General features: G+C 39.4%; 2 protein-coding genes across 8 annotated transcripts; both read left to right on the plus strand.

Annotated features, from left to right (window-relative positions):
* Positions 1 to 1759: 1759 nt before the first annotated feature.
* LOC142097223 (uncharacterized) lies at positions 1760 to 75081 on the plus strand. Of its 4 annotated transcripts, none has more exons than XM_075178885.1 (18): positions 1760 to 1916; positions 5827 to 6230; positions 18559 to 18831; positions 20227 to 20490; positions 25176 to 25472; positions 26775 to 27068; positions 34006 to 34278; positions 38906 to 38995; positions 54567 to 54674; positions 55996 to 56145; positions 60122 to 60198; positions 60863 to 60915; positions 63850 to 64082; positions 64211 to 64503; positions 65349 to 65474; positions 66898 to 67045; positions 72193 to 72243; positions 74656 to 75081. In XM_075178885.1, the coding sequence occupies exons 2-18, from the start codon at positions 5945 to 5947 to the stop codon at positions 75003 to 75005; spliced, it is 3366 nt and encodes a 1121-aa protein (XP_075034986.1). In that variant the 5' UTR covers positions 1760 to 1916; positions 5827 to 5944; the 3' UTR covers positions 75006 to 75081. The 4 variants fall into 4 exon arrangements, with proteins under 4 accessions (XP_075034986.1, XP_075034987.1, XP_075034985.1 ...); XM_075178886.1 differs by having other exon boundaries at positions 5836 to 6230; XM_075178884.1 differs by having other exon boundaries at positions 5851 to 6230.
* Positions 75082 to 85102: 10021 nt separating this feature from the next.
* LOC142097224 (uncharacterized) lies at positions 85103 to 120471 on the plus strand. Of its 4 annotated transcripts, none has more exons than XM_075178888.1 (16): positions 85103 to 85181; positions 85718 to 86095; positions 89895 to 89963; positions 90938 to 91228; positions 94147 to 94419; positions 100014 to 100307; positions 101122 to 101421; positions 102045 to 102341; positions 106535 to 106617; positions 108068 to 108120; positions 109098 to 109330; positions 109423 to 109715; positions 111024 to 111149; positions 113943 to 114090; positions 116874 to 116924; positions 119637 to 120471. In XM_075178888.1, exons 2-16 carry the CDS (start codon positions 85819 to 85821, stop codon positions 119984 to 119986), a joined length of 3138 nt encoding a protein of 1045 aa, XP_075034989.1. In that variant the 5' UTR covers positions 85103 to 85181; positions 85718 to 85818; the 3' UTR covers positions 119987 to 120471. The 4 variants fall into 4 exon arrangements, with proteins under 4 accessions (XP_075034989.1, XP_075034990.1, XP_075034991.1 ...); XM_075178889.1 differs by having other exon boundaries at positions 119655 to 120471; XM_075178890.1 differs by lacking the exon at positions 94147 to 94419.
* Positions 120472 to 127553: the final 7082 nt, after the last annotated feature.

Below are 127553 nucleotides of genomic sequence, written 5' to 3' on the forward strand. Positions count from 1 at the left end.
AAAACAAGGGACAGAAGTGGTGATGGTGAAGGGGCACAGAAGTGGTGATGGTGAAGGGGCACAGAAGTGGTGATGGTGAAGGGGCACAGAAGTGGTGATGGTGATGGGCACAGAGGTGGTGAAGGGGCACAGAAGTGGTGATGGTGAAGGGGCACAGAAGTGGTGATGGTGAAGGGGCACAGAAGTGGTGATGGTGAAGGGGCACAGAAGTGGTGAAGGGCACAGAGATGGTGATTGGCACAGAAGTGGTGATGGTGATTGGCACAGAAGTGGTGATGGTGAAGGGCACAGAGGTGGTGATGGTGAAGGGCACAGAGATGGTGATTGGCACAGAAGTGGTGATGGTGATTGGCACAGAAGTGGTGATGGGCACAGAGGTGGTGATGGTGAAGGGCACAGAGGTGGCGATAGTGAAGGGGCACAGAATTGGTGATGGTGATTGGCACAGAGGTGGTGATGGTGAAGGGCACAGAGGTGGTGATGGTGAAGAGGCACAGAGGTGGTGATGGTGATTGGCACAGAAGTGGTGATGGTGAAGGGCACAGAGGTGGTAATGGGCACAGAGGTGGTGATGGTGATTGGCACAGTGATGGTGATTGGCACAGAGGTGGTGATGGTGATGGGCACAGAGGTGATGGTGAAAGGGCACATGTGATATTGTGAAGGGGCAAAAGTGACAATGAAGGGGCACAGTGTGATGATAGAGGGACAAAAGTGACAAGAGCACATACTTGGATTTATGCGTATTATTTTTGCAAACAACTTAAGTATTTCTGCCCTGACTTCAATATTTATTATGTTGTTTTGACCCAACTACTTAAAAAAACGGGACTGCTTGGTAATTATTTAGGGGTGCCTTTTTCTGCAGCAGGGTGGCCTTGCTCTTTTCACATGTTAGGTACGCCCCCAAAGATGCAAGCCACGCCCTCACCTGCTTTGGCTGCGCGGCGGCACATGCTTTCATACTTTCATATCTACTTAACTATAGGGGTATATGGTAGGCATGCGGCGGCACATGCTTTCACTTCTACGTAACTATAGGGGTATATGGTAGGCTGCAAAAATATAGTGCTATGGATTGTTGCAGGGAGGGGCCCCAAAAACAGTATCCTGCCTAGAGCCCTATGAGGTCTAAATCCGGCTCTGACACAAAGACATAACTTAGTAGCAGAATGAGGGAACATGAGGGAATAATTCATACTTGCCAACTCTCCCGGAATGCCCGGGAGACTCCCGGATTCCGCATGGGTCTCCCGGACTCCCGGGAGAGTATGGTAGCCTCCTGCATCTGCCATCTTCCTAGTGAAGTGGGCAGCATTCCATCCAAAATGCTGTGATTTCCAGAAAACCGCGACATTTGGCTGCGCCCCCTGCTGTAAAATTTGCGTCATTACGGAATGGGAGCGGGGGCAAAATGACACAATTTTCTTAGCCCGGCCCCCCCCGCACACCCACCTTTCCCTGGCAGCTCCCAGACCACGACTGCCATAAGTTGGCAAGTATGGAATAAATGTACCATTTTTATTACAGAGTATTGGTCATTTTTGTCTTTAAGTGTGTATAGCAATTGATGGTTTATTATTGTTAATAAAATATGATTGTTAAAATTAAAAAAGAAATGTTTTGAGCACACTGTAAGTATGTTTCTGTTTGATATTGTTATTATATTGTCATTCAATGTGGGTGGATTCGGGTGGAGCTCTGTGTCGGCATTCCCACAGCTTCCTGCACAAGAAATAGAGTTTTTCAGTCTCAAACACTGGATAGAAGAGGAAGTAATGTATTGTGAGCGAAGGGGGAAGGAACAGTAATGATTCTCTGTGATGTACGTGGATGTTACAATGTATAATGTTCTTTGCAAACATTACAGGGATTTACTTCTATACAGGAACACTGAACCCTAACTCCTATTGTGGGTGAGTAACATGTCTCACTGTTCTCAGATGCCTCTTGTTTATTATATATCCATATGAAATCACATAGCTATAGTGACTTATTGCATACACGGAACACATTTTATTTTCTACAGCAGTTACTTATGTTCTATATAATGATGTAAGATGCACCTTGTCACAATTCTTACTATTTTGTGTGTGGTGTAATCAGGGGAGGGCTGGCAAGTTTTAGCATGGGGGCAAGACTCAACTCAGCAGCCTAAAATGCATGCGGCTCAGTGACTCAGCCCAAGGTAGCCAACCATGGGACTGGCCCGGGGAACAGATGCCCCCCTGTCCCCCAGCCCAGCCTGCCCCTAGGTGTAATTGCACATATTATGATGAATCCACACACAAAATAGAGAGGATTGTGCCAAGATACGTCTTACACCATTATCTATATTTTATAAGTGGATTTTGGAGATCCTCTAAACCCAAGGCAGCACTCTAACCTTCAGGGCATTTATCTTAGGTAGTGCAGTCCCTTGCTATATATCACTATTTATTTATGTTCTGTTTATGTTGCTGGGAGATCATGTTTCCACTAACAACTATTACTATTTGTTTCTGTTAGTTGTGTGCAGGGCCGGATTAACCAGAGGTCTAACTGGGCTATAGCCCAGGGTCCTCGGGCATCCAGGGGGCCCTTCAAACTCCTCAGCAGCATTATTGATCGGTCGGGGGCGGGGGCGCCCCCGGCCCGATCGATGCTGCTGAGTACTGTCAGTGCAGTCCTCCGTCCCGGCGCGCTGTAGTCTGCTTACTGAGGATATCTCGCGAGAGTTCATGAACTCTCGCAAGATCTCCTCAGTAAGGAGCTTACAGCGCGCCGGGACGGAGGACTGCACTGACAGGTAAGTGCTTGGGGGGGTCCTCGCGGGGGGTGGAGGGCGGCGGACGGCTCACATTGGGGGCCTCGCGGGGAATGGAGGGCCCCTTAGCCCAGGGGCCTCCATTCCCTTAATCCGGCCCTGGTTGTGTGCTATATGTCCCGGGGACATTTCCTCATTATGTTCACTTCTCCTCCACTTGTCACGTGTGTAGCTGAAAGTCATCATTGCGAAATACTGTATATATTGTGGTTACTTACGACGGGGAGTACTTATGTAATAAACTACAGTAAGATGTGTTTGTAGAAGAGCAGAGGGCTCCTTATAATATGGAGTCCATGGTCTGTTGTGTCTGTTTTGCAGATCAGTACAAAAGTGAGATCCTGATATAAGATAAAGGGGGAGCACATTATTAATGTGCACGGACATTCCCACTCCCCACAGGGAGCGTAGACCTGACAGAGAAATGGTCTCATCCTATAGTTACAATGGGGCACATTTAGCACTTTTTATTTCTACTTCAGCAGATAAGAGCTTTTCTAGGGGCACTTTGCTCAGTGCAAAGAAAAAGAAAATCAGACGCACAGAGAGGCCGGATGTAAGAAGGATAATTCCAATGTCCTCTCACTGTCTCGATTAAGTAAGAACATAATTGGGGCTATATTAAAAAGTTATTAAAGAACGGTCCTAAAGCGCTGGGACATTGGACACTTTTGCACAGTTCGTATATTCTAATTTCTCCGCCTCCGGGCAGGGCCGGATTAACCGAAGGGCTTTATGGGCTATAGCCCAGGGGCCCCAGGCAGCTGGGGGGCCCCTAAGATCTGCCAACAGCGTTATATATATATATCTTTCATACTGCCGGCGATCGCTGTCAGTGAAGGCAGGGGTCCTCCACGGACCAAAACTTTGGCATACTGCAGCCTGCTGTACTGTACGTGTGCACATTACAGACATGGCAGTATCAATGTAGAGACTGCATCTCCTCTCTTTTTTTTGGGAGGGTGTAGGGGTTAGTGTGGGCACCAGCTCCGTTGGTGCTTGGGCACTCCAGAAGATGTGCAGCTTATTGCAGAAACTTTTTTTTCCTCTGTCTCCCTGGTACCCGGAAAAGCAACCAATTAGAGAGTCACTGATGTCACTGTGCAACTCCTTAATTGGTTTCTGCTGCTGCCAATCACCGCCCCCTGGTAGGAACAGTGTGTAGTCCCCCCCCCCCCCCTCCCGGCACTTGAAGCAGCGTCTCCCTGTGCAGCTGCTTGAAGCACACAGCAGACAGAATGTGACACAGGAAGTAACCAGACCTGTTCCTGTTGAAATGTCTGAAAAGTAAGTTGTATATGTTAAGGAGAAAGACATTGGTACAAAGAAGGGTCCCAGAGCACTCTAATATAGAAGAAAAAACATCATAAAGTACAGTCATGTGTGTGTGTGTGTGCCCTGCATGTATGTTATTCCTAACCAAAATCCCTTAATATACAATTAATGTAATGAAAATTGTGTTTTTATTTCTTAAAAAGTACTAATTAATGTTTTATAATATATAAAAAAAAAATATAATAAAAATTGAGAGTGCTAATAATATCATGTTTATATTATAAAGACTAAATGTTGTCTTTGATTACATTAATATATTAAATGATATTCCTTACTATGCAATATTAATTTAATCAAAATTGTATTTTATAAAAATACAAAGATACAGGCCAGGTTCCTACTGGCGTTGTATTAGTGTTTTTTTAATGGGAGTGAAAACAAATGACAAATTCTACTAGGAGACTAACAGTGTCTGGTTGTGGTGGAAACTAGTTCCAAAGAGGCCGTGCATGGTCCTGGCTGGTCTCTTAGTGCTTATTACCCACACGCTGTGCAACAGTTTGAAAACAAATAGTGGTTTATTAAGGTTAAAACAATGCTAACTGGTTATAATTGTAACAACCATTTAATATTTACCTATGCTAAAACCAGTTAGCATTGTTTTAACCTTAATAAAATCATTTGCTTTCAAACTATTGCACTCCTACAAATTGTTGAACATACATAAGGTACATTAATCCATAGATATCCTTTTTGTTTTTTGAAAATACAGAGTGGGTATATTAAAATAAACATTTGTCAAGTGACGTATGCCCAAACAGATATTACTGGGGTGCCCCCAGTAATATTGCATTGGGCATACGTCGCTTGACAAATGGGGGCCTCACAGTACCCCTAGCCCAGGGGCCTACAGTGTCTTAATCCGGCCCTGCCTCCGGGTGATCCTAGAAGAAGTACATTGGTCGGGCCATATAGGAGCATTCGTAAAAACCAGTCTGAGTAGTAAATTACCTCCATTATTATGTGAACCATGCTGTTATTTTATTTTTTAAATCTGTAATACGCTACACACCAGTGATGGCCAGCAGGTGGCCCTAGGGCCACATGCGGCCCTGAGACATCACCTGTGGCTCCCAGCTCCTTCCTGCTTTATTTTCAGATGTGTTTGTCATAGCGTGTAACATGTGTGTGTAAAATGCTGATATGTTATTACAGATAGGGGTCTCTGTCTGTGATTAAACTTATTACTGAGATTAAGGGTGGTCTGCGGCACTTCTGAAAGTTAGAGGGTCGTCCATGCGTCCCCTGAAGTGTATCAGGTTGTCTATAACTGTTATACACTGTGTATGTATTAATTAGTGTATGTCACACCGTAGTGGAACAAATATCACAATGAGTTTAGAAAATAAAATATACCAGGTCCCCATTGAAGCCCTCTATTTGAGAGACTTTAACTGACTTAAGCAAAAGCTATACATAAATTGTAAACTAATGATATCAGGCATATGATGCATCATAGAACTACATAGACCTGGCACAGTGATGATCGGTACACAGCAGTAAGAGGCACAAGTTACATACACCCTGCTAGAGAGTGTATCTAATAAGCAATTCAATTAGAGATTGAACGGGGGGTTATATTTGCTCATCTAACTTATGAAAGATTCAAAAGAGATGAACTTATTCATTAAACTAAACCTATATATAACTGCTCAAAACTTGTAGATAACCCTTTTTTCATTCAGGTGTAACAGTCTCTTATTACATAGAAACAGAAGACCGTGTGGAGATTGTGGATCTGAGGGGAGGTTGTATAGAGCCCACAAGGAAGTTCCCCATCACTGAGCAGTTACCTGCACCATAATGGCAGAGACGGGGCTGACGGTACAAGATGTCCTAGTGACGGCTCTGAAGAAACCGGGCAAGTGGAAATTTAAGAGATTTAAAGAACATCTCTGTGAATGGGAAGTGACAAAAGGATATATCAAGATTACAAAAGATCAACTGAAGGGAAAAGATCCAGATCATGTGGCTGATCTTATCAGGAGACATTATACAGATTCCTATGGGACTGATGTGACTCTGGCTATTCTAGAAACTATAAATGAGAAGAAAGTCAGAGAGAAACTCCAACATGACCTGATGAAAGGTAACGTACACATGGATAATTGCCTCGTGAATTTGACAAAATTATAATGTTATGGTTAAAATACAATAAATACATTTTTGATCTGGAGTAAACGAATAATACAGTCATCATTTAAAGCAGTGAACAGGAATTTAATAATAAATAAAAATCTTTAACACAACACAAAAGACACAGAAATAGACCTTAATAACAGTAATATCACGTGTTCAGTCATTGCCAAATTTTTTGAGATTGACACAAGTATTGGTTTTCAGAAAGTTTGCTGCTTCAGTGATTTTAGACATTTTTTATTGACAATTACATTAAGTTTATACATAGAGTCAACAGTTACAGTGTTGACCCTTCTTTTTGAAGACCTCTGCAATTTGCCCTGGCATGTTGTCAATCAATTTCTGGGCCACATACTGACTGATGGCCGCCCATTGTTGCCTAATCAAGGCTTGGAGTTTGTCAGAATTTGTGGGTTTTTGCTTGTCCACCTGCCTCATGAGGACTGACCATAAGTTCTCAATGGGATTATGGTCTGGGGAGTTCCCTGGCCATGGTCCCAAAGTTTTGATATTTTGATCCCCTAGCCACTTAAACTGCATATGTCATATGTCTTAACCAGTGTACCTGCAACCTTGATAACAGTAAAACTTATAACATTAAACAAGAAATAACCACACTACAACTTTTTAAGTTGGCAAAAGGTAAATTATTTATTTATTTAAACCCTGACCTAATTGGCGGCGAGAGCGGTGCAGTCAGCAGTCAAACGCAAAGCCAAACAGTGGTAATCTCACTGGTCCCAGGAGTAAACTCCTTTACGATTGACCTGGTGTTAAATTTGGGCTAACGAGGTATCTGCGCCCCTCATGGACTCGACATTGGCGCCCGCTCAAAGCCTTCCAAGGGATCCTTCACTCCGGAGGACCATGAGTCCTAATTCTCGGGAGGGTGCAATGGCCTCAACCATACTGTTAACACCATCTGCTTAATTACGGCTGGCTGCCTGCTCTCCTACCACCGCTGCGACCTCTATCAGAGTCACAGCCCGCCACCATATTTCCTCATTGCTTCACTTAACTGCGTGAAAATTTGGCTAAGAAATATAACTGTCCCTTCATTACTCAAATGGACACCGTCATGCCGAAACAGATGCCCCCTCCACCCTTATTAAAGGGTGAGCTATAGACATTCCACCAAGTTCCCTTATAACTATCCCTATGGACCTGTTCAACTTTCTCATGATGACACCCATTTTATTATTAGGGACTGGAGTTCTCCATGCAATGCGGGGTATAATATTGGACCACAGTAACTTAATTGATGGCCACCTAGTCTGGATATGTCTAACATCTTCTCGTATTTTAATCAGCAACCCTAACGACTTTCCTTTACCCAGATCATTTCCACCTAGGTGAATCACTAGTATGTCTGGCAAACCCACATTCACGACCTCCTCCTCAATCAACGGTATAAGCTCATCTCATTTCAAACCTCTCTTCCCTATCCACCCGATGTTCACTGGCGAGGAGAAGGAGCTCCAATCTTTAGCGAGACCGTGTCTAGCCGCCCAGAACACAAAGGATTGGCCCATAATACAAACTTGAGTCCTCGGGGAAGATATACCTAGGGCAAATAAAACAAAGTTCTTAACTACTATTTAAACCTACCAATAGGGGAGAGGGGGTTGATGGCAGGCCGGTGGCGGGGGGAACGATATAACGGGCGGGACGGGGAACAGACTGGAGGGGTCAACGTGGCTTGGACAGTACAAAATGGGCACAATAAAGTACAATAACAGTGAAAAGTTATGGGATACTGCGCCTGATAATCCTGTGTGTTCTCACCAACGATGCAGGAACCAAGAAGCCGGCCACACCCACAGTGAGAGATATATACTGGGTACTCTGATCCTCCCTGTGCTCCTATTGGCCGTATCCTGCCTTGTCATAATTAACCCCTCTCAATGTTCAGTACCTGCCAGACCATATACAATCAGTTTAGGCTTGTTCAGCTTAATACTTCACTCCTCATAGTTATCACTTTTGCCTTATGGCAAGGTGCTCCATAATGCTGGAAAACGCATTGTTCATCAGCAAACTGTTCTTGGATGGTTGGGAGAAGTTGCTCTTGGAGGATGTTTTGGTACCATTCTTTATTCATGGCTGTGTTCTTAAGCAAAATTGTGAGTGAGTTCACTCCCTTGGCTGAGAAGCAACCCCACACATGAATGGTCTCAGGATGCTTTACTGCTGGCATGACACAGGACTGATGGTAGCGCTCACCATTCCTTCTGCGGATTCATCAGAGTAAATGACTTTACCCTAGTCCTCAGCAGTCCTAGCCCTGTACTTTTTGCAGAATATCAGCCTGTCCCTGATGTTTTCCTGAAGAGAAGTGGCTTTTTTGCTGCCCTTCTTCCAGGTAACCTTGGTTAACAGAGGAAGAACAATGATTTCAAGCACGCCTTCCTTTTAAAGCTTCCAGTGTGGTGTTCTAACTCAATCAGCATGACACAGTGATCTCCAGCCTTGTCCTCGTCAACACTCTCACCTGACTTAACGAGAGAATCACTGACCTGATGTCAGCTGGTCCTTTTGTGGAAGGGCTAAAATGCAATGGAAATGTTGTTTTTGGGATAAAGTTCATTGTCATTGTAAAGAGGGACTTTGAAAAAAATTGTATTTCATCTGATTACTCTTCATGACATTCTGGAATAATATGCAAATTGCCATCATAAAAACTGAAGCAGCAGACTTTGTGAAAAATAATATTTGTGTCATTCTCAAAACGTTTGGCCATGACTGTATCTGTGAACATGGGACGCGATCAGAATTGTTTTATTTTCTGTAGTAGTTTATTAATGATTTTGTTGTCACTCATATGCTGCCTCTAGGACACAAATTACATATAGTTAATTTCTTATATAAGCTAGTCTCCGCAACATTGCCCGCACTCTGCCCTTCCTCTCCCAGGATGCCACCAAATCTCTTGTCCACTCTCTGATTATCTCCCGCTTGGACTACTGCAACCTTCTCCTTATCGGCCTCCCCCTCTCTCATCTCGCTCCCCTTAGATCTGTGCTTAACGCCGCTGCTAGGCTTATTTTCCTCTCTCGCAGTTCCCCCTCTGTCTCCCCACTCTACCAAGCCCTTCACTGGCTCCCCTTCCCCTACAGAATCCTTTTCAAGCTCCTCACTATGACTTACAAGGCCCTCGCCAACTCCACTGCTCCCTACATCTCTAACCTTATCTCTATTCACACTCCCTCCCGCCCACTGCGATCGTCCAACGATCGTCGCCTCTCTTCGCCTCTGATTATCTCCTCTCACGCACGTATCCAAGACTTCTCCCGCACCGCTCCCCACCATTGGAACAAGCTCCCCCGCTCCATCAGAACTTCCCCTAATCTGTCCTCTTTCAAACGAACATTAAAAAACCCACCTTTTCCTTAAAGCCTTCCAGTCTCATGCCTAAACTCCCACCGGTCGGCTATCTCCCTTTCTCATCCCTTCTTCCCTTTTCCCCCTTCCTCGACTCCGTCTCCGTTTCTCCCGTCTCTCCGTCTCATCCATGTGTCTGTCTGTCTTCCCCTCCCTTTAGATTGTTCACTCCTTTGAGCAGGGCTCTCCTACCTCCTGTTTCCATCACTTTTAACTGCGCTCTCCAGCTACTCAGCTCACCTCCTCTCAGTCCCTCTGCCCTCTGTCTCCTCTCGCTTCTCTCCGCTCCCCTCAGTGACTCTCAACCTGTCATCCGTGCCCACCCTCTTGGGCCATAGTTACCTGCCTATACTCACTTTTCCCCTCCCTCCCTCTCTTTCATGCTGTGCCTGAGCCCCCAGAGTTATAGTGATTACTGTTACTTGTACTGTGCTGTTTCACCTTGTACTGTGCCATTGTTTGTCCTTGTACGGCGCTACGGATACTTTGTGGCGCCCTATAAATAAAAATTAATAATAATAGTCTACATAAATAAACTTTTTGTTTGTTTCAATATTTAATTCTCACCTTTATCATTGCAATGGGAATAGTCACAGCTGCACATAGTGGGATACAGGTGACAGCTGCAGGTAGTGGGATACAGATGACAAAACAAAGCAAAATGCTTTGCTATCAAGTTTGATGTGTGACCTTCATGTCACATAGAGACAGTAAATGGTCAGGTTTGGGGACAGTCTGTCAGGGAGTAAGTCATCTTTTGGCCACTTTTTGGTGAATGTAAAAGAGCAGCATTTCTTTACCTAGAGCTCCCTCCTCTGTCCGCAGCAGTGTAAGAGTCCTTAGGGTAGATTTACCAAAACTAGTTGGTTGCTATGGGAAACACCCCCACTATTCCTTTTTGGATGTTTTGTAAATGTATCCCCTTGTGTCTTGTGGTAAACATTGCCTTAAAGCTGCACTACTAGGTAGAAAAATATTTTCCTAATGTGGCCCCTTCTCCTAACCGGAGCCCTCGGGAGTGTGACATGCAGACTTTATTCCCAGAGCTCCTCCATTTGTTTCACAGCTGGGGAGAAATTGCAGTTTGTGATTGGCCTCCTCATGTCAGTCCACCTTGTATGTGACCTTGCAGCCAATAAAATTCAATTTGAAAAACCAATATATGATTTTTTGAAAAAAACTACATTTGTTTAAACTTAAAAAATTACAATTCCTTGATTGTATAAGTGTGTACATCCTAAAGTAATACTTTATAGAAGCACCTTAAGCTTTTATTAGAGCAGTGGTTCTTTTGAATAAATCTCTATCAATGTTCTCAAATCTAGGGGTATATTTACTGAACTGCGGTTTTGAAAAAGGGAGATGTTGCCTATAGCAACTAATCAGATTCTAGTTATCACTTATTTAGTACATTCTACAAAATGACAGCTAGAATCTGATTGGCTGCTATAGGCAACATCTCCACTGTTTCAAACCCACAGTTTAGTAAACATACCCCCTGGACTTTGTAATTCTATACCATTATTCACAGCAAAACATTTAAAGGTCCATGAAATTATGAAGGGATCTCCTGTGTACAGCCCTGTTTAGGTCATTCCACAAGTTTCTCACTGGGATTGAGGTCTGGGCTCTGACATGGCCATTCCAAGACTTTGATCTTCCTTTTCTGAAGACATTCCTTGGTTGACTTGGATGTCTGCTTTGGATCATTATCATGTTAGAAGGTGGACTTCCTCTTCATCTTTATCTCTCTGACAGAAGCCAGCAGGCTTCATGCCAGAATATCTTCATATTTGGATCTATGCATTATGCCATCTGTCCTAACTAGAGCCCATGATCCAGCTGAAGAGAAACAGTCCCAAAGCATAAAGCTGCCACCACCATGAGTCACAGTGGGTTTGATGTTCTTTGGATAATGATCGATATTTTCTTTGCATCAATCACATCTTTTAAAATGAAGGCCAAAAAGTTCAACCTTGGTCTTAACAGACAAAATTTAGACAGGCTTGGATGTTCTTTTCTGTAATAAATGTCTTCCATCTAGCCACCCTACCCCATATCCAAGGCATGTGCTTGTTGTCACTTACAGTGAGTGACTGGTTCCTGTCAGAAATACCGGTAGGCCCTTTGATGTTGCTGTAGTCTCCCCTGATGGGTTTGCTACTTGCACTGTCATCAACTTTTGAGGTAATGTCCTGTTGTGTCAAATTTTCAGCTCATTATTGGGGATAGTCTTCATAGTGCTCCATGGTACATGTAATGCATTTGAAATTATTTTATACCCCTCTTCTGATTGGTACCTTTCAACATTAAGATCTCATAGATTTTTTGAAGTTCATTGTGGACCATGGCTGTCCCAGTAGGATGCAACCAAGAAAGATTCATAGAAATCCTACAGAAACAGCTGATCTTTATTTGGGGTTAATCACATCACTGTCTTTGCTGGTAGGTATATGTAAATTAACTTTGAAGATGATTTTGAATGTGATTGGTTAACTCTGAACACAGCTACAGCCCCATTATAAGAGGGTGTGCACACTTACGCAGTCAGGGTATTGTAGTGTTTTATTACCTCTTCTTCCTAAAAATTGTATTTGCTTTTCACTTGTTGTTTGCATAACCACATTAAAGGTGGGAAAGGTTTTGATTTCAGGCTTTACATAATAAACACTTGCAAATTTAATAGGGTTGTATAGACTATTTATATCTAATATATATATATATATATATATATATATTTCTCTTTCATCCAGTCTGGGGGACACTGCTTACCATGGGTTATGGAGGGAGCTTGGGGAGTTGGCACCTAACTAGTTAACTTTTAGTGCTGCCTACAGACCCCTCCCCTCTACAATCCCCCTGCCTCTTCCTCTTCCTGTCAGTTTTTGTCAGGTGCCCATGGAGTTGGGCAGTGTTTTTAGTGCTTAGTGTAATTTTATTACTTTTATTTTATTCTTTTAATTTTTACTTCATTTTTTCCCAGTAGCAGGCTGGAGTGTGTTCTAATATAGAGGACACACTCACTGCAGAGCAGCGCAGACGCTCCCCTGTCAGATGAGAGCCAGCGGTTCTCACTGACAGGGACAGGAAAGGTGATGGAAGAAAGGGTGTCTAAAATTGAGAGTGACAAGTGGTCTCACGGACCGCTGTCACTCCTGAGCCTCCCCGATAACCGACGCTGCCATTGCAGGCATAGAGTGCCTGTTATCGGATATGTCAGTTGACGGCGGCCATTTTGGATTTTGGGAAGGAGATCCTAGGAAGAAGGGGGCTATACCTGATCCCCCCTCATGCATAGGAGGGGGCATCAGGTATTATCCGCTGCTGAGACCTCCTCTGGAGGTCTCCATTACTCTGCTACAGAAAATTATTTTTTATTTTTTAATCGCTGCAGAAGCAGCACTACTGAAGGGGGGGAATTAACACATAGAGCTCCCCCTCCTTCCTGAGAGAGAGATGGTCTGTCCCAGTCTTCTGGCGCCAAGGAGAAGCCCGGGAAGAGAGAACAGATCTGAGGGAACAGGCACCAGGATACTGCTGTTGGACTTCTCCCCTGTTTGGCCTATGGCTAAGTATCTAATTTATTTAAAAAAATATGCTGTATTGCTGTGTACAAGAGGGCTAGTAGGAGTTATATTATAGTTCTCCTACCTGCTTAAATATTATTTTGTGTTTAAAATATTACAAGTACAACTTTTTATCTAGATTAGTTGATTCTTGTAGTTACACTTTCCTCTATACATATTATATCTCTCTCTCTCTACTCAGCTAAAATTTTTCAATTTAAATCTGTGTGTTTGGTGTGCCTTCCTTTATTTAGAAATGCCAGATAAGGGAAAGGGCCCTAAATCAATATTTTTTACGTGTTCTAAATGTCATGTAAAATTAACTTGTGGGCAGAAGGACCCGTTGGCGCTCTGTTTGTGAAGCAGGGGTCCCCCCTGCGCAAACCCAACAGGTCTCAGCCCCTCCATCGGAGGAACCGGCCTGGGTGGCCTCCCTGACACAGTCGGTTTCCTCCTTAGCACAGATTGTTTCTCAATCCAATCAATTGTGGTCTAGTGGGGCAACTTCGGTGTCTAATAATCCAAATACACCATTGGGCCTCCCTGCTTCCTCTGGTTCCAGTGGAACGTCTATACCAGGACCTTCCTCATTACAGACGGACCAAGCCCCTGTTTCCACAGAACCGCCATGGTCCGCAGCTTTTATAAAGGGTTTGGATAAACTGAACCAGTTACTCGAATCCCCAAATATTCCGCCTGCTAGAAGGAAGGGGCCTAGATCTGATAATACCCTTATGGTCCTTTCAGACTCTGAGGAGTTTTCAGAGGAAGAGGGGGATATTAATTCTGATCCTGACTAGGTTCTACCGTTGGGACAGGAAGAAAGCTCTAAAAGCCAATTTATTAACGATTTGGTTTTAACAGTAAGACAAGCGTTGGATCTCCCAGAACCGGAAGATCCGACTCCCAGAGACAGAAATCTTTTTAAGAAAGCCAAAAGAAGGGCTAGCCGTTTTCCCCCTTCTGTAGAACTTAGAGATATCGCAGAAGGAGCCTGGAAACAGCCGGAGAAAAGGTTCTCTGTTCCCAAAGGTTCTCTTCCCTGTATCCATTGCAGGTAGAGGATGTGGTTCGCTGGGAGAGCATTCCAAAAGTGGATATTCCTATAGCCCGATTGACCAAGCACGCTTTACTCCCAGCCCCAGGTTCTGCATCCCTACAGGATGTTAATCACTGCAGAGTGGAATCCCAGCTAAAATCTATATTTGCGGTTGTTCTTCCTCTAGGCCCACATTTGCGTCAGCTTGGGTTGCTAGAGCCATGGATGCATGGGCAGACCAGCTGGCAGAGGCATTACAGGACTCTGATTTACTTCCCCTGGCTTTGCATTTGAAGGAGGCATCGGGGTACCTGTATAAGGCGGCCCAGTATACAGCGGCTGTATCCTCTTCTATTCAGGCTGCATCTATCTCAGCAAGAAGAAGTTATGGCTGAAATCATGGGAAGGAGATGCAGAATCAAAAAAGTCAGTGGAAACCATTCCTTTTTTTAGCGGCAGGTTTGTTCGGCCCGGAATTGGATACCCTGATCTCTCAGGCAACCGGGGGCAAAGGCACTTCCTTGCCAGTATTCCCTAGCAGGAGCCGGAACCCTCGGGTCAGCTCTTTTTTAGTCAGCCTTTTCGGGGGACCTCCTTTCCTAAAGGAAAGTCCTTTAGAGGCAGACAGCCCAATTCTCGAGGCTCCTCTGCCAGGGGGAGATCCTTGTTTGCAGCTAGGCACCAGGCCTCCATGTCCCAGGAGAAGCCTGCGTCATGACGACCACTCTGTTCTGCAGGGGGCGCCAGTGGGGGATGTCTGTCTTTGTTTCAGGAACAGTGGGCAGCGTCCTCCCAAGATTCTTGGATTCGGGGTATTATATCAGAGGGGTACAGGATAGACCTGTTGTGCCCCGCTCCACATCATTTCTTCCAAACTCCGCTACCCCGAGATCCATCAAGAAGGCAGGCTATACAGGATTGGGTCGCCTCTCTTCTTTTTCAAAAAAGTTATCTGCAGGGTTCCAGATTACCACAAAGGGCAGGGGTTTTATTCAAACCTGTTTCTGGTCAAGAAGCCGGATGGCTCCTTTCGCCCCATCCTAAATTTAAAGGGCCTCAATGTGCACTTAAAGGTGGACACATTTCGTATGGAATCCCTGAGGTCGGTGATAAACGGCTTAGAGAAGGATCAATTTATGGCGTCCATAGACATAAAGGACGCATACCTCCATATTCCCATATGGATTCACCATCAGTCTCTTCTAAGATTCTCGGTGGGATCCTTCCACTATCAGTTTCGGGCCTCTCAACAGCGCCAAGGGTTTTCACGAAGGTCATGTCAGTTATGGCAGCATGTCTTCACCTTCAGGGAGTTCAGGTCGTGCCTTATTTGGACCATCTGGTCATCAAATTCTCCTCAGTAGATTGCTTACGTCATCACTTGTCCCTCACCTTGGTGGTCACGGATGGCTGATCAATTTAAAAAATCCCAGATGGTTCCGTGTCAATGCATGGTTTTCCTAGGCCTCATCATGGACACCAACCAGCAAAAGGTTTTCCTGCCTGTCGAGAAGGTTGCTTCAATTCAGAGCATAACAACTCAGGTCTTGTCTTCCCCCAGCCCCTCAATGCACTTGTGCATGCGGCTGCTGGGAAAGATGGTGGCCTCCTTCGAGACCATCCCCTTTGGTCGAGCCCATTCTCGTTGTTTCCAGTGGGATCTGTTGACAAAATGGTCAGGATCCCACCTTCGCTTAGATCTCCAGAGGATCTCTCTATCCCCGAGGACGAGACAATCACTCCAGTGGTGGCTGATTCGGGATCACATGACGGTGGGCAGGTCCTTCGCTCCATGGTCATGGATCATAGCCACAACAGACGCCAGCCTGAAAGGTTGGGGGCGGTGATCCTACATCTCCGGCTCCAGGGCTTTTGGTCGGTTCAGGAGTCGACCCTTTAATAAACGTGCTGGAATTGAAGGCTATTCTTTTAGCCCTTCGGGGGGCCCAGTCCCTCCTCCAGGACCAACCCTTCAGTCCGACAATGCCATGGCTGTGGCATATGTCAACAGACAGGGAGGAACCAGGAGTGTAGCTGCAATGAAAATTGCAACTCAAATCTTGATTTGGGCAGAACTATATGTTCCAGCAATATCAGCAGTATTTATTCCAGGAATAAGAAATTGGGAGGCCGACTACTTAAGTCGAAATCAGATGATGCCAGGAGAGTGGTCACTCCATCCAGAAGTGTTCCAGTCTCTGGCTCAGAGGTGGGGTCTTCCGGATATAGATCTCATGGCCTCCAGACACAACAGAAAGGTTCACACATTTCGCGCAAGGGCAAGGGACCCCTTAGCGGTGGCAGTGGACGTAATGACGATGTCATGGGACTTCAGGTTGGGATACCTGTTCCCTCCGATTCCCATGCTTCCTCGTGTGCTCAGACGAGTAAAACAAGGAGGTCTGCCAGTAATTCTGATAGCTCCCTCATGGCCGTGCCGAGTCTGGTACGCGGATATACTCTCTATGGCAGAAGGACCGGGGTTTCGTCTTCCATCTCGAGTCGACCTCCTTCTGCAGGGTCCCTTCCGTTACCAGAATTACCTCAGATCAGTTAACGGCATGGCTGTTGAAGCCAGCCTCTGGAGGGCTAGAGGTTGTTTCCTCCAGTGTGGTGAACACTATGATGCGAGCCAGAAAGCCAGTCTCAGCTCGCATCTATCATCGGATTTGGAAAACCTATATCAGATGGTGTGAAAATAGGACATGTCACACGTCCTCTTTTCGTCTCCCTCGTTTATTGGCTTTTCTTCAGATGGCCTGGAAGCAGGGCTTCGTTTAGGTTCCCTAAAAGTTCAGGTATCGGCACTTTCAGTGTTTTTTCACCTGAAATTAGCGGATTTGCCAGATATTAGGACTTTCCTCCAGGGAGTCTTGCATATTCAGCCTCCCTATGTTCCGCCTACAGCACCGTGGGATCTCAATCTGGTGCTGGATATGCTTAAAGGACCTCCCTTTGAGCCTTTACTCGTGGCAGATTTGAAATGGTTGACCTGGAAGGTCCTCTTTCTTTTGGCTATTGCATCTGCACGTAGGCTTTCAGAATTAGGAGCTCTGTCTTGTCGGGAACCATATCTGGTTTTCCACGAGGACAGAGCGGTATTAAGAACCCTCCCTTCTTTCGTTCCTGAAGTAGTTTTGGTTTTCCATCTGAACCAAGAAATTGTAGTTCCGGTCTTCTCATCTACTTCCCATTCGGATCAACAGTCTATGGAAAAGTTAGATGTGGTTAGGGCTCTCTGCATTTATGTCAAAAGAACTTCTCAGATTAGACGTACTGATTCTCTGTTTGTTCTTTATGATGCTAATAAGAGAGGCTGGCCAGCCTCAAAACAGTCCATTGCAAGATGGATTACGGCTACTATTAGGCAAACTTACATAAGGCTAACCACCCGCGGATGCAAATTTCGGTCGTAATGCTTTGCGAGCGGGATTTTCAGAGTAGTCCCATCCTTAGGGGGCTGCTTTAGAACGTCCCCATGGTAAGCAGTGTCCCCCAGACTGGATGAAAGAGAAAAGAGGATTTATTTAGTTACGTTAAATCCGTTTCTCTGATTCCGTCTGGGGGACACTGCAATCCCTCCCTTCTGCTTTTCTTCTGCGTGCTCTTGTTTGACTGCCCTTTTTTCTCCTTGGGCTTTTAAATTAACTGACAGGAAGAGGAAGAGGCAGGGGGATTGTAGAGGGGAGGGGTCTGTCGGCAGCACTAAAAGTTAACTAGTTAGGTGCCAACTACCCAAGCTCCCTCCACAACCCATGGTAAGCAGTGTCCCCCAGACGGAATCAGAGAAACGGATTTAACGTAAGTACATAAATCCTCTTATTTGTGCTGGCTATTGTTTTCGCAATGTTTTCTGGTGCAATACCTCTCAATAGAGGTCACCAATGTGAGCACAGCCCTACATGACCAATATGGGCACTTCATAGGAGGTTCCATGTGGAGAGAGGGAAGAAACAAATGATCAAAATAGACACTGTTACTTTAGCCACTAGTACATTCATTCCTGAGTGTGGTCTTGCCATAGTCTATCATGTTCTTATGTTTCATTAAAAAGAAGCACATTACCCAGCCTGAAGGTAGAAAGTTGGTTCTACAATAATTAATCTCCCATAGTTTCGTGCTAGTGTCTGACTTACTTATATAGGTTTATCCTGTATATTAAGAGACTCATTTTAAGATAGTACATGTCATAAGGTGAAGAATTCTAGAGACTGAGATAGAGAGTCAGTATAATAAAGACAGAATAGAGTCATATGCGATGTATAAATCAGATTCTTCCCTTCACTTTACAGCCACCTTCATGGACAAACTTAGATCAGACCTTATAAGAAGGATAATGATAATAGATCCAGTGTTACACGACCTCCGGGAACAGGGGCGGCTGACACAGGAACAGTACAAGGATCTGAGTGAGAAACCAACATCCCTGGAAAAGATGAGGGGACTGTGTGATACCATCAGGTACTGGGATGTCACTGGTAAGGACATGGCCTACAGAGCCGTGAGAAGACACAACTCCTCAGTCATCAACGACTTGGAATCTGGTGAGAGGTGGAGAAAGCAGAGTAAGTTCCTTGACAATGACCAGGGGAACAATAAGCCCAGCACCCACTGAGACAGACCTGCTACATCCAGCAGTAAACTTACATGTCAGTTGCAGCGTACGGCATGGGTTCTATCAAGTATTTTGTGATTAATTTTTTTCAGTTAAAGTCTTTCCACAATGATTGTGAGTTGCTAAAAGTTGTCTTAAAAAGTCTGTGTCTTAATATCTGACGAAAGAAAGTTTTGTTTTAATATGACATTTAAACTATCGTTTTAAAGTATGATTTATAGTTAAAATGGTATTTAACCCTTTCCCATCCAGTACTTGTATATTTGTGGATTTTGTGGTGAGTGGATACAAATTTACATCTGCTCAATGTTGTGTATTGGGCCCAATATGATAATCTGGGGTGTCAGTCATAATGTGACCAGGAACAATAGTGTTACTGTTGCTATATTAATTTCACTTTCTAGAACTTTAATATTTATTCATGATTTAAAAAAAATATATAAATATAACTACACATCAAACCTATTACAAGCTATTCATGAAAAGAAAAAAACAAAACTGTTATACTGAAAACTACAGATAAATTACCAGTTTGTGGATAAAACTGCAATAAAACAACATTTATAATTCAGCCCTAGGACTATACACAACCTACCTGTACAGTCTGTCACTAGTATTACTGATAGGAAGACATTTACTATCCTAATCCCGTGGGAATTCGGATAGTCTGCTGCTGCTTGTGGGGTAATTGTGGAGATTTGGCTGCAGGTGTAAGCTGGTCTGATATACAGTATTATATCTCTGATGTCACTAATGGGGTATCAGAGAGGGCAGCACAGTGATGGCATCTCAGGCCCTTGGCTAATGTGAAAGGGTAGAGGTATGTGATATCCCTGGGTAGGTAGACATCAGCCTGTATATATAGGGATAATGACGATTCTACAGCTGACAATCTGTAGCCTTGTAAATCATCCCAATGGGAAAGAGGCTGAGAAGGGTCTGTGGACATATTGTCTGGGGCTAGGAATGTGCATATGCTTCTTGGAGATAATAACTAGACCAATCCACACTACACGGCTCCACTATATTACTTGGCTTAGTCGGTGAACAAGCTCCCAGCAGGTTTCACCATTCCTGGCCACCAACCTTGTCCCCATATTGCCCACAGAGAGACGGGAATCTTCAGCACTGTTACTATGTTCCAGTACAAGCCTCAGTTGCCAAATAATAAAGTTGGGTATGGATATTTGAGGATTCAATGGTCAAATAGTACTGTATGCTAAGCATCAAGTAAACAAAGCAGGTGAACTAATATAGACGATAATTAAAGAGAATGTAATGTAAGGAGTTAATAGATAATTTAAGAAATATATTTATAATTACTATGCACCTTATATCTCTCCAGTCAATCATCACTATGTAAATGATATCTGGATTTATCCGGTAATGGAAATAATCAACATGGACCCAGTTCTAGAGGATCTCCTGGATCAGAAGCTGTTGTCACGGGGACAGTATGATCGTGTGATAACAAACATAACGTCCAGGGACCGGATGACAGAGCTCCGTGATATTGTCACCTCCTGGGATGATATTGACAAGGACCTGTTCTACCTGACTTTGAGGAAACACAACTACTCGCATATCAGATGTATAGAAAGGGACCGGAGTAAGTTCATCATTGTGATAACTATTGTAAATATAATGTTAAATATCTCAGGGAGAAACTAAACTCCAAGAAAGAAAACACTTGTTTTAAAGTTCCAAAAAGCATCGATTCACACAGGTGAATAGAGTAATAAATATGTTATACAAACTTAAATCAGTTTTGTAATCTCAGTCTCACCTGGCTGGGCGCTGTAATGAGGATCCTGCTGTTCCTTATACACTGGAAGTAATACAGAAGGTGACTACAGCATACATAAAGTTAGATGCAAATGAAGTTTAGTGATGTGTGATGTGTGATGTTCCTATTTTGCACAAATGGACATAGATTAGTGACAATATGGTGGCATCTTTGTGACATGTAATAGTTGCCTCTGTATAATGTAAGGACTAGGAGCACTCAGATACCTGGAACATTCTGTGTGGCTGGATTAGATATTATCAGCTGCAGGGGGTGGAGAGAATATATTTATAGTGGGGTTCCCGGGTTATAACTTCTCTCTCGCCTAATGGACTTGGTTCTTACACATCCTCAGAAGGGTCAGAGGTTAGGCGTTGGCTTATACATGGTACAAGCACCTTTCACACCTTCTAGATGTACTTTATATGGGAAACAGCATTTCTTCTGCACACAGATAATACATTTATAGAAACACTGAAACACACAAATATGACACGTTGTAAAGACAGGTCCGATGTTTCCTCATTCTCAGGATTTATTTGAGACATAAATGAGCAGAATTTTAAGAGGAAAATATAAACATTGGAAGAATTAAGTGTGTGATCATAAAGTGATACTAGGGAGGACTCTATGGGAAGTTTCTATCCCGCAATGGCCGTACAGAGCATCTGCATCTAACACACCAGGAAGTGCCCCTTGTTGTGTCCTTGGTGGATAGATTCACCCATTTGCACAAAATTAAATGTGTTCCACGTCTGCGTGTGTTACAGTTAGTAATTGAGCCTCTGGATGTGGGATGGACAGAAATATACCAGCACTCGGCAACATTGACAATCAGTGTAACCTTCCACAATACAGTTTATGATAACACAATAAAATGCTGTCTCACTTGCACCTAAAGTTACTGACTTTTTTTAAATTGGCTCAATATGGCTGATTCAGATCTTCACAATGTCCCATCAGAGCCTCAGACAATGAGGCTCCGACCCTCAAAGAGGAATGAGCAAATATCAGTGATGTTTTGGTGCTGTGTGAGCAACTGCACATTGCTCAAAGCTCCTATAGGACCTCATGCGGAATTGAATTCCCCTTTATATTTCAAAATGTTTACATAAATTCTTGAATTTTAGACTAAAGAACGTAATTAAATTTGTGCCAGTTTGAACATGTTTATGCTTTAGTGCTATATTGTATAGTATTTTGTACAGTATTTTTGCAGGTAAGCAGGGAACTTGAACTTCACGCTCTAATAATATAGCAATGTTTTCTTTTTGAATAAAATATGTTAGAAATACTATAAAAAAAAGTTATTTGAGCTTGGACAGGCAATGATTTATAGTTCATTTTAAACGTGGGCTTCAAACTCGTACTTCTACTTTCAGACTCAATGAATCTGCAAATTCAGGAACCCAAATCGAGCTGGGACAAAAGTCAGAATTGTACTGCATATAAGTTTGAGGGCTTTGTCTAAACTATAATTTAATCAAGTTTTGAACCTGTTCAATTAAATTCAGCAATTCAACATGTAGCCCTGTAATTATCTGTAATTATCCTCCTCTATACGCTTCTTTTATGCTGTACTCTCAATTCTTATGGTTTTTGCTAGTAACAACCGTCTTTCCTACCGGCTATCTCTCTATATGTAGATTATAACCCCCTATTTCTCCAGGCTCTGTCCTATCTGCAGCAGTCCTTACATTCTCTCCGTTTACTCTGATCCTCCTGTAAAATCTTATAGTTTCTGCAATGGCTGCTTTCTTACACCAAGAATAGACCAAACCAAACACTGATACACATACATTTTTCCACAGTACTTAAAATGTAACAGACAGAAACGCAACATACTATAAACTATTACACTAATTGCTGACACAGCTGCAAATTTAAATCTTATCAACCAGTTACCCCTCTTACACACATAGGGCCTCATTTAAGGTCGGACGCAAAGTCCATTTCAGGCGCATCCTGCACATTTCCACTGGCGGGGCATGGGCAGTAAGCAACAGTTCCCTGCAGTTCTGTCTGCTTTTCAGACGCAAGTGTACACTGCGACAGCTTGCATCTCAGTACGAGGGAAAGGGTGGAACATGGAGTTATGTAGGCGTGACCGTGAATAATTCAGATACTATGGGCGTTTACCCACAAAAACTACCCTAGTCAGATCAAGACACAGGCAGAACACACATCAAAATAAGACTGCAAAAAGTGTGGCAGGAATTGGGCGGCGCAAGTAGTTAGCTAGCTGCGGGAACTGGTCGCAGCTTGGTAGGGTATTACAAGTTAGACATAACTGGGGTTGCATGCCACTCGTAATACCCTACCAAGCTGTTTATTTTGTCGGCTGCAGCCACTAAACATACATCAGATATTTCTGTGCCATTTTCATTAGAGCATCAATCTCAGCGAGTTTGCCAGCTTGTCAGGTGAGCACTGTCGGCAGTCTGTTCTGAAATGTTGCAGCTGCAGAATCCCCAGTCCTGTGAAGTGCTGTTACGAACACTAAGAACAACATATCTATTTGCTACATGAGCTGTGCGGGGAAGTTCACACAAAAATGACAAGTGAGGCTTTTAGGATGAACGCACTTAAAGGGCGACAGGGTTTGTAACAAGCTGAATACTTACCTTAAGGGGTTAACATAGGGTGGGGACCGACCAATGGTTGCTTCCGTGGGAGGGACCTTGATTTAATATAGCAGGCTGTACTTCCTGCTCTGCCTCACTTTGCAGCACGAGATCCCACCCACCCACTCCTCAATTTAGTATTTTGTGTTAACGTGGGGGTAGGAAGACACTGCGTTCAGCGGCTGATTAGTGGGCGCACAGGTAGTTGTCGTATTTCACTGCCACCCTTAGAGACACCAGTAACTCCTTTTGGTCCTTCGGTGAGGAGGGTCCCTGTCCGGCTCGGTGAGGGAGGGCAGCGTGAGTTTGAAAGGGGGCAGTCACTCGGACGCCAACTCAGCGCAAGTTATGTAGGGATTTGTTCCCCATGGTTTGCGGACTCACGGCGGTTTGCGCCAGTCCCCAAAGTGATGTAGTGTTATCAGCTTGAGAGCTGTTCCGCAGTGCCCTTTCTCCGCCACCATAGGTTTAGTTTAATATAAATCCTTATAATAAAAGTTCTGCCATTTCTTAATAACTTATTACATGTCTCAGTGTGTTTATTTGCATGCAAAGGTTTACATTTTAAGGTTGATGTGAAGTTTATGGGAACATACACGGTGAGCCCTTTAATCCCACGTGTTGGGTGAGGAGTTATTACCTTGAGACATTTATGGGGCACATCCTACACTGATGTTAATAACCTCATTTACCATGGAACGGAGGCTTCTTGACATTAACCACAGAAGAGTGTATACATAGAAAAGAGTATTTTTTCAACGATGGGTGGAAACTCAATCAACTTGTTATCTTTCTCACTGAAAAATCTGTGATCATTGGACACAAAGTGCAGACTGGGGTGCGGTAATTATGAACTACTGCAGCTTGTCTGTCATAATGCCTATGTAGTTTGTGGTCCTTTATAAACACATGCAATACTTTCACTTTCATCTTAAGCTCCCATTTATCAGTACACCCATTCTTGGTACTATATAGGTCATGATCATTTCTAGAAATAATATAATTCTAATATGCACATGGTCAATCATTGGGTGTTCCTTATTGAAATAACTGTGGGCCCATAGGTTAAATTACAACAAACAAAGAGCTCTAAGTTGAAATCTGTTATTATATTGGCATATATTTTAAAGAAATTGGTTCTGCTTTATATTAAGAGTTTCATACCCTGCTAAGCAAGGTAACTGATTTTTTTTATATAGCCATACACATTAATATATATTTATATGTGTTCATATATCACATTACTACAATGTAATAGAAAACAGGGTTTCCATATATACGCACTGTTGTCTGTTTTTTTTAATGTTTTGTCTTGTTTGGCATTTTATAGTGTATAATAAATAATAAAGTAATCTTAGTCCTAATCCTGCTGTTTCTGTGTACTGGGCAACGCATTTTCTGGTGGCAGCCCTGTTTGCAAGGTCCGCTTTTTCTTTATAGACCACACTATGATGCTATATGTTGTCGTACATGGGATGACAAGATCCCCTTTAATGATTGACCACACCCCCTCTTGCAGTTGGGCACACCTCATTGTAGTGGGCCCCTACCACTGCCTTCTCCCGGTGGGCCCTTTATGTCCCAGTCCGACACTGCTTAGGCCCACATTGCGTCCGACTCTAAATGAGGCCCATACTGTTCTCACTGGAACAAAATCACTCTCCTTGTGATCTGCAATCTCCAAGAGGATGCCTACACCTGGCTTTTACCACATTTCCTACAGTGTTCTGAGCGTAATCATAACATATACTGTACTAAGCTTCAATAAAAAATAAAACAGGCTCCATCTCCTAGATAGAAGACCAAGGCAGCTGGAGACATGGGAGGTGATAAAATAAGATACATGATATGTCTTTATAATTGTGACTCTCCTTGACTCTGCAGATACCACTCAGTTTGTGGGCGTTTTCCAGTCAGATCTGGTAGAAAAGATAACTGTGATAGATCCAGTTCTAAATGATCTACTGGACCAAAAGCTTCTTACACAAGAACAATATAATGATTTGATCAAAAAGGCAACATCTGAAGACAAGATGAGAGGCCTCTATAAAACTGTAAGGTTTTGGAGTTACACTGACAAAGACATGTTCTATCTGGCTCTGAGGAAACACAACTACACGATCATCAGAGATCTGGAAAGGGCCAATACACAGTTTTACCCATACAGCTTATCCTATTACCGTAAGTAACAATGACTGAATTCAATACATACTGTAAATTTATTATCTCAGTGATCCTGTATGTAGTCAAAATGTCTACATTCATAATTTCGACATTCAAAATGTCTACAGCATAATGTCTACAGTCATGATGTCTACATTGTTATAATGTCAACAGTCATAGGGCATATTCAATTAGGTACCGGATCACAGTAACACGTGGAGTGCGCATTACCAAAGTTAACATGATTTTCCATTGTAACTTTGGGGTGCGAAAATCAACCTTCTTGTGGTGCCATGGATTACATTTGCGCCTCGTTCCGGCAAGTTACCACAATCCTGGCACCTGATTGAATATGCCCCATAATGTCTACACATATCTGTACATTCAAAATTTCGACATGTAACATATGTACTCATTTGACACACGGTCATTGGACCTGATTCATCAAGGCACGTATCTGCCGATTTTGAGCGTATCGTAGGCAAAATCAATCTGCGCATGGCCACAATCGGTCCATATGCGCAGCCCTGTCCGCTGTGTGTTCATATGTAAAGGACACTTGCCACAGGTTACGATTTTACCATAGCCAATTTACAAGCTCGAGCACACGCAGCCTTGCATGCCTTCCATGCATCGCAAAATTTCTTGTTTCTCTGCTGTATCTTTTGAACCAGCTACAGGGCTAGTCTAAGTGCTGATCGGTATTGTATCCATGCTATAACATGTGTCTGCAATCACGAACCACTATAAAAATGTATTTTAGATATTTATATCACCCTCATAAATGTTTTTGATGGAAAAATAAAAATTTTAAAAATAAAGTTCTTACCGGCGGATCAGTCATATATATAACGTGGGGATTTCCCATGGCTTGAACTCAATTTGTCCTCCCGATTTTGCTAGTAAAAGTTGAATGGTTAAGCTGTTTTATTTCGGGGGGGAAAGGGGGGCATTCCACTTTTTTAACATTTATTGCTGTTTTATACATGTATTGCCGCTTTTTTGCTTACATCTATATATTTATGTCAATATTTTGAATGTGGATATTACAACCCTGTAGACATTATGACATTATGTAGATATTTTACATGTCAACATATTGAATGTGTAGACATTATGTATGTTGACACTTTAGCTGTGTAGACATTATGAACATGAAGACATTATGTCTGTCAACATTATAACAGTGTAAACATTATGACTGTTGGCATTATGGTTTAGACATTATGAATGTAGACATTTAATACCCAACACGTATGATAAGGGTCGCTATAAATTTGAAGACATTTTGAAATTATATATTATTTCTAATATCCACAGCTGGAGAGAACATTCTGAGGAAACATCAATCATATCTCATAAAAAGGATCATCATGGTAGATCCAGTTCTTGATGACCTCCTGGAACAGAAGCTTCTGACACAGAAACAATACAATGAATTGTGTAAAAAAACAACATCTGAGGACAAGATGAGAGATCTCTGTCATATTGTGAGTTCATGGGGAGATCCTGACAAGAGGAAAGTATTTATGATACTGAGAAGATACAACTCCTGGGTCACTAGAGACTTAGAGGATCAGAATAAAATCACTATATTCAACCCTCCTTTCTCCAGTAAGTAATATTGACACTATGTAACTGATCTTATTCTCTGAGCCATATCATTCACTCTATAGACTATAACTATGCAGGAGGTCAGTGCACAGTAATTTACTTACTACACATTTATACAGATCAAAGTGATTTGGCTCCAGTTATCACCCTGAGGGTAATTCAGTAAAAGATAGAATAAAAGAGATTAGTGTTAATTTGGATGGTAATTGTATAAATATTCCTCTTATTTCGTAGGTCACAGTAATGATATCCTTAATATGAATAATGATATCACATATGTTGCTATTAAGTAGAGATGGTCACTGACCCCCGTGTTTTGGTTTTGGATTCGGTTTTGGATCTGGATTACCGTCGTGTTTTGGTTTTGCAAAACCGCCATTGCGTGTTTTGGTTTTGGTTTTGTTTGGTTTTTTTTTGCTATTTTTTGGGAAAATTCATGTTTTTGGGCCTAAATTAACCCAATTTAGTGCTCCAACTGTTTTAGAGACAAGTAATCTAATTGTTGAGGTAATAAATTATCCAAAAAAACAGTTTAATTCTTCGTTGGTAAGCCTTCATTTATTCTACACACAAAACAGATTGTCTTCCTCTCCATCTATGCATATTGGCAATGCAGCCATCGTCTTTGAATGTATATTACACCCTACACTTTTCTTGTCACGTGCCAGAACTGCTGCCACTGGTGCAGGACTTACACAAACAACCTCATCCTCATCAACATCCTCATTAGCGCCCTCGTCGCCTACACAAATCTCCCCCTCATCCTCTTCTAATTCCAAAGTGGCATCCTCAATTTGGGTATCACCGGCTACACTCGGGCTATTAAGGCACACATCAGCAGAATGCTCACGATTAGACATCCCACTGTTGGATGGACTCTCCACAGGGATTGTTGTCATTTGTGAATCAGAGCAAACATTCTCCTCTAATGCCTCACTGTTATCTTGCAGCTCGGCTTTGACGCGTAACAGTAGTTGTGCACCAATTGTAGGCTGGGTAACTTTTTGGGATCTGCCACTAATAGCCAAAGGTGAAGGCCTCATTCTCTCTTTGCCACTGCGTGTGTAGAATGGCATGCTTGCAATTTTTTTTTTAGCGTCACTTAACTTTTGCTCAGTTACACTTCTTTTTCGCTTCAATACAGTAAATTTTTTTGGGGTTTTTGTTTTTTGCACTAATTTGGAAACACTCTGTTGTTTGACATCGCCTTGGCCAGATGACGTACTGGGAACACTAACATCAGGACTGGTGACAGAACCTGGTTGCTCATTTTGATCATATGTGGACTGCTTTGAATCCATTCTGAGCGCAAACCACTGGGGAGTGCTAAAAATTATTTGGTAGATACTGCTGACAGATATGACTTTTAACAGCCAGAAATATTAATGCACAATTAGGGAGGACATACCAAAAGCACTGAGGAGTGCTAAAAATTATTTAGTAGATACTGCTGACAGATATGACTTTTGACAGCCAGAAATATTTTTGCACAATTATGGGGGACACCCCAAAAGCGCTGGGGAGTGCCAAATATTAAGAAAAAATAATAAACCTCTATCCTCCTCTCTGCACTAGCAATTTTGGTTAGAGCAATTGCAAGAACAATATTGTATTCTCTGTCCCTGCTCTAATCAGCCTATGACTACACCCTGCTCTCTCCCTCTGTCAAATGGCGATGGATTGCTGTGGAGGCGTGTATTTATAAAGTTGAAGTATCGCGAGAACCGAGCCCCGAGATCCAACGACGTCACGATGACGTTCGGCCTCGATTTGGATTCGTAACGGGCGGGAGAGTACCGAGCTGCTCAGCTCGGTACTCGGATACCCAAAGTTCGGGTGGGTTCGGTTCTCGGAGAACCGGACCCGCCCATCTCTACTATTAAGTATCCAGTAAAATACAATACAGGTTAGATCCTGGTAAAGGGATAGAGTATAATAATTGCAAACTAAAATAAATATGGACTGGTTGAATATGAACTGGTTTGCATAGATATTTTGTTTGCAAACATGAGAGACAGAGCTACAGCTCCTTAAACACATGTAAATACAACAATCCTTCTGTTATTTTTCAATGTGGATAAGTATTTTATTTTTGTGTGTAGTCGATGGTCTGCCGGGTGCCTCAATGCATCTGGAATGGTTGTACACTTCAATGTTAGTGTCATCTCCCCTTTTCCTAACTTCTCAATGCAGTGCCTTCATCCTCCTTAAGCTGGGTACAAACTACAAAAACCTTCGACCAATTTGTTACCACTAACGATTTTTGGAACGACTGACGTTCCAATCAGTCGATTTACCTTCAGATCTGTGCTCCTCATCTGGCCAAAAAGCAGTGTAATCATTTAGAGAATATTCGAATAAAATAAATTTTTGACTTTTCCACAATGTAATAATAAATTCCGTTAGCTTCTGTGACTCCGAAACGAAACATTTAGTCTTAGAACAAATGGACGAATTATTACACCAACAGCACTCTCTTCATTTATTCACTGGGACAGCAGCTGATGTTCTTTGCTGACACAGTGACAGATTGCTGGGCAGACAGTCGTGAGTGCATACACACTGCATACACACTGCATACACACTGCAGGATTGGAAGGATGTTGGAACGAGAATTTTAGTTCTGCTGAACAATCAAATGAAACAAAGATCAGTTCTTTTGAACGACTATTGTTCATCGTCTAAGTGTACACAATAATGCGATATCGGGCTGAACGGTTTTTCTATTGGGTTTTTGACCCGATAGTTGGCGGAAAACACTATAGTGTGTACCCAGCCTAGCTCCCTAAAATAACTTGTGGAAACACGCTCATAGGTAATGGGGTTAAGCCACTTGGTTAGTTGCCTTGAATGGCTTGAAAACTAATGAGAACTTAAAATATGCCTAAATTGCGCCACCCTTCAGCGTTGCGCCCTGGGCGATCGCCCCTGTCGCACAGCCATAGTTACGGCCCTGGGTGCACTGCTGTATCTAATTCCTCTAATAGAGACCAGTGGAAAACCACTCCATTTGTCACTCCCCATATTCCATAACTCTGGGTGATAAAGCCCGTGATGAAGTCTTGAAATTATTGAATTTTAGATTGAATAAATAATTTAGATAATATGTTTTAACATGATTTAATAGCACCCAAGAACCTAAGACATTGAATACATCTTCCTCCTCTTGTTTCAGCTGTGCCTTCGTCCACTTAGAATGTAAGCTCTCTAATGAGCAGGGTCCTCCATACCCTTTGTTTTCATGTCTGCATTTGCTTTGTCTAACTCGTATGTCCCTGTTTTATGTATGTCCTGTTTTTCCTACTGTACGGAGCTGCGGAGCTCTGTGGCTCCTTACAAATCTACGATAATAATAATAATAATACAGGAGACATGGACAAAATGGGGAAGCTAACACAAATAAGTATACATTCTAGACCACAAATGTGCTTAAATTTGATAAAGATGAGGTAGCAATAAGTACTATTACAAACTTAATTATATTAATGTATATCAATGTATCATGGGTTTGAACAAGGTACTGGAGGGAAACATTCTTCAAAGGTAGAGAAGTACTAGAACACAAGGACATGTACTGACACTGGGGGGAAGTAGGGGTCAGAGGAATTTTGAGGAAAACCTACTTCACAGAAAGGGTAGTGGATAAGTGGAATAGTATCCCATCAGAGGTGGTAGAGGCAAATACAGTAGGGCAGTTTAAACATGCTTGGGATAGACATAAAAATATCCTTAAAAAGAATATAGGATCAAATAGAGTTTGAGGTTATCATAGTTTAATAAAACAATGGGCAGACTAGATGTGCAAGCGGTTTTTATCTGCCGTCAATTTCTAATTTAAATAGTAGCACTGCTGAAGAATGTCAATGCAATTACAATTAACTTGCAAGATAAAGAAATAATGATAATAGTAGTGTTGTAAAGAGAATAATGTCCTGCTTAATATGCCCAGGTCCAGGATAACTAGAAAAATACTGTTCATTGAGCTTATGTAAATAAGTGACAAGGAAAGGGGTGGAGTAGCACCAGTAGTGGAAGAGACAGGATACGTAGCAGATAACTGGACTCCCTCTGTTCCTCTGGACTGGCATAGGGCTCTCTGTGTTCCTCTGTACTGTACTTGGACCCCCCTACTTCTCTGGCAGCTTATATGGACCCTTGATAGCTTATTCTCTGGCTGTGATAAACTCCCCTCTTGGACTGGTAAATCCCTAGAATAGTCTGGCAGCTAGCTCTGTCAATCTTGCAGCTCTCCTTGATAAATTGAGAGATTTTGTGATTAAACTGGCATCCTGGTCTTTGCAGCTCTGCCAGTATCGCAACTTGCTCTGTGAAACTTGTAGCTCTGTCTAGAGGATGTGAAGATCTTCTCATCTCCTACAGTCTCTAGGTGCTGTATACACTGTTTGCTCTTCTGCCTGGCTATAGGACTCTCTAGCAGGGCCGCGAAGAGGACTTTCTGGGCCCCCCTTTACACATAGCAGGAGAAGGGATACGTGCTGCCGCACAGCCGTCTAAATGGGTGTGGCCACAGAGTGGTGGGGGCGTGACCAAAATGGGCTGTGGCCGTGCCTCTTTACACATAACATTATGGGAGGAATTCAATTAGCCGCGACGTGTCTCTGAAACGTCCGTGAGTCCGTGAGGTGTTTTTCCAGTTTATGTGGACATGCTTACATGTCCTTAAATGACATTAGCCAGTTTAGAATGTGTGCCTCTCTAAATGTGCCTTTTGCCCACATTCAGTCCACTTCCAAGTTTGAGTGGTTATAAGGCATTTAACATGGTATTCATACCAGTCACATCGTGATATACTCATCCCTGGTTATCATTGGTATTGTGATCTGATACCATTGTTATCACTGTTATTGACAATTCTTTGCATTAAAAACTACATGCATGTGTGCCGCTAGATAGCAAAGAATATTTGTATGCAAGGTAGAGAGAATATAAAAACACATTGATGTACAGTATGCATTAAGAACCTCTTGATTTATGTATTCAATGTAAAAGAATAAAAAATAAAAATATTTTCTAAAACATATTTTTATTAATGATTATAATTGCATTACATGTCCATTTATTTAATAGAATATATTTATTTACATGTGTTCTGATGGGACTTTATATTGCACATATGCATGTGTGTATCCTGTGTTCTGCCTGTTAACATACATTAAGCAATGTTTAGGCAGAGTTTACTTACACCCAGATTCAAATTGAAATGTATCTTGAGATCTACTTGGATTTGAATACGGTCGGAACTATGGTCAAGTTCTGTGCTAAATGCAAGTTGCAGGTTGCGTCCAAACATGAATCACGCCCTGTATGTCAGAATGAAGATATTGCTGGGTCATTTAACAAGAGCAGACGGGGCATGTAAATGAGAAATTAGATTCATCGAAACAGAAGAAAGGACAGCTGCTGGTGGATCCCAAGAGAGTTTGGGGAAGACAAAAAGTGTCTTATATGAACGAAAGATATATAAAATCACAGCATAAATTCTGCACATGGATTTGTGAAGAAAAAAACGTTCCCTGAGTTGATGGACGGAATTGGGCACATTTCAGGTATTCCTTGGAAATTTCATTTTTGCAGGATGGGGTAATGTAACTAAGAAAGGTGGTCTGAACACAGTTATAGGGTATAGATGGTCGGACTTGGTTTTCTGAAAACCGAGCCCACCCAAACTTAGGAGATCCGAGAATGCTCGCGAGCCAGCTTGGTACTTTGCGCGTCCTCGGATTTGAATTGAGGCAAAATGTAATCGTTGCATTGTCGGATCTTGCGGGTTTTGGATTCCGTAAGTACCTCCCTCACCAGGAAATCAAGCGCCATTGGTCACACAGAAACAGGGGTAGCAGTGTTCTTGTCACTCTCCAGTCTCCAGTGACATTGCTCAGTGCCATTACTCACACAGAAACATGGGTAGCAGTGTTCTTGTCAGTCTCCAGTGACATTGCTCAGTGCCATTACTCACACAGAAACATGGGTAGCAGTGTTCTTGTCAGTCTCCAGTGACATTGCTCAGTGCCATTACTCATACAGAAACAGGAGGGGTAGCAGTGTTCTTGTCAGTCTCCAGTGACATTGCTCAGTGCCATTGCTCATACAGAAACAGGAGGGGTAGCAGGGCTCTTGTAACTTGACAAAAATTGACTTGAAATGACTGGAAATTAATGTTTTTGAGGTTAATAATAATGTAGGGGAAAAAAAGAGCCAAAGTATGTGATTTTAGCAAAAAAATAGGGATTGTAGAAAAGAATAGGAATCCAAAACCAAAACATGCAAGGGCGGTTTTGCCAAAACCAAAACCAAACCACGAAGTTAATCCAGATCCAAAACCAAAACACGGGGGTGAGTGAACATCTCTATTATAGGGTCTTTCCTTGCTCTGTGGAAGAGCGCACTGTGATCAATATAGTAAAAAGTTTTAAACATACAAAAGGGACACATAAGAAAGTGTCATTCTCCCTCACTCTCATTACTAGTTTAAGCCATAATTCAGGATTAACTGAGCAGCATTTTAGGAGAAAAATTTAAAAGTTGACATTAATGAAAGGGATTGTCCTAAAGTACAAGTAGGTTGGACTGTGATGTCACATTTTTACAAGAACTGGATTCTACCACTCTCACCATGTACATTTTCAGGTTTACACAAGAACCCACAAATGTAGGTACAAATTGATTTTACGGAGATGTTTTCAGAGACCAGGAAGTGGGTATATACCTTGGAAGGCAGACAGGAAGGTGCACCAATGTACAAAAAAAAGCATTGGGTATGCTCACTTTCTGTGGTTTATAAATGGCCCTTAGAGAGGAAAATATTAATTGAAAGAAGGATTCCAGCAGCAGTGACATAAAGGTATTGGGTTTTATAAGTGTATTAGCTAAAACAAAGTCTGAAAATGTAATTGTAATTTCAATTCTTCTGTCTCAGCATTTGAAGATCACTTTGTGGACATATGCAAACCAGAAATTATAAGAAGGATAATCGTAATAGACCCTGTTCTTGATGATCTTTGGGAAAAGAAGCTCCTGACAAGGGAACAGTATGATGATCTAAATAACAATGCAACGTATGAGGACAAGACGAGAAACTTGTATGATATTGTCAGGAACTGGGAAGACGCTGACAAGGACACGTTCTGTGGGACTCTGAAGATATACAATTACTCAGTCATCAGTGACTTGGAAGATGAGGACAGGAAAGGTAAATACAGACCTCTCTCATCCAGTAAGCTGAAAGTTACTATTCTACATATATAATACAGAGGCTCCTATAATACAGTTTATGTGTACATGGAGTCCAGCATACAGTTTATTACACATAACACATTACTATAGATCCAAGGTACAAGTATCAATCCATGGGTGACTAAATAGAGAGTAAAAAAAAACACCTGTTAATGGCTAGGTTCACTTTTTTTTAACTTTTCTTATTTTGAGCCTGCCCCCTATCTTGAAAATCAGGTCCCCCCTGGGGCCCCTCCCCATTATGTAAGGGCCCCAGGTTGAGCTTGCAGCATGAGGATAGGGAGTCAGTCCAATTCTCTCACATAAATCTCAAGAAAGAAGAATTTACAAATCTCACCCTCAATTATAAACCTTATTAAGAAAGTACAATACAGGTCTATTAGAACATATCACCAGAGATACATGGCCCTGAATTATACAACTGGCAGAGAGTCAAACAGCTCAAGAAATGTCTTACCCTGAGTTATACATTCTTCGGTCTGAACTATAAACCTGCAGAGTCTCCATACACTGAATTATACATCCCAAAATATTAATGATCCTGAAATAAATATACACCCAGGGATTCCTTACACTGAATTATAGAGTGACAGTTTCCTAAAAGAAAATTATACATCCCCATAGATTCCTAATCCTGATTCAAACATGCCTAGAGATTCCTCTCCCAGAATTATACATCCCCAAAGATTTCTCATCCTGTATTATACATACCCAGAGATTCCTCATCCTGAATTATACATACCCAGAGATTCCTCTCCCAGAATAATATATACCCAGAGATTCATCATCCTGAATTATACATACCCAGAGATTCCTCATCCTGTATTATACATACCCAGGGATTCCTCATCCTGAATTATACATTCCTCATCCGTATTATACACCCCCAGAGATTCCTCATCCTGTATTATACATACCCAGAGATTCCTCATCCTGAATTATACATACCCAGAGGTTCCTCATCCTGTATTATACATACCCAGGGATTCCTCATCCTGAATTATACATTCCTCATCCGTATTATACACCCCCAGAGATTCCTCATCCTGTATTATACATACCCAGAGATTCCACATCCTGAATTATACATACCCAGTATGGGCAGCACAGTGGCCTAGTGGTTAGCACGTCTGCCTCACAGCACTGGGGTCATGAGTTCGATTCCCGACCATGGCCTTATCTGTGTGGAGTTTGTATGTTCTCCCTGTGTTTGCGTGGGTTTCCTCCGGGTGCTCCGGTTTCCTCCCACACTCCAAAAAAAAAAAAACATACTTGTAGGTTAATTGGCAGCAATCAAAAATTGACCCTAGTTTCTCCATGTCTGTGTGTGAGTGTGTGTCTATAGTAGGGAATTTAGACTGTAAGCTCCAATGGGGCAGGGACTGATGTGAATGAGTTCTCTGTACAGCGCTGCGGAATTAGTGGCGCTATATAAATAAATGATGATGATGATGATGATGATACCCAGAGGTTCCTCTCCCAGAATTATACATTCCCATAGATTCGTCATCCTGAATTATAGATACCCAGAGATTCCTCATCCTGTATTATACATACCCAGAGATTCCTCATCCTGTATTATACATACCCAGAGATTCCTCGTCCTGAATTATAAATACCCAGAGATTCCTCATCCTGAATTATACCTACCCAGAGATTCCTCGTCCTGAATTATACATACCCAGAGATTCCTCATCCTGAATTATACATCCCCAAAGATTCCTCATCCTGTATTATACATACCCAGGGATTCCTCATCCAGAATTATACATACCCAGAAATTCCTCATCTGTATTATACATCCCCAGAGATTCCTCATCCTGTATTATACATACCCATAGATTCGTCATCCTGTATTATACATACCCAGAGATTCCTCATCCTGAATTATACATACCTAGAGATTCCTCGTCCTGAATTATACATACCCAGAGATTCCTCATCTTGAATTACACATACCCAGAGATTCCTCATCCCGAATTATACATACCCAGAGATTCCTCATCCGTATTATACATCCCCAAAGATTCCTCATCCTGTTTTACACATCTCCAAAGATTCCTCATCCTGAATTATACATACCCTGAGATTCCTCATCCTGAATTATACATACCCAGAGATTCCTCATCCGTATTATACATGCCCAAAGATTCCTCATCCTGTATTATACATACCCAGAGATTCTTCTTCATGAATTATACATTCCTCATCCGTATTATACATACCCAGAGATTCCTCATCCTGAATTATACATACCCAGAGATTCCTCATCCTGTATTATACATACCAACAGATTCCGCATCCGTATTATACATCCCCAGAGATTCCTCATCCTGTATTATACATACCCAGAGATTCCTCATCCTGAATTATACATACCCAGAGATTCCTCATCCCGAATTATACATACCCAGAGATTCCTCATCCGTATTATACATCCCCAAAGATTCCTCATCCTGTTTTACACATCTCCAAAGATTCCTCATCCTGAATTATACATACCCAGACATTCCTCATCCTGAATTATACATACCCAGAGATTCCTCATCCGTATTATACATGCCCAAAGATTCCTCATCCTGTATTATACATACCCAGAGATTCCTCATCCTGAATTATACATACCCAGAGATTCCTAATACTGTATTATACATACCAACAGATTCCGCATCCGTAATATACATCCCCAGAGATTCCTCATCCTGTATTATACATACCCAGAGATTCCTCTCACAGAATTATACATACCCAGAGATTCCTCATCCTGTATTATACATACCCAGAGATTCCTCATCCGTATTATACATACCGAGAGATTCCTCATCCTGTATTATATATACCCAGAGATTCCTCATCCTGTATTATACATACCCAGAGATTCCTCATCCTGAATTATACATACCCAGAGATTCCTCATCCGTATTATACATCCCCAAAGATTCCTCATCCTGTATTATACATACTCAGAGATTCTTCATCCTGAATTATACATTCCTCATTCGTATTATACATACTCAGAGATTCCTCATCCGTATTATACATACCGAGAGATTCCTCATCCTGTATTATATATACCCAGAGATTCCTCATCCTGTATTATACATACCCAGAGATTCCTCATCCTGAATTATACATACCCAGAGATTCCTCATCCGTATTATACATCCCCAAAGATTCCTCATCCTGTATTATACATACCCAGAGATTCTTCATCCTGAATTATACATTCCTCATTCGTATTATACATACCCAGAGATTCCTCATCCTGTATTATACATACCCAGAGATTCCTCTCCCAGAATTATACATACCCAGAGATTCCTCATTCTGAATTATACATACCCAGAGATTCCTCATCCTGTATTATACATACCCAGAGATTCCTCATTCTGAATTATACATACCCAGAGATTCCTCATCCTGTATTATACATACCCAGAGATTCCTCATCCTGTATTATACATACCCAGAGATTCCTCATCCTGTATTATACATACCCAGAGATTCCTCATCCTGTATTATACACCCCCAGAGATTCCTCATTCTGAATTATACAAACCCAGAGATTCCTCATCCTGTATTATACATACCCAGAGATTCCTCATCGTGAATTATACATACACAGAGATTCCTCATCCTGAATAATGCAAAACGAGAGATTCCTCTCCCAGAATTATACATACCCAGAGATTCCTCTCCCAGAATTATACATACCCAGAGATTCCTCTCCCAGAATTATACATACCCAGAGATTCCTCATCCGTATTATACATACCCAGAGATTCCTCATCCTGTATTATACATACCCAGAGATTCCTCATCCTGTATTATACATACCCAGAGATTCCTCTGGGTATCTATCTATCTATCTATCTATCTATCTATCTCATATCTATCTATTTATCTATCTCATATTTATCTATCTATCTATTATTATTATTATTATTATTATCATTTATTTGTTAGGCGCCACAAGGTGTCCGCAGCGCCGTACATAGTACAAACAGTAAACCATACAGGGTTAAACAGTACAGAACAGTAAACACAAAGTACCAATGCTTCAGAAACTCCGGGACAGACAAATGGAGTAAGGACGGAGCAGAAGAACAGGTGGGGAGACACGAGGGAAGAAGTGCCCTGCTCAAACGAGCCTACATCCTAAGGGAGGGTGGACAAAACAGACACGAGAGGGAGCGGTGATACCAGGGGAGAGAGGGAAGAGCGAGCAGAGTAGGTGAGGGGTTAGGTGGATGGTTGGTAGGCTTTAAGGAACAGGTGAGTTTTAAGTGCTCGTTTGAAGGAGCTCAGATTGGGTGATAGACGGATGGAGCGAGGGAGGTCATTCCAGTGTAGGGGGGCAGCTCTATCTATCTATCTATCTATCTATCTATCTATCTCTCTATCTATCTCTCTACCTACCTATCTATCTATCTCATATCTATCTATTTATTTATTTATCTCGTATTTATCTATCTATCTATATATCTATCTATCTATCTACCTACCTATCTATTTATTTATCTCACATTTATCTATCTATCTATCTATCTATCTATCTATATTTCTTTTTTGATTGTATGCAGAACTAGGAGGCATCTGGACACAGGGACGTAGTCGACATTCATTGAGAAAGTGCGCAGTAGTGTCCGATTCAAGCTTTGGGAGTTCCAAAGGTAAGTTGTTTACCATCATATCGCTTGCACCATCTGCAGGTATAGTCTAAGTGGTAATTGCTAGTGAAGACGGCTGAGTATGCAGCTAGACCATGTGTTTGCAATCAATTATTTTATGTACAATAGACATTAATGACATCCTAATAAATGTAATTCATGGAAAAATATAAAATAATAATAGCTCTTTTTTATTTTTTAATGTTTTGCCATTAATTACTATATTATTAACCAGTGATATTAATTGAATAGTTTTTATTTTTTTCTGTGCATTCTTTTGGGACTTGATATTCCACATATGTATTGGAGGTATCCTGCAGTGTATTTTCTGTTAAATCAGAGCGCACCTAGACCCCTATTCATCAACAGACATATCTTCAGATCCACTCCTTGCTGAAGACGGACGTGCGTATACCCAATGCACATTGCGTTAATTTTGTGTTTGGTAATGAATCAGGCCCTGTCTGTCTAAGATTTTTGTATCATTTAAAGCCTTATGTAACAAATCCTTAAGGTTTAATCATAAACTGTGCTTGGGTTTCACACATATACCAATTGACAATCTATATTTGATTAAGTCATTCTTTTATAATGTTACTCCTTATTTTAAAACACACCTTCCCAACTTACATCACTGCTGGCACTCTAAGTCTCTATCATTAAAGTGACATGTTCTTGGAGGGCCTTTTATTGGAAGGGTCATCTTGACCTTATGTGGAGCCAATATTTCTTTGGCCTTATTCGGCGATTGTGTAATAATGGAAATTTACGAAAAACATGTCTCTTGTTATGTAATATGTGTTTTTCCGTTCTCTTAAAATCACAAACACATAAAATTCAAGTTCATTGGTTCATTCTATTGAACTAATTGGTAATATAGGGTTTTTGTTAATTATTACTTCGACAGTTCCCACCCTTTTATATACACATGAAAAGGTACTTTTTCATGGGACTATAATTAATTGAATGGGAGTATATATTTCTGTCAGCACTGATGTTCTTGGATTGGTTTGACTTTCACAAATATTTGTATACAACACAAACCATACTTTAAACAAGAATACAGAAACAATATTGACATAATTATTATCACAATAAATTTCATGTAAATATACATTAGGTTAGAAAACCACTTTTTAAGTCCCAAGAACCATATGCTTGGATTTAACCATGTCCATGATGAATCATTTTAAAAGTCTTTATAATAGTTTTGTCATCAAAATCCTTCTTCATATTATGGGCATTGTTTATATAACGTGCAATTATAGCTTCTGGATCGGAAATGTCGTTGATTAGGTAATAAACAATGGACTCCAAGTTCAGTCTCAAGGATTAAACTTTATCCTCCTGTTTGAGCCGTTAAATAGTCCAAAACTACTCAATGTTGTAAAAGTTCATTTTTAAATACCTGTAATTCAAGTCCAACATAACGAAAGGTATCATGATAAGTTCCAGTCACATTATCAATTAAATCCTGACAAACGTTCAATTTCATATTAATTAGTCATAAATCCATAATTTCCATAAGTAAACATATTATTAATATTTATACCCACTCTATGTCTTACTAACTTATTAATGAGTAGAACATATTTTTATTAATAATATCTTATTCAACTCATCGTACAGCACTGTATAAAATTGAGGAACAACTCTTCCTAAACGGCATCATTTAGAATTAATTGATAACCATTTAAATGCAAATTTTCCATATATATATATATATATATATATATATATATATATATATATATATATAAGAAATGTTTCCTGGTAAGAGAACTAGTACATGATATTTTAAAACATTGTTGAGATTATCATACCCACGTGACATTTTTTTATCTGGTATCGTGTTTTCTTCATCTGGTTCTGGTAGTGTATGATTAAAAAGTCGATTATAATAATACAAAGTGCATTGTGTACATTTTTTACTCTTAAGAGATTTAATGGTATATATTTCACACTTAGTTGCATCTGTTTGAAGTTCTATCTTTAGTTTAGCTTTCTCATTTTATGTAATGTCTAAATCTCTGTCTACATCAAACGTATAAGGTTCTTTACATTCTGGCACATATGGTTTTAGGCACTGTAATCACTGTATTACACTTATTCATGCTAACTCTTACAACTTGTAGTACTTGTTGTTCTATGGCAGCATTGTATAAACCTGATGCTGTCCTTTATCTGAGGTATTATCGTTTTAACCTAATTTATTGTTTTATTAAACATGAAAGAAATTGTTCAGTTATGTGTGGTGCTAAAACTATAACCAGAGGTTTAGTTAAGTTATATATACTTTCAGCAATTCGACCATAATCACAAAGATTTTAATCTTGTTCTTGACATTTTATATCAAGACTAATGTGTGTCATTCTTCATAAATGGTAACATTGACATATTTTTACTCAATAAAGGAGTTTTAGTACACACCCAACAATTTGTAACTCCTAACATTTCACTTAACATAACATGCAATTGGTCAACTGAATATTCTCTCTAGCAATATTCATTATTATCAGACCACCATATTAATCACCTTTCTTCTGGTGGAATACCACAATACTCACAAATACATTTTGGAATTGGTGTTAATCCTTTATAATGACTGAATTCTCTGGTTTTCCTGTTTAGAAAAGAAGCAGAAATGGTCTTATTAAAATCATCCTCATCTAATATATCAGATGGGCCATCACTTTCCCACCTTCTCCTCAATTCCTTTCCAAAATATATAAATAACATGTTGAGGGTACAAACATCATTGTTCCTATAAGTCAGGCAACAAGGTTGAAGGCTCTTTGTGTCATAAGTCGATAACCTTGTAGCTGATTATACATCATCACTTCCATCTTGATTGAAGAGTTCTTTTAAATATATCTCAGACTCTTTATCTGTGTTTAGTTCTGCGTCCTTTGGTTCCTTTAAGCTTGGGTCTTTTACCTGTTTGCAATGGGAACTGTGGATCCAAGTGTCTTTCTCTGCAACCTTTACGGTAGTATCAGTCGTTATAGAACTTGTCTTTAGTAGGACCATCCCATTGATCTGTAAGGGAACCAGAGTGTAAGAGATTTCTTACCATAACATAGTCTCTAGGTTGTATTCTGTGTGCAGGCCCAAGAGCTGCTTGTAGTTGAATGTCTTTGTTCAAGTGTTCTTCTGGGCCTTCTGAAGCTTCTGCAACTGTTCAGACAACTGTAAGACATACTGAGCAGTTATATCATGATGCAGCTTCAAGTCAGTTTGTGGATTAATAACGTATCTTGGCTGAAGTCCAATAACAGTTCATATGGCGAGAGATTGAGAAGAGGTTTATAAGTGATTGTAATACTATGATAAACTAAAGAAGTGCCATTCCTGTTTCTTTAGTAAGCTTAGTTATTCTTTAATTACTCCATTTATTATTTCAACTTTATTTGAAGCTTGAAAATTATATAGTGTATAAAGTTTTGAATCCATTCCCATCATATTACACATTCTTTGAAGCACTTTTTCTGTGAAATGAGTTCACTCTCTGGGTAAACTACATCTACATACAAATTCTGGCAAAATCTTCTTAGCAATAAGTTGCACTATGTCTGAGGCAATTAACTAGGCCTCATCCCACCAACACGTATCAATACCAACTAACACATACTGTAATCCTCTTAACTTTCTTTTCTCTTAATTAAATAAAATCAATAAACTAATATGTAACCTATGAAAAGGTTATATTAGGCACCTGTCTGACCTTAGTAGGTACTATCTTTCCTTCATTGTTCTTAAGACAAATTATACATATTTCACATTTAAATTTAGCAACTGTAGTAATTTCTGGGATTACCAACAAGATATAACAATTCTAATCCTGTTATCTGCTCCCATGTATACTAACTAACAAATGAGCACTTTCTGCAAAAGCTGGTAACAACATTTTTTAATGCTACTGGTTTATTTTCTATATCTACCCACATGTCATCCTTTGTTTTATAACATTGTTTCAATTTCCATGTATTAATTTCATTCAATGTAGCCTTATCCTGACATTGTCGTAAGTTCTCATATGTGATATCATGAAAAATCATCACTTGGGTTTGTGGCTGCCTTTCTAAAGCTGCTCCTCGAGCTGCTGAGTCTGCTAGTTTGTTTCCTAGTGAGCCTTCATTTGTCTGTTTGCTATGTGCCTGGCACTTAATAACTACAACCTCTTTTGGCAACTGTATAGCCTCTATCAGTTGTTTGTCTGTTTGTGCATGTGATACAGGTGTTCCTGGTGATGTTAGGTAACCCCTATATTTTCAAATAGTTCCAAAATCATGAACTACAATGTGTAGTTACTACCCGTAACGTGAATCTGTGCAAATGTCTACATGTTTTCCTTTACCTAGCTGACATGCTTTGATGAGTGCTGTAAGTTCGGCTACCTGAACTGAGTGTAAGCCTAATGACTTAACTTCAATTATCTCATTATGTATAGTGATTGCACATCCTGTCAGTGTCACTAGTGAGCTATCATGCGTTTATTTTATAAAACATTTTCATCAGTAAAGAAACTTTAATTTAAATTCTTCGTTCCTTATTTCTTATTTTAAAACACACCTTCCCAGCTTACATCACTGCTGGCACTCTAAGTCTCTATCATTAAAGTGACATGTTCTTGGAGGGCCTATTATTGGAAGGGTCATCTTGACCTTATGTGGAGCCAATATTTCTTTGGCCTTATTCGGCGATTGTGTAATAATGGAAATTTACTAAAAACATGTCTCTTGTTATGTAATATTTTTTTCCCGTTCTCTTAAAAGCACAAACACATAAAATTCAAGTTCATTGGTTCAGTCTATTGAACTAATTGGTAATATAGGGTTTTTGTTAATTATTTCTTCGACAGTGTTCAGATTGAGTTTGCTTAGGTTAATGTTGTTGACCCAGGGTCTATGATGACCATTGAAAAAATACAAATAGGTATTTAAATACATAACTGACGTCATTTTACATTTGTTTTATGTCTGAAAACTATATTTTATGGCCACAAATGCTGCAAATTACTTTTGTGAATTTTGTGTTCAAATTTAATGTTGAAAAACAAATTTTGGATCATTTACCTTCTATAAACGATCCACTTGACTGTATATTCACAAATGGTTTTTAAATGGTATAAATAGAGTCACTGTAAGACACTTTTATAGTATACAAATGGAAAAATATCAAGAATGTTATGTAGAAAGTAGAAGTTATTCTCACTTAGCAATGGGACATTAAACTATAACCTTCATTAGTAATTAAACTCATGGTCCCGAATTGAATTTACTCCCTCACCCTTATGTTCACACACTCCATAAAAAGGATAAATTGATGCGAAAAATGTGCCTGTTTTATATACACTCAAAAAGCAATTCAATTACTGCATATTTGAGCATTAAATGTACACAATCTGGATAATCACCTGTAATATTACTGTGGGTTTATTCTTCTTGTGTAATATCTGTGACCTATATGTATATATAAGATCTGCCCTACATGCAATGTGTTTTCCAGACAACACAAATCACTGATTGCAGTATTTTAGAAACCTGACAAAACAATCCTGCTTTGTGCTGGATTTTTTTTAACCAAACACAAACATAGAACATAAACAAATGTATCTATAAAACATTGCACCCCAATACTTCAGACTTTTCCTTTGGAGATGGTCTGCATTGTAGTAGGTTTAGTCCTTCCAGCCAGTGCCGTAACTAGACATTTTAGTGCCCTGGGCGAGATAGGGCACCGGCGCCCCCCATCTAAGTGGGAGTGACATTTGCCAAGTGCGTGGGGCCATCCTAATGTGGGGGTGTGGCTAGCACTTTACTGAAAGAATTCTGTTACACATATTTGCAAATGCATATATATATATACAGTGGTGGGATTCAAATAAATTAACAACCGGTTCTCTGCCCTAATGACCATTTAAAGTTTGCAAAAATATATACTGAAGGGTATTCTAATATTTCATGCACTTAATATTCAAATAAGAACAGTAAAAGAGATTTGCAAAACTAGATAGTTATAAGAGTTTTAAAATGTTAAAGAAATTTTTTTAAAGAATACCTTACCTGACAAAAATCTGTTATTTAATATTATATTCATATTATGGCACAGTAATGCCCCCAGTTCATATTATGCCATAGTAATAGCTCTCTTCATCCCCCATGCAGCCTTCCATTGCCCTTCAAAAAACTGCGATGCAGCTTATTTTTCCCCTCAAAACACTCTGCCATGCTGCCTTCCTTTGCTGCTCCTTTCTCCGTTCATTCACTTACCTTTTCTATCTGCTTCTTTCTTCTATTTTCATCCTTTTGTTTGCGTTCCAAATGCCGAACTTCCTGTCAGTGGAACTCACACGCGTTCCACTGTTATAGTCTACAGTTATTAAGTTCTGGCCTCTATATAGTCTGTAGTTATTAAGTTCTGGCCTCTATAGTCAATACGCAGTAGCCTCTGGTCTCTACAATAACTACATATCCTAGTAGGTTATGGCCCTGATAGTTAATACTAGTGCTTCTGAAGTGTACAGATAATACACAGTATGGACTGGCTTCAGTTGTGATTAGAGATGGTCACTGACCCCCGTGTTTTGGTTTTGGATCTGGATTACCGACGTGTTTTGGTTTTGGTTTTGGTTTTGCAAAACCGCCGTAGCGTGTTTTGGTTTTGGTTTTGTTTGGTTTTGTTTTGCTATTTTGTTGGAAAATCAATGTTTTTGGGCCTAAACTAACCCAATTTAGTGCTCCAACTGTTTTAGAGATAAGTAATCTAATTGTAGAGGTAATAAATCATCCAAAAAACAGTGTAATTCTTCGTTGGTAGGCCTTCATTTATTATACACACAAAACAGATTGTCTTCCTCTCCATCTATGCATATTGGCAATGCAGCCATCGTCTTTGGATGTATATTACACCCTACACTTATAGTTAAATATGTAAAGAAATGGAAAAAGGCAGTTTGCTTTCTGTCTCTATAGGCTCCCCTCCACTTGTTTACAAAACAAAAAAATTCAGCCGTTATAGACTGTACAATATTAATTGACATGGAGAAAGCCAGTTTGTTTTCTGTCTCTCTAGGCTTCCCTCCACTTGTATAAAATACAAACAAATTAAGCTGTTATAGACTGTACAATATTAAGAGAAATGGACAAAGGCAGTTTGGGGTCACTCTGTCTAAAAATTATTTGGTAAGATGCTGCTGACAGATCTGACTTTTGACAGCCAGAAATATTTATGCACAATTATGGGGGACACCCCAACAGCACTGGGGAGTGCTAAAAATTATTTGGTAGATACTGCTGACAGATATGACTTTTGACAGCCAGAAATATTTATGCACAATTATGGGGGACACCCCAAAAGCGCTGGGGAGTGCCAAATATTAAAACAAAATAATAAACCTCTATCCTCCTCTCTTCTCTAGCGATTTTTGTTAGAGCAATTGCAAGAAGAATATTGTATTCTCTGTCCCTGCTCTAATCAGCCTGTGACTACACCCTGCTCTCTCCCTCTGTCAAATGGCGATGGATTGCTGTGGAGGCGTGTATTTATAATCTTCAAGTATCGCGAGAATCGAGCCCCGAGATCCGACGACGTCACGATGATGTTCGGCCTCGATTTCGATTCGGAGCGGGCGGGAGAGTACCGAGCTCCTCAGCTCGGTACTCGGATAGCCAAAGTTCGGGTCGGTTCGGTTCTCGGGGAACCGGATCCGCCCATCTCTAGTTGTGATACACATTGCTGCTTTCAGCCTCTCTGATCTACAGACACTGTTCTGTATGTTACACACAGATGTGGGCTGTAATAATCACAAGCTTTAGAATCCCACCCAGCCCGGCCTGCACCTGTTCCCCAATAATGGCGTGCGCACTTTCTGATCTAACTTTACTAATTGAATAAATAGAACTAATAAATATTTGACATTTGCTGTCAAAGTTAGGTGCACTTGCTGCCTGTTGGACACATCAGCTACTTAATACGTTTCGGGATTGATGGCAGCACGCTTATTATTTTCTAGAGCGTCTGACGCGATACAAGATTTCCATACAAGGGCCATATTGTCCAGGGTGGGAGGGGCAGGAGGACAGCAGACCATCTGGAGCGGGTCAGGGGATGTTTATACAAGTGTCAGGGTGACTGGTGTGAGAGGGGCGGCTGGAAAGCATGAGATCTTCTGTCAGTGCGCTTCGGTGAGATACGTTTCACTGACAGGAAGATGCGTTCCACTGACAGGAAGTTCGTCACGTTTGCGTTCCAAATATCGCACGTCATTTCAGTGACTGCAAAAAAGAAAAGGCTGAAGGTGCAGAGGAGAGGCAGGTAGTGGGCGGCTGCTGCGCCCCCGTGGACTTGCGACCTGGGCGACGGCACTGCCCGCACCTGCCTCGTTACGGCTCTGCTTCCAGCTGACAAAAGGGTATTGGGTTGGAGCATGTCTGACAATATTTATGTTGGTTCACTGTTAGAGGCCTGTTGATAAACCAAAACAGGCCATCAGCTTCACCAAGATTTCTAGATCTAAGGATATAGTTATTTACACAGAAGATACAGAGTTACTTCAGTGGTGCACGAGGAACAGATATATTTGTGCAGGATGAATCACTATATCAATAGTGACAAAATATAACTGAAAAAAAGCCATATGTTAAAAGATATAGATATATGCAGTTTTGTAGCGGGGCCAAAATGACGCGACTTTTAGTCCCGCAATTGCGGGATGCGGGAGACTTTCCAGCTCTCCCGGGAGTCCGTGAGACCGACCTTAATTTCGGGAGTCTCCCGAACATTCCGGGAGAGTTGGCAAGTATGACATACACTAACATATACACAACTATAGACGTATTAACAGCCTAAGCTAGCTGAATGCAGAAATAAACATTCATTGTAACTATTTCCTTACAGGGCAACATAAGACAATAATACAAGAAGAACACTCCCTGGCTGTAGATATTACTACTTAACTGTACATAAACATTACAGGAAATAAAATCATAGATCACATTTATTTATTGGCAGAAATTCAATGATGCGTAAATGGTCCCCTGACGTGTTTGTAATATTCACCTGGGGCAATTTCATCTCCTGCTCAATGGTTCTCGGCTTGTCCAGTCCAGCAATAGAAATTCCAAAAAATAAAGTAGGGACAAGACAAACAATAATTATTAAAGGTGTAACAATTTATTATATAAATGTAATAACTAACGTACATAAGTAACGAATGTCATAAGTAATGTCTGGTGGGAGTGGCAGTGAAACGGGCTCTGATGATGTCATTAACTGGAAATCGGATCTGGCACTTACAAATGCCTTCCACATTGTATTACAACTTTGCTTTCCTCTGGGTTTATGAATAGAACAGTTATATTTTTCGCAATAGGTAAAATTAAGGAAAAAACTCATGCTCTAATAGAAATGGATGGTAGTTTAAAATTTAAAAATACATATATCAAAAACCAGAACCAATAACTATACAAAAAAGTGTTTGCTAAGTAGAGATATTGCAATCTCCCTATAGTAACCACATACACACACCAGAAAAGTTTGGCCGCACTAATTGTGATCTAAAGATAAAATAAAATGCAAAAATTCACACATCAAGCCGAGACCATTGTAGAAAAACATATTTCCTTTTTTGTCTCTAATGGATATAAACTCTCCATAAATCTTCATTGTACACTCAATATTAAGATGTAATTGCTGACATAACTATGTAAAATAAAAAAGCAGCTATTGTCAGACGTATGAGGCCAAAGTGTGGAGCTAAAACACATCTTTAATTAATTTAAAAACAGTATTTGAAGCCCTTCACGCGTTTCTCCATCTAGTCTGATGGTTTCATCAGATAGAATTTTGCTCTCTCAATTGACCCTCTGTAGCTGTTATTTAATGACCAACGCTCCAATCACAATGTAGTCTTCATTTATCCACTCCTGAAGTTCATTGAACGCAGTTTTTGTGGTTTGTGAAACTGGAGCTGGGAGTTCATATTGTTTGCATTTAATTTCATATTACTTTCGTATCACACACTGGCGTCTGCTTATATCGAAGTTACATTTTTATATTGTTTAAATTATGCAAAATTTTATAGTATAATTAAAACATTATAGTACTGATAAAATAAAGCATTTTGTTGCTATCAATCTGACGGGTGGGGTAGGTATTGACGATGACAACAATAACGACAACAAAGACACCAACCTAATAATCATGATGAGCATGAAAGCGACAGTCAATAAATATCTACATACCAATGTTTAGATGAACTGTCTTTGCGGCACACATTATATCCATCAGCTGTCAACTGCAAAGAGAGATTATTCCGGCCACTGCTAACCCCATCATTTACACTGGTCACAGTGCAATTGGCACTTTTAAGGCGGCAATGGGTGGACTCGACGTCTGTATAATGTATTGTAGCACCGGTTCCACCCATTGTCGCCTTAAAGCGCCAATCGCCAGGGAGAAATGCATGGGATCATGTCTAACAATATATCTCCTGGCTTACTGTTAGAAGCCAGTTTAGTTGTCACAGTTGATATACCATCAGTTTCAGTGAGGAAAAACGAAAAACTGCAGATAAAAATATATAGCCTTTCCGGTGTTTATAGACTCAGAATTCAGCCATATAAACCGGACGCGTTTTGCACAAAAGTTACTTTAGTGACTCATATGGTATCAAGTCGACAAGCTCTTTAAATATTACACTGCTGCATTTCTATTAACAAACCTGGAAAATTAATAAAATCAGTTTTCTATATGCACATTAATAACCATATTTCCTATTTAAGATATCAATATGGATATTAATCTTCATATATGAAACATATATACAACTATTTTGAATGATTTTTGCCGTTCACCTGTATTTGTCATTTACCATGTTTAAAATACTGTATTTAAATTAATCAAATTGACAATGTTTACAAATACAAATATAAATTCTCATAATCACCATCAAAATATATAACACATCCATAAAGTATGTATAACAAGAAAATATATTCACATATAAAAGACATTTTAAACAATTGTTATATTATAGATCTAACAACCATACAACAGTTCTATCACTGGTCCTCCACTTGTCCAGTCCAGCAATAGATATTCCAAAACATAAAGGAGGGAAAAGAGAATCCAGGATTGTAAAATGTGTAATGATTGATTACATAAAGGTAATAACTGACATACAATTCAATAAGGAATTGTATATGCGCAGTATCCTGGTGGCTGAGGCAGTGAAACGGGCTCTGCTGACATAATAAACTGGAAGTTGGAATTGGAAAGGACTTTTGCCTTCCACCTTGTGTATCACTGGGTTTCTGCATAGGTGAGATGCGTTTTGCACAGTAGGTGCTTCTCAATGGCTCATCAGCAGCTCTTTCAATATTAGATTGCTGTAATTTTATTGCAGCAAATAAGGACACAAAAACAGTTTTAATATAAAAGCTTTTATATACACTATCCTAGGTTTTTCAGGTGAAGTAGAAAGTAAATTTGAGTATTTATAGGCACAAGTGAACACTAACATTTTTAGTATTGGGCGATGTTCAGTGAGTTAAAGTAAAAAAGAAACATAAAGCTACACTTACCAGGTATGATACATTCAACATTATAGATGTTCGATGACCCCCATGTTCTGGTTTTGGTTTTGGATCTGGATTAACTTCGCATTTTCGTTTTGGCAAAACCGCCGCTGCGTGTTTTGGGTTTTGGTTTTGGATCCCTATTTTTTTTTGTTAAAATCATATAATTTTGCTCTTTTTTCCCCTACATTATTATTAACCTCAATAACACTAATTTCAAGTCCTTTGCAGTCAATTGCAATATTATTTTCATACACTTTCAGACAAATACTGCAGCGACTTGGCTAGATGCTAAGCGACAGAGCAACGACACAAACACACATCTAGAAAGCATTTATTCACACAGCAGTGGCAGAAAAGAAAAGAGGTGCAAAATGGAATTGTCCTTGGGCTTTCCCACCCACCCTTATTTAAGATATTGAAAAGGACATGTACAGTTTAACAAAGCAAGTGCTCCAGCGACAAGGCGTGCCACTTTTATGGTTGAAGGGCTTGGTTTGTTAGGGCACCCACAAAACAAGCTAACAAATGGGCTTAAGGCACCTAAGAAAACAGTGCTGTTAATGAACTCTACTGTGGCAAGTCATGTACCAGTGGAAGCAGTTCTTGCCAGTGATAAGAAGAAGGCCATTGTCATGCCTGGGCAGAAGACCAAAAAATCCACCTCTTATGTGTGGAATTATTTTTACCCAAATCCTGACAACAGTTGTCTAGCCATTTGTAGCATTGTAAAGTCACAGTCAGTAGAGGTAGGGACCTTAACCATCTAGGAACCTCATCCATGTTTGAAGCGAGTTCATGGAAAGCTCTTGGGAAAATCAGAAACTTATGCTAAAATAATAAAAACAAGCAGTCCAGTATCAGCTACCTCCCTTCTCTCCGCTAGATCCCAGCAACTGCAATCTACACCAGGCAACACCTTCATCATCAATATCCTCACAAGTGATCGGAGTTAGTCCTGCATCCAAGTTGCTAATGCAAGATGACTCCTACCATATCCAGGACTCCTCAGAAGAATCCTTGAGCGTTAGGCCCACTGCTGCTGCTCCTGCTGCTGGGGGTGGAACTTCAACCCAGAGGCAGACTGAGAAGAAGACTACTAGTAGTTTACAACAATTGACTCTTAAACAATACTTTGCAAAAGGAAGCAAGTATGGCAGCTGTCACCCAGTCACACAGTGGATCACAGGCGCCATGGCTACTATACTAGTATTAGATCTGCGTCCAATATCCACCATTAATGCAGTAGAAATAAGACAGTTAATTGACGTTCTGTGTCCCCGTTACCAAATTCCATCTCAACACTATTTTACTAGACAAGCAATTCCTCACCTGTACCAGGAGGTTGCAAAAAAGAAAATAATTGTGATACAAAATGCTATTCTACCCACTGTATACTTAACCACAGATATGGGAACAAGCGGAACTGAGAAAACCTGTGTGTGTGTGTATGTTAGGGGATTTAGAATGTAAGCTCCAATGGGGCAGGGACTGATGTGAATGAGTTCTCTGTACAGCACTGCGAAATTAGTGGTGCTATATAAATAAATAGATGATGAAAAGCTAAGCAATGTCATTGCAACATGGCTTATCCTTCTTGTTCTCACCTGAGGATATGTGATTTCTGATAATGCCACCAATATTGTTAGAGCATTACAGCGGGGGGAATTCCATCACATTCCCTGTTTTCTCACACAATCTACTTGGTGGTACAGAACTTTTTAAAAAATGACAGTGACATGCAGGAGATGATGTCTGTGTCCCGAAATATTTCGGTTCATTTTCGGCATTCTGCAACAGCATGTAGGAGAATAGAAGAATAGAATTTGAGGGGGGATGTACTTTTAGTCCAGTGAAGTAGTCACCTGTGAAGAGAGTGCAGACACTGTTAGCTTGAGTCAAGTGGTTCCCCTAATTAGACTTTTTGAGAACCAGCTATAGAAATTGAAGGAGGAAATGAAACAAAGCAAATCCGCTAACTATATTGGAATTGTAGATTAAGTACTTTATTCACTTCACCAGAATCCATGAGTTATCAATATCTTGAAATTGTATCACTATATTTTGGCAACTGTGCTTGATCCTAGATCTAAGAGCTTTGTCTTCTCTTTCTTTCCAACTGACCCAGATCTCAAAAGATGCAATGAGCTCCTGGTCAGCAGGCTGACAGCTCAAGTGGTACATGAGACAACAACGTATCCTCCTTCAGTTTCTCTGGCAACTGCTTATAGGAAAAAACTAAGATTTCCCAAGACACCCAGTGGTGATGCAGATGAGTCAGCACAACACTTTGACATTTGGTCTGGTCTAAAAGAATTGCCCAAAAATCGTGACAGCTCTGCCATTAAATGAATTACAAATTCCATGAGAAAGGCCATTACTGGCAATTACATCAAAGTACACAGACTTCTGTGATGGTGGATTCCAGCAGGGATTATTAGTATTGTTTGAAGATGATGTACACACTGATAAGGGTGAATATGATGACAGTGTAGACTGCAGGTGCTGAAATCTAGCTGAGAGAAGGGAGCTAGCTGATGCTGGTATGCTTGGTAATATTTTAGGTAGAATGGCATGTTGGCAATTTTATATTTTTCTACAGTAAACTTTCACCTTTATTAGAGAGGTGTTTTATTCTTTAAAAAGGTATAAGCTTTTTATTTAAATTTTTTCCGCTGACTTAAAACCACTACGGACTTGAACATAGGCTTTAGCGCATAAAGCAAAGGGATTAGTATTATTATGACTGAAACTGGAGAGTGACAAGAACAATATGACTAAAGACTGGAGAGTGACAAGGACACTGCCACCCCTGTATGGCTGTATGAGCTATGGCACAGTAGAATGTCACTGTAGACTTTTAAGAGCACTGACAGCCTTATTATTACAATTTCTGTTTCCGCACTGAACCCTGTCACCTCTCCTATTTCTTTATGAGCTATGGCACTGTAAAATGTGACTAGAGACTTTGAAGAATACTGCCAGCCCTATTAATTCTATTTCAGCAATGACAATTAGCAATGGAGCTCTCCTGTTTGTGCGTGAGCTATATAGCACAGTACAATGTGACTGCAGATGTAGACACAGACTGCCAGCCTTATTATTTCTATTTCAGCAAAGACAATTAGCAATGGAGCAATGGAGCTCTCCTCTTTGTGTGTGAGCTATATAACACAGTACATTATGTGACTGCAGATTTAGAAGACCCAGTCTGCCAGACGTAATCATTCTATTTCAGCAATGACAATTAGCAATTGAGCAATGGAGCTCTCCTGAATGTCACTGGAGACTTTGAAGAACACTGCCAACCCTCCTCTTTCTTTTCTAGCTATGATGCTGCCCAAATGTATTAGAGACTGACAAGAATCGTGCAACCCCTTCTTTATCCCTCTGTGAAATGGCGCAGGATTTCCGTGGAAGGCGGTACTTATATAATCCAAAACTCGCGAGATCCGACGATGTAACAATGACGTTTTGCGTCGTTTTAAATTCAAAGGGCGCGTGAAAGTACCGGGCCGGCTCGGCTCGGTACTCGAATCTGCTAAGTTCGGGTGTGTTCAGTTCCCGGGGAACTGCGCCTGAGCATCTCTATTCACAATATCTGTTGAGGTCCTAGAAGCCTGTAACCATTCTACACTCTGCTCTGTACGCTAATAACTCGCCTGCTTCATACAAGCTGGGCAGGTGTCCCTGACCAACCCCTGTGTACTTCCCATTGTCAGGGGCCCCTGCAGGCATGTACAAATGTGAAGTTAATCTAGGACATGTCCTACCCCAACTGTAAATCTGTTCCCACATTTTAAATTTACCTCTCCCCCCAATGCAACATGGTTTTGCCCAGATGCAAAGTTACTCCTGTTTTATGCTTTACTCTCCTTAATGACTTAGGCCCAGAAACTTTTAGTTTTCAGTCGAGTTATTCTTTCAAATTACTAACAGTATATAAAATTAGGACATTTATTTGTGATCACGAATTATAATTTTTGTCTCTGCAGCTCAATCAAGACCCAGACATCAGTTTGATTTTCTTAGGATTAAACGGAATAAAAAAGTGCAGGAACTGCAACTAGATGATGATTTAAAGAAACTATCAATGACTGAGGGTAAGATAAAACTTTTCGATGATATGGGGTGACACTGATAAGGAAGAGCTATATATATTCTCTTCAGAAATACAATTGTACAATCATTAATGACAGAAATGTTTGACTAGATTTTACTGTACCTAAGGAAGTGTAAATATCACAATTACACATATTCTCACTATTTGTTATACTCTTTTGTGTCTGTATCAGGAGGTCTATTCACAACAGGGGTGTGTAAAATAATTAATGTTAAATTAATTTTGTTAAGACTTTTACAGTTACAAACTCTGCAAATACCTTTTGTGAAATTCTTGTTTAAATGTAATGCTGCAAAACAAAACTGGGTTAATTATTTTATTCACCTTCTAAAAAGAATTAAAGTTTACATTGTTAACACATATTTTCTGAATTTAGTTATATGCCCATCACATTTCAGACACTTCTGTGGGGAGAGGGGGTCAATGCTGAAAAAAACCACTAACAAAGATCACAAATAAATGTATATTAGAGACAGGTTTAACATTAATTCTGTTGGGTCATCAAGTGGTCTTGGAATTATATATTTAGATGGTCAGGGAAGAATGGTCTGCATTGGATCATATCTAACAATATTTCCCCTGGCTTACTGTTAAGAGGTCTGTTTAGTTTGCACTGTTCATAAGCCAATAGGCCATCGGTATTAGGGAAATTTCCAGATCTATAGATATTTATTTACACAACAAATACTGTACAAAGTTATTTAGGTAAAGCACAAGAAACCTTCATATTTGTGCAGAGTAAATAACTGCAGCAGATGACAAACAGAATTATAAATAAAAAAAATAGAAGTGAAAAGATATAGCCCATACTTGCCAACTTTTGACTGGTGCTGTCCGGGAGGGGAGGTGGGTGGTATGGGTGGAGGAGGTGGGGTTTTCCAAATTGAATCATTTGGTCCCCGTCCTCACAATGTAATGTTGCGTATGCATCATTTTACAGCAGGGGACAGGGCCAAAATGACAGGAATCGCTTCATGGCGGCTCTAATCCTGCCCACTTCATTTGGAAGTGGGCAGATGCGGGAGGTTGCCCTACTCTCCCGGGAGTCTGGAAGTCTCCAATATTTTTTAGGTACCACACAGTGTTTGTCCTGCTGCATTAGCGATAGTCATCTTAGTTAATGACAAGTTCAAGAGTAAATGATGGATGGTTGGATGTGGAAATTGAATATAATACCCCTAACACAATTAAATCATGTTGTGCAGCTTGTTGGAACCCTTCCTCCATATCCAAACTGCCTATTGTCATTTACACATACAGGATACACATTTTCATACCATATATTATTTTATTTTATACAGAACAGTGGGACGTTCAGGATTCTGATTATGAGGGTGTGGATGAAGAGGAGGTGACACAAAAGGAAGAAGAGGATGCAGTCCAGGTGGCAGAAACAAAGAAGGTCCAAGATCATAAGATGGGGCAGGAGGAGCCAGTGGAGCTGCAATATGGTATGTAAATATTATATGCTAATATTATATTACCTATAATACAACAGATACATGTCACATGATAAATACTTGACAAGGTATGTATTTCCCAACTATGTATTGCTCAGTATGCATGTATATATGCTCATCTTCAGATATTATTCTACATTTAACATTTTCAATAGCAGAAGCAACTGGGTTGATTTACCCTTCTATTGCTGCGTTTGCTGCCAAGTATACATTACCCAAAAGCTGATTACAGAGAACTTCAAAACAATAGCCATTGTGCTAGATAAGTTATTATACTGTATATCTTGGGGGAATACCTCACTGTGCTTCCCTACAGCTGCCACATTATTTTCTATAACTGAGTAAAACTCCTAAAGTAGGTCTGCAATTTTGAATAAATGAAGAATAAAAACTGTATTCTTTATGTACAGTGAATTTGTCAACTACACACAGTGGAGGCAGCCATTTTGTGCTTGTACTGTACCTCACTGATGTCACTGACTCCTAATAAATGGATAAATTGCACTCATGAATATTGGTTAGCAACACAATATGACTACAGTACATGGTCTGTGACACCTAAGAATATAGCTTTTGTAGCAATTTCATATCCTGTACACATCATTACATTATTATGCAAAAAACCATACAACAGTCTATCCCACACATCAATGCAACTGTTGAGAGTAACTGCTGTACACTCCCATCCTTTTAGGGTTTAACTTTTACAGCAAAAACATACTGTGTGTATACATACTGTATACTGTAAGAACCCTATTAGGTAGGTCACAAACCAAGTCAGTTATAACTTTGTCCTGGGCTCATAAGCTCAGATTTACATTTAGGGCTTAGAAAGTCTAATGTCTTGATAAGCAGTGATGTCATGTAGGTCCTGGAGCAAAGGGCTATAAGATCCGGTCAGTGCAAGGGTGTCCTGCTTCCTTGTGCACCTGACGCGGCTTCCACTATATGATCTCTGCCTGCATACTGAATCAGTTACACGGTGGCTAAGTAGTTAGCACTTCTGCCTCACAGTACTGGGGTCATGAGTTCAATTCCCGACCATGGCCTTATCTGTGAGGAATTTGTATGTTCTCCCTGTGTTTCCGGGTGCTCCGGTTTCCTCCCACACTCCAAAAACATACTAGTAGGTTAATTGGCTGCTATCAAAGTTGACCCTAGTCTCTCTCTCTCTGTGTGTTAGGGAATTTAGACTGTAAGCTCCAATGGGGCAGGGACTGAAGTGAATAAGTTCTCTGTACAGCGCTGCGGAATAAGTGGCGCTATATAAATAAATGATGATGATTTCTCTGTCTTAGAAAATAACTTTTACCAGTTGCATGTAGTGGTGTGTGGGTGTGTGTGTGTGTGTGTGTATATATTTATTTGATATTTGTGGCAAAGCACGGCATTCACTGGAGCCTCAACCATTTCACTGTTTATTAGCAATTGTCATGATGGGTTAAACAGTTTCAGCATTGGTTCCAGCAGACACATCCAGTAAAATCATCACATCACTCCCACAACCCTACGTGTGGCTGCACAGCAGTTCCCTCACTACTAGCCGGCCACTACCTGGCATCAGTGGTCTTGCCCACAAATACCAACACTGTTTTTATCCTCCACCCAAGCACTGCAAACCAATTACACCCATGTGGAACACCTGTGTGTGAATGTGCCTAAAGTGAATCCCAGGGGAAATGGGTTTTTACCTATTTTCTTGTAGGGGAAGTGTGACAAATATGCCTCTTTGCCATTATATATATGTATATGTATGTGTGTGTGTGTATATATATATATATATATATATATATATATATATATATATATATATATATATATATATACTGTGCAAAAGTTGTAGGCAGGTGTGGAAAACATGCTGCAAAATTTGAATACTTTCAAAAATAGAAGTGCTATTAGTTTATTTTTATCAATGAACAAATGCACAATGAGTAAACTTAGCAAAATGAATTAATTTAGAGAACTCTAAATCAAATCAATATTTGGTGTGATCACCCTTTGCCTTCAAAGCAGCAGCAATTCTTCTAGGTACACCTGCACCATGTTTTTGAAGGAGCTCGGTAATGAGGTGGTTCCAAACATCTTGGAGAACTAACCACAGATCTTCTGTGGATGTAGACTCTTTATGTAATCCCAGATGGATTTGATGTTGAGATAAGGGCTCTGTGGGGGTTATATCATCATTTCCAGGACTCCTTGTTCTTCTTTAAGATGAAGATAGTTCTTAATGACATTGGCCGATTACCCTCCCCCCATATCCGCCACTGTATACGTATAAAGTTTTAGGCTGTATGAAACTCATGATAGTTGCAGTTCTGAAGGCACACATGCATAGTGCACTACCTGCTATTATAAATCACTACTGCGTGTCTGGCCAGGAATACTAGCTCATGATACCTTGGTTTTTCTTTGAAGCCCATGACTTAGCACCTAATTATGTTGTGCCAAGAGGATAGGTAAAGGAGGTCATAATAATGGGTCAATTCAGAATCATATCTTCATTATAGTGTAACTATTTACAAACTCCTCAAACTCCACAACTGTAGATATTGCTTTCTTGGCATTGATGTGAGCATTCTATTGACTTAAAAACCCCTCTGCATAGGATGCTCCCTGACCCATAATTTCATGTATGTGGGAAGGCTTATAAGTGGCTCCTATTGTGGTCTAAGCTATGTGTTACCAGTAAGAAGACTCTAACAAGCGTGGTCTATTTTCCCTATTTGGAGTCCTGGAAGTCACAATTATACAAGAGATTTTACTTTTTGTTTGTATGATCATATGTTTGTATTTGCTTATTAGGCTCACTAATTGCTGTATTGCTAAAATATGTAATCGATTGCAGGATATTGACGTACTGAGGGAAAAATAATGTGCAGTGCAGGTTTCTGTTGCCATCTAAAGGGAACGTTATGAAAGGAAACTGGAAGTATATTGAATGCTTATAATAATAATAATAATAATAATAATAATAATAATAATACAGATTTCTCCCATGCTGCCCCCCTCCACTATTATGATCTCCCTCATTCTATCAGACTTTCCTCTAGTCTGTGCAGCTTCAAACAGGCACTTGAAAAACTCACCTGTTCATAAAAGTCTACCAGCCATCTACTTAACCATCTCTGTATGCTTGGTTATCTCACCCTCTCTCAACCTACGTCCCTCATATTCGTTTATCTTGTCCTACATCACCTTTACCGACTCCCCCTTGTGCCTGCTGTCTGTTTGCCCTCTCTTTAGGTTGTAAGCTCTTATGATCAGGGCCCTCTTCCCTCCTGTCTCACTACCTTTTACTTCTACTCCAGCTACACTGCCCACCTCCAGCTTGGGCTTTCTGCCCTTTACTCCACTGCTGCTAATCTTTGCACCTCTTTTAGTAGCTCCTAACCTACTAGCTGCACTCACACTTTTGGGCACAGGTTCTAAGCTTGTGCCAAATATACCCTGCCCCCATTCCCTTCCAGCCTTCCTTTAGCTGGATAGTATTACCTGTGCTCGGAGCTTTAGGAGTTATAGTGCTATTCGTCTATTGTTCTGTACTGTTATACATTGTATGGTCTTATTGTTTGTAATCTGTAGAGTGCTGCGGACATCTTGTGGTGCCATATAAATCAATAATGATAATAATAAACATGATAATAATAATGCTAATAATGGAAATAAATGAAGCATGGTATGAATGAACATTTTTTTATTTTCAAATGTTCAAAAGGAGGGAATGTGAAGGGCCTGTGATGTAGCATTGTAACATGTAGCTCTCATATTTGTCAATAGATGTGTCTTACATGGGGTTTTAAAATAAGTGTTTTCGCATTGAGAAACTTCATATCTCGCCCATTCCCTTTCTCTTGCACACAGTCCACAAGTAGTGTCGGCAACTCACAATTTGCTGGTTATATTGTGAAGGACAACACACTGGTATATTTTATATTTTGTATTTACCTGAAATTTTCATTTACAGAGAGAAGCAAAACAATGTTTTCATCACCACCAGTTTGTTCTGAGCCAGAAGGAGTGGATTGTAAGCTCTGTGGGAAGGTAAAATATTGACTACTATTGGTTACTATTAAATAAAAATTTTTACTTGAAAATATAAAATACAGATTGCTGATCTGGTATTACGTTTACACAATTGTGTGTAAAAAAAGAAGTTACTGTTGTGAAAAATATAAATAAAAATCAAAACTACATCAGTCATTTGCACTGGTCTGAAGGTAATATGGAAAAAATTGTAAAATTAGTGCCCCCGTTTATAGTAATTAAAATATTAGTGCCCCTGATTCTATTAATAAAAGAGTAGCACCCCTACTCCAAAAAATAAAGAGTGGTCCCACTCCTATTCCCCACCCATGGGTACCAGGAAGGGCCCAGTACTACTCAGCATTGGGCTGTTCCGCTCTAGGGTTGGGGTACATTGGCCTGGAAGCTAATGTTTGGTAAAGCTAAAATGTTTTCCATCCACACGTGGTATGTGGTTTGAGGTTTCAGCTTATACGATAGTAAATCTTGTGGTTTTGGACTGAAACCCCAATAAGGTGTGTGGTGATTTTAAAACTGCACACAAAACCAAATAATATTGAATTTATTCTTATTTATTTTTAAGTGTCTTTACAGATTGTTTTAGTCTATAAAAGATTTGTATAGTACTAGTATTATTGTAGTGTTCAATTATTGTTACATATTGTTTCTCTGTTTGTGTTAGGTAAAAGATTCATCTTATGTAATTACCCCCAGTATAACTGGGAGCACATACAGGTAAGTCCAGTATATCATTACCACCTCCCAGGTAGCATTTTATTTACAAATATGTGAGCTGTTTGACATGACTTCAGAGGGGAAACTTCTTTCCTATCCCTGCATAAAGACCTCTCACTGTATGACACATTATCATACGTGTTAATACTTATAGCCTTATTTATGGATTAACATTTATTTACATAGCACCAGCACACTCAGCAGTGCTTTACAACTGGGAACAAACACAGTAATAAAACATAACTGGGTATTAACTCATAGGTAAGAGGGCGCTTCTCGCAAATGTACAATCTACAGGCAAAAAGGAGTTTCATGCATGAGGGTAAGCGCCAGACAGATTGCAGATTACAATGGGAGAAGTTTTACTTGGGGCTATGTGATGTAGGCGCACAACAATGTTGGTTTGGTGGAAAGTAGGTTGTTTGGATATAGAGGAATAGGAGGAATATGTGTTTGAATGAACTGTGTAGAGGTAGTACCCAAGTAGAATTGAATAGAAGGGTGGTAATAAAATAGAATAGAATAGAGGAGAGTTAAATAGGTAGAAGAGGCTAGTGAGGTTAAAAGTGTAGTTCGGGATTTTGATAGCTTACCTAAAAAAGTCATTTTTCAGGGAACACTTGATGGTTTACAAAATGTTAGAGTTGGGAGATATTTTGAAACAAGCGAAGAAATGTACATTGGTGCAGTGTTGTTTATGGCCTTGTATGTTAGTAGAAGTAGTATGAAACACAAGCAAACAATGTAAGGTTAAATGTAGCCTTATATATTCTGTTTTACTAGGAAGATGTCCAATTCTTTAATCAATCTTTTGAATTTCTCGAGAGTCTGTCAGCCTTGGTTCTTGTGGGAAAGGATTGCACAGCTCCACTGCTCTTACTGTAAAGAACCCTTTTCAAAGCTGGGATGTATCCGATCCGATCTTTGAATGTAGTTTTAAATCAGACAGATTTCTGATTTGGTTTTAAAAAAAGAAAAATCAGAGTGTGTGTATGCGCGTGCTTGCGTGAGTGTGTGTGTGTATGCGTGTGTTTGCATGCGTGTGTGCATGCTTACGTGTGTTAAAACATTCATTATGTTTGTTTTGCCTGTAACAATATAAACCGGCTTTTTTCCAGACTTATACAATCCACATTTGAAATACTAATCATACTGTGATCTTAAACAAACCTAATTATGTGTGGACTTACATTAGCCAAAAGGTGTAGAATAAAGTCCTAATAATCTCATCATTTCTAAAATACGAGTTTTATATCTACCATTGATCAAATGTAGATTAGCCACCTGGTTCAGTGATTAGGGTTACAAACTCAGATTTATACTCTTATTAATGCAGTTCACTAAGAACTTCCTCTGCAGAGTCCACATACACAGCATTTTACAAATGCTATCAAGATCTCTCATTATTATGCCTGCAAAAGGCTTTAGTATGTATAGTGCAATATTAGTTGTGTATATACAATGTACTGGTATAACTAGTGGTTATATACCGTATTCAGCTATATATTATATACACAGAACAGGGAACCTTACCCTCATAGCCAATAATCAATTTAGATCATTGTATAGATTCAGTAGTGTATTATTGGGCTCCAATATTCCAGCTAACAATTCATATATAATCTATATATGTGTTCACTTTGTATTTTACATAGTTTGCACCAATGCAATTCACTCATTCTGGTTATATAGAGCCAGTTCACGTCTCATGTGGTATTAAAGCAGATAATATCCCTGCGATATATAAACAATAATCAGGCACTAAAATATGATCACAATACTCAATTGCACTCCTATATATCCCCAATGCAGCTGTAAAGGGAAAGTGTCAATCCCACATAAAGAGAAAAGCAAACAACTAAGCGAACAGCGCAAACAGGAATTCTAGGTAGTGTCTCAATATCAATGAAAATTACTAGGAATTAGGTAGGGTGTAAGTATAACAAATACTCTAATATTAGGAAAAACTGAGGTAATTGCTGCTTTCTAGCAATATTTATTACATATAAACTGTACACATAATTAGTATTAAACAAAATACAATATATACTATAATTGATACAATTCAATAGTACAAATAATGTCAAGTTTATGAATATTCGCGGCTAATAAATTGCGCCAAATGTATTGTACCCATCTGATTATTATTTTATAACAAAAAAATACAATTTTTTATATATAAGCATAAAAAATATACAATGACCAGCAGAAACAAGAACTTGAGTCTTTCAAATAATACTTAAATGTGCTTAGGTCATAAATAGAGCTTAGATCACAAAGATTGGCTGTCCATACTCTTAAAAAGCCCAAATCTTATTGCCAGCTTAATGTAGCATATTTAATCCTATCTCTTGGTAAGTACTATGATGCTCTTATTGATAATAACTTGCCTTTATATAGTAGAATCCGGATCCTTACGTTTATTGCATGTGTAGATAATATCTCTAATAACACAGAAATAGACAGTGTCTCCAAAGTTATTAAAGCCGCATAGACGCAGTCAACAAACCGATATAAAGTCTCTATAGGGTAGTTGAGGTTAGGATAACCATCCAATAGTTACCCTGCCTGGGTGCTATCCGGACAGCATTATGGAGCGCACCGTTTGTTAGTAGCTGCCGAAATACTGAGAGCCGCTCGAGACCACAGAATCAGACTGTAAGTGCTCAATATTTACTTACTCCAGATTATCCAAGTCAGTGTACACTAGGTTTAAGTACTTGACCAATTGTTTTGCACATATAAAAGGGTTTAATGTAGTTAATGAACCATGGGATAGCACAAAATAAACAACCCTTATGGCAAATGTTAAACTCCTCTATGCAAAGTGTAGAAATATCATGTACAAATGCAGATATTATACATCTTGCCCTGTATTGCGCTGACATTGGATGGTTCTTGGCTGATTATTCTGAATCTTTTTTTATTTTTCAGATTAGAGCTGAACTCTCCCGGTCTTTTCTGCTGCTCAGAAACTGGAATTAAATTTCAGGTGTCGTGTCAGGTGACCATTGAGTATGAACTGGATTCCTGGGGTAATTATGTTACACTAATCCAGAACCAGACCAAAGGATATGAGATTATAGGTCCCCTGTTCAACATAAAGAGCAACATAGAACCTGGTGCTGTGTCGGCAGTGTACCTACCTCATTGTTTGTGTTTGAAAGGTAAGTGTTATGCTTTCTACATCTGTATAACCAGGAATTAAACACTTTCCCGTTTCCACCTGGCATTGAGCTTAGAAAAGATTGTCCAAAATATGCTATTGTTGGTTTTATTGTGTTTAATAACCTAGGTTTTGAAAGAGATCAATCCTGGATCAAATGTTTTCACATGAAAGACGAGAACACGGTCTTGGAAACACCAACTAGAATTGAGCCTTACTATGTTGTGCTGGAACATCCCACCTTTTCCTGTGTCGGAGTTCTGATGTATCACTGGAACTTGTTACAGGATGACATAATAAAGCATATACCATTTCATGGAAAGGTTCTACTATACTGTAAAATAATTTGGATGAATAATCCAGAATACAAGGAATATAGAATCCATCTCTATCTAACGCCCAGTTACATCTCAATGGAGAAGGTAAGTCAGTGATACACATCAATTACTATAAAGTGTGATATGTCATATTATCTATTGATTTAATGATTGTGTCTTTATGTACCTAAACTACAAGTTATGCATATTTCCCATAGTATCTAGTTCAGTCTATAATAAATATTGTAAAAATATATATTTACAGCTGTGAACCCATGCACAATGTCATGGTAGACCTTGAAAAGGTGATGTTAAAACTGTGTCAATAAAGAAAATCATCTTTGGACACCGGTGCTCATAACACTGCCATCATTGATTGACTAGAGGTCTGATCTCGAGCATCTTCACTTTTTCCGTAACACTTAAGGCCAAAAATAACTTCCAATCAAGATGTCTATACTAATCAGGACAGCCGTAGAGTCTATTTGGATGATGGCCACATCTGACGGTGTACAGTCATCATCCAACCACGCTGTACCTGAAGGATCCATTCTTTGGCCAAAGCGTTGAACGTACAGATACTTTAGATTTGGCCATATCAGACATGTATTCACTGTCCTGGTGTTGAGGTCTAGTGGCGGCATCTGCTGCTGTGTATGAACACCTTAACTTTGATTAGCTAGCACTGATATAGCCCTTTTGTGCAGTAGATCGCCTGGAGTTCAGATTACTTTGCACTGTATCCCTACTAATAATTTACAAAGGACTCCTTGTAACAGTGTTAAAACATGTGTTTTACATTATTTTTGTGAAAATCCTTCTATTACATATACATTATTTCTGCATACGAGGCCCCCATAATATAAATTATCATAGCCTTTGATATTTGTATTGTGTAACCATTGTGTGGCATTATTTACTATAGTTTTATTTGGTTTATTGTATCTCAGGCTGTTAACAAGCATGAGACACTATATGGATATCAGAGAATGAATAAACCTCCTCAGACAGACTGTGTGTACACCAAGAAAAAATACATTGTGAGAGGACCACAGAGTGCCTGTGTCGTGCCCAAGGTAATATAATATTTAAAGGGGTGATCAATGTCTAGCCCACTTTAATTTACTGGCTTGTAGACACCCTGCTGCAACTCTTATTAAATATCTATCTGACTTCGGTGTATATATGGACTAACAGCCTCATTAGTCCATATTTGTCCATGATGGCTTTTTAATGACATACTGAAGTATTGCATTATGTATGGAAATATGTGATTATGATTTAAGTTTAAACAATATTACCATAAATGTTATTCATCTGAATCATATTGACATTAATTATTATATTACACAGTGATATGTGTTTTTCATCCAAAACTTGCTATATTTATATTCAGCATCTAAGGAATTTTAATTATGTGTTATGCTAAATTAATTATATTATTATGACACTCATTTTCTTATACTCCAACAACTCGCATAGTTTTTATATATATATTTTTTTAAATAGCTGGGGATCAGCAAACATCACCATATAAATTAAAGACTACTTTATGTACTGCTTATGATTCTCCACCTCATGTGCCTAAGAGCCCGCGGCCGGGTTGAGATTGCTCACCCCGTCTCTGTAATTGGCAGATGGGATGATCAATTCCTAAGGTGTACATATTTACCTCCACATAACACTATATACACTGTGCTAGAGGGCATTGCCAGCAAGATACTTCATCTATAGGTATTCAATTCTAATTCCAGTATTCTGAAGAATTGCACACAGAGCAATTATATGGCACACAACTTTTTGGGGCATAGACAAGGGCTTATCTAGAGCAATCAAGACAATAAAATCAACCTTTGAGCAAGCCAAATGACCCATCTGGTGAAGACATGTGCCAAATTGTATGCAGTTTTTTCCTTTGTGGCTGCATATAACAGAGGAACAAGGAGCCACTGTTGCAGAGAGAGTAATCGCTGTCTCCTGCTATAAACACCAACACATTTTTAGGCAAATCACCAATGCGTGTTTAAATCCTACGCTAGCTCTGAATATCTACAGTCTCCCTAATGTGCATCTTTTAAGCATCATATAAAGTGAAATAGTAAAATAATACATATGACATAAACAATTATGTTACACACTAATATGTCGCGTTATTACATTATACACATACCTAACTGACATTTATGTTCATCTCTTTCCCATATCCCTGATTCCTTCATTATGAAGGAGTTACAGGTACTCCCAGGAAATAGATGATTGGTTCTTTTTCAATTGGCCCTAGACATAGTGGCCTCAATATAGTGGAATAAGGTGCTGATTGCATCAAAATAAGAAAAATTCTTCTGTATTGTAATGTACAGGTAATAATATCTTAAATACTGCGCTGACCGTAGTTTTTAGCATAACCTTTATCATAGATGTACAATGCACATTCTGCATTAAATGAAAAATAAATACCTTCACTTATGCACTAAACTATTATTTTTCTTTGTCTCTCAGATGCTTCTGTTCCATTGCAGCTACCCATCAGAGCCATATCCGTTCACAGAGATCATTACTGATGGAAATGATATAAACACAAACATTGATTTATATGTTCTTCCGGAAGAAAATGATATTTCAGTTTGGGAAGCTAAGTTGACAAAAGGTAGAGTTTGCCAGGGAGGTAGATTACATTTTTACAACATGCAAAATGTCCAGTTACGTGCAATAATCATCATCATTATTTCCAACAGCAGTCTTTGCAGGTGTAAATCCTGGAACCTCAGTGTTTGGAGAGTGCTATCATGTCTTTAATTGTGTGGTGCTGGATCTTCTGACCTTGGCCTCCTGGTGCAGTTCCTCCACAGTGTCTTGACTGTAGCTCTCAGGGTAGTATGGTGATTGTCTCTTACCAGGGGATGACTTGAGAAATCCTCACCCAACTCTGTCAGCACACTCCCATAGCACCACATGGCACATGTATGAAGTGAACGGGATGTTGGGAATGGTTGGTCCCGCGACACAATGGCACACATATATTAATAATTATAGGAACCATACAATAGATTTTTATTGTTTCCTCCAAGAATAGATCATATTATTTCTAGTAAGTAACGGCTCTTACTCATTGTTTTTGAAGACAGGAAACACAGTGACAGTAGACAGGCTAATGGTCCTCTATTCTATCTAATAAACAATCTCCACAAGGTGGTCAGAGACAAGTACAATGCAGATACAATACAAAGTGTAAATAGAGTATAACATAGTGACATTCTGTTCTATATAGGTTCATGTAAGGAAACCTTCGTTAGCTTGGACGGCGGTTACCCTCCATGGGATTCAACTCACTCGGACAGACCAGAATATATCCAAAATAAGGATCTATTACAACAGCACAACACCATGAATATCATATTTTTGTCAGAAGTAGTCATTCCCAGCATCTGCAATACAGTTTAGTACAATATTACAGTATGTCTTTTTTTTACCTGTGTCCACTGATATGTTCGGTGTATGACACTTTTGACATTCTGTATCTGATAGATTTATAGCATGAAGTAAATGGACCATAAGAAGTTGTATACATCTACTGGTGCAATGAGAATGATGCATTTTACTCCAGATGCATCTGGTCAGTGTTATCTTGTATATCGAAATAGATATATGACTGTGAAATATACATTTTAATGTGTGATAAAAATAACTCTAAAGCTTTCTTTTAAATCACTCCAAATAAAAAACACAATCATTAGCGTTAGACAGAAGTCCATTTGTGACTGTCGTAGAAATTATGGACTGTTGTCTATGTAAGTGAGAGTCTGCAAGGAACACTGTTAAGATGACCAGGATACTATATATTTCAGAAACACTCCTGAATGCTATTCAGTCCTATTTCAGATGGCCACCTGCAAATTCCCAGTCTTATGTGAGGGTGTTTCTATACAGTATGCATGTTTTGCTGTAAACAAAAACTAAACACAGAACGGTTGGAAGTACATAGCAATTACCCTCACACAACAGTGACATTACTGTGTGGATTAGACTGTTGGTTTTGTTTTGGTGTAAGCATACAATGAATATGTGTACAATATTGCTAAAGTGATTATATTCTCAGCTAGTCACAGCAGAGGAAGCCATTTGTGCGAAGAACCAATATTCATGAGTGCAGCTTATCCATTCACTAGGAGCCAGTGACATCAGTGATGTACTGTACAAGCACACCATTGCTGTATACACTGTGTGTAGGTAACGTGTCCACTGTACATACTGAATACATGTTGTGCTCTTCTCATGTTGCAGACCTACTGTATCATTTAGATAGAAACACTTCTAGTGCAGCACAGTTTAAAAATATTGTTTTATTTCAAAAGTAGGTTAAAAACATATACCCAATAAAAATAATATAAACAGCATATCTGTAAATATAGTGGTGATGTGAAGGTGTTATTTACACCTTGTAGTCCAACTAACAAGGAACAACAAGGAATTGCAGGACAGAGGCAGTAGGACTAAAACCCCAATTTAGTAAAATGTTGTGATCTGGTGGGGCCACCTTTATATGTATTTTGCTCAGGAGACTGCATCAGGGGGTGTAATACTGTTAGGAAGGCTTATTATTTGTGTTCCAGCATGTCAATCCCTTATGATGTTTATGGGTGAGTTCCAGTAGCAGGAGACAATTCAACAGTTCATAAAATAATAGTGGATGTTTTACTGGAATAATATCACAGAACAGTTGAATCCACTGTGCAAACACAAAGGTCAACACAAAAAGTATTTGTACCTTTGGGGTACTACAATGTCCACAGTGGAAGGGGTAAGGCAAGTAATGTCACAGAAACCCCAGAGGTGTAAGGTAGAGTAGTCGTTATCTGGTGCCAAGGGATAAATAGCAAAAAAGTTTTACTGTCCATAGTCAGGGGCACACACAGTAAATCAGTCCACAAACATATAATCCAGAAACACAGGTTCAAAGAATACAGGTTCAATAGCTGGCAGATTGCTGGCTCCAGCAAGCTGTTTATATAGGCCTGTGGTAACTAACCTCAGGTGTTAACATTTGATCACCAGAAGGAGATCATTAGTCAGTCTCTTTTTCAGTCTACCTAGATGTAATACACAAACTGCAACAGGTTGTTAATGAGCTGTGAGTCTCTGAACTAAAACCTCACTGTGCTATCTTGGAGGATGGAATTAACAGAGCCTGAAACAGCACTTTGTGCAAAGATAAAATAGAGAAAATATTGTAAAATTAAAGTTGTATGTGAACAGTGTCACAAGCACTTATTCATAGTAATACACACATGTGCGGTATGATGAGAACCCCCATGTTACATTTATGTGTATTTGGTGCTCTATGACATCTATTGTGCACGCAGTGAGGCCAGGACACTAAGGGCTAGATTTACTAAGCTGCGGGTTTGAAAAAGTGGGGATGTTGCCTATAGCAACCAATCAGATTCTAGCTTTCATTTATTTAGTACTTTCTACAAAATGGCAGCTAGAATCTGATTGGTTGCTATAGGCAACATCCCCACTTTTTCAAACCCGCAGCTTAGTAAATCTAGCCCTTGGACTTTTAGGAGAAAATGTAGCAAGTTGTGGTTTGCATAAAATCTATGGTTTTTAGCAATTTATTTTAAAGTTTTGAACACTGCAGAGGTATGAAAGGATGAACTGCTAGAGAAATGCTGGAAAATCACTGTTTTCAAAAGTGGCACCGTGCAAATCTCCTTCCTCACTTTTAGTCATGACAAGCATGCAAAGTGTGAGATGTATTAAGCAGTCGTTTTGCAAACTGCTGGGAAACACCAGCATTTGAAGCTATCTTGCTATTCATTAATTTATGTATTATGGGGCAAGCATTATTTAGTGCAGTGCCCCTAGTGTCTGTAGTGTCCAGCTCCTGTACAGTGCCCCTAGTTTACCTAGTGTCCAGCTCCTGTAGAGTGTCCCTAGTGTACCTATTGTCCAGCTCCTGTACAGTGCCTCTAGTGTACCTAGTGTCCAGCTCCTGTACAGGTCCCCTAGTGTACGTAATGTCCAGCTCCTGTACAGTGCCCCTAGTGTCCAGCTCCTGTACAGTGCCCCTAGTGTACCTAGTGTCCAGCTCCTGTACAGTGCCCCTAGTGTACTTAGTGTCCAGCTCCTGTACAGTGCCCCTAGTGTACCTAGTGTCCAGCTCCTGTACAGGTCCCCTAGTGTACGTAGTGTCCAGCTCCTGTACAGTGCCCCTAGTGTACCTAGTGTCCAGTTCCTGTACAGTGCCCCTAGTGTACCTAGTGTCCAGCTCCTGTACAGTGCCTCTAGTGTACCTAGTGTCCAGCTCCTGTACAGTGCCTCTAGTGTACGTAGTGTCCAGTTCCTGTACAGTGCCCCTAGTGTACCTAGTGTCCAGCTCCTGTACAGGTCCCCTAGTGTACCTAGTGTCCAGTTCCTGTACAGTGCCCCTAGTGTACCTAGTGTCCAGCTCCTGTACAGGTCCCCTAGTGTACCTAGTGTCCAGCTCCTGTACAGTGCCCCTAGTGTACCTAGTGTCCAGCTACTGTACAGTGCCCCTAGTGTACCTAGTGTCCAGCTTCTGTACAGTGTCCCTAGTGTACTTAGTGTCCAGCTCCTGTATAGTGCCTCTAGTGTCCAGCTCCTGTACAGGTCCCCTAGTGTACGTAGTGTCCAGCTCCTGTACAGTGTCCCTAGTGTACTTAGTGTCCAGCTCCTGTACAGTGCCTCTAGTGTACCTAGTGTCCAGCTCCTGTACAGTGCCCCTAGTGTACATAGTGTCCCTAGTGTCCACCTCTCGTACATACTCAGAAGGTCCAGAATCGGACAAGATTTGAACTGAATTGTTAGCAATGCACTTGCACAAAATAATTCTATTTACAAAAGTGCTGCACATGCCTGTATCGCTATAGTGAGAAACATAGTTATTAATCAATAGGGGAAATAAGTTTGTTCTAAGAGTAAAAATGTGTAAAAAGACAGTGAATAAAGTTACATACAAGCTTATATTTTACAGTTATATAGCTTGTAAAGCTAAGAAAAGACACATGTTCACCAAGACATGACTGAACAGAATCCCGAGATAGGTAGTTGCACCATTTAGACATTCTAATTTTGCTGATCCCTAGGAAAGCAAATAAAATGTGCAATGTGACTGTTGCCAATTTAGCCTCACAGGGCGAAAAATATTTCTTGACCTCAAAAATGGCCAAATACGATATTTGTCCTTAAACAATAATCCCCATGACGTCCTTTAGTAAGCTTAGCTAAAGATACCAATTATTGTAGGAAAGGCATCAAACCCATTTCCTGGTGGGACAGCTGCTGAATATCCAAAACTAACAATTGTTATCCTTTCCAATAAATTAACATTGATTTATGTGACATCTATGTGAGGTTTATTATTGTAAGTAATATTTTAACATAGATTTAAAGAAAAAAAATGTAGCAAAAGAAATCACCACCTTGTAAGTTACCTAAATGATAAAAAAAAAAACTAAATCTATAACTTGTTTTCCTGCTTCTTAATATTTACCTGTCCTTGTATTAAACAATAACTGCACTTTTCAGGAAAATTAAAAAACTCGTACAGCTCAAACTCTGCTTGGTTTTAATGCTACTTTTTCAGACATATCCGTTACTTTACTTCACATGATACTTACAATGTTTGACAGTTTTTTTTTGTCTTTTTTGCCCCTGCTCTTTATTTATGATAAAATCCTGAAAATACTATAGAACAAGGAAATATCAGAGAAGGGAAAGGTTTAATGTTTACCCTGATATGTTTTCTCATTCTCAAACATTTCTTTCTAGGAGACATAAATCACTTAGCATCACCAACTCCAGGACCTACAAATAAGGAAGGTATGTTATGTTATGTTAGTAAGAATATGCTCTTTTATGGCCTTATTTAGAGTTAGATACAAGTGTATTATGCTGTGTATACAGTATATACTTCTCTGATAATAGATGTAGCACTGTACACGCACTCAGCTTGTGCTCACATATAGAATTCCATGTATCTGACACTAGAACTGGAGAGGATGAGTCACTACTACATAACCTGGATGCAAGTCTGCAGTTAATGATGATGACTGACACATCTTTCCTTTAGACACATCTATAATTCTATATTTAAGGTTACACCTATTTTAAGATGCACAAAATACAGACATGGAAACCCGAGCATGAAGATGGATCCTTGCTCGCATGCAAGTGGACATCTTTGGTGCCCAATTGTAAATCAGCTTCTGTGTTAACATGTATTTTCTATAACATGTCACATTCACTGTACAATAGTTTTCCACAAACAAAGGTTAATCATTGCTTAAAGAAAACTATGTCCAAAGTTATAGATTTCCATGTAAGATGCATGAAGGTAAAGGCCTGTCATGTCACTAATCATCCCATAGGAAATACACCTGCAGGGGTTAGGTGAATTGGCCAGAAGAGAACTTCCTGTAGCCCATATTGTGACAGATGTTGTTGGTGAATACTGATGTAACGTCCATACAATCAGGGATCATGGGTAGAAGGAAGCTTGGCCAAAGATCACAGACACAGCAGCATAGTCAGAGCAGAAATTCTGGCTTAATAACAGGATATACAATAGGGAGAATCAAGCAAGAATACAAGTAGTCTAGATTTCACTAGGCTCAACAAGATCATAATTATGGATGAGAAACCCAGTGTTTTGGGTTTGTTTCCAAATCCATCCTAGTATGGAATTTACATGCATTCACACCAACGGACAATCTACTTAGAGACAATTTTCTATTATTTGAACAATTTCCTGTTTGTTCCAAAACAATTTATAGAATTCTATGTTGTTGCTGGCAACAATCACCTAGTGTAGTATAGTTACACAGTATATACATTTGTGACTTTGTTTTTATTTATTTATAATATTTTCCTATTGTGAAGATAGGGGTTCTTCAGATCACTCAGTACCTACACAGAAATACTCCAAAGATATTTTATTTTGGAACAACCCAGTACAGCATAAACAATAGCAGGGTAACAAGTCCAGCAAGGTGTTAATGTCCAATAATATATAAAAGTCCCAACAGTTCTGCATGGTATACGCCAAGGGTTAGATTACCCAGATCAGAGTATTACCTGTAGCCTCTGTTTTTCCCCAATATGAACACATCCTGTCCGTAGAACAAGCTATTTTAAACCCCATCCCGGGACACAGTGGGTACTGACAACCCCCATATGGCAAAGAGCAAAGTTCAGGATAATGGGCCTAATTCATTAAGGAAAGTTAAGTAAAAACATTGAGTAAGTAGTCTCCTGGACCAAACCATGTTACAATGCAAGGGGTGCAAACTAGTTTAATATTTTGCACATAAGTTAAAAAAATTTCATATAGCACACAAATACTTGATAGCTTATTTGTACAATGAAATTTAAAGTTGATATTTGTATGCTACATGAAAAACAGACAGTATTTAACTTATGTGCAAAATAGAAAACTAATTTGCACCCTTGCATTGTAACATGGTTTGGTCCAGGTCTTTAATGAATCAGGCCCAATTACATTGGCATGGTAATATGTGTAATCCACATCACATTAACTCCTTCCATGCTTTTTAGTCAGTTTTTACCTGACATACCACCTGAGTATTTCTGACTTTTGCCATCTTGTTACCAACCTGGCTTCCTTTATGCAATAGAACAGGCCAGTCTTACCAATACAACCATCCCACATTAGGCACAGTGAAAACTATTGGCGGTCATCAAAAGTATCGGCTTTCTTTTATGTCTATCTTTTTATAATCATCTATCCTTATAACCAGAAATATCCTACTATTTGGTATTTATTTAAACAATGAACATTACTATGTTTGAGTTCAAAGTCCAAATTCACCATTTGTTATTGTAGCCATTAAAACTTGTACAAGCTCCACCATGTTTACACCTGTTCACCTTGCTCAAATTTAACTCAAAAGTTTTAGTCTATTCTTTTTGCAAAATGTTGAATTTTAACACTGGTTCATTGAGAAACACTATAAAACAATTTTGAGTAACTCTGCACTCCACAACTCATAGTCTTTAGCCAAATTACTACTAATATGGACTGAAGGTTCAGATATTACTCTTCAATATCAGAAGTGACATTACTGGTTGTGTCCTTGTGTATGAGTCCACCAATCTGTATATAAGGTGGAAACTGTAAGTCTGCCACTCCTGATTTAGCCCCATGTAAGCTACCAAAAAAGTTTATTGAATTTTCCAACTGTTTTTGTTACTCATTTAAATTTAAATTTCTAGTTACGGATGTTTCTTCTGCGGTTACTGAACCTGTGAATCACTTTGTGGATATTCATCGGCCACATCTGATACGTATGATCTCTATGGTGGATCCAGTTCTAGATGATCTCCTAGACCAAGGACTGTTGACAGATGAACAAAATGACACTGTGCTCAGCAAACCAACCTCTCAGGAGAAGATGAGAGAGCTCTACTGTCATATCAGGTCCTGGGGTAACAATGACAAGGACAAATTTTACCAGGCTCTGAGCTGTCATAACTACCCTGTTATCAAGAGGCTTGAAACTGGTGTCAAAGCCATTACAGTCTCCGACACATCTACCAGCGCATTTAGGTGTCAACTTTTCTAAATATGTACCTGAAGGAACAATGTGGAAAACTGTTCATATGTTAATGCTGTTCTGTATATATGTTAATAATAATAATAATAAAAAAAGATTAAAACTAAATAACTGTAAAAATCAATTAGTAGTTGATGAGAAAAGCACTAATATAATATACTTAGTTGATGTCTGCTCTATATTACAAAAAATGTACATTTTGTGTTTGCACAGTAAAGTACCTCACTGATGTCACTGGTTCCTGGTAAATTAATATTGGTTAATCACACAAAATAACTACAGTGGCTCTGCAGTGACTAACTGAGAATATAGCCAACTTATCCATATCATATACTATACACATACTTACACATAAAAATAACAGTCTATTCTGTTCATTAATGCAACTGTTGTATGAGATTAATTGCTATGTGCTTCAAGGGTAAATGTATCAAATTCCGATTTTGAAACTCCCAAGATTTTCTTGAGCAAGTTGAAAATCGCCAATGTATTAACTTGAGATTTACTGTAAAACCACCGGAGATGAGTTTTTTAAAAAATAGCTGGTTTCAAATTTGCAACAAATTGCGTTCCCGACAGTCTGGGCATGTTGCTGCTTGCAGAACTACAAGCACCAGCATACTCGGAGAACCACAAGTGCCAACATGGCCTGACACCCATACCTTGCTGTGACCTGTAGTTCCACACACAAAAAATTTTAAATAAGCCACAAAACTTGTAAAAGTCACAAAATTTTAATAAAAAGAATAAAACCCCAATAAATTACACATATTTTTATTAAAAATAATAAAACCCCATATACTCACCAATCTGATGTTTTCTTTTTTTGTCAGCAGCTTTAAATCCAAAATGGCTTGAATCCCATGTTCATAGCTATTTGTAATTTCAAAGAGTCCATGTAAATGTCCCAAATATTTGCAATTCCAAACATCCATGCTTGAAAAAATCTTCTGATCTTCGGGTCACATAGACCCCCATTTTGTAATTCCAACTTTATAGCAGTCTTCAGCTCTTCAGGTCAGAAGAACCCCCAATTTATAATTCCAGCCGGAACATGCTTGACAACGCTTACTTTGCTGATATCTAATACAAGCAACCCGTCGCGAAAGAAAGAAATAGAGCCGCAAGCTCTATTTATAGACTACAGGGAATTCCCACGCTGGGAAACTCCTTAGTCTATAAATAGAACTTGCTATTTCATCAACACGGGAGACTTGGCTAAACACGGGCGAGTTTGCTAAACATGGGCATGTTTGAAATCGCAGCAAATCGCGAGAGATAAACAGCTATTTGGGAAATCCTACTAAAAATCGCTACTTAATACATATAGTGACTTGGGTACTCAAATCACCAGTTATCTCCCATGATTTGCAGCCATTTTAAAATGCTGAAAAAACGGACCTTGATACATTTAGCCCCCCCAATCTTTCAGGCTTTTATTTAACAACAACAACATGCAAACTGTAGGAACACCAAACGATAGGACTAAGTAGTTGAGGCCATCTCAAGTACTGCAGATCTCAACTTGCGGTGAAGAGGGTTACTGGGATGCAAACAGTCATGATGATTGTACGAGTTACAGTACCAAAAATTTCTAACTTTCATAAAGTAAATGCATAGTGTACCTAATTTCCAGGGACAATCACTGATGGACTGTATCCAACTCCAATATTTTTATATTTGTAGCTAAATAGGAAAAACCTTAGTATTGCTTTGTATTTATATGTATAATACATAGTTGTAGTACTGTATAAGTTTATTTACACACATACAGTACATAAGACCGGATACTTTCAGATACATTATTTATTACACTGTGCATGCTGGCCTATGGCTGTGCCCGATGCAAAAAAGTGCCATGCATGGTGCTTAATATTGCACCAGTATAAGTATTTTTTATTTTTTTTTATTAATTTTTATTTATAGGGCGCCTCTAGGCATCCGTAGCGCCGTACAGGGACAAACAAAGTTACAATACAAGGTGAGACAGCACAGTACAGTAAACAATAAGCACAGTAACTCGGTGAGCTCAAAGCACAGCTAGAGGGGAGAGGGTAAGGTCCTGCATACGGCTGAGCCCGAGAGGGAGGTCCCGGATGACAGGGAAACCCCCAGAGGGGAGAGGAAGGAGCGAGAGGGGACGGGGGGGAAGAGGGTCCTCGAGGAGGAGGGCTAGGTAGCTGGAGAGCCGAGTTAGGAGTGGTGAGGACAGGAGGAGAGATGACCCTGCTCAGAGGAGCGTACAATCTAAGGGGTGGGGTAGACAGAGAGACACAGGGGAGAGAGGGAGAGATAAGGATAAGGGAAGGGGAATGAAGGGGAAGAGGTAGAAGAAAAAGTAGGAAATTAAGTGGGAGACTGGAAGGCTTTAAGAAAAAGGTGGGTTTTTAGAACCCGTTTGAAACTGGACAGATTAGGGGAAGTTCTGATAGAGGGAGGGAGCTTGTTCCAGTGGAGGGGGGCAGCGCGGGCGAAGTCTTGGATACGCGCATGGGAGGAGGTGATCAGGGGGGAACAGAGGCGACGGTCATTGGCAGATCGGAGAGGGCGGGATGGACCATGAATAGAGAGGAGGGTGGAGATGTAGGGTGCAGTGGAGTTGGCGAGGGCCTTGTATGTAAGAGTGAGGAGCTTGAAGAGGATTCTGTAGGGGAAGGGGAGCCAATGAAGGGATAGGTAGAGGGGGGAGACAGATGAGGAGCGGCGAGAAAGGAAGATAAGCCTAGCGGCCGCGTTGAGGACAGATCGAAGGGGAGCGAGATGAGAGTAGGGGAGGCTAGTAAGGAGGACGTTGCAGTAGTCCAAGTGGGAAATGATCAGAGAGTGAATAAGACATTTGGTGGCATCTTGGGAGAGGAAGGGCCGGATGCGAGCGATGTTACGCAGCTGGAAGCAGCAGGATTTAGCGAGAGAGAGAATGTGGGGGCCAAAGGAGAGAGAGGAGTCAAGGATGACACCGAGGCAGCGAAGTTGGGGGACAGGGGAGATAGAGGTGTTGTCGACAGTGATAGAGAGATCAGAAGGGGGCGAGGTGTGAGAGGGAGGAAAGACTATGAGTTCAGTTTTGGCAAGGTTAAGTTTGAGGAATCGAGAGGACATCCAGGATGAGATGGCAGAGAGGCAGGCGGACACCCTAGAGAGGAGGGAGGCAGAGAGATCAGGAGAGGAGAGGTAAAGTTGAGTGTCGTCAGCGTAGAGGTGGTAGTTGAGGCCGTAGGAGCTAAAGAGTTTACCCAGGGAAGAGGTGTAGAGAGAGAAGAGTAAGGGTCCCAGGACAGAGCCCTGGGGGACTCCGACTGGAAGGGTGGACGGGGGTAGAGAGATCCAGAGGTGGTCACAGAGAAGGATTGGTCAGCAAGGTAAGAGGTGAACCAGGACAAGACTGGGCCGGAGAGGCCAAAGGACTGGAGGGTGTGGAGGAGGAGGGGGTGGTCGACGGTGTCAAAGGCTGCAGAGAGATCGAGGAGGATGAGAAGGGAGAAGTGGCCCCTGGCTTTAGCAGAGAGGAGATCGTTGGTGACTTTAGCTAGGGCCGTTTCAGTGGAGTGAAGGGGGCGGAAGCCAGACTGGAGAGGATCAAGGAGGGAGTGTTCGGAAAGGAAGGAGGAGAGACGGCTGCAGACGAGCCTCTCGAGAATTTTGGAGGCAAAGGGGAGAAGTGATATGGGGCGATAGTTAGAGGGAGAAGTAGGGTCAAGATTAGGTTTCTTGAGGATGGGGGATACGAGAGCATGTTTGAAGGAGGAGGGGAAGATGCCGGTGGAGAGGGAAAGATTAAAGAGGTGAGCGAGGTGAGAGCAGGTGGTGGGGGAAAGGGAGCGAAGAAGGTGGGAGGGGATGGGATCCAGGGGACAGGTAGATGGGGGGGAGGATGAAATGAGAGAGTGGACTTCCTCGTCTGTGGTGGGGCGGAAGGAGTGGAAGGGAAGGAAAGGTGGCTAGGGGGGGAGAACGGAAAAGTGGGGGGTGGATGAGAGAGTGGAGGATGAGATATTAAGTCAGATGGCTTCAATTTTAGAGGAGAAAAAGGAGGCGAAGTCGGAGGCAGTCAGGGTGGAGGGGGTGGGAGGAGGGGGTGGGGCCAGAAGGGTGCTGAAGGTGGCGAAGAGGCGGCGGGGGTTAGAGGATTGGGAAGAGATGAGGGATTTAAAGAAAGATTGTTTAGCGAGTGAGAGGGCAGAGCTGTAGGATGAAAGGATGAATTTAAAGTGGAGGAAGTCAGCCAGGGAGCGGGATTTTCTCCAGTGTCGTTCAGCGGTACGGGAGCATTTTTGGAGGAAGCAGGTAAATTTGGAGTGCCAGGGTTGGGGTTTGGAACAGCGAGGGTGGACGGAGTGGGCAGGGGCGATAGCATCCAGAGCAGAGGTGAGGGTGAGATTGCAGAGGGAGACCGCCTGGTTGGGGCAGGCCAGGGAGGAAAGGGGAGAAAGGAGGGTATCAAGAGAGGAGGACAGAGAGGCCGGGTGGAGAGCGTCGAGGTTGCGAATGGACAGAGTAGGTTTGGGCAGGGGGAGGGGAGCAGGGGAAGAGATAGAGAAGGAGAGGAGATGGTGATCGATAGAGGAAAGGGAGAGATGGAGAAGTCAGATAGACTACAGAGGTAGGAGAAGACAAGATCAAGGGAGTGGCCAAAGCAGTGGGTAGAGGAGGAGGTCCATTGGGTGAGACCAAGGGAGGAAGAAAGGGTGAGCAGTTTGCTGGAAGCAGGGTCGGTGGGATTGTCCATGGAGAAGTTAAAGTCGCCAAGGATGATGGAGTGGAGGTCGGAGGAGAGGTGGTGAGGAAGCCAGGCAGCAAAGTTGTCAAGGAAGAGGGAGGTGGGGCCAGGGGGGCGGTAGATGACAGTAACACGGAGATGGATGGGGTAGAAGAGGCGGATGGAGTGGGCTTCAAAGGAGAGGGAGGGTTCAGGGGGAATGACACGAAAAGTACAGGTGGAGGAAAGGAGGAAGCCCACTCCCCCGCCTGGGCGGGCACCAGGTATGATGCTTCCCTGAGCTTCTATGTAGTTTAATGTCACTTGGTTTTAAATAGAACATTTGAAATGTGTCATACGCAGAATATAACAGTAGACATGGGTAAAAAGACATACTGTAATATTGTACTACAATGTATTGTAGATTCTGACTTGTGGACTAATTCAGAAAGAAGATTAACGTTGTCTCTAGCTGTTTAACAAACTGGTTAACGATGACTTTGGGAAGTTTTGACTTAAAAGTGCTTTGGAAGTTTTATTAACCATTAGTTCAATTTGTGAAACTAAAGGTTCCATCCAGCTCTGACTGCCAGTGGTAGGTAGTGTCACCTACCAAGCTTCTCATTAAATTCCACCCATTAGTTTGAATGTTTGAGGTCCAGCTTCTTCTGTACTTATCTAAACATATTGGTTCATGAAGTAAAAGATCCCCGACAACTCTGAGGGATAATCAGTATTTCAGCCTGTTACATGGAATTGCTTTTACAAGCTGTAATAGGTCGCTCACAAAGAATACCATATACTTTTATTTTTTTTAAAACTTTTTTTATTGGTCCGCCAAATACAGCATTTGACAAAACATAGAATCCATAATTTTCTTATTGACTTTTTCTTTGTTATAATGGGCAACATAAATAACAAAATAAGAAACATAGGTGGATAAGTGAAGGGGGAGGTGGGGAATCCATGTGCACATTGTAAATAGTTCACTTTTAATAAAGTTCCAACTAACATTCTTTTATTATTAAGACTTAGAGATTATTTATTCAAATATAAATGTACATTAAAGGTATTTATGGTTCAGGTCCTAAGAAATTTATGGTGTTTGGTCTTATATTAATCCACATTTTACCAGCAGGAATCTGGTACCATCGCACATAGCGATCGCTAGTTATGATTAGTGTAAGATTAATTCTCATAAATACTCTGCTAATGGGTTAGTTTAAACCAGAATTTTGGCGGTTGCCTGGTGTAGAACATGTACACAGCAGTTGGAGTAAGTCACCCCCACGTTTGGAGAAGAATTCTTTGAACTGACCTATGACCTGTATTTAAACTGACCTATGGCCTGCATTTGAACTGACTTACGGCCTGCATTGTGTCACAACCAAGCACTCGCCAAACCCTGAACCAATGTAGAACTTTCTTAGTGTTACCCTTGTGTACATTGTTACATCATCACTGTTTTTTTAGCCAAACTGTATGTAAACTAGTCACTCATGCAGTAACAGCCTCTTTAACAACATACTTCAGGATTGAACTGTTATTGGATCCAGTGCGCACACGTAATCAGTTATACTTTCTTATATTTGGTTATACTGTGATATATTCTGCTATTAAATCTCTTGTGCGTTGGAACCACATTAATTGCATTGGACAATCTTTATTGGTGATGATAGAAACGGACATAACACACTTTATGCCAATAGAGCTTGGATCACTGGTATTGCAGCATGATAGGACTATTTTTGTGAAAGACCAAACGAGCCAGCAAGAATGAAAGACAGCGCTTCATATCAACAGCGCTTAGACCATTACATGTGTAGCATCTGTATGAATGAATAGACATGATATTTGATACGAGCAGCAATTACAATCTCAAAATAATCAAGTCTATTCCTGTTTCATATATAATTGTTGCTAGGGAGCAAGGTCTAATATATTTATATGGATAAGCTCTCAAAGTGGTCAGAGCACTCAGCAGTGGGTACAAACAACACATGTATGAGCTAACATCGCCGTTCCACCTCTGTATCCCCACTCTACCAAGCCCTTCACTGGCTCCCCTTCCCCTACAGAATCCTTTTCAAGCTCCTCACTCTGACTTACAAGGCCCTCGCCAACTCCACTGCTCCCTACATCTCTAACCTTATTTCTATTCACACTCCCTCCCGCTCACTGCGATCGTCCAACGATCGTCGCCTCTCTTCCCCTCTGATTACCTCCTCTCACGCACGTATCCAAGACTTCTCCTGCGCCACTCCCCTCCATTGGAACAAACTCCCCCGCTCCATCAGAACTTCCCCTAATCTGTCCTCTTTCAAACGAACATTAAAAGCCCACCTTTTCCTTAAAGCCTTTCAGTCTCATGCCTAAACTCCCACCGGTCGGCTACCTCTCTTTCTCATCCCTTCTTCCCTTCTCCCCCTTCCTCGACTCCGTCTCCGTTTCTCCCGTCTCTCCGTCTCATCCATGTGTCTGTCTGTCTTCCCCTCCCTTTAGATTGTACGCTCCTTTGAGCAGGTCTCTCCTACCTTCTGTTTCCATCACTTTTAACTGCGCTCTCCAGCTACTCAGCTCACCTCCTCTCAGTCCCTCTGCCCTCTGTCTCCTCTCGCTTCTCTCCGCTCCCCTCAGTGACTCTCAACCTGTCATCCGTGCCCACCCTCTTGGGCCATAGTTACCTGCCTATACTCACTTTTCCCCTTTCCTTTCATGCTGTGCCTGAGCCCCCAGAGTTATAGTGCTTACTGTTACTTGTACTGTGCTGTTTCACCTTGTACTGTGCCATTGTTTGTCCTTGTACGGCGCTACGGATACTTTGTGGCGCCCTATAAATAAAAATTAATAATAATAATAAAATAACAGGTGCTTAGAAGACATTAGTAGTGTTTACTATCCCCAGTAAAACTAGGTTTATTAATGTCACATAAATGGTCAACATAGAGTAATGAAAGTAACCATATGAACTAATGGAACTATAATTCTCTGAATGAATCAGAGAAAGAGAGATATACTTGATACTTTCATAAATATATTCTTAGACTAAGGAGTCATAATATGGATGACATAATGTTACATGGTATATCCTGAGTTAATGTGCTTAACATTGCAGATCCACTGCTACTTGTACTGAAAACGATTCAATGAGAAGGAAAAGTTATTGCATTCAAATGAATTTCTGTGCCTTTTGCCTATATGTGATGGGATCCCACTGAAAAATAATAAGCAAATACTGCTACAGGTAGGTTCTTATCACTATTAGAAACAGTGCAGCTCTCTATATATGCTCGTTAGAAGATTAGTCATCGACTAAAATAAGGATAAGATCATAAAACAACTTATAGCCCTAGTTGAGGGTGCCTTTTGGAAGCTACATATGTGAACATAAAGAATTAATTCATATCTAATATGTATTCCTCTATACAATCAATTATTGCCTTCCATAGGATAAACTCTATTTGGATCTCAATGATGAGAACAATTGAGGTTATGGCTTTTTCATAGCCATAACCAAAGTCCTTACCGAAAGGACGAAGCGCGTCGCTACAGCTACAATATCACTGGATCATCTAGACCACTCCAAGTATATCCTATTGCATTTATCTCATACTTTGACCAGACTCTCGCTATTATATCTACAAATACCTCTGAGGATTCGAAGAGGAACACAGTTTGAACAACATTGTGTTTATCCGGACATATGAGAGGTGCGCACCTCACTTCTGTAGAGACGCTGAGACAGAAACTGATCACTCCTCAATGTGGACATCGAAAACTGCAAGTATTTGCTATACTCACAGTGTGAGGTCTACACTATATTATTGGAGGATATACATCTCTAGGAGACAAATTGTGTATTCATCTCAGCAGTCTGAACAATAGTATGTTTTGGAGTATATATTTTTGGAGATTGAATCATTCACGGTCCAAGAGACATTGTCACGGTCCAAGAGACATTGTAATAGGGTTCTATTATACATGTGGTCATTTAAGAAGATATACTGATATCTTTGCACACTATATACTGTTTATCATTAGCTTAATTACCAATACTTCCAGAATATTATTGGGGATTTTATGTATTTTTATAATAAATGTTGATTATATTTATATTTTGCAATCGTTGTAGAATTTATATTTAATAAGTACTATTGGATAGTAGTGGTCCATACTACCCACTGGATGCCTCACATTCGTGCTGTCATTGTTTTGTGGTGATTGGTACTATTTTGGGGAGTGACACTTTCCCCAGATTAGCGGCGTTTCTGAGACATTCCAGCAGGGTCTTTTTTTATTATTAGCGCCAGGTATTTGTTATTTTATACTTGTGGTCCGAGTTATAGACATTTTTATCTCGGCAGGTTAAGTGCTGCCATTTTCATATGACCACCACAACTTCAAAATTACAGCTAGAATCTGATTGATTGCTAAAGACAACATCTCCACTTTTTCAAACCCGGAGTTTAGTAAATATAGCCCATAGACAGTCGTAAGCGTTTGTTGCATGTGGACATGAATTGTGTTCAATTATATATTAAATACATTTTTAAGGATACTCTCTCTTTCATATACTGTAACATATTATATACTATACAGCCCCTCACTGTGTGGTGCTTATTTTGCAGTGATAGAATCAGGGTCTAGGGTGAGTCAGTAACATGACGAGACAGGGGAAGAGGCGGAGATGTAGAGCAATGGATAGACAATATAACTGCAATAGAATATTACTGAAGAAACAATAGAGAAGACTGTACATTTTTATTACAGCAGTATTGTTGTTTTTATCTTCAAATGTTTATGGCTGTTGAGGGTTTATTATTAAAAAGTTTATTTAAAGATTTACTGTGGGCAGCACGGTGGCTCAGTGGTTAGCATTTTGTCTGGGGTGATGAGTTCGATTCCTGATCATGGCCTTATCTGTGTGGAGTTTGCACGTTCTCCCCGTGTTTGCGTGGGTTTCCTCCGGGTGCTCCAGTTTCCTCCTACACTTCAAAATCATACTGGTAGGTTAATTGGCTGCTATTAAATTGCCCTTAGTCTCCCTCTGTGTGTGTGTGTATGTGTGTTAGGGGATTTAGATTGTAAACTCCAATGGGGCAGGGACTGATGTGAATGAGCTCTGTGTACAGCGCTGTGGAATTAGTGGCGCTATATAAACAAATAGATGATGATGATGAAAAAGTAATTGTAATACTTTAATAAAGATGTTTTTGAGCAAGCAGTTAATGTGTTCATTTCGATATTGTTATTCAGAGGGAGTGAATTTGGGGTGGGATATGACTGCTAGCTGTGTCATTCCCTCTCAGCTTCCTGCAAACGAATTAGAATTTTTAGGTTTTAAGCACTGGATAGAAGAGGAAGTTGTGTAATGTAAGTGAAGGTGGAAGTGACAGTTATGATTCTTTGCAGCAATGTTAGTGTTACAATATATACTGTATTGTTCAGTGATTTACTTTATACATACGGAACCATATTTCCTGTTGTGGGTGAGTAATATCTCTCTTACTAATCTTAGATGCCGATGTCTTTGTTTTATAGATATTCAACTTAAATCAAGTACCTATACTGACCTACTACATGGTGCCTTTATCTCTGTTCAGTTTATGTTACGTGTTTCTCCATCAGTGAGCTGTGTATGTCTGTTTATTTCCTGTCTCTTCCACTTTGGGGAAAACAAGGTTGCAGTTGAAAGTCCAAAGTATTTTCATCATTGTGAAGCAGTGAATTCTGCGGAGGGGCAGTGCACTATCCTCTAACGAAATTACACTCTTATTTTTGTGCACAGGCGGTTTCATTTGGGCGAACGTACACGGTTTTATTACTTTGTGAACCTTACTCTTATTTTATTTTTACAATCTGTAAATAAAATATTTTGCAGCAAAGTTTATTACTGAGATCAGATGATAAAGTAAATTTTACTCTGAGCAACTGTCTCTGTATTAATGTACGTTATATTGAACTGGAGCAATTGTCACAATGGAACACTCTCTACTTTCATGTGTAACAGTCTCTTATTACTTAGAAACAAGTGTACAAAAGACCGTGTGGAAATTGTGGATCTGAGGGGAGTTGGATTGAGCCCACAAGGAAGTTCCCCATCACTGAGCAGTTACCTGCACCATAATGGGGCTGACGGTACAAAATGTCCTAGTGACGGCTCTGAAGAAACTGGGCAAGAGGAAATTTAAGAGGTTTAAAGAACATCTGAGTGAATGGGAAGTGTCAGAAGGATATATCAAGATTACAAAAGATCAGCTGGATGGAAAAGATCCAGATCATGTCGCTGATCTTATCAGGAGACATTATACAGATTCCTATGGGATTTATGTGACTCTGGCTATTCTGAAAGCGATACAGGAGAATAAAATTAGAGAGGATCTCAAACGTGACTTCGAGAAAGGTAAAATACAGATGGGTAAATGCCTAAAGCACAGATTCATTTTACAAAATGATAATGTTATTGGTAACATACAAACAAAATTACTGACATGGATGCAACAAGTATACAGTCATAATCTAAGGAGAGAACAGAATTCCTAAGAAGGAAAATGCTATAACACAACACAAAACACACAAAGACCCCAATAAGAGTAAGATCATGTGTATCCATGAACATGGGACTATCACAGGTTTGTATTATTCAACCTGTTGTATTGGTGATATTGTCACTCATATGCTGCCTTTAGGACACACATTATTCAAAACACTTTTAATTGCTCATGTAAAATAGTCTACATAAACTTGTACTTCTTCATTAATATTTGATTGTTTCTCATGCTTTTATATTTGCAGTGGATTATTCTGTATGACATTCAGGTGGGATACAAGTGAAAGCTGCTGAGATGAAGCAGCCAGTAGCCCTTGTTCTTCTGTTTTGCAACAGCTTATTCTTGTCTACACATAATATCATATCAGCTATGACAAAGTAATCCAACAGCCATTCGGAGTGTTCTGCATTTCTTGTACATCACTATTTTGTTTTAAAAAAAATCATCATTAGATATTCAGTTTCTGCAAATTATTGGCAAAGTTTACTAAACAAAGCAAAATGATTTGCTATAAAGATTGATGTATGATCTTAGTGTCACATAGAGGCAGTAAATGGTCAGATTTGGGGACACTAACAGAGAGTAAATAACTTTTTGGTCACTTTTTGGTGGTCAAAAATAGAGCTCTCTCCTCGATCTGCAGTAGTCTAAGAGCTCTTCTGTCTTGTGGAAAATCTTGGACCTCTTCCTTAAAGCTGCACAACCTTCTATCTAGGAAAATATTTTCCTAATGTGGTCTGTTCTCTAGCCGGTGGTCCAGGGGGATGATACATGCAATCTTTTTCCTGGGCTCCTTATTTATTCAAGCAGACCACATGAAAACCTGGGACAGATGGCGACTTGTGACTGCCCCACCAACTCACCTCCACCGCCAGCGTCATTTAAAGATGTTGTAAAAATTGAATTGGCCATTTCTCTATTAAAATAAATAAACGATAGTCTGATTGTGGAAGGGGGCCACCTTTTTATTGGCGGTAATGCAGTTGTAAGGTTTTTCCCTATCACTAATATAGTTAATTGACCCCTACTAGATCCCTTCTATCCTCCAATACTAAAATGTTATTTAAATTAACAGCTGCTCTTTGCAATTATAATATATATATATATATATATATATATATATTAAATGAGTTTTATAATGTATTCATGCCTTCTAATTGTCTCTAGTCGTGGACCTAAAAAGGGGCAGGCTTGCATGAGAGGGAGTGGTTTATCACCCCAAAATTGGTGGATTAGGCGGAGTTTGGATGATTCAGGGTGGGGCTTATTTTGTCCTGATTTCACATGTCTTAGTGCTGGGAAAGGCGCGCACCCAGGGGGGGTTTCCTGGTCTCTGGAAACCCCTCTCCTGCCTGGGACACAGACTGGGTTATCGGGGAAAATTCAACAGAGGCCCCCCTGCTACCTAGGGAGGTTGCGTGACCACATCCTGTATTGGGCCAATCAGAGAATGAGAAGCCTGTAGCCAATCGGGAGGCGAGCAGCATGATGCTTACACCCAATCGACGCTCAGGAGGATTCCACTGTGTGTCTGTGTCTTCTGCTCTCAAGATGGACTGTTTAAATACCGGAGCGCGGAACGTAGTTGTGGCTAACAGAAGGATATTTTCGCTGGACGTGTGTGGAGGATTATAATGTAAAGTTCTGCGCTGGTGCTGGAGAGAACCGGAGGGAGTTTATCTATGTGATGGTATGTGGCTTATTAAAAAAATAAATACATTTCGAAGATTTCTTGGATTAGGCATGGGCAAACCAGCTTTCACATTCCTATTCGCATACTGTGCTTCATGATTCTTCATACATACTGTTTGTCTCTTACATTTAACTGTCTCTTACATTTATGGATATAATGCCCCCACATTTCTAGATGTATACTGTGCAGTAAAAAAGAAATGTGCCCAAAAAATTGGGGCTGTACTAAAAAAAAGTGCAGCTATAAACAATGTAGAGGTGGGGCAGTTTATCTGACCGTGCAGGCTATTTCATTTAATATGGGGATCATGGTAGTCCCTATTAATTTCAGGTGGGGAAGTTTGGTAACTATTTATTAAATGTGAATACTAATTATTTAATATCAGTGTTGTTTTTTTGGGGGAAAATGTTTATATATCAAACGTGAATACTATTTAATGTCGGGGCAGGTTTGTAAGAAATAGATCTATTTATTAAATGTGAATACTGTTATTGCAATGCCGAGGCTGGGTGCAGGGATGGAGGGCTATTTAACGTAGGTGCTATTGATTTAACGTCAGGGTTGATTTGGGGGAGGGAGGCCTAAATGGTTCACTCATTGCTAGACTTTCCAAATTTCATGTACCTATCCCTTTTTTCCAAACAGGACCCAAACACTCCAGGATACACAAAAGCAGCAACTGAGCATAAGACATATGCAGCAGCAGCAGATAGCTAAACCTGCAAGAACAGGTAGGAGAGAGCAGGACATTCTACAACTGTCCTTATTCTGGTGATGCAGTCCCAATTTTGGTTGACTGTCCTGCTCAGTCAGGACTTTTTCCCCCCTGCAGGGACAGTTGGGAGGTATGTCCCACTTCACATGGCTCTGCTTATGAAGGGGGGGGCTGCATGCACATAACAGTAATGCACACAGCATTGCCATGTATTTGAAGGGGATTGGAAGAGTAGGAGAGAAGCCTAGTGTGTCTAAAATTATAGCCACGCCCCCATGCATGCTGGTCACGCCCACTGGCGATGTGGCGTGGAAACCCCCCTCCTCAAATCCTGCGTTTGCCCCTGCTGGGAGGTAGGATATATTGACAAAAAGGTTTTTTTGGACAGACCGCACAGAACTCTTATAATTTTCCTACATTAAACCACCCATGTATTCAAATTTTAATAATTGCTAATTACATATATTTATGTTTATCACAGGAGGTGCTTCCAGAGAGATACAATTGTCATCATGAGAGTGAGAAGAAAAAAGGATTCTCTCAACGGATGCACTCTTAGTACATTCAATTAATTAAAACAATTTCAAACTTTATTACATTCATTAAAACCAATAATGTTTGAGCGAACTATTACTAAATACTAAAAAGGAGGATATTTAATTGGTCAGTTAACAAATGTGTTCAATATAAAGACCTCTCTGAATGATATAACTCTCTAAATTTATACAGCGTCATATCTTATTATATTGTTGAACAAATATTTAATGATATGATATCAAGTTATGATATAGATTGATAAAATCATTATTATTTGAGCTAATCTGAAATTGAATTAAAAAAAAAACGCTTCTGAGAATAATAATAAAGTTGATTGCAAAAAAAAAAGTGACAGAGACAGGAATGGCTGGATGTGCAGAATTTCAGATTTTTAATATCATATAACTTGGCTTTTTCTTCAATTTTCTTCTTAAGTTTAATAATATTTTGTTCAAACATCATTGGTTTTAATGAATCTAATAAAGTTTGAAATTGTTTTTATAAATGTAATGAACCTAAGAGTGCATCCTTTATGAGAGAATCCTTGTTTCTTCTCCCTCTCATGTATGATATATTATTTAAAGAATTATTTAAGGAATGTAACAAAATGTAACAAAGCCCCTCACTTTCCAACAGTAGCAGAGAATGGGTACAATGATAGACATTTACGCTGTGTGCTTATTTTTTTTTCTTTCCTACCCTCTAGTGCATTGTTCTTCAAAGACAAATATCATGATGAGCCCAACCCTACAGGATAAATGCATTTACCTAACAGGTAACATATGAATACAAGGAAGAAGCCAATTATTGCACTAAACGCTGTAATCTTGTAGTGCCTATGTCTGTATCTCTGACAAAAAGAACACTGGGATTCCAATAAAAGGTCTGCAGAGGTGGGCTTATACTTTAAACTGAATCTAGATATAAATTCTCAAAACTTGAAAGTTACTTTTTGCTTTCAGGTGAACCAGTTTCTTATTACTTAGATTCAAGTGTACAGAAGACCTTGTGGAGATTGTGGATCTGAGGGAAGGTTGGATTGGGCAGCACGATGGCTCAGTGGTTAGCACTTCTGCCTCACAGCACTGGGGTCATGAGTTCGATTCCTGGTCTTATCTGTGTGGAGTTTGTATGTTCTCCCCATGTTTGCGTGCGTTTCCTCCGTGTGCTCCGGTTTCCTCCCACACTCCAAAAACATACTGGTAGGTTAATTGGCTGCTATTAAATTGACCCTAGTCTCTCCCTGTCTCTCTCTGTGTTTGTATGTTAGGAAATTTAAACTGTAAGCTCCAATGGGGCAGGGACTGATGTGATTGATTTCTCTGTACAGCGCTGCGGAATTAGAGGCGCTATATAAACAGATGATGATGGTGATGATTGAGCTCACACAGAACTTCCGCATATCAAGTCATTTTAGCAGTATCACTAAATATGAAAGTATCTGTTGTTTAAAAGGGCATAAAATCTATTTATCTTGCCAAGGTCTATGCCAGTAATGAACTTGTGTTTCATTGAAAATAAATACCGTACATAGACCGCAGGTAGAAAGTGGTCTCTACCAACGCCTAGTGTTGGTCTCTGACTTACTTATATATGTTTATCCTAAAATATAGAGACACATTTTAAGAAATGACATGTAATTAGCTGAAGAATTCTATAGACGGAGATCCTGAAACAGAGTCAGTATAATAAAGACGCAATAGAGGCGTTATATCTGGTGATATGCAGATTATGTCCTTCGCTTTACAGCCAAATTCATGGACGAGCACAGAACAGATCTTATAAGAAGGATAACGATGGTAGATCCAGTATTATATGACCTCTGGGAACAGGGGCGGCTGACACAGGAACAGTACAAGGATCTGATTGAGAAACCAACATCCCTGGAAAAGATGAGGGGACTGTGGGAGACCATCAGCTACTGGGATGACATCGGTAAGGACATGGCCTACAGAGCCCTGAGAAGACACAACTCCTCAGTCATCAATTACTTGGAATCTGATGAGTGGAAGGAGAGACTGCAGAGATCACAATATTCCAGTAAGTATTTGTGTCATTAATTTGAATATTTAAATCCCATGTCCTTTAATAATGAACTGGAAACATTACAAAACCCCCCACAAAATGATATTAAAAAATGAACAGGGGGCACAAGAAGCCAAGCAACCCACTGAGATAGACCTGCTACAATCAGCAGTGGACTTATGCACAGTATCAAAAGCAGCGTAAGATCTCGGTCATATCCTGTCTTTGGTGATTTTTTGAAATAAAGTTTTTTTCACAGTTAACATAAGTTTTTAAAGTATTTGTGTTTTATTATCTGCCACGATTGCAGGTTTTTGTTTTAATATGATATTTTAAGTATCATTTGTATGTAGCTTAAATGGTGTTTAACCCCTTTCCATCTACCATCTATATTTATGGGTTTTGCATATAAATTTACATTTGCTCAATATGTTGTTTGGGCTCAATACTAGTAGCCCTGATGTCTGCCAGTCATGTGACCAGGAACAATAGTGATCAGTGAACGTTGGGTGCGGATGAATGCAGAAGGCGGAGTTTCCATATTGATACAGGGAGATTCTGTGATGTCATCACAGACGTCACTGAGTGATAGGAAGATCAGGGAGTCAGGGAAGAAAAAAAAGCTTAAAATCAGTAACTTTGTTTAATGGCCGTAACATTGCATCACACCTAAAATAAAGTACATAGATTTGGTATTCCTATACTAGAAACTACTAGCCAATTCATTTTGTGGGGTAACTTTATGGCGGGCTCTATGTGTTTACAAGTAAATCTGACACTAGCTATGAAAAACGTTCTGTTATTTCCTTCCTGTTTTTCCTTTATAGTGGGCTTAAGCTAAAAAATATTTTATATTTTATATTTTTTTATATTTTATTTCTATATTCTACCAAAAGAAAACAAAATGTTATCACGTTGTTATGAATTACAGGACTATAGTGATGGATTTGTTGCTTGTGCTGTGTTAATTCCACATGATCTTCAATTTTTATTAAAGTTTTCAAAATATTGAAAGATGACTACACTTCAAACCTGTTCAGTGTCAGACTGAGGCATGAAGGGCCTGCGACGCTAGGGGCCCACCAGAGGGGTGTGGCCAGCCATCATAGAAGCGAGACCAGACACTAGAGGGGTAGTGGTCAGCCCACGAAGGACAGCTAGCACCATAGTGTAGTATAAAAAAAATGCAGTGTGTATATAAAGAGTACACAGTCTTGACCTGCCCCTTAGATTGGGCAGAACAGTCACCAAAAATCGGGATTGTCCCACTAGACTCAGAACATTTGACAGACTGTCCTACCTGTTCTTGTCACTTTTACCACCTGTGTCTGCGGGTTTCTTTAGGTGCGGCTTGTCTGGATCCTGGAATGTTGGGGGCCCTATTTTGAAGGAAAAAAAAGAGTACATTTAGAAAATTTCAACCAGCCCCGGCGTTAAATCAATAGGACCCACGATTAATACTTAGGCCTTCCTCCAGCGACAATATTAAAGTAATAGTATTCCCATTTAATAAATAAATCTATTTTCCTCCCTCCAAACAGCCCCAGCAATAAATTAATAGCATTTCCATATAATAAATATACCTATTTCCCGCAACTGTCACTGCCATTAAATAATTCATATTCACACTTAATAAATAGACCTCATGCTCCTCAAACTCAGTCACACATTCAATTAATAGCGCCCAAACCACCCCATCTTAAATTAATAGTCCCCACTATAAAATTAAATTGGCCCACCATTACCCCACAAACAAAATAGCACCCATTAATTAGCCTCCACCTACTACACACACACACACATTACATTGCCACAAGCCCCCTGTGCCATCACACGTGATTATTTTTTTTTTAAAGTACCCGCTCCCCCCACCAATGAAGAGCGGGGTGATCAGGGTCGGGGCCTACCGGGGAATACTCCGTCCGGTTCCCGGCGGGCCAGTCCGACCCTGAACGTGTTGCAAAGAATTCATGAAAGTAAAAGGGAAACACATATTTTAGTAAAGAAACTATTGAAGAATATTTTACTTATTTGTTGATTTAACTGCAATTAAGGACCTGATGCATAGTTGAATGTAGCCCAGTATAGTTTAAATTACACAAATTTGCACTGCGCATGCCAACAAAGAGAACAGATGGATGTGCGTCAATGCCGACGTGCGCCTATCTGGTGCTTGAGCGTCCTTACGACTGGATATGTGGAATGAGGGAGGGAAGGGGCTTGCAATCATGTATTCACGTAAACAGGCGTATCTGTTGCACCTGTTACAGGGACGGTGTAAACAAGCACTGACAATGATGACTTGCTGATGCAGAGTCAGACACATCTCAACATGTGCATGGCTCTGCATATCGGTGGAAATACACTATGTTTGTATGCTTTTTTGAGTAACTTATACCCATTTTGAGACTAATTCTGCATCGTACACTTGGGGGTAAATATATGAAGCTGAAAGTTTTCCGGCGGGTTTGAAAAATCCAATCAGATTCTAGTTATCATTTATTTAGTACATTCTACACAATGACAGCTAGAACCTGATTGGTTGCTATAGGCAACATCTCCACTTTTCAAACCCGCTGGAAAACTCTCAGCTTGATACATTTAACCCTTAGGGCTAGATTTACTAAGCTGTGGGTTTGAAAAAGTGGGGATGTTGCCTATAGCAACCAATCAAATTCTAGATTTCATTTATTTAGTACCTTCTACAAAATGACAGCTAGAATCTGATTGGTTGCTATAGGCAACATCCCCACTTTTTCAAACCCGCAGCTTAGTAAATCTAGCCCTTAGTGTCTTATAAAGCCAGTGCTTGGCAATAAAACACCATATTAGTAATTCAGGACTATGACTATATGAAGCCTACCTGAAACATCTGTCACCACGAAGACATTTATTAGCTTAACCAAAGGAAAGTAACTTATATGTACCCCTAGTCTCTCCAGCCAGGGAGCACTATGTTGAGAAGTACTGTTTATATCTGGAAAGGGAAATCACCGACGTGGACCCACTTCTAGATGAGCTTCTGGATCAGAAGCTGTTGACACTGAAACAGTATGAACGTGTGAAAACAAACAAAAGATCCAGGGACAGGATGAGAGTCCTCTGTATTATGTTCATCTATGGGGATGATATTGACAAGGATCTGTTCTACCTGACTCTGAGGAAACACAACTACGCAGCCATCAGACGAATGGAAAGGGGAGAGAGTAAGTTTCAACATCATTGTGATAAAATTGTAAATGAAATGTTATAGGGGAAGTAAATGCAAAATAGGAAAACACATATTTTACATGTTTTATACAGATATACAATAAATCAGTGTATTTATATCAGTCTCCCCTGACTGGGAGCTGTAATGAGGATCCTGCTGTTCCTTATACACTGAGAGAAAATTAAATAATATAATAAGGGAATGGTTTTACTCCGATTGTCTATCATATAAAGAGTAATATATACGTGTGATGTATTAACAGTTACAGGAAGTAATACAAACTGTTACCGCAGAATATATTGTAATGGGGCTGTCTATTCATTGAGTATAGTCAGTGAATAAGGATATAAATAAGTAAGGATCACTTGTTTTGTTGAAAAATGCTACAGTACAAATGAAGTTCAGTGATTTGTGATGTGGTGTAATGTGTGTTGTGGGGTGTGGTGTGTGATGTGATGTGGTGTAATGTGGGGTGTGGGGTGATGTGTGATGTGGTAGAATGATGGTGTGGGGTGTGGTGTGATGTGTGATTTGTGATTTGGTGTAATGTGTGGTGTGGGGTGTGGTGTGATTTGTGATGTGGTGGAATGATGGTGTGGGGTGTGGTGTGTGGTGTGATGTGTGATTTGTGATGTGGTGTTATGTGTGGTGTGGTGTGGAGTGTGGTGTGATGTGAGATTTGTGATGTGGTGGGGTGTGGGGTGTGGTGTGATGTGTGATTTGTGATGTGGTGTAATGTGGGGTGTGGAGTGTGGTGTGATGTGAGATTTGTGATGTGGTGTAATGTGTGGTGTGGTGTGGTGTGGAGTGTGGTGTGATGTGAGATTTGTGATGTGGTGTAATGTGGGGTGTGGGGTGTGGTGTGATGTGAGATTTGTGATGTGGTGTAATGTGGGGTGGGGTGTGGTGTGGAGTGTGGTGTGATGTGAGATTTGTGATGTGGGGTGTGGTGTGATGTGTGATTTGTGATGTGGGGTGTGGAGTGTGGTGTGATGTGAGATTTGTGATGTGGTGTAATGTGGGGTGTGGAGTGTGGTGTGATGTGAGATTTGTGATGTGGTGTAATGTGTGGTGTGGTGTGGTGTGGAGTGTGGTGTGATGTGAGATTTGTGATGTGGTGTAATGTGGGGTGTGGGGTGTGGTGTGATGTGAGATTTGTGATGTGGTGTAATGTGGGGTGGGGTGTGGTGTGGAGTGTGGTGTGATGTGAGATTTGTGATGTGGGGTGTGGTGTGATGTGTGATTTGTGATGTGGGGTGTGGAGTGTGGTGTGATGTGAGATTTGTGATGTGGTGTAATGTGGGGTGTGGGGTGTGGTGTGATGTGAGATTTGTGATGTGGTGTAATGTGGGGTGGGGTGTGGTGTGGAGTGTGGTGTGATGTGAGATTTGTGATGTGGGGTGTGGTGTGATGTGTGATTTGTGATGTGGGGTGTGGAGTGTGGTGTGATGTGAGATTTGTGATGTGGTGTAATGTGGGGTGTGGGGTGTGGTGTGATGTGTGATTTGTGATGTGGTGGAATGATGGTGTGATGTGGTGTAATGTGTGGTGTAATGTCTCAATCCAAATCAGTATACCCATGGGTATTTCAAAGGTAGTAATACTGGCACACTTCTAGTTTCCACTTTCCACAGCTAATTTCATTATTATTATTATTATTCTTTATTTATATGGCGCCACGAGGTGTCCGCAGCGCCGTACAAAATACAGTACAGACAGTATACAAGGGTATGACAGTACAGAGTAGAACAAGTATAGCCAAGACTTCAATATCTCCACGCAAAGCAAATAGAGTTTGTAAGCTCAAAAGAGCTTACATACTAAGGGGAGGGGAGACAGACAGCAGACACAAGGGGAGTCAGAGAGGTTCAAATACAAGAGTAGACAGGAAAGTGGGAGGTGATGAGAACGATAAGGTTAAGTGGATGGTTGGAAGGCCTTAAGGAACAGATGGGTTTTGAGAGCCCGCTTGAAGGAGCCATGAATACTTTTCATGAATACTCTCCCAGCTATTACAGATTCATGTGGTATCAGGCATATTCAAATCCCAAGATGAAATACTGATACTCAAATACTAATCATTAAAATCTGAAAAGCATATAAATGCAAAACAAAAGGAGCTAAATATTATGGTCCCAGCAAAACTGGTTATTTTCATCAGTGAGTAAAGTCCTTGGTGTAGGGCACTGTGTGAGCCGGTATCCCAGGCCAGAAGTCATTGCAGAATATGTAAGTGCCGATGTAATGAGTTTTAGATGCTGAATGTTTGTAGATGAATTTCTCACATCCCTGATTCTCCTCCTTCTTTAAATGAATACCCTTACTTTTGGAAAAATGTTGTTATAACATGACAGTAACAACGGTGACCGAAAATACATTTTATAATCTATCACTAAATTTATTAATGGAGATTGGCAAACCAGTGCTATTGTTAAAGAGACGTGGTGGGGCGAGGCTTAATACAGGGCCGTAACTAGGGCTGTGCGACCGCCCAGGGCGCAACGCTGAAGGGGGGCGCAATTTAGGAATATTTTAGGTTAATTTGGTTCAAATTGAGGGCTAGGGGGGCGACATTTGTCTTTCTTGCCCAGGGCACTAGAATTCTAAGTTACGGCTCTGGCTTAATAATCCAAAGGTACCATACCTATAGGCTTCAAAAATCTTAATTCATCCACTCTATCAAAGAACACAGAGTGATTTTATAGAGTGGATGGGAGACCCTCTGTCTGTACGGAGCGCTTTATCTGACTTTATCTGCCATTTGCAAGCGTTCGTATGCCAGAGGTTAAATATCACCAGGCTGACCAATAGGAGATAGCACCATTTAAGCACAAACAAACATTAACCAGTTGCATCACCAGTTATCAATTTTCTTACGATATCAGTTCTCCTACATTTATATATGAGGAGTTTAAATGCTGAATTCTAATTGATTTTAACAGTATATGCTGCTATTAAATAATTAATTATTAATAGAAACGGCAATTTAATGGGAAAACCTGTGTGTGTCAGTGCACTCCTTAGCAGCCCTCCCCAGATCTTCCAAACAATGTACTGCACATTAAACCTCTACCAAATTCACTTAGTGCCATTCTTCCACTCCTGCTCTCTCTCTTCTTGACATAATGCAGTGGCTCTCAGTTATTTATAGACCTCATCACTTCATGGAGCGGCTTCCAGCCTATGAGATACCGGAAGCCGCTGCATCGCCAGACTGGACTAAAGCAAGAAAATTATTTTGAAAAGAAGTAAAGGGGGCTGGGAAGGCAATGCACAGTGGGCCCCCTGGTAAGACTAGGCCCCTTACATCTGTACCAGCCGTACCCCCTTGATGGTGGCCCTGACTACATATAGCTATGTTAAAGTATGTTCAAAATTGGAATCTGTTGTTGGAGAAAATCTGGCAGATGAAAATTGGCAAAGTAGATTTGAAACCTCTAGAAAACACAACTTGTAAGATTGTTCTAATTGAGCAAGCTCTTAAAATGTTTCATTTGTGATATAGAGTCCCTCTAAATAAGATGTACAGACATGTCCCATATACATGTTTGAAAGGATGCCCGAGTAGAGAAGATATGGACCACAATTGGTGGTTATGTTCCATAGTTAAAATTGTTTGGGATCAAGTGATTTATATATTAAAAGTTACAATTTTCTATCACTTCTCTCCAGATTTGATGTTGAATAAGCAAATATGTTTGTTAGAGGGAAAAATTCCATCATTACATCAAAATTTCACAAGATTAGTAAACATAATTTGTATGACTACATCACAAGTACTAGCTTCACTATTATAACTTGGACGAAACTTTTAACTGAAATTTAGTTTATTTACACTTGGATCAATCAAAACTCATATAGTAAGTTTAAAATTTAGTGACTTTGATTTACACATCAACAAAATATCTGATATTATTTGACCTTATGAGACATCTTCCTTTTTCCATTTTATATAACTTTTATTATTTTTTTTATTTATACAATAACACCCAGATTTTTTGCCAGTTAAATGTCATCATAGGATACAGAAAGAATTGTTGATTCATTATTGTAATTTATTTTTGTTTATTAGTATGACTCATTCTTATAGCTTATAAAGGGTTTCTAACCAGTGAGCGAGTTCTATTCTTAATTGTTATATATTTGTGATCAGTGATCGAACTGGAGATGTGGAAGTGGTGGTATGAAAAATCCAAGTGATTGGAATTTGTTAGTTTACAATGAAGGCTGTGGGAGAAGTGGCAGTTAGGTCGTGAAATAACCTATATTCTTATAACGAACCAGACTGGACCTGGCTAAAGTCAATCTAATTTTTAACTGGTTCAAATAGTTCATGCATTTCTACCTGTAGCTCTGTAGTTCTCCTCTATGATTTGCAATTCTTCCTGCTGTACCCTAAATTTTCAAGGTTTTATGGTCAACCTCATTCCAGAAACTAAAAACATAAAAATTGTCCCCACAGTACATAAAGTGTAACAGTTATTGAAACACAAATCTCTGACCCAGCTACAAATATAAGTCGTATCAATATTTTACCCGTCTTACATGTGTATTCTTCTCAGGTCCAAAATCACACTCCTTGTGAACTGTAGTCTCCAAGTCCTATAACCCTTATTATTATCAGTTATTTATATAGCACCACTAATTCCGCAGCGCTGTACAGAGAACGCATTCACATCAGTCCCTGCCCCATGGGAGCTTACAGTCTAAATTCCCTAACAAACACACAGATAGACAGACAGACAGAGAGAATGAGTCTACAATCTAAATTCCCTAACATGCACACACACACACACAGACAGAGAGACTAGGGTCAATTTTTATAGCATCCAAATAACCTACCAGTATGTTTTTGGAGTGTGGGAGGAAACCGGAGCACCTGGAGGAAACCCACGCAAACACGTGGAGAACATGCAAACTCCACACAGATAAGGCCATCAAACTCGTGACCCCAGTGCTGTGAGGCAGAAGTGCTAACCACTAGGCCACTGTGCTGCCCATACAGAATGCCTACAACTGTCTTTTAGCACATATCCTTATTGTATACTAAGCATAATCATAACATATACTGTCCTAAGCTAAAAAAAAAAAATATTCAAGCTTGATCTACTATCTATCAAAGCTGATATGTTTTGATTCATCAATATATTAGAGACCTAATTGCCTCAGCTTTGTGATTTATCTTCAATGCTTAATCCTTAACTGACTAATCCTATGTAGGTTGTCAGCTGTTATTATATCTTTACATATACTGATTGTTATTTGTTAATATCATCTGTTTATGTGGACCTTGGGGGTGCTTATGGCCATAACCACTGTGTATTTTATTATGTACATATTTTTTGAATAAATACCCATTGAGTGTTATAAGTAGCGCTCCTTCTTTCTCTTTATTGTATTTCTATTTTATTAGGTCTGGAGCCTATATTTGTAGCTGCTGGTATACACCCCATAGGTCTATTAGCGCCCAGTTGTGTTTGTTATATTAGTTGATCTACTAGACAGAACATTAATACAGGGAGATGTGAGAGGTGATAATACAGAATACATTATTTATCTTTATAATTGTGACTCTCCTTAACTCTGCAGTTGAACACTTTGTGGACATATTCAGGTCAGATCTGATAGAAAAGATAACTGTGATAGATCCAGTTCTAGATGATCTACTGAAAGAAAAGCTTCTGACACAGGAACAGTACAATGATTTGATCAAAAAGGCAACATCTGAAGACAAGATGAGAGACCTCTATGAAATGATAAGATTCTGGCATTACACTGATAGAGACACGTTCTATCTGACCCTGAGGACACACAACTACGTGATCATCAGAGATCTGGAAAGTCATAAGGTACTCTCAGAGGATCGCAATCTGACCAGTTACAGTAAGTGACACTCTCTGAATTCAATAAATAAGTCTCCTAGTGGTTGATTTAACATTAACTTTTATCTGAATGCCCTTATCAAGCGTTGTCTTACCTAATAAATAAAGACATGTGGTACTTGTTTAGAAAAGAAAGGTCACAAGATTTTACTGACAAAGTGGTGGCAAATAAAAAACACGACCAATCAGCTACCAGCCATTGCAACACCAAACTTGTGGCAACCAATAATGTACCCAAACACTTCTACGCAGTGGAGCCCCACTCTCCTTTGTTTGGCTCAATAGCTGGGACCCGCCTGAAAAGGAGGTGCCCTATATCTCCACAAGCAGGAATGTTACTAACAATGAAACTCCCTTTTAAGGGATAGTGCTCCACCGCCACCCAAGTGTGTCATTTATGGCTGCTGATTGCAATGCTTTTCTGCCATCAAGGCCCTTCTGAAAGAAAATCAACGATTAATTAACAATACAACATGACGTACAAATTAATGCGTCTCGCCAGCTCAGGCTATCTCCCAAAACCCTTACTGATTGACTGGTCAACTCTAACTAACAGACCCAGTAATATTAACTCTTGCAGGGCTCATTTTTTTCTTTTTCAGCACAACCTTGGTGCTTATATAACCTCAGGCCAATTCATGTCCTCGGTTATCCTACTGTAAATCTCTTATCTTAGTGATGCTGTAGCGTGTGTGAGTATATAGGAGACCAGTGTAGAGTATATTATACACAAGACCTCTGTACAAACTGATTGATATGGGCTGTAATAAAAGCAAAGAGATATTGAAATTATGAATCACTTCTAATATCTACAGCTGGAGCGAACCTTTTGAGGAACCACCAATCAGAGCTGATAAGAAGGATGATCATGGTAGAACCAGTTCTAGATGACCTCTTGGAACAGAAGCTTCTAACACAGGAACAGTACAATGACTTTTGTAAAAAAACAACATCTGAGGACAAGATGAGGGACCTCTGTGATATTGTGAGGTCCTGGAGTGACCCTGACAAGGAAATTGTATGTATGACTCTGAGAAGATACAACACTTGGGTCACTAGAAACTTGGAATCAGAGGATCAGAATCCAGTCAATATATTCAACCCTTCCTTCTCCAGTAAGTCGTATTGATACTGTGTAACAAATCTTATCTTCTAAGCCAAATCATTCTAACTACAGAATATAACTATCAGGAGGTAAGTGCACAGTAAATATCTTCAACAAGTAATAAACAATGCAATAAAAATCTGTAATCACACAAAAGTACACATATAATAAATACAGCTCCCAATGTCCCTCACTCTCATGATTAATATAAACATAGCCTCATTAATGAGACTAAACTTAGCATTTTCTTATGAGTAAAACATACAAATTGAAATCAATGAAGGAAGTTTTCATAAAGTGGAAGTAGGTTGGGCTTGAATGTCGTATTTTTACCATTTCCACTCTATCCACAAATGTAGGTACAGATATATTTTACAGGGAATTGGGTGTGCAAGTAAAAAAGTGCTAGGCAGACAAGTAGGCGCACTTCGGCACTTAAAGAATCGTTGGAGGTCCACATTTTATGTGGTTTGTAAATGACACTTTGAGAGGGAGAAATAAAATGAAATAATGAATCCAGGAGAAGTGACATACAGGGATTGGGGGTTTTAGTAGATACGTTAGTGAGAGATGCTGATAAAAAGGTTTGAAAATGTCATTGTAATTGGAAGTTTTTTGTCTCTGCATCTGAAGATCAATTTGTGAACAGACACCGATCAGATATTATAAGAATGATAATCATGATAGATCCCGTTCTTGATGATCTTAAGGAAATGAGGCTTCTGACAAAGGAACAATATAATGATTTATGTAAAAAAACAACGTATGAGGACAAGACGAGGGAACTGTGTGATATTGTCAGAGACTGGGGAGACGTCGACAAGGACACATTCTGTATGATGCTGAAGAAATACAATTCTCCTGTCATCTGTGACTTGGAAATAATGGAAATAATGGATAAGATAATCAGACCCCAGATTCTCCTTGCCAGTAAGTAGTAAGTTTATATTTTACAAAGGGAATACATTATTGTATATGGAGGTCAGTGATTGTTAATTACACAGAACACATTTCTTCAGATTCAAGACACAGGTATCACTCCACAGGTGACTAAAAAAAGAGAATAGTAAAGATATTTGTTAGAGAGTGTGTTCACTTTTTTTTTTAACTCTATTTGAAACCTTGCAGCTTGATCTGATCTTGCAGCATGGGGAAAGTCAGTCAGTCCAGTCCTGTGACATAGAGTTTAAAAGAAGGAATTTACAATTTGAATAATACATCCACAGGATTTTCTCACCCAAAATTAGAAGCCTTATTAAAAAACATATAGTACAGTCCCTTTATAATAAATTACCAGAGATTCCTCACCCTGAATTTTACAGCCCTGGTGGTCAATGAATCAAGCTGAGAGTTTCTGGTGAGTTTGGAAAGTGGAGATGTTGCTTATAGCAACCAATCAGATTCTAGCTGTCATTTTGTAGAATGTACTAAATAAATTATAACTACAATCTGCTTGGTAATAAATAAATGATGATGATGATGATGATGATGATGGTATATTATGGTAGAGAGGCAATGGTCCCCCCAGTAGTGTAGGAATAAAACAAGGAACACAGGGTTAAAACTCGTGAATTTATTCTCTTTACTTTCGGGATAAGGTTTTACCACGGCTGCAGACTAGTAGCCGTAGTGTAGGAAAGTAATACCACGATACCATCAATATGCAATGTTTTTCAACATGTCACAAAATAAATAATATTTTTAGACTCTTGGTTCAACAATCTCCGCAAAATGCAAACATAAATCACCACAACACATAGGTCACTGAATAGATATATCTCACTTTAAATTTAGGCACCGTGCTTCAGTGAAATGGTTTTCACTGGATAATTGGGGAGGAAACCGGTTGCTAACGAGTTAATCAGGCCAATACACTAAATGCTGCTGCAGCAGATTATCTAGACAAATTAATCACTATAGACTTTTAGTGCAATTATACACCACTTATCACACAAAATCAGTAGACATGCAACAAGGATTAATCCAGCTTGTTCAGGTGAGATGCTTTAGACATGAGATGACACTGACAATGAAATGCTTTATCTAAGAAATACAATTACATTAATGATTTAGAAAGGTTTGACCAGACATTGCAATACCAAAATAAGTATTATAATTTTACGCATCATTACCAGCTGCTATACTCTAGTAGAGCTTTTATTATATTCTATTACATAATATGATTCACATTACCCCCAAAAACTTCAATTTTACATAAAATTCAAATGTTATATTTCAAGTAACTTATTAACACAAAATTAATTTTTTTTTATTATTATTGTGCATTATTATTATTTTTTTTTTAATTTAGCCTTCACTTCTGAAAAATTTCTGTTGGGTGAGGGAGTAGTAAAGACATGAGTGATACAGCTGCTGGGTGGGAGATTAGAGATATGTATCACTATTTATTTACATCTGTTCCCAGATAAAATTTCACCTTTATGATTCCTCTGCTTTACATATTCTAGTCAAACCGCCTCCTTCTTTTTTTACACTTCTGCATCTTCATTTCGATGAAAAAATAGTGGACATATATTTGTTAGCTTTAAATTTAAAAGTGATGACAGCACCACTCATCTGCCCATCAACTTGTCCTTTGATGGCTGCTGAAAGGCAGAGTTATGCGAACCTCCAATTAATTAATAATTTATCTGAAGATCCAGCACTCTAAACCACAGGAAGCTGTTACTGAGGATGGTATATATTTATCTTGTTAGACTGACTACATTTATTAAAAGATGAATCGATGCATACAATGGGGGAAGGGATTTTATGAACGAGTCTGGATTAGGGGTGTGAAGTTAGAATGAAATAATTACGTTTGAAAGTGATGTCGCTACTAAAGGTCTACAAAACCCTTCTGAGTGTTTTGTGACTTCTGTAGGTAGCATTTTAATACTCAGCAATTGTTACAGATATGCACAACTATCAATATTGTCCAAATGGGTCCCCATAGTTGAACATCGACATATATCAGTATGCATGATCATGTCAAACAAATCTTATTGACTTTTTTGACTGGGTGAGGGACGCCGTAGATGTAGGATATCTAGACTTTAGTAAGGCTTTTGACACTGTCCCACATCGCAGGCTGGTAAATAAACTCAAACGCTTGGGATTGGATTCTAAGATGGTTGAATGGATATACTCTGGGTTGCAGGATAGAAAACAGAGAGTAGTAGTAAATGGAGTAAATTCACAGGAGGGAAGGGTTACCAATTGAGTACCCCAAGGCTCCTTACTTGGACCAGTGCTTTTTAATATCTTTATTGATGACATTGCAAATAGTATTGAAGGGAAAGTATGCATTATTCTAAAACCCAAACGTTAAATATAGTATTAATGGCACTATAATGGTAACTACTGAGGAGAAAAGGGATCTAGGAGTAGCTATTTCAGGTAATGTAACAATGCAATGAAAAAGGTAAGTTAGATGCTTAGTTGCATATGAAGAAGAATCAGTAGCAGAAAGAAATAAATAATAATACCACTGTATAGGTCATTGGTACGGCCTCATCTAGATACTGTGTTCAGTTCTGGAGGCCATATCTCCAGAAGGTTATAAATACATTAGAAACTGTACAAAGATGGGCAACTAAAATGGCGCATGGCCTACTGCACAAAACTTACCCGGAAAAACTAAAAGATCTTAATATGTATAGTTTGGAGAAGAGAAGAGAAAGAGGGGACATGATATCAACTTTCAAATAGCTCAAGGGTTTTAAGAAGAGACAGGAGGGAAATATTCTACAAAGGAAGAGAAGTATTAGAACACGAGGACATGTACTGAGACTAGAGGAAAGTAGGTTCAGGGGAAATATGATGAAAAACTACTTAACAGAAAGGGTAGTGGATAAGTGGAATAGCCTCCCATCAGAGGTGGTAGAGACTAATACAGTAGAGCAATTTAAATATGCTTGGAAAAGACATAAGGATATCCTTGCAAAGAATAAAGGATTAATTGGGTTACCATAGGGTAAAAAATGGGCAGACTTGATGGGCCAAGTGGTTCTTATCTGCTGTCAAATTCTATGTTTCTATGTTTAGTATGGCACCCTGAGAAAACAAATTCTAGCTATTCTGGGGGCAAAGATGGGTCTTACCCAGCACCAGAAAGTTGTACCTAATAAAGTGGCCACTGCGTGTACATATATGAATATATGCATACATGTAAAAATAAAAAAATTCCGAAATCAACACTTGTTGACAGTAATAATTTGAAGATGAACCAGCATGTTCTCCAGCTCAAAACCTTCAACCAGACATGGAGAAATCTGTAAAAATTAAAATAAACAGAGCCGGAGAGCGTATATAGTGTAATACTTTTAAATCACCACGCTAAATAATGTATAAGAAAAAATCTGATATAAAATAACAACAGACCACATGGCGGCCAAACATGTGAAGGATTCAAAGATTTATTGTACTCAAGTATTAAAAACAAAATGGAAAAATAAAAGTCAAGCTTATATGAAACCATAGTGCGGGGGGTAGCCAAGTCTGTTAGTTTGTATATCGAATTGCTGAGTCCAGGCCAGAAGTGAATTCACCGGAGATTCCCAATATATAAATGGCTGCATCTTACACAGAGTTTTAAAATAAATGTTATCACTTTAAGAAACTGATCTCCCAAAATTTAATGTCTCACTCATTCCCTTTCTCTCACACACAGTCCACAAGTACTGTATGAAAAATCAGTCTGTGTTGGTGATATTAGGCAGCACGGTGGCTTAGTGGTTAACATTTCTGCCTCCCAGCACTAGGGTCATGAATTCAGCTCCCGACCATGGCCTTACCTGTGTGGAGTTTGTATGTTCTCCCTGTGTTTGCGTGGGTTTCTTCCAGGTGCTCTGGTTTCCTCCCACACTCCAAAAACATACTGGTAGGTCAATTGGCTGCTATCAAATTGAACCTAGTCTGTGTGTCTGTCTTTGTTTGTTAGGGAATTTAGACTGTAAGCTCCAATGGGGCAGGGACTGATGTGAGTGAGTTCTCTGTACAGCACTGCAGAATTAGTGGCGCTATATAAATAAATGATGATGATGATGATATTGTGAAGGGGGACATTATAACCACAGTGTTTTATTTTATATTAAGTATTTATCACAAATGTTCATTTACAGAGCCAAGCGACAGAACATTTTCATCGCCACCACTTTGTTCTGAGTCTGAAGAAGGTCAGATGGATTGTAAGCTCTGTGGGCTGGTAATGTATATTTGTACTATCAAATAAATAACTTTGCCTGAAATATGCAGTATATATAAAATGCAATCTGTCAAGATGATATACATGTATACTGCCTGGGTAGAAGAGTAACAGTTACTGTTCTGAAAAGAATAAATGAGCATTAAAATTACATAAGTCGTTTGCACCCAGAAAATGTAAATTTTGACACACAGTTATTAGACCAGTTACAGCAGCTCCACAAGAAACTAAGAAATAAAACAAAGGGTCTTTAAGAATCAAACACCAGAGGCTGCATAACAAACATCTTATGTTGTTTTTGGTGAAACAATCCATTCATATAAATGCATTATAATGAATGGTGGTAATCTTACATTGATGGAAAAACACATTTTTATCATTCTTTGCAAGCACGTTTGGGAGGTCATAATATATATAAATGAACTGTCAAGTAAATGTGTCACCCACTCACAGTGGAAGAAACCATTTTGTGGTCTGAACAATTATGCAGGAGGATACAGTCTATCCAATCATTAGGAACCATTAACAACAGTAAGATATGTGTGAAGGTGACTGATCCAATTTCAGTTTTCTTCTTCTCAGAAGAACATTATACAGAATAGACTATAAAAACGTATTTGCTTTTTGCAGAAGATCCCGATCCTTCTGTTCTGCTGTATTTTATGTTCGCTTTTAAAAACTTGAAATATATTAAAGGCCAAACAACACATAAAATTGTATGGTTTGAAACTGCAATCCCGATTTCTTCAAATGGCAAGTATACAAATCAGGCGGTTTAAATAATCCCACATCAAACCACCAGAAAAATGGCAGGATTTTTAGAACTGACTCTGATAGTCGAGCTAGCTCAAACCGCATTGCTTTATACTTAAGTGAAAAAAACCTTTCTTTGAAAAAATTATTGGACCCCCACACTTAAAGTTGACCGACTCAATGTTGAATAGCTCTGGGCCTCGTGGCACCCCTAACCAGTGGGTACCAGTGTACTATTAATAAAAGAGTAGTGCCTCCATTCATAATAGTTTAGATATTCCCTTCCGCACCTATTAATAAAATTAATAATGCCCCTTTCTTATTAATGAAAAGAGTAGTGCCACCGCTCCTGTTCCCTGGCCAGGGGTACCAGGAGGGGCCCAGTCTTATTCAGCATTTGGGTAAATCAGCTTTAGGTGCTGGGGCCTGATAATTTTTCAGGCCCCCATCCCCCCCAGAGGACCAGCCCGACGTGAGTACTGGCCTGGAAGTTTTAGCCTAAACCACATGCAGTTTGGGGTTTTCAAACCCAGATAGCAAATCTGACAGGTTGGGTTTGAAAACCGCTCACCACACTGGACCATAGTAAATTTACCCCTAAGTGTCTTTACAGATTGTTTTAGTTTTTACAAGATTTGTATAGTACATATTACAAATGTCCAATTATTGTTTAATATTGTTTTTCTGTTTGTATTAGGTACAAGATTCATCTAATGCAATTACCCCCATAATTACTGGGAGCACATACAGGTAAGTCTAGTATCTCATTACCAGCTCCCTGGTAACATCTCTTGTACAAATAAGTGAACTGCTTATGATATGTACAGATGTCAGTAAAGCATGGTCCAATTTGCCATTAAAGGGGGAAATTCCTTCCTGACTTCATACTAGTAATCAGAACTCACCCTGGACCAACACATATGTAGGCTTTTTGTTAATACTTGTTGGTTTATTTAATATTGCCATATATTTAAATTGCGTCAACATATTCTGCAGCGCTTTACCATTGGGACCAAATACAGTAGAAAAACAAAACTATGTATGAAAAGACGGACAAAGAGGTCGGAGAGCACTGGTCGCAAGTTTACAATCTATAGGAAAAAGAGTGTTTGATATATGAGGATAGGTGCCACATAGTGTATATTGGTCCAGGAATATTGCAATGCTTATCTTGGATCTATGTGATCCACTCTCCCACAATGTTGGTTTATAGGATTATAGACTGTTTGAATGTAAAAGAGGAATACACGCAAGTTTGAGTGAACTGTGTAGAGGGGTGGTAATTCAGAAGAATAGTCTAGGGGCTTAAGAGAGTGATTCGAGAATTTGATAAGCTTACCCAAAGAGGAAACCAATGTAGAGACCAGTGTTGTGATAGATAGATAGGTAGATAGATAGATAGATAGATAGATAGATAGATAGATAGATTGTATTACAATAGATATTACATGTTTACTAATGTATATCAAAATCTTGAAAATTAGCCAGACCACCTGAGATACAACATTTCCACAAGCCAATGGAATTAAATGGTTAAATGTAGTTTATGAACCATAAGGGAGCATAACATAAATACAATTTTGCAAATCACCTTAAGCTCCATGCATCAGTCTAATCAGAAGGTATAGCAGTATTATGTGCACATACAGATATTACATATGACCCTGTATAAAACTGATATTGTCTAATCATTGACTGATTTTTCTGAACATCTTTTTATTTTTCAGATTAGAGCTGAACTCTCCCGGTCTTTTCTGCTGCTCGGAGACTGGAATTAAATTTCAGGTGACGTATCCAGTGACCATTGAGTATGAACTGGATTCATGGGGTAATTATGTTACACTAATCCAGAACCAGACCAAAGGATATGAGATTATAGGTCCCCTGTTCAACATAAAGAGCAACATAGAACCTGGTGCTGTGTCGGCAGTGTACCTACCTCATTGTTTGTGTTTGAAAGGTAAGTTGAATGCTTGCTACATTTGTATGGTCAGGGATGGAAAACTGTCCCAGTACAACCTGCATTGAACTCTATTGTGTTTAATAACCTAGGTTTTGATATAGAACCATCGTGGATCAAATGTTTTCACATGAAAGACAAGAACATGGTCTTGGAAACACCAACTAGAATTGAGCCTTACTATGTTGTGTTGGAACATCCCACTTTCTCCTGTATCGGAGTTCTGATGTATCACTGGAACTTGTTACAGGATGAAATAATAAAGCATATACCATTTCATGGAAAGGTTCTACTATACTGTAAAATAATTGGGATAAATAATCCAGAATACAAGGAATATAGAATCCATCTCTATCTAACGCCCAGTTACATCTCAATGGAGAAGGTAAGTCAGTGATACACATCAATTACTATAAAGTGTGACTGATCTAATAATTAAATAAATTTGTCCTTTTGTACCCAAAATATCAGCTATGCTCGGTGACACTTCCCTAACTAACTGGTTTTGTGTATATAACACATAGGGGCATATTCAATTGTTGGCGTTACATGTAAAAGTATGCACACTATTACCATTATTACGCTAATAGTGCACGTAAATACTGTTATTACGGTACCGTTAACGCTGTATTTCAGCTCGCGGCTCAGGGAGCCACGAGCTGAAATCCGGCTTAGAATTAACGAAATAACGGTAATATATTTAACGCCGCGGGAAACAGCAACAATTGAGTATGCCCCATAGTGTAAAAATATATATTTACCACTGCAAATGTTGTACATGATAACATTGAACTGTTCAATCATTGTAATTACACTAAGACCTATTTTCTTTTAATAAATTAGAAAATGGTGAAAACTTACACATTAAAAGCGTGATCACTGCATAATTAGACAAGAGATTGCAATATCAAGTCTGATTCAAATTTGTAAGAAGTCCGTTGATGTTGAATATTGTAATTTGACCTGGAACTTGATATATAGCTGATAACCCATCTCTACCCAAAGGGGGTGAACCTGCAGATAACTAATTTATTAGCACATACTGCATATGCCTTCCTGCAATTTTTACTTAGTTCATTGTAGTTTTTCTCTCTTTCTTATTTTTTTTGGGCCTTTTGAGGCATATTTTTTATTTTGGGTGGAGGAAAGGGCAATATGTATGATATTTGATATATGACACAATGCTACTCTTTGCATACGCCTGCACTCATTGCAGAGAACTTAGCAGTCATGTAGTTTCCCAGCGTAATAACAAAGGAACGACTCTGTCTTATGATATAAAGATGTGGCTAAAAGCACTGAGAGAAGCTAGCAAGATAAAACAATGTATTTATTCAAAGATGAAGAAGGATATATAGAAGCCATTATATTAAAGTAATTAAAGGTGGAAAACCCAGTTAGTAGAGCATTGACCCTTAGGGCTAGATTTACTAAACGGCGGGTTTGAAAAAGTGGAGATGTTGCCTATGGCAACTAATCAGATTCCAGCTTTAATTTATTTAGTGCATTCTACAAAATGTCAGCTAGAATTGGATTGGTTGCCATAGGCAACATCTCCATTTTTTCAAACCCGCCGTTTAGTAAATATACCCCTTAGTTTAGCTTACACTATAGATTCATTTTTGAGGTTTGTGCTGTATAATCACTGTGTGGCAATTGTTTATATATATTTATTTGAATTACTTTCACCCAGGCTGTTCACAATCAGGAGACAATTGATGGATATTACAGAATGAGGAAACCTCCTCAGACAGACTGTGTGTACACCAAGAAGAATTACAATGTAAAAGGACCAGAGAGTGCATGTGTTGTGCCAGAGGTAATATGGATTTAAAAGGGTGATCAACGTTTAGGCAACTTTAACTTATTGTCTCATACACGCCATGTTGCAACTTTTATTAAATACATTGCTTTATCTATCTGCCTTCCTTAATAAACAACTGGTGGTTAGATTTTTCAAGTGTGTGTATACTCCCATGGACATGCTTTATCGTACCGAAATCCATTGTATCTTTTGATTTGGTTTTACAAACTTACTAAAATTTACATTCAATGATGTAACGATGTTGATCAAATGTGGAAGTGTCTATGCACCTACGACCAGCAGCGTAGGCAGATATCTGCACAGTATGTACAGAGTCACAATCTTTTCAGCAGAAGATTATGAGAGATGAAGATCACAAATATGAAGGTAAATTGTGTAGGTGTGTACTCATTATTGATCATGGTCATCTGGACTGTCAATCGCTAAAAAAATCTCAACTGAAGTAAGATTGCATAGGTGTGCACTAAATCATTAACGCCGTGGCTTCATTATATAAAGTTGCAGCCATATATTGACAGCATTTTTTTGTCATTTCATTTGGACTCTTTAAGAAAACAAGATTCCTATTTGATTTTCCAACCATTAGCGTTACATGACATGTTTTTTTTTCATCTCATTTTATATTGAGAACACAGTTTTTGCATTCACAACTTAAGCACCACAATTTTGACTTATGACTTTGACATTTCCTTACATTATAATGCCAATGTCCGACTAAGGAGATGCAATTAACAGTGTGTATGAGCTTTGCATTTTGATTGTCACATTTACAACTATCATTGTGCACATACTATTCTGTTTTGTTGGAATCACGTAATATTCTGTCTTGTATAATATACTAGAACATTTTTTTACAGTAACATTTTGGTGAAAATGAATGAACAACACTGTGGATGAAATTAATAATGTAAAATATTACTATGCTGTTCTCAGTTGCATAGTAACTATAGAGCATTGTTGGCAGAGTCAATAACAGCAGCTGCAAAGGTGCATGGAGCACATCTGCAGGTCACGCATAAGCCTCTTTGAGATGCCTGACACATGGGTTAAAACTCTCACCTGAGGTCATTTAGAAACCCCGAAGATTGTGCAGAGTGACCTTTAGTCTCTGAAAAGCATCTGTACAGCAATACCGCAGCTGACTAAATTGTTGGCTCTGTTACATTTCTGTACATATGGATCTTTCCAGACCACAGTAGCTATGGCGGCAGGCATATAACAGCCTGCTTTAGCTCAGGTAATGAAGCAAGTCATATGGGTATTCCTACTGCACAGCAACCAATTTGTTAATATGCCTTTGCATGAGGGTTCCCTTTTGCTGATAAAGCAGCAGTATTACAACATTGCTAATTAAATGCATGCCATGGGGGAGTTGATGCAACACATGTTTGCTTAGTACCACTGGTAAATGAATCAATATTTTGTGATGGTAAACTGTGCTTTTCCATCAATATAGAAACTATATGTGGGGCATCTCTTTTCATCCGTAGCCTGGTTTACACATTTCCTGGGGGGTACCCATGAATTCTTCATAAGGAGGGAAGGAATCTGAAATATTTCAAGGATCATAAGACAGGCAAGGTGGACAGGGGTGAAATTCCTTGAAGAGGAGGTGGAGTTGAACCCATCCTTTCTAAGGCAGAGGAGTTGGCCTAGCTTTGTCTCTGGAAGGGAGGATGAGGCAGCCATAAATCTGGAGCTTGCAGGAAATTTTATGGCTCTCCCTATAGTTGTGCAGAGTAAGGAGTGGGGTCCCACCATAAATAATATGTCAAATGCATGCATGACACTATATTAAAATGATTGCCAATCTATGTCAGACACCTGGATACCTGCTAAACGACTCCTAACAAAAGAAGCCAGTTTTCTTTTCACAGCTTTATTCCAAGACAAGTACAACAAAATAATTCAGAAGCATCTCAGAAGTTTCTTAGATGTTTCTGATCAACAGATCTCAAAGCAAGCTTTTATACACTGCATGTCTTATACTTTCTTATAAATTGTAAATAGCAACATGTGAGGTTGTTTTCTGCCCAACAACATTTCAAAGACCATCTGTTCTGTGATTAATCTCTACTGCAAAAATAAACTAGTTTTTGGAAATATAATTTAGTGACTCTTTGTTACCAGCCAGCAACTTCTTTCAAAATGTCAATATAAGCATATTTCATTTGGTAAATTTAAAATTACATTATATTGAGTAATCAATAAAACAAAAATGTCTGAACTATAGTTCATATTTGGTGTCTATCTTCTATAATGTATATTAGTGTCTATGTGTAACTTCATATAGTATATAGCATTTTATCTTTATATCTATAGTTCAGATTTCACTAAATGCAGTGGCTGACGTGCCCTATGGCATTGATACTTCTGGGTTACTATCAGTCTGTTCCAGGCTATCACATTCGTCCCACAACTTTAACAAAAATCAACAATACGCTACTTTCACAACATTCTCTTTCAACTACACCTTTAATATGGCTACAATATACAGGTTATAAGTCATTGATTACGTCAACATTAGAAAATTCTACTGTATTCTAATGTACAGATAAGGATATTAAATATTGAAGAATGGTAAATACAGTGTTTACCTTGTTAGTCTATTCATAAAAAAACTTGGATGTGAGATGTCTCTTGTCTTAAAACCAACAAGGCAAAATTATGTTATTCCCCAATGATACTGTGGTTGAACAGAGCTTGGCCAACAGAATGAATTAATCAATTGAAATGTAAATACATTCACATATGCACTAACTAGCCATTGTTTTTCTTGTCACCCAGACTCTGTTGTTCCATTGCAGTTACCCATCAGAGCCGTACCCCTTCACAGAGATCACTATTGATGGAAATGACACAATCACAAACATTGATTTATATCTGCTCCCAGAAGAGTGTGGCAGTCCTATTTGGAAAGCTAAGCTGACAAAAGGTAGGGTTTCCTGGGAGGTAGATTCAATTTTCTTACCCCAAAGCTTCAATTGGCTTCTACTGACATTATATAACTGATATATAATATAACTAACATAATCATATAAAAACAAGAGTACAATTTAAAAATAATAATAAGCTCTGTCTGCATTACTATTTTTATATATTTCCAACAAGAATCTTTCCAGAAGCTGGAACCTCAGCACAAACCTTCTCACTTTGGTATCCTGGCGCAGTTAGAGCACATGTTACTATGAAGAAAGAGGAAGACTAGTCTCCACACTTACTATTCAGTCAAAGGACATTCCACTCACCACTGAAAAGATACTATTATTAACAGAAAACTAACATATATATATATCTACCACTTGGTGGAATAGACACAATAAAATAATATTTAATCAAATAGCCTGAATCCATGTAAATAAATTATGTTACCTTCAACCTCAAATTAGCATCTCTCAATATAATCAGGTTGTTTGTTATTATGACAGCATGGTGGCTCAGTGGTTAGCACTTCTGCCTCACAGCACTGTAGTCATGAGTTTGATTCCCAACCATGGCCTTATCAGTGTGGAGTTTGTATGTTCTCCCCGTGTTCACTTGGGTTTCCTCCGGGGGTTCAGGTTTCCTCCCACACTCCAAAACTATACTGGTAGGTTAATTGGCTGATGACAAATTAACATGTGTGTTAGGGAATTTAGACCGTAAGCTTCAATGGGGCAGGGACTGATGTGAGTGACAGATATTCTCTGCACAGTGCAGCAGAATTGGTGACGCTATATAAATCTATGTTGATGATAATGATTATGGGGAAATCATCTCCACACTTTCTATACAATACCTGGACAGAGTATTTATCAGCACTAATAGTTACGTCTCTCACCCCTAAGGAGTGGAAACTATAAAGTATATATGTATTTATATATTTACTACAACAATCACTGTGGCATATATAAAAAGATAATAACATAATATTAATCCAGTATACCCAGGGAGAGTCAAACACCTAAAAACATATTGTATGTGAAATCTATCATCTAAATATCTCCTTATACACTACTGTTTCCCCAATAACGGAAAAGATATGTAGGAAAGATATGTATCTGCTAAAACTTATTTTACCAGGCCACATTATTTTACTAAGTCTTAAGAAACATGTAAGGAATTCACACTACATAACTCAAAATCCACCTCTAGACTATGATAACATACTGCACCCAGATTGTAAATCCACCACCTCACTGTGTGCCAACATTCTATCTATGTTCTCCTTTCTTCTATGGTTCTCTGACATTTGATGCAACAATAAAATTTCAAAGATCTCACAGAACAACCATAAACGTTTTGAAAGTGTTCCCAAATCCTTTGCTGATATTTCTTATGTGTTCTAACCACCTTTGTTTTGATGTGTGAGATGTGTGCTGTGACATGTTGTAGGGCACAATTACACTCCAATAGGTAAATAGATTTTTTAATGTTGCAAGAAAAGAAATATTTCATAGAATGCTTTAGAACTTTTTTGCTTGAATACAACTTGGAAATGTTATTTGCATGACATTTACAGGATTGACAGGCAGAACATAGGCTGCACCTGAGAAACCCCACCATATTGATGTGGTTAGCATTTTAATAAAATGGAGCACTTTTATCTAACTGAGTTTGCTTAATAGCTGGAATCTCATTGTTTCTGTCTGTATCCAAAAACATTATCATCTGTGCAGTTTCTCTTTAGCTTCTTCAATTGACCCAATCATCATCATTTATTTATATACCGCCACTAATTTCGCAGCGCTGTACTCACTCACATCATTCCCTGCCCCATTGGGGCTTACAGACAGACGCACAGACTATAGTCAATTTGTTAGCAGCCAATTAAGCTACTAGTATGTTTTGGAGTGTGGGAGGAAACCAAAGCACCCATAGGAAACCCACGCAAACATGGGTAGAACATACAAACTTCTCACAGATAAGGCTATGGTTGGGAATTGAACTCATGACCCCAGTGCTGTAAGGCAGAAGTGCTAACCACTGAGCCACCGTACTACCCAATGGAATATTATTAAGCCAGTTCACATGGTGGTTTCTTATGGCTTCAAATAAGAGTTACAATCAGTGAGCTTGTATTTTCCTATACTTCTATATAGATGATTAAGTCCACAAAAATTTACTTCAATATTGAAATTGAATATAACACCAATGTATTATATTAAATATATCTTGCCCAAAAAGTCGACATTCTTCTCATATTTCCACTTATACCAAATATATTATCCTCTCAGTAGCCCATAAAAAATATTGGTGTAACTTGTGGCAAAATAAGTGACCGATATCTGTACCTGATTTTTGAATATAAAACCTTAATAAATCATCAACATATTATCCTTGACTGTTTAACTGCTCCCAGTCCTAATTTGTGTTGGATAATGGTATAAAGTGAACTAACATCTGCACTAACCCAAAAAAAAATATTTTTCCATAAAATGTTTTTCAGTTTTTTTTATATTCATTGTGTCTTTTAAATGGGCCTGGATATTAATGACACAATGTTGTAGGTAATAATAAAATGGGACAAGTAAAACCGATTCAGGCACGTGCTCCAGTTAATTAATCCCTTTACTTTACATGATACTTAAAATATTTTATTTGTTCTTTTTGGCTTTATTGCCTCTGTTCTCTATTTACATGAGATTCCTGAAATTACTATAAAGCAACAAAACTTTAGGGAGATGAGAAGAATGTTTATTATGACAAGTTTTCTAATTGTAGAAAATTTGTTTCTAGGCGACATAACGGACATAAAATCACCAAAACAAGGACCTACGGTTCCGGAAGGTACGTTACAGTTATATAAGATCTGCTCTGACTGATACTACTTATGGGTCTGATTTACTGTTAGACGCAAGTGTATTTACTATGTGTAAATATGCAGCTTGTGTAAAATGTGTCACACTCTGCATCCACCTTGTGCTCTTATCTAGAATTGCACACATCAGTTACTTGCAGCCACTTGTGCGTGTGGAGGTTGATAACAGGTGTTCATGTGCAGTACAATGAGGGTGTGCAGATGCAAGTTTAGCACATGTCTATAAATGCATCTTATTTTTAGTTACTTCAATTACGAGTGTAAACTTTGCACCTATGCAAACTGGATGCAAGTTTTGGAGTTGATCAATGTCTTGGATGCAATTGGACATCTGTTGCATCCAAATCTAAATCCAACATTTATTTTCAGACTTACTGCACAATAGTTTTCCAAAAATAAAGGCTACTGGCGTAAAAAAAAAAAACTATATGCAAAATTAGATTAGTGAAGATTCTGTCATGTCACTAATAAAACGGGAAATAAACCTGCCGGGCTTGTATGAAGTTAAAGAATGTGATTTGCGGTATCCCAGAGTGTGACTGTTGTTGAATGATGATGAATAGTCCATACAATCTGGAATCTTGGCCACGGGTCACAGACACAGAAATACAGTCAAAGAAGAAAATATGGTTTTATAGCAGGAAATACAACAGAGAGGAATCAAGCTAAAAAAAACAAATACGGGTATATTTTTCTAGGCTAAGCAGGGTTCTAATCAGAGATTAATGAACCACCCAGTGTCTTGATTTCAGTGTTGGTCTTTGGTTTTGGCAGAACTTGGCTGGTGTTTTGATTTTACTTATAATCAAAAATGTAAATTTGAAGGAAAATGCTAAAAAAAACCCACATAAAATTGTGTATTTTTGAGCTACATTAGAATTTACATAATATACATGCATTTACACCAATTTGCAGTCTATGTGTAGATAATTTGTACTGTTTGTGGCAACACAATTTCTCACATTACACTCTGCTTTACTGTTGGAACCAGTCACCCAGTGAAGTATAGTCACACAATATTTACATTTATTTCTGTCTATGTATAATCTTTTTTAATCATCTCTTCTCATTGTATGAAGTGAAGTGTTTTAGTTTTACTTAAACTCAGGTTTGTCTAAACAATCATGAAATATTGACACAGAGATTTAATAATTTTTGAGTAGTATAAGCATAAAGACAGGTTGCTTACCTAAATATGATTCCAGGTTACAACCATCTAGAACCAATGCATCCCAAACCAGTTTTTGAAGGGTACCAGGGCACTTGTATTCATTACACTGGAGAGACTTGAAAGTACTCACTTTGAGACTGGCTTTAATACTGATATCATACCCCATAACAGTGGTTCCCAAACTGTGTCCCGTGGCTCCCTGGGGTACCACGGCGATCTCACAGGGGTGCCTCGGCCAGTACCATTTGCAAGCAAGGCAGGGGACTTCCTGGTAAATATTTTGGCTTAGGGGTGCCTTGAAGGTGCCTCAAGCTGAGAAAGTTTGGGATCCACTGCCCCATAAGATAACCCTACATGAGCGTATGTTTTCTGATCATTACATACAAAGGTAGATTGCAGCAGCACTACAAAGAAAAGCTTATTATAATGTTTAATTCATTCAAAGGCTCCAATCTCATACTAGGTATAATCATATTTTGTCATCTGCATCAGTTAAAAACATTGTAGCTGCAGTGAAGCCTTTAAAATATTATGATAAAGCCTCTCCTTATATATGTATGAATATAAAAATAAATGTAACTTTATGGACAAAGACTAAATTAATGCAGAATGAAGTCTGATGTAGAGGAGGATCCATGTCCAAGCTTACACCCAGTACCAGGGCATGGCAAGACATAATAACAAATGGACTATCAATAATAAAGACATAGAGAATAAAATACATACATCTATCTGCCTTACCTAAACCTCCCTACAGCTTTACACACTGAGCCAGCTGTAGTATGCAGTGCTCTAATGCTTTGCATCCATATCCCTGACCATCAGTGACAACAACTGTCTCTTTCCAAGGAGTCTAGCATTTACTGCTCACTGATTGGTCCAATAATATCATGTGTCCAGTGCATGGGCTTCTACAAGTTCTAATTTAGTAATTCCAGCAACCAAACCTCATGAGACAGAGATGCCAAGTAAAAGCTTCATTTTGCATCGCTTTCAGATCTAAAGACTGTGGGCTACATCAAGTCAGCCTTGACTCTGATGTTTAAAACTTAGATTTGTCTGATTAACCGAACCGTTATTTTCTATTTATAACGCCACATTATTAGACTATGTGGTCCCAATGGATGCTCACAGTAAGTTACCCAGAATGCATACATAGACACATAAGCTGATACATATTTTTTTAAAGCAGAGTGCAAGTATTTGTGGAAGGTTCATAAAATCTGAGTGTCTTAATGAGTGAAGTGCGTCCTTTCCAACAGTGGTGTAGTATCACATATATACATATGTGAGACAGGTGTAGACAGGTATGTTACTTTACAGTGTTCTCCACTTTCAGTGTAGTAAAATCTGCAATTGGTACATTGTATTTAAAAAATACTGTAGCAATTAGCATCTGGTTACTGTGCGTAATAATATGTATAATAATCTAGTGTGATCCCTGCTGTACCCAATGTTATAAATTTATAGACAACATTTAGGAACCTAACAATAATATTTGAAATTACAGATGTTTCTTCTGATATAGCTGAACCTATGAATCACTTTGTGGATATTCACCGGCTGAATCTGATTAGCATGATCTCTACGGTAGATCCAGTTTTAGATGATCTCCTGGACCAAGGACTGTTGACAGATGAACAATATGACACGATAAGACTCAGCAAACCAACCTCTCAAGAGAAGATGAGAGAGCTGTACAGTCATGTCAGGTCCTGGGGTAACGAGGACAAGGACGCGTTTTACCAGGCTCTGATGAGATATAACGCACCAGTTATTAGAAAGTTGAAAACTGGCAGAGTGAAATGCGTTAAATCCTCCGACACATCGACCAATACATTCAGGTGTACACTTGTCTAAGAATTTACCTTAAGAAACAATATGTAAAATTATTACAATTTTAATGCTGCTTCTGTATATAAAGTTAATAATAATCATGTAAAAAATAAAGGGGATGTCTGCTAAAAAGAAAAACTTACAGTTAGAGCAGGATTGTTTTAGATAAGGAAGAAATATGAATGGTGCATGCTCCTAATAGTGTAGTAAACTAGTATAAATACTAGTGGATTGAGTAAAGCACAAAGTGCTGCTGTACCTAATAAACATTAGTATCAGGATAATCTGTTATTAGTCATGAGGTCCTCAGTGTTCCTCCGTTAGAAAATGTATCAATTCCTTAAGTAACATGGGCAGAGAATGATCATTTAGGGCCTGATTCATTAAGGATCTTAACTTGAGAAACTTCTTATTTCAGTCTCCTGGACAAAACCATGTTACAGTGCAAAGGGTGCAAATTAGGATTCTGTTTTGCAAACAAGTTAAATAATGACTGTTTTTTCATGTAGCACACATACTTGATAGTCTATTTGTGCACTGAAATTTAAAGTTGATATTTGTGTGCTACATGAAAAAACAGTCAGTATTTAACTTATGTGCAAAACAGAATACTAATTTGCACCCCTTGTATTGTAACATGGTTTTGTCCAGGAGACTGAAATAAGAAGTTTCTCAAGTTAAGATCCTTAATGAATCAGGCCCCTAGTGTTGTACATGTTGAGCCCAAGTGTCATTCTAGTCTCATAGTTCTGGTAGCTTTAAAGAACTGTGTTGTCATAAGAATAAATATAGTGTGTGTGTGTGTGTGTGTGTGTGTGTGTGTGTGTGTGTGTGTGTGTGTGTTTCTGATCCAGCTGAAACATTGGGTAGTTTTTTCAGCTACATTGGTTAGTTCCTTTGGCCATGTCAAATTAAATAATAAAATTATTAAAAAGATCACAATTATTTTTTATATGCGCCAATTGATAACATATACAAATAAATAGCCAAAAAACACATCTGAAAGTCCCCAAAGGTACTAACATATACATAAAAAAAAGCCACTAAAAATGAGTAATAAAAATGAACTCACAAAATCCAAATTACAAATTAACATTACAAATAAAATTAAAATTTGGAGAAGTAATAGCTCATACTTACTCATAGAAATAGAGCAATTTGTTATCTTTCATTTAGACCAAGTGAGGACATAATAATAATTTAATAAAGCCAAACCCTTTGAGATATTAATTTCTCGATGTCACTACCTGTTTCGACCAATTTTTTTTTTTTTTTTGTGTTTTGCACATGTTCTCGAATATTTACTTTTAGTAGACGTGTTTTGTTTGGCTTTAGATTTCATACTTACGTGTATTATAATAGGTATATTACCTGGGATTGCCTATTGTTAATGGTACTTCTAACTTTTTTAGCATACTAATTTCATACTAATTAAAATTAGTAATATATATATATATTTTATTATTATAAGTAGAATTTTCACTTAGCCAGTTCAATTTTACCTATAGTTTCTCATCTTATATCGTATATATATTTACTCAATGCATGATATCTTTGTACTGCAGGTTCTTTTAATGCTACAAAACTGTAAAATTGAATGCATTTGAAGTGCAATAATTATTGGAATCTTATTTATAAGACCCACTTTATGTGTTAAAAGTAAATTTGATGTTGTAGTTATTATTTATGAATAACATTCATACATTCACTAAAATCCTCTAAATTACCATTTGAAGCTAAAACTATGTTGTCTATATATTATATAGACGCCTGTATAATTTTATATTCTCAAATTAAAGGTTACTCTCATACATACTGTATATATATTTTATTTCTCAACTACGTGTAAAGAAATTAGCAAAGCTATGGGCAGCATAAATCAAGATAAGGAACATTCTCCAGCATAATCGTCTACAGGATTATGGTTGTGCTAAATGTATCTGGATCTATGTAAATGTAGATATAACTATCTCTATATCTCCAACCTCATCTCTATTCACACTCCGTCCCGTCCTCTGCAATCGACCAATGACTGTTGCCTCTCCTACTCTCTAATAGCCTCATCTCACTCATGTATCCAAGACTTCTCCCGCACTGCCCCTCCATTGGAACGATCTCCCTCATTCTATCAGAACATCCCCTCTTCTGTGCAGCTTCAAATGAGCATTAAAAACCTATCTATTCTTAAAAACCAGTCATCCACTTAATTACCCACTTTGTCATTTCCCTCACCCTCTCTTCCCTTCTTCCTCTTAACTCCTTCTCGCCCCCTCATTCCTTGCGAACCTGTCCCATTTAACCCCTTGTGTCATTGGTATGTCTGCCCTTCCCTTTAGATTGCAAGCTCCTTTGAGCAGAGCCCTCTTTCCTCTTGTTTCTACCACTTTTAACTTTGCTCGCCAGCTACTTTGCCCACCTTCTTCTTGGGCTTTCTGCCACTGTTTCCACTCCTGTTTTTCTCTGCACCTTTTCAGTGGCTCTTAAGTTGTTAGCTGTGCCCATATTCAACTTTTGAGAATACAACATTTTGGAGCAGAACTTTTGCTTTATTACATATATAAATATATAAACAAAATGATAAAAAATAGGATACTCTTTAAAGCCATTCATATATCAACATTCTTTAGATCATATGTAGTGGCATCATGAATCTCACTTCACCTTATTTTGCTTAACCTTTTATCATGACTTTTGTTAAGTGTACGAGAAGATAAGATTGTCTGGTTTTCACTAAGGCTAGGTACACACTGGTGGTTTTTCATCCAATTATCAGGCCAATCACCCAATAAACGACAGCTCGGTAACATATCACACTGTGTATACTCACACGATGAACGACAATCGTTCCAAAGTGCCAATTGTTTTAATTTGGTTGGTTGCACTGTTTAAGAATCTCGTTCCAATCACCTTCTGATCTTCTAGTGTGAATGCACTCACGATCACGATATCCATAAAATTTACAGAGTCATGATCTTTTCAGCCGATGCCGGCAATAAGCATGTCCTGGGGGTAAATGTATCAAACTGCAAGTTTCTGGCGGGTTTGACAAGTGGAGATGTTGCCTATAGCAACAAATGAGATTATACCTATAATTTTGTAGAATGTCCTAGATAAATGACAACTACAATCTGATTGGTTGCTATAGTCAACTTCTCCACTTTTCAAACCCTCTGGAAACTCGCAGCTTGATACATTTACCCCCTGGTGACTAAATGTAGAAAGTGCTGTAGATGGAACAGTTTGTTCATTCTGAGACTGAATATTTTGTTTCAGAGTCATAGAAGCTAACGAAACTCCAAAGGACATGTGGATAGCTATAATAAGGTGGTTTTAATCAGTGTGACAGGAATGAGAGACTTGTGCTGTCATTCACTAAATGACTAGAGGACCAGATGAAGAGCACAGATCTGAAGGTAAATGTGTCTAGTATGTATTCATAAAATGTCCGTCCGAACCTTCAGTCACAGGTACAATCGTTGTTCATAACAAGTCGGTCGGAAAATTCTTCAGTGTGTACCAAACCTTAGAATACCTCTATTCAGACCATGTCAACTTTTGACCCCTTTCAGCTGAATACTGAATTAGAATTACTTATTTAACTCACTAAAATATAAATAAAATATAAAATTTATATATATTATTTTGCTTAATTGATACAATATTAATCATAAACAATCAATATTGTGTCAATCAGGTTGGCTTCCACATCACATGTTTAATATTACGGATATATTCTTTGTCTCTTGGTCTTACTTACATAAAGTAGGTTGTACCCACACTGAAGAACATAAATTACATATGTGGAGTTACATGTGATGTTGTGTCTCACATTGTACAGTTTTGCTTGTATCACATTGTAGTGTTTACATAGGTAACAACCCCACCCCATTTGAGATAACCAAATGGAGCGTGTAATGCTCCGGTCCTACAGATAGTACCTGTCTCGTTACCTGCAGTCCATTCATCTGGAAACTGCCATGTCCCAGCATCAGACATTCTCCAGTTCATTCATTCAGCTATATTCAGATCTGTGCAGGTGCAAGCCTATTGCACTTCAGGACCTCCTCCCACTTTTTCATTGGCTAAGCACTTCTGGAGCCCTATTTAAACCTCCTGGATTCACCTGAATGATGCCTGTTCTTCAAGCTCACTTCCAGCAGCCTGTGGTTCTGGTTCCTGTTCTCCTCGTGGTTTGCCTGTGTTCCAGTCTGCTCTCAGTTCGTGGTCTGTGCTAAACCATCGCTGTTCCAGTACCTATCTTACCATCTCCAGTGTACTTCATGGTGACAGCTCCGGTTCTCTCATCGCTACCACTCAGAGCTGCTACTACACCTGTGACTCATCAGCTGTTACCACGGGTTACCTCCGCTACTCCAGTCAGCTCTCAGCCTCTGGCCGTGTTGAACTATTGCTGCTCCAGTACTTCCATTACCATCTCCAGAGTACTTCATAGTGACAGCCTCTGTCCTCTCGTTGTATACCACAGAGCACCTATTCTCCTAGTGACTCATTGGCTGCTGACCATCAGCCTATATTATTGTTGTGCCTGTATTTATACCACTCGTCTGTGGACTCCATCGTCTCCATCCACTTCACCTGGCTCCCCCACATCGTTCTGCTGTACACTCACTCACGGGACCACGACCTGCAGACTAGGTGCAGCTAAGACCATACCTCCTTGCGGGGGTTCCTGGTGAAAACCACCTGTCTGTTAGACTCCACGCCCGTGGGTGGGCCTAGCCATGTTCAGCAGAGCCTAGGGATCAATTCCCTGTAGCCAACCATGACAGTAAGAACAGGCCAAATGTCTGATCCCCCGGTGGAGCCTTCAGCAAAAGACTTGCTACAGCATCTAGTTTCACGCATCGAGCAACAGGATAGCATCCAACGGCAACTGTTGCAGTGCTTCCAGACTCTGACCGGTCGCTTGGAAATTCTACAGGCTGCTCAGCAATCTGTTGCTGTCTCTCCTCAAGACCAGCGCTCTACTCCGCAGAGTCCATCCTCTTCTTTGAGACTACCTACACCGGTAAAATTTGATGGGGACCCCAAACTCTGTCGTGGTTTCATTAACCAATGCTCCATACAGTTTACAGCCCCAAAATTTTCCTTCCAACAGGTCTAAAATAGCTTACATTATCTCCTTGTTGTCCGGTCAGGCCTTGGCATGGGTCTCTCCCCTATGGGAGTGAGAGGATCCTTTACTCAGCAACTACATGGTCTTCTTAGCTACTTTCCGGCGGATCTTTGACGAGCCCGGACGAGTTTCTTCAGCCTCTGCCAGCATTCTCAGGCTTCGTCAAGGTGCCAACACAGTCGCCCAGTATCTCATAGAATTTCATACCCTTTCCTCAGAACTATCCTGGAATAATGACGCCTTGGTAGCAGCATTCTGGCAAGGGCTATCGGACAAAATTAAGGACGTACTGGCATCCCAAGAACTTCCTACCACTCTGGATGCGATAATCTCTCTTTAAAATAAAGTGGACCTTCGCTTTCGTGAAAGGTCAGTGGAGAAAGAACATCCTAAAATGTACAAAATTTTGCTGGAGATCTCTAGAATTCAGCTGTTACTATTCAGATCCATGCAGGTGCAAGCCTATTGCACTTCAGGACCTCCTCCCTCTTTTTCATTGGCTAAACACTTCTGGAGCACTATTAAAACCTCCTGGATTCACCTGTCTGATGCCTGTTCTTCAAGCTCACTTCCTGCAGCCTGTGGTTCTGGTTCCTGTTCTCCTTGTGGTTTGCCTGTGTTCCAGTCTGCTCTCAGTTCATGGTCTGTGCTAAACCATCGCTGCTCCAGTATCTCTCTTACCATCTCCAGTGTACTTCATCGTGACAGCTCCGGTTCTCTCATCGCTACCACTCAGAGCTGCTACTACACCTGTGACTCCTCAGCTGTTACCACGGGTTACCTCCGCTACTCCAGCCTGCTCTCAGTCTCTGGCCGTGTTGAACTATCGCTGCTCCAGTGCCTCTATTACCATCTCCAGTGTACTCTATTGTGACAGCTCCAGTTCTCTCATCACTACCTTTCAGAGCTGCTATTTCATCTGGGACTCTTCAGCTGTTACTACGAGTTACCTCCGCTACTCCAGTCAGCCTTCAGCCTCTGGCTGTGTTGAACTATTGCTGCTCCAGTACTTCCATTACCATCTCCAGAGTACTTCAAAGTGACAGCCTCTGTCCTCTCGTTGTATACCACAGAGCACCTATTCTCCTAGTGACTCATTGGCTGCTGACCATCAGCCTATACTATTGTTGTGCCTGTATTTATACCACTCGTCTGTGGACTCCATCGTCTCCATCCACTTCACCTGGCTCCCTCACATCATTCTGCTGTACACTCACTCACGGGACCGCGACCTGCAGACTTGGTGCAGCTAAGACCATACCTCCTTGCGGGGGTTCCTGGTGAAAACCACCTGTCTGTTATACTCCGCGCCCATGGGTGGCCCTAGCCATGTTCAGCAAAGCCTAGGGATCAATTTCCTGTAGCCAACCGTGACAACTACAATTACAATTAACACTTGTGTTCTTTTTCATCATATCAGCTGTATTATTCATCTGTTATGTGTCATTAGGATACATTTTATCAATTTAAATGTGATATGGTTGACTTATAAATAAATTTTATTTGTTATACCTTTAACATCGTGTTTGGTGTGGCTCCATTTTGACCAGTTACAGCGCTGTAATTTGGTTCTCAAAGATTAATGAACTGGTAACCAAACTGGTGTAAAAAAAAGGAGGCATAGTACTACTCAATAAGTAGACTATTTTATTAAAACCTATAATCTACTAAATAGGACACCCAATTACCAAATTTTTTTTTAAAAAATGCAGCCGAACAATTATTTGAGGAACTTTTAATACTTTTTAGATTAAACAAAGATTCTACGTAACTGTGATTACCAATTTATATCAGTTCAGCACCCAATAGAGCCCCTGTTGTATAATTTTTCAAACATTTAGAACAATCTTACTAAACCACTGAACAGACCCATGGCCTCATACAAATTCACTGACAGCAATCATTCACAGTGCAAAGATCAGAAAAATAAATTGATCAAGTTCTTCAGTGTTAAGCAAGGTATCAACCCTCTTATATCCAGGACACTATATAAATATTATATATACTATATAGATTAGAATGTGAAGCCATTATTTTCTTGAAGTCTTTTTATACCTGCATCAACTTGAATTAGGTTGTAATAGCAATAGAATAGAATATAAAGGCATTTTTCTCAAACTAGACAAAGCAGACTTCCTTATTGCACTATAAATTGTATTCTAAAACATAACTACTTCTGGTTTTAAGAGGGTTACTATATATAATTACAGGGCACAACCATGGGGAATAGATTTGCACCAAGTTAAGACAATCTTTTCAAAAGTTGATTGAAGGAAGAGCACATATGGTGGAATGATGAATTTAGCCCAGATCTAATCATATGGTGCAGTTGCAGTACGTTGTAGATGTCATCTTTATACACCAATGGATCTAGTATTCACTCACATAATATAAATCAATATCAATTGACGAAACATAAATCATTTAAATTTACTATTGTTATACTTTACTCAT

This window comes from Mixophyes fleayi, chromosome 7, assembly GCF_038048845.1.
Source record: "Mixophyes fleayi isolate aMixFle1 chromosome 7, aMixFle1.hap1, whole genome shotgun sequence".
NCBI classification, from domain to species: Eukaryota; Metazoa; Chordata; class Amphibia; order Anura; family Limnodynastidae; genus Mixophyes; species Mixophyes fleayi.

What these genes read in the sequence shown, in the direction of transcription:
- LOC142097223 (XM_075178885.1), top strand. Translation starts at nt 5,945, where the DNA reads ATGGCAGAGACGGGGCTGACGGTACAAGATGTCCTAGTGACGGCTCTG. An exon ending in AAGCTTTGGGAGTTCCAAAG is followed by an intron (nt 38,996 to 54,566) that starts GTAAGTTGTTTA and finishes TTGTCTCTGCAG; the next exon opens with CTCAATCAAGACCCAGACAT. An exon ending in GAAACTATCAATGACTGAGG is followed by an intron (nt 54,675 to 55,995) that starts GTAAGATAAAAC and finishes TATTTTATACAG; the next exon opens with AACAGTGGGACGTTCAGGAT.
- LOC142097224 (XM_075178888.1), top strand. Translation starts at nt 85,819, where the DNA reads ATGGGGCTGACGGTACAAAATGTCCTAGTGACGGCTCTGAAGAAACTG. An exon ending in GTTACATCTCAATGGAGAAG is followed by an intron (nt 109,716 to 111,023) that starts GTAAGTCAGTGA and finishes ACTTTCACCCAG; the next exon opens with GCTGTTCACAATCAGGAGAC. An exon ending in GTGCATGTGTTGTGCCAGAG is followed by an intron (nt 111,150 to 113,942) that starts GTAATATGGATT and finishes CTTGTCACCCAG; the next exon opens with ACTCTGTTGTTCCATTGCAG.